Here is a 144,179-nt window from a genome sequence, read left to right on the forward strand (position 1 = left end):
ATATTGAATTGAGAACCATGCATGTCTTACATTTTACTCCCTTCGTTCCTAAATATTAGTCTTTTTAGAGATTTCAAGTGGACTGGCACATACAGATGTATATAGACATATTTTAGAGTGTAGATTCACTCATTTTGCTCCGTATGTAGTCGCTTGTTGAAATCTCTAAAAGACTAATATTTAGGAACAAAAGGAGAATTTTTGAATTCGTGTCATACATGCATGGTTTGGAAAGATAGATGCACTATACTTATTGGATTGTTGCTGTGTTCGTGTGTGGGTGTCTCTATGTGTGTGTGTCTGTGGTCATATGCTTGATACATACAAAGTTTTCTCACCTCCATATTGTTCATCTTTTAAATTTGAATTTGCATTGAAAAACTTACCAGGGATACCATGAAATGTGAAATCCACGTTGAGATCACTATATCACAAACTCACTCTAATTCAACAACTCGTCATAAATCAATTACCACGTTGAGATTAGTATTTGCAAGGAAAATACGGGCATTGTAATACACATAGATTCGTTTGGCAATTTAAAAGGTTCCTTTCGTATTCTCGAATGGTAGGACCCAACGGCGTACCAGCCAGACCTTGGCTCGTGTTGATCCTAAAAAAACCGGGCTCGTGTCCTTCTGGTGGCGTGCGTGGTATGCACATTAGGCAACCCCAACCAGTCGAGCCTCCGCGTTTCGAGTCGAAATATCTGGCGGCCAGAATTCCAGCCCTAGGAAATTCCCCTCATGTCCCCGGTTCATAATGACTACCGATGAACAACAGAGGGATGCTTTAGTAACTAGACAACGTTACCTACCGTGCCGAGCACAGTTCAATTCCCTCGGTCGCCGCTCGCCAAGGTCCCCCGTCAACTGCATTGCCTAGTACTACTACCACTACTACACCAGGATGAGCACATAATTGAGCCCGTTTGTTCGTGCCTAGTACTTGAGTTAATATATCAGGCAGCACTGGTACGAAGGGATTATCCTTTTGCTCTGCATATATAACTTGTCTGAAGTCTAACTAAGCAAAATGTTTGACCAAATCCTTTCTTAAGAAATACAACAGGACAGATGTATGGCTTGAAAATTTATTGCATGATGCAGATTATGATATTGTTTCGAATCCTGGATCTTAAATTTCAGAAAATCCAAAAGTGACCATAAATTCTTGAAACTGAGCATGGTCACGTCATATGGCACAAATATTACTTCGTAATTTTTGTTCTTCAATTTGAGACAAGCTGCTTATGACAAGTTGCATAAATGAAGAGCCAAGGTATTTTGGAACAAAGATCTGTCACGTTAAGGCGAACACTTTCACTATTGAAACCGTGGGCGTTTACGTGCCGCCATGAGTCCCGCTTCTCATCGGCAGGTGCCGTCCGAGCAAGCGTGTGAGTCGACGAGAGGGGTGCGAGCAGACCGCTGCGCCGGCTGATAGGGAGGCGTGCGAGCAGACCGCTGTGCAGGCTCACCAGGAGGCGAGCCCTTTGACCAGGCTCCGCTGCCCACCTTCGTCCCAACTGCTCCCACTTTTAATGTCGCCGGCGCCGCAGTTTAAAATCAACCCCGCACTACCCGGTATCGCTACAATCTTCTCTCTTCCTCTCCGATTCTCCTGTCGTCTACCTCCAACCAGCCTGACCTAAACGTACGCCATGCCGCATCATGATGGTCTGGCCTTAGTCTTCCAGTTTCCTGAGGAAGACACCCAGCCAGAGTCTCAAGAACATAAGGCGCTTTGGGACGAGCTTGAACTGGCCTTGCGGGAAGATGCCGCGCCTGTCCCCGCTCCCATTCCGGCTCCCGTCGCCCCGACTGCGCCAGCGCCCATCCCCGTGGCATTGATGGGATGGGAGCCGCACATTGTCGCCAAGCTTGATGCCACGGGGTTCCACGAGGTCCCCGCCGACTTTCACGCGTCCGTGCACCTGCCAGCGCATGCGCCCGCGTGTGCACTGACGCGCACGCCCGTGCCGGTGCCCGTGCACCTGCCAGCGCATGCGCCTGCGCGTGCACTGACGTGTGCGCCCGTGCCGGTGCCCGTGCACACGAATGTCTCCGCCGCGCCGTTGACAGCGCCTGTCCCCGCGCGGGTGCCAGTGCCCCCCTCAGCGGCATGGATGGCCGCCGTCGACCGCTTCCTTGCACCAACGCCAGTCGCCTCCTCCCGCTAGTTGACTCGCTCCGAAGTCCAGAACATTTTGGCCTTCCTTGAAGCTAGGCCAACGTCCAGGAGTACGCCAACAACGGCGCAAGGCGCCGCCATCGCCGTTGGTCAGTGGCCCGACGACACACAGAGCACGGCAGAGGAGGCGCTTCCCACTGCAAGAAGCCCCCGCCGCCGCCGCGTAATCTATATTTGCCATGAAAAACGTTCGGATTGCCATGCTTAAAATCCGAACGTTTATCATTTCCGTTTATTTTAGGTCGATCGTCATATAATTTAAAGTCGGAGTCAGACTGAACGAAATCTATGGTTTGATCGATTGAATGTTCTGCTAGAGCCGTATCAGATTAAATATAAAACATCATCAAGCCACATGTATTCCTTGTCATCCAACGACCTAGACTGCTTTAATGTTGAGCGCTCAACGCGTTTAGCGTGCAGTTAATTTCATGCCAAAATAGTGCTAATCACATAATAACACGCAAATAATATCCTACTTAATATCCGCATGCACTTAATATACTTCCAAATTAACGTGCATTGCACGTACACACTGACTAGTGCTGCTAGCACGTGAAACTGGTGCTGTAACTTGTGAACGCATCCAGATATGGTCAACGGCGACATCGCCCGCGAGTTCTTCGTGTTTGACCGTGCGTCTAAACGCAGAAGGGGAGTAGAGAGAGAGCACACATGGAACCCACCAGTAAGTGAAGGCGAATAGTACTAAAAATAATATTACATGTTATCAATTAAATAGGTTGTGGTAATATAAAAACATTATGTGAACAAAGGGACGTACAACAAACATTGCTGTTCTACGTATGTTGCCTATTGACGTGCGGCTTGAAGGCCCTGATCGCATGTTCGATCCTCGTCCTTTATTTTTTAATTTGTATATGGGTCCAAATTTGTTTCATGACATGTGGGCCCCTCGGTGTGTGGTTTCTAGCACTTTAATTTGTGGGTCGAAATTTTTTCCATTCCAAGTGGACTATCGGTGTGTAGTTTTGTAGCTTATTTATAATAATTAAAGAGAACAACAAAGTTTTTTGCAATAATACCATGGTGCGACATTGAAGGTGAGAAAGGACGTGCGAGAGAGCGATGACCGAGCCAGAGGGAAATCAACTAGGGGAGTTGCGGGGGTTGCAACGGTGTTTCGAGTAGTTGTGGGCCGAATGCTACGAAAATATAATCTAAACCGACCGGAATAAATGCCTACACAAACTAATCCAAGGTTGGAGTGCCCCTCGCAATGTAAATAGCTCCGGCTTTGCGAGGGATGGAGAGGTAGCTTCAATGTGTGGAAGATACGGCGTGAGAGAGCAAGGTCAATCGGGAGACATATAGATAGAGAGACAAAATGAGTGTGGTCCGACATTCATTGAACAAATATATATGCTCTGGAGAGATATTGTCTGATTGAGCTTTTGGCAAGGGTGAGGGCTGTAAGATAGAGCTTGAGAGATGATCCAGTCACAGACGTGTAGATATATTTTGTGCGTGGGAGGAAGCAAGGTCAATCGATCACATAGGGTCGTCGTGCGATCGAAAGTGTGAGACGGTTTGGAGAGCGTGACCTAGATAGACAATGTGCCTGAGAGAGTATACAATGTGAATAAGTTGAATTGGGCTCAAACATGGTGATATATAGTTTTTGTCCGAGAAAGAGCGAGGTCAATCGAGACATACAAAGAGAGAGAGAGAGAGAGAGAGAGAGAGGGAGAGAGAGAAAGTGTGTGGTCCGCCATGAGGTCGAAAGAGTGGGGGCGGCTTCGATGGACTGACCTAGATAGACAATCTGCGTGAGAGAGTATAGAGTGTGTCGGTCGAGGCCCGAACAGGGAGATATATCATTTGTGTGTGAAAGAAAACGAGGTTAAACGAGACTCAGATAAAGAGAGCGAGATTGAGCGAGTGTGGCCCGCCGTGCGGAAGAAAGAGTGAGACAGTCTCGAGGGAGTGACCTAGATAGACAACGTGCGTGCGTGCGCACGAGAGGTTGGGGGGCTAGATAGGCAATGCATGTATTTAGCGCGAGAGGGTGAGGGGGAGAGGGAGAGAGAGAGAGAGAGCTCAGCATGGGGTGCAATGGCGGGTGTGTGAGGTAAATACATTTCGTAACAGAGTGGAAAAAGGGGGTTGTGTAGTTGAGAGAGTTAGAGATCGAAACATGTAGAGAAAGAATGGATGTGTGTTGGAAACCGATAGCTTCCTAAGGTGGTTAGGGGAGGAAGGTTGACCGATACAGGAAGTATGTAGCGTGTGTGCGGGGGGGGGGGGGGATCAAAACAACATTTGAATGTAGATAGTACGAGACTTAATATCGATGTTTAATTCGGTGTACATTGTAAGATTTGAACTGAGGACCATGCATATGGGTAATTATTTCGAATTCGTGCCACACTAGGTTTCGAAAGTTGACATTGACTCGATTTGTTGTGCTATTTTGTAGGTCATATGTTTGAATCCATCCAAAAGTTTTCTCACTACCATGGTGTTCATCATATACATATGAATTTGTATTAAAAAAGTAGCGTGGATACAGTGAAATGCGAAATCCACGTTAGAATTGGAGATCTCTATGTGACACACACTCTAATTCAAATAACTAATTATGTGGTACACACTCTAATCCACGTTAGCATGGATACCGTTTCGATATTTTTTTCAAATAACTCCTCATTAATTAATTTATAGTATATCATTTCGAATGACTAATTATTGCAAGGAAAACACGGGCATGGTAATACATACAGATTCGTTTGCAAATGAAAGAAGATTCATTTGCATTCTCAAATGTAGGCGCACCAGGTAGACCAGGGTCGTGTCGTGGTGGTCGCGTGTGTCGGACGGACGCTTAGCACTCAGCCACCCACCCCCCTCCCTCCTCCCTCCCCCCCCAAAAAAGGACGACGACAAAATAAGTTCGCGCTTCCACGTTTCGGATTGAAATATCTGGCGGCCCCAATTCCAGCCCTGCAAAATCTCCCTTCTCCACTGTCCCCTTCCGCGCCCAGATTGCTCAAATCCCTAATTCGCCGCCAACCCAAGCAAAGTTCAAATCGCCCCTCATCTCGTCTCTTTCCCCACCTCTATGCCGGACGACGACGACGAAGACGATGATCGCGCTTCACCACCGCACCGGAGCTACCTCATCTACGCCCTCGTGCACCGCACCGGGTGGTCCACCGACAACGTCGGCCGCCGCAACCGACGTGCCTCACAGACACCGACTTCCACCGCATCAGGTGCGCTTCACCGATGTCGTCTCCCAGCTCACCGGGGCTACTTCACCGAGCACATCGTCGCGCCTCCGCCCCCCGAGGCCGCTGGGGCTTCACCAATGGTCTCGTCCACCGCATCGTAGTGCTCCGCTGCCACTCAAGATCTGCATCCGTGCGCGGCCAGCCAACGCCAACGCATCACCCTCAACGGCTCTGAAGTGACCCGCACTCTAGCTAGGCGAGCATGCCCAAACACCGGCCCGAACTAGGTATCCACACATCACTCCCTTGTGCACTGTTCCGACGATGTTTGGATATCCTTTCACTGCTCTCTTAGCTTACACGCCTATCCAACTCTGACTTTAACTCTTATTTCTTCTGGAGATATCATCTGAAACAAGCAAATCCATTTTTTAGCGAAGCATGACAGCGCTACGGGATCTGGTACACATCCTGCACACCCGTATAACCTTGTAAGTATCTGTCCTCCGGTACAACATCAAGGTCGATTCCTCTTATTTGATCAGCCATTCGCCGTGTCGAAAATGCAGAGGGGGATGCAAGGAGCACAAGGCCTGCACATCCAAGCAAGTGGTAACATGGACTTGTACATGGAACATCCCAAGCGCAAGCAGAGCTGCAGTGAGCCTATACAACGAGCTAGCGTAAGTCCCTGCATTTCATTTAATTTGTACTGGCATTCGTGTATGATTTGTGTGAAGTGGCGGATACACGAATTCAAGTTACCAGGGGCGAACATTTAACTTAAAAAATACGAAGGCACTTGCACTCCGGAAATCAACATAACTTGAGAAATGTGAAGCTACATGCACTTAACCAGCTAATGATCCAAAGTAGTTCAGATTATAAACACTAAATGATGCAAGCACCAAAAAACACAAAATGCAACATGGTGTACAAGGACTACAAACATGGTCTGTACCTGCTTGAATTATTCGTTCTCTGGCTGAAAATATCGAAGTGTAATTGCACCTATAACCAGTGCGCAAACTGCATATCAATATATCTATCCTGCACAAGTATGCCAATAGTTTCAAACAACAGATTAGAAAAGTATTTATGCTACGTTGTCATGATACGGGGACTTTCTGGTAGATGGCCTCGACGTTTCCTGAAGCCATGAAAATGCACTATAATTTGCTTGTCATCAATGCCTGCAAATCTCTATGTCTCTCTCAACATAGCAGATCATCATTAGACACTAAATCCTACAATGGGAGCTTGCAAAATGCTTGCATTAGATGCCTCATTAGACACTATATGTTCATCACTAGGAGCATGTAAAATGTTTGCATCAAATCCTTCATTAGGAGTCTGTTCATTAGACACTTCAGGCTCAAGAACAACATGAGCTTGGATGTTTGCACCGGAAACTTGATTAGATACATCAGATTCAGTCAGTTCAGTATTGATTGGGGGAGTTATAAAATAAGTAGAAATTGGTTTCATTTTCTCATAGATTCCCTACATACAAGCAGTTTTACAACACCGTCAGGTTTAACTATTGGCCAGAAATTGAAGAGTTGAATTAGATATAATCAGGGATGTGATGTACCTGCTCGTTGCGCATGCTACTCTTGCAAGCTGCGACTGTCCGTTTGTGCAAGCTCGATGCCATGCCCGTGTTGCCGCCGCTGCCTCCCACGCAGGCTACACCTAGGGTTGGATCTTCATCTTCTTGTCCTTCCGTTCGCTTGAAGCCCGGCGACCGCCCTCCAATGAGGGCGCGAGGAAGTGTTGTGTCGGTCTGTCCAGCGGCGGCTAGGTTAGGAGCAAACCAGACTGGAGGCTGGAGCGGATGAATTGGGATTTTTCCTGCTATCGATCGATATGGGAGGCGCTCGTTTGGGCCGCGAGCCTGCTATAGGGCCTGCCTTGCACTTATGTTATTGGCCTATCCAAATTGAAACATTTTTCTTCATTTTTTACATTGCCTGCTCGTGCGTTGGGACGAACAAAACTAGCCTGGGCCAACCTGGACGACTCAAACTAGGTGCACACTTTTGAGCCACCCGAGGCGGCCGCCCATACCAGCCCCTATGGTGGCGTCGCCCCTTTTTGCGTGTATGATAGGGGTAGTGAAAAATATTCCAGCGGCGCTTTTGATTTACCCACAGAATGGTTGAATTGCTTGTTTCTATGAACTAAGTTCACCAATAATGTGAAGGATGCCAGCCTTTTCATCCTATTATAGATTGCTTAGATCTCGATATGCCAAAAGTAATCGCATGAAATATACAGTAAAAGCCAGTGTGATGTGTGTGGCTACAACTAGTCTGACTACACGTCCTCATATAACATATCAAGGACGCACCATCGTACTAGATTAACCATTCGACTTACCAATGCATTGTGGGAAGAAAGAAGTATTGGGACTGCATATCCAAGCAATTGATGCCATGGACTCCTTCGTACAACCTTGTAAGCGAAAAAGAAGTTGCAATGTGCCTGTACAAAGAACTAGCGTAAGTTCAGTTACCTGCTTCTCGGAATTTTAGTTAGCCACTTATTGCAAAATTGTTCAATTACGTTGCTTGGCTTAATTTAGTTTGCCACTGATTACATAATGCCACATCCTGTTAATCCTATTATAGACTGCGCCTATCTATGTGTTTGATACTTAATGTTAAGAATTACCTGTTTGCCTGAACTTAAATAGCTACTTATTTGTTTAACTGCTTTGGTGCTGCAACAACGGGTTACAATGATGTTAATAACTACTTTTCAGCATCGAATTGAAACTCTTTAATTCCTTGTTTGTTTAACTGGTTTGCTGTTATAACTCCCAGTTGAGATGTTTTGCTAACTTCAACTTTTCTGAATCCAATCGGAACTTTAATGGTAAAACAGGTTAGCCCAAGATCAAAGAGCGAGGTCCCCATGAACGTTGGATCATCCCACAGCAGTGGCACCTGCCCAATCGTGCATTATGAATTGCCAACTGCTGATGCTCTAGAGGCTAAACTAGTGGTAGAAAGAGATTCTGCTTCTGCACTTAGAGATGAAGTTGACATGTTGAGGAACCAAACAACACAATTAGTAGCAGTACTCAAGACAACCATTAAATATTTGGTGGATTTCAAAACGAAGCAAGCTGAGACTGACCACATTGTTAAGGTCCTGAAGAAAAAAAGGAAATTAAATTCCCACTTGGTAAATCGTAGGTGAAATGTTCTTTCCATCATTGAATAACCTTTGTGTTGTTTGTTCATGTAATCAACCAAACCATTTGTTTTAGAGATCATGTAATAATTGTTTTTTGTTTTTTGGTTTGTAATTTTATTTGAGCACAAGTCTGTATTAATTGATAAAATTCGGATACATTTCATTTTGATTGTTGTGCCAGACCTACAAATATGCCAATCGGGCTGAATGTGCATTCAGCAATAATAGTAGTATAGATGGACCATAAGTGGCACGCATCGGAAAGGGTCAAGAAGCTGTAGTAGCTTGGCTAAAAAAAGGATGCTGTTGTAGCAAAGAAAAGTACAACGGCCTGGCTTATGTATGTTAGTTGATATTATTGATCCATATACTCTAAGTGTTTATATGTCTGTTAGTTCTGTACATTCTTGGTTGATTGACTCGGTATTTGAATCTTGATACATCGCTTGCGTACATATCTAAATGGGAGTACACATTATGCTGCGTGTGACATTTGAGTTGGACATGAAGTGTTCCAAATATTCGAATTCACCTTAAACTGGATTCTAGCTTCTGAATTTGAGTATCGGCATTTGTAAACCATATTCATATATGACAGTGGAATACATCTTTGTTGTCCTTTTGAAGATATATAAAAACACATAGAATGATTTATAAAGATTCGTATAGGAATACAAAATGGATTCGATTTAGTTGCCAGGGTAAACGTGGATGCTTATTGTCCCAAAATTCGAAAGAAGCGGCAAAATGTCCACTCCCACGTCGGCTGCCCGAAGCCAAGTGTTTGGGAGATGGAAATTACTGTCTACCCATTACACGGACAATCCATCGGCCCGATTTCCACTGCTCTAAATAGGGGTAGGATAGTAACTTCAATTAGACGTGACACGACCGCCTCTGAGCCCATTCCGACACGGTGGGCGCCAAACATGGGCGGCAAAACACATTTGATTCAAGCTCATATGAAAGACCTCTGTTTCTCCCTCCATTTCCTCATTCATACACGGTGGGCGGCAAAATAAACTCGACTCGGCCGAAATCGATGTGGGCAAATATTTTCAATAGGGGCAGGTTTGTAACTTCACTCAGACGTGACACAACCGCCCTACCTGTCAGCCCCGTTCATACACCGTGGGCGCCAACCACCCTCTCCTCGCCCGAAATCGCTCTGGGCAAATATTGGCGAGATGCGAGATTACCGTCGTATCCCCAACCGATGAGACGTCCAAATTTTAAACGGGGGCTAAGTTCGTAACTTTCCCATATTTCAGACAGGCGCGTCCCAAAAACATGGTTCCCCGTACCTCTCGCTCCATTTTCCCATTCATACACCGTCCGCGCTAGAACACCATCCCCACAGCAGCCTCCGTCCGCCACCCCATCCATCGCCGTCGTCCTCCACCACATCCATCGCCGCCGTCCTCCACCACATCCATCGCCACCGTCCTCCACCATGCCGGAGTGCCTACCAAGACCACGTCGTCCACTGCTAGAGATGGATGTTTCTCATCCACGGCGATGGACCAAGAGCCTTGCATCACGTCCTCTCGCTTCATCGGCGCCGTCGTCCTCTTTGCCCGGGCCGCTCACACGACCTTCTCTTCCACCACAACGGGACTTATCCCCCGATGCACCCGTCTACTGTCGCAGATCTGCTTCAACGCCACTGATAGCCATCGCACCCCCGATGCCTACACGGCGCCGCAAGAGAGGTGGTACTTCATATCTCCTCAACTTTTTGATCTCAACCAGAAAATAGATCTTAACTTGGTTACTCTACTTTCTTTTTAGCTCTTAGAATTTAGTTATTAGTTCGAAGCAAACAATGGCTGCTAAATATCATTTCTCCAGTTTCCCCCTTTTATAATCACTATATGATCAGAATACGTGCTTCGTGTCATAATAGCACTACTCGACCCATCAAGCTAAACAAGCTTAGTTGTTCAAATACGAATATGATATTATTAAAATAGATGCGTTTAATTGGTCAGCTAAATGTTCCTAAATTAGTTTCGAAAATGCATGTTCGCCGCTCGGGTGTGTATCTCTACAGGGTGCCCACGGTGGGCCGACCCACCCTGGGATTTTGGGTCATCCCAGGCCCCGATTCCCCTCTGTTCTGCTGCGCGCTTCCGATCTCTACTCGCCCCCAGCCACCTTCCTCGCCGGTGACTTGCCGTCCCCGGACGACATGACTCTAGGAGGAGACGCCGGACTAACAGGAGGTCAGGAGCCGCTCGCCCAACAGCGTCACCGCTGCCCGGGCGCGCCGCCGTGCCTACCTTCCCAGTTCGTTCAGGGCTCAAGCGTGCAGCACCCACTAAGCCAACCCGATTTATCCTGAGATAAGTCCTCAACACTCAGCAACCACTCCTCATCACCCATTTTCTAATTGATTCATTACTCATTAGGCAGGACTGTCATTAGGGTTTGTTGTGTGCTCAATGCTACCTACACTTAATGGTTCAGATGTATTTCGGTAATCTTTAGTACCTGTAAAGTTCACAGGGTTTTCAAAATTCCGGCCCTAGGAACAGACACTAGTCATTTTGGATTGTTGGTCGTAGTGACATTGACCCAGATTACTACTGCAAGCCAGGTTTGTTGACAATTTTACTTGTCTTTCTTACTCATTCGATATAATATCCAATTATTCACGTCGATTAGTTGCAAACAATAAGTGCTAGACAAACTTCTTGATTCAGATTTTGGATGGTCTCTTACTACAGTTACAATTCTGCATACTTGTCCTAGTAAGCTCACAAGTAAATGATTGATTCACTACATCTATGCTTGCCTTGTCATATTTGTTGTCAATATTCTTTTAGGGTGGACCACCCTGTTTCTAAATACTGCAACCATAGACATGAGTGAATAGTATTTCTCTATGTGATCTCTTCCATCATGTGTGGGCAACGAACACTGCATTGTATAGAAAGAAAGTGTCATTTCCAGCTTTTACATAGGCTTCGATCTTTTACATGGAATACAATCTGCCTACTTGCTTTGTGTCGCACTACCAACACTCCACCATTGAAGCTAAACATTATGCCACTCATAATTCCTTAGTTTATTTGTTCAAATACGAATTTCATATGATTCTAATGTTCCTACTTCAGTTTTGAAATGTGCGTCTGCCTGTTATAGAGACATAAGGGGTTTGTATTTCTGTGTGTGGTCTGGTCAGCACGGTTGGGGGGTGAACTTTGCATATGCAGGGGTTTATAGGGAGACACTCTTCGAGTTGAATCCGCAATGCATTCCATAGATAATCTGACTACTTTTTATGTTTTCATGAATCTCGGATTCTGAACAGCATCATAATGATTATGAGCTTGCGCGCATGAAAATAATAAAGCAGAACAATGCCATGGTTGTCAAACTTGGCATTAAGGGACTGAAATCAAGTCTGGATGCAATGCAATGCAAACGCTCTCCACCTACAGATTCATGCTCAGAATATGATCCTAACAGTGATTCTGAGCTAGAAGGAGACCTAAGTCAATTTAATTCCCTAGTGGAGGAGTCATAGGAAGATGCCCTATCTTATTCACCCATCAAGGTGCTTGCTCTAACTTTCCAAGGTTATATTTGTCGCACATATCTTGCAACTGATGCTTTGCATTGCTTCTACTTTGTTGAACTGCCATTAGCTTAGTTTACACATCGTGTATGTGAATACGCCCTGCCTATCCATTTTTAGTACATATTCCATCTATCATCATACCATATTTATCCATTCAAATGCTGTTCTTGTGTATCAGACGTTCAAAAGGAAGAGGGCGATTGCTGATCGTGGAGGAGCACAAGCAAAGTATTTGGAAAAGGTAGTGGCACCTGATAAATCAAATAGCCCATTAGGTGTAGGTGCAATATCACCTGACCCACAAAACACCCCAACTCTAGCAGACTCTAGCCCTACTACACTGGTCATTTCTGATGCCCCAACTCAGCAGACCCCAACTGCAGCAAACATTATGATTATGCCAGTTGACATAACACCAGCTCTACGACGCAAAACCCCCATTCCAGCAAAGAGTACACCAAATCCAGTTGCCAAATCCCTTTTCGAACCAGAGAGAGCCCCAATTGCAGCAAATAGGACCACTGTTCTATTTCTTCCCAGTTTAGAAGACAAAGCTTATATTGTTGTCAGGAACTTTGAGCGCATCTTTCCTTCATGGAAAGATTATACCACAGACACAGAACAATTTCCAGTCTTCCTCCGCAACTTACGCGTAAGTAATGTACTAATGTTATCCATGGTCATTACTGCATATGTTTCTGCTGACAGAAGACACAAGATTTCATTCTTTTAAATAGGCGAGGACCAAACTGGATTGTGAAGACGAGCAAGGGTTGGTTGCACTTTTCAAGCACTCGTTGATGAAGTATCGTTCCTACCTGATGAAGTAAATATGCCCTAGAGGCCATAATAAAGTTATTATTTATTTCCTTATTTCATGATAAATGTTTATTATTCATGCTAGAATTGTATTAACCGGAAACTTGATACATGTGTGAATACATAGACAAACAGAGTGTCACTAGTATGCCTCTACTTGACTAGCTCGTTGAATCAAAGATGGTTAAGTTTCCTAGCCATAGACATGAGTTGTCATTTGATTAACGGGATCACATCATTAGAGAATGATGTGATTGACTTGACCCATTCCGTTAGCTTAGCACTTGATCGTTTAGTATGTTGCTATTGCCTTCTTCATGACTTATACATGTTCCTATGACTATGAGATTATGCAACTCACGAATACCGGAGGAACACTTTGTGTCCTACCAAACGTTACAACGTAACTGGGTGATTATAAAGGTGCTCTACAAGTGTCTCCGATGGTACTTGTTGAGTTGGCATAGATCGAGATTAGGATTTGTCACTCCGATTGTCGGAGAGGTATCTCTGGGCCCTCTCGGTAATGCACATCACTATAAGCCTTGCAGGCAATGCAACTAATGAGTTAGTTGCGGGATGATGCATTACAGAATGAGTAAAGAGACTTGCCGGTAACGAGATTGAGCTAGGTATTGAGATACCGATGATAGGATCTCGGGCAACTAACATACCAATGACAAAGGGAGCGGTTTGACCGATAAAGATCTTCGTAGAGTATGTGGGAGCCAATATGAGCATCCAGGTTCCGCTATTGGTTATTGACCGGAGACGTGTCTCGGTCATGTCTACATAGTTCTCGAACCCGTAGGGTCCGCACGCTTAAAGTTCTGTGACGATCGATATTATGAGTTTATGTGATTTGATGTACCGAAGGTATTTCGGAGTCCCGGATGAGATCGGGGACATGACGAGGAGTCTCGAAATGGTCGGGACGTAAAGATCGATATATTGCATGACTATATTCGAACTTCAGAAAGGTTCCGAGTGATTCGGGTATTTTTCGGAGTACCGGAGAGTTACGGGAATTCGCCGGGGAGTATATGGGCCTTATTGGGCTTTAGGGGAAAGAGAGAGGGGAGGCTGCGCGCCCCCAAGGCTTAGTCCGAATTGGACTAGGGGGAGGGGCGGCGCCCCCTCCTTCCTTCTCTTCTCTTTTCCCTTTCCTTCTCTCCTACTCCTACTACTTGGAAGGGCTCCTAGTTCTACTAGGAAAGGGGGAATCCTACTCCCGGTGGGAGTAGGACTCCCCTAGGGCGCGCCATAGAGAGGGCCGGCCCTTCCCTCCTCCACTCCTTTATATACGGGGAGGGGGGCACCCCTTGGAGACACAACAATTGATCATTGATCTCTCCACCATAATCCACCTCGGTCATATCATAGTGGTGCTTAGGCGAAGCCCTGCGTCGGTAGCAACATCATCACTTTCATCACACCGTCGTGCTGACGGAACTCTCCCGTGAAGCTCTGCTGGATCAGAGTTCGTGGGACGTCATCGAGCTGAACGTGTGCTGAACTCGGAGGTGCCGTACGTTCGATACTTGGATCTGTCGGATCACGAAGACGTATGACTACATCAACCACGTTGTCATAACGCTTCCGCTTTCAGTCTACGAGGGTACGTGGACAACACTCTCCCCTCTCGTTGCTATGCATCACCATGATCTTGCATGTGCGTAGGAAATATTTTGAAATTACTACGTTCCCCATCAGTGGTATCAAAGCCAGATTTATGCGTAGATGTTATATGCACGAGTAGAACACAAGTGAGTTGTGGGCGATACAAGTCATACTGCTTACCAGCATGTCATACTTTGATTCGGCGGTACTGTTGGATGAAGCGGCCCGGACCGACATTACGCGTACGCTTACGCGAGACTGGGTGGCTGGCGGGTGTCAGTTTCTCCAACTTTAGTTGAATCGAGTGTGGCTACGCCCGGTCCTTGTGAAGGTTAAAACAGCACTACCTTGACGAAATATCGTTGTGATTTTGATGCGTAGGTAAGAACGGTTCTTGCTCAGCCCATAGCAGCCACGTAAAACTTGCAACAACAAAGTAGAGGACGCCTAACTTGTTTTTGCAGGGCATGTTGTGATGTGATATGGTCAAGACGTGATGAGATATAAGTTGTTGTATGAGATGATCATGTTTTGTTGAAGTTATCGGCAACTAGCAGAAGCCTTATGGTTGTCTCTTTATTGCATAAGATGCAAGTGCCAAATAGTTGCTTTACTTTATCGCTATGCGATAGCAATAGTTGCAAGAGCAATAGTTGGCGAGACGACCATGTGACGACACATTGATATAGATCAAGATGATGGAGATCATGGTGTCATGCCGGTGACGATGGAGATCATGACGATGCTTTGGAGATGGAGATCAAAGGCACAAGATGATGATGGCCATATCATGTCACATATTATGATTGCATGTGATGTTTATCTTTTATACATCTTATTTTGCTTAGTTCGGCGGTAGCTTTATAAGATGATCCCTTACTAAAATTTCAAGGTATAAGTGTTCTCCCTGACTATGCACCGTTGTGACAATTCTTCGTGCTGAGACACCACGTGATGATCGGGTGTGATAAGCTCTACGTTCACATACAACGGGTGCAAGCCAGTTTTGCACACGCAGAATACTCGGGTTAAACTTGACGAGCCTAGCATATGCAGATATGGCCTCGGAACACCGGAGACCGAAAGGTTGAGCGTGAATCATATAGTAGATATGATCAACATAGTGATGTTCACCATTGAAAACTACTCCATCTCACGTGATGATCGGACATGGTTTAGTTGATATGGATCACGTGATCACTTAGATGATTAGAGGGATGTCTATCTAAGTGGGAGTTCTTAAGTAATATGATTAATTGAACTTTAATTTATCATGAACTTAGTCCTGATAGTATTTTGCAAATAATGTTGTAGATCACTAGCTCGTGTTGTTGCTTCCCTATGTTTTATATGTGTTCCTAGAGAAAACTAAGTTGAAAGATGATGGTAGCAATTACACGGACTGGGTCCGTAACTTGAGGTTTATCCTCATTGCTGCATAGAAGAATTATGTCCTAGATGCACCGCTAGGTGATAGACCTATTGCAGGAGCAGATGCAGACGTTATGAACATTTGGCTAGCTCAATATGATGAATACTTGATAGTTTAGTGCACCATGCTTAACAGCTTAGAATCGGGACTTCAAAGACGTTTTGAACGTCATGGACCATATGAGATGTTCCAGGAGTTGAAGTTAATATTTCAAGCAAATACCCGAGTTGAGAGATATGAAATCTCCAACAAGTTCTATAGCTAAAAGATGGAGGAGAATAGCTCAAGCAGTGAACATGTGCTCAGATTGTCTGGGTACTACAATCGCTTGAATCAAGTGGGAGTTAATCTTCCAGATAAGATAGTGATTGACAGAATTCTCCAGTGACCATCACCAAGTTAGTAGAACTTCGTGATGAACTATAGTATGCAAGGGATGACGAAAACGATTCTCGAGCTTTTCATGATGATGAAATTGATGAAGGTAGAAATCAAGAAAGAGCATCAAGTGTTGATGATTAACAAGACCACTAGTTTCAAGAAAAGGGCAAAGGGAAAGAAAGGGAACTTCATGTAGAATGGCAAGCAAGTTGTCACTTCCGTGAAGAAGCCCAAAGCTAGGCTAAAGCCTGAAACTGAGTGCTTCTACTGCAAAGGAAATGGTCACTGGAAGCAGAAATGCCCTGAATATTTGGTGGATAAGAAGGATGGCAAAGTGAACAAGGGTATATTTGATATACAGGTTATTGATGTGTACCTTACTAGTGTTTATAGTAGCCCCTGGGTATTTGATACTTGTTCGGTTGCTAAAAATTAGTAACTCGAAACAGGAGTTACAGAATAAACAGAGACTAGTTGAGGGTGAAGTGACGATGTGTGTTGGAAGTGGTTCCAAGATTGATATGATCATCATCGTACACTCCCTATACTTTCGGGATTAGTGTTAAACCTAAATAAATGTTATTTGGCGTTTGCGTTGAGCATGAATATGATTTGATCATGTTTATTGCAATACGATTATTCATTTAAAGTCAGAGAATAATTGTTGTTCTGTTTACATGAATAAAACCTTCGATGGTCATACACCCATTGAAAATAGTTTGTTGTATCTCGATCATAGTGATACACATATTCATAATATTGGTGCCAAAAGATGCAAAGTTGATAATGATAGTGCAACTTATTTGTGGCACTGCCGTTTGGGTCATATCGCTGTAAAGCGCGTGAAGAAACTCCATAAAGATGGACTTTTGGAATCACTTGGTTATGAATCATTTGATGCTTGCGAACCGTGCCTTTTGGGCAAGATGACTAAAACTCCGTTCTCCGGAACAATGGAACGAGCTACTGACTTGTTGGGAATAATACATACCGATGTATACGGTCCAATGAGTGTTAATGCTCGTGGCGGGTATCGTTATTTTCTGACCTTCACAGATGATTTGAGCAGATATGAGTATATCTACTTAATGAAGCACAAGTCTGAAACATTTGAAAAGTTCAAAGAATTTCAGAGTGAAGTGGAAAATCATCGTAATAAGAAAATAAAGTTTCTACGATCTGATCGTGGAGGTGAATATTTGAGTTACGAGTTTGGTCTTCATTTGAAACAATGCGGAATAGTTTCGCAACTCACGCCACCCAGAACACCATAGCATAATGGTGTGTCCGAACATCGTAACCGCACTTTATTAGATATGGTGCGATCTATGATGTCTCTTACCGATCTACCTCTATCATTTTGGGGTTATGCATTAGAGACAGCTGCATTCACGTTAAAAAAGGGCACCATCTAAGTCCGTTGAGACGACACAATATGAACTGTGGTTTGGCAAGAAACCAAAGTTGTTGTCTCTTAAAGTTTGCGGTTGCGATGCTTATCTGAAAAAGTTTCATCCTGATAAGCTCAAACCCAAAATCGGAGAAATGTGTCTTCATAGGATACCCAAAGGAGACAATTGGGTACACCTTCTATCACAGATCCGAAGGCAAGACATTCGTTGCTGAGAATGGATACATTCTAGAGAAGGAGTTTCTCTCGAAAGAAGTGAGTGGGAGGAAAGTAGAACTTGATGAGGTAACTGTACCTGCTCCCTCATTGGAAAGTAGTTCATCACAGAAATCAGTTCCTGTGACTCCTACACCAATTAGTGAGGAAGCTAATGATGATGATCATGAAATTTCAGATCAAGTTGCTACTGAACCTCATAGGTCAACCAGAGTAAGATCCGCACCAGAATGGTACGATAATCCTGTTATGAAAGTCATGTTACTAGACCATGACAAACCTGCGAACTATGAGGAAGCGATGATGAGCCCAGATTCCGCGAAATGGTTTGAGGCCATGAAATCTGAGATATGATCCATGTATGAGAACAACGTATGGACTTTGATGGATTTGCCCGATGATCGGCAAGCCATAGAAAATAAATGGATCTTCAAGAGGAAGACGGACGCTGATAGTAGTGTTACGATCTACAAAGCTAGACTTGTCGAAAATGGTTTTGACAAAGTTCAAGGTGTTGACTACGATGAGATTTTCTCACTCGTAGCGATGCTTAAGTCTGTCCGAATCATGCTAGCAAATTGCCACATTTTATGAAATCTGGCAAATGGATGTCAAAACTACATTCCTTAATGGATCTCTTAAAGAAGAGTTGTATATGATGCAACCAGAAGGTTTTTTCGATCCTAAAGGTGCTAACAAAATGTGCAAGCTCCAGCGATCCATCTATGGACTGGTGTGTAACGCCCCGGATCCGATGCGCCAGGTGTCTGCCAGTTATTCGCCGTCCTTGCCTTGTCATTTGCCCGCGTGTTGCATTTTGCCATGTCATCATCTGCATTTCATATCATGTCATCATGTGCATTGCATTTGCATACGTGTTCGTCTCTTGCATCCGAGCATTTTCCCCGTTGTCCGTTTTGCAATCCGGCACTCCGTTGTCACCCGGCGCCCCCTATTGTCTTCTTTTCGTGAGCGGGTGTCAAACGTTCTCGGAATGGACCGAGTCTTGTCAAGTGGCCTTGGTATACTACCGGTAGACCACCGGTCAAGTTTCGTTCCATTTGGAGGTCGTTTGGTACTCCAACGGTTAACCGGGCATCCGCAAAGTCCGTTTGGGTGTTGCAGCAAAACCCCCCTTCTAACAGCCCCAAAACCCCTCTAAGTCTCTGCCATGCTCTCGGTCGTTCGATCACGATCGCGTGGGCGAAAACCGCACCCCGTTTGGACTCTCCTAGCTCCCTCTACCTATATAAACACCTCCCTCGTCCAAAATCGCAGCCCAAACCCTAGTTTTCTCCTCCCACCGCGCCGGACACGTCCGCCCCGCCGCCGGACGCGTCCAACGCCGCCTCCGCACCCAATCCCCGTCCGCCACCTGGCCTCCAGCCTCCTCCCCGCCGCCGCGGCCCGCCGGGCCCAGGCGCGGCCCGCCCAGGCCCGCGCGGCCGCCCGAGCCTCCCCGCGCTCCGCCTCCGACCTAGCGCCGCCGCCGCCGGAGCTCGCCCCGCACCATTACTTCATGCATATAGCTCCGTTTTGCATGTTTGATATATCAAAATGTTCGTCTCGAGATGCTCTACATTTTGTTCCATTGTGCCATGTTCATTTGTGTCCATCTTGATGCCCAAATCATCGTTGCAAGAGAGCTAGTTGCTGTTATCTGCTGATTCTTATCAGAACTTGGAGATTTGTTATTTTTGTATCATTTAATCTGTGCATCTTATGGGCATGAGCTCTACATGTGTTTTGTTGTATGCCATGCCATCTTTCCAGTGGTGTATGCCTTGTATTTTTGTGATCTCTGTGGTGACTAGCACAAGCATGCAAACTAGGCCCCGTAATCTTTCTGATTTCAGAGACTAGTGTTTTCTCTTAAGTATTTGTCTGCTGATATTTTGTTGCCATGTAAACTTGATGCTACAAAGAGATCCATGCATATTTTGGAGATGTTAAGTAAGGATTTTTTGTAGATATTGTTGTAATTGTTCCATACATGCCCTTGTTTGCAGTTATGGGGTTCCATAGCATGACTCAATCTTGCTCTACTTTTGCTATAAAATATTTCTGGCAGATTTTTAACATGATATGCAATTTTGCCAAGCTTGTTGTAGTTGATCCATACATGCTATGCTTTTGTTCTTGCCATAGATAGCTTCATAAACATGCCATCTTGCTGTAGGTATGCTTGTTTTGTCATGCATTTCTTTGTGGTGAGTGCATCAAGCTCAACAAGATGCCTTCGTATTATAGTTTCTGCCATGCTCTGTTTTCTGCTAAGTCTGAAACCTGATAACGGAACTTGCTATGTTTACATGCTTGCCATCATATCTTCTGTTCCTTTTTGGCTTATGATCAGTAAGGGATTTTGTCATATGCTTTGAGTAGATTCATTCCATGCTTTTTTTTGCCATGTTAAGGTCCTGTAGCATGTTGATTTCGTGCTCTGAACATTGCAACCTGATGCTGTTTCTGTCATATCCAGTAATTTCTGCTAAGTCTGGGAACCTGTTATTATTTGCAATCTTGCCATGTCCTTTTGAGCATGTTCTAGTGATTTCTGGAGATAGCTCAGTGTTCATGTTTGGTTGTGCTTTACCTGTACATCATGTCCATGCCTTTTTTTTCATGTTGAGTTGCTATAGCATATCGTTTTGATGCCTGCATTATGCCTAGTTGCTGTTTTCGTCAGATTGTTGTTATATCTTGTTTGGAGTGTATGTGTTGCACCGTTGCTCCATTTTGAGCATGCTCTATATGAAACTTGCTTAGTTTTGCATGTAGTCTCATATTATCATGTTGCATCCTTGTGTTGAGGTGTTTTCTTGATGTTTGTATGCATTTTGCATCAATGCCATGCTTATCTTGTGTTGCTCATATCTTCTAGGCCGTAGCTCCGAATCTAATGAACTTTATATGTAACTTGACTAGAATTTCGTGTAGATCATCATGGTACTCTTTAACTTGCTGTTTAACAACTTGAACATAAGGTTTATTCAGTTCTGGACCAATTTTGAAATTTGCATATGAGGATTTACCGGGATTGTTATATGTTGTTTCCGGCCTCATTTAAACTTGCCTTGGTGTGTTGTTCTTGTATGCATCATCTCTTGTCACGAGTAGCTTCATATAGCCTTGTCATGCATCATACTTGGTTGAGCATCATGCCTTGTTCATGTGTGGTGTGTTTACCTTGTTGTGTGCTTCTTCTCGATAGTTCCCGTGTCGTTGCGATCGTGAGGATTCGTTCGTCTTCGTGGCTTCATCTTCTTCATGGATTCGTTCTTCTTCCTAGCGGGATTTCAGGCAAGATGACCGTCACCTTGGATCTCATTACTATCATTGCTATGCTAGTTGCTTCGTTCTATCGCTATGCTGCGCTACCTATTCACTTGCTCCTCAAGCCTCCCAAATTGCCATGAACCTCTAACCTTTGTTACCCTTCCTAGGTAACCATTGTTTGGCTATGTTACCGCTTTGCTCAGCCCCTTTTATAGCGTTGCTAGCTGCAGGTGAAGATGAAGATTGCTCCATGTTGGATTATGTTTATGTTGGGATATCACAATATCTCTTATATTATTAATGCATCTATATACTTGGTAAAGGGTGGAAGGCTCGGCCTTATGCCTGGTGTTTTGTTCCACTCTTGCCGCCCTAGTTTCCGTCATACCGGTGTTATGTTCCTTGATTTTGCGTCCCTCACACGGTTGGGTGATTTATGGGACCCCCTTGACAGTTCGCCTTGAATAAAACTCTTCCAGCAAGGCCCAACCTTGGTTTTACCATTTGCCTAGCCTATTTCTTTTCCCTAGGGAGTCGCTCTCTCGAGGGTCATCTTATTTTACCCCCCCGGGCCAGTGCTTCTCCAAGTGCTGGTCCAAACCGAGCGATGTCCGGCGCCCCCTGGGCAACCAGGGTCTATGCCAACCCGACGTCTGGCTCATCCGGTGTGCCCTGAGAACGAGATATGTGCAGCTCCTATCGGGATTTGTCGGCACATCCGGGCGGCTTTGCTGGTTTTGTTTTACCATTGTCGAAATGTCTTGTAACCGGGATTCCGAGACTAATCGGGTCTTCTCGGGAGAAGGAATATCCTTCGTTGACCGTGAGAGCTTATAATGGGCTAAGTTGGGACACCCCTGCAGGGTATTATCTTTCGAAAGCCGTGCCCGCGGTTATGTGGCAGATGGGAATTTGTTAATATCCGGTTGTAGAGAACTTGACACTTGACCTTAATTAAAACGCATCAACCGCGTGTGTAGCCGTGATGGTCTCTTCTCGGCAGAGTCCGGGAAGTGAACATGGTTTATGGGTTATGTTTGACGTAAGTAGGAGTTTAGGATCACTTCTTGATCATTGCTAGTTGACGACCGTTCCTTTTGCTTCTCTTCTCGCTCTCAGTTGCGTAAGTTAGCCACCATACTTGCTTAGTCGCTGCTGCAACCTCACCACCTTATCCATTCCTTCCCCTTTAAGCTTTGCTAGTCTTGATACCCATGGTAATGGGATTGCTGAGTCCTCGTGGCTCACAGATTACTACAACACCAGTTGCAGGTACAGGTTGTGCGATGATCATGACGCGAGAGCGATGTTTACTTGTTTGGAGTTCTTCTTCTGCTTCTTCTTCGTTCAGGGGATAGGTTCCAGGTCGGCAGCCTGGGCTAGCAGGGTGGATGTCGTTGGAGTTTCTGTTTATGTTTCATCCGTAGTCGGATGTTGAGCTTATGTATGATGTATTGATGTATTCTTGCGGCATTTGAATGCCTTGTATGTATCCCCAAATATTATGTAATGTTGATGTAATGATATCCACCTTGCAAAAGCGTTTCAATATGCGGGTCTATCCTTGGTGGGACCTTCGAGTTCCTTTAGGATAGGGTCGCATATTGGGCGTGACATGGTGCAAGCATCTCGGAATTGGAATATACGCTTTGATGAGTTGATCAAAGCATATAGTTTTATACAGACTTGTGGTAAAGCCTGTATTTACAAGAAAGTGAGTGGGAGCACTACAACATTTCTGATAAATATATGTGAATGACATATTGTTGATCGGAAATAATGTAGAATTCTCTGGATAGCATAAAGGAGTATTTGAAAGGAGTTTTTCAAAGAAAGACCTCGGTGAAGCTGCTTACATATTGAGCATCAAGATCTATAGAGATAGATCAAGACGCTTGATAAGTTTTTTCAATGAGTACATACCTTGACAAGATTTTTAAGTAGTTCAAAATGGAACAGTCAAAGAAAGAGTTCTCGCCTGTGTTACAAGGTGTAAAATTGAGTAAGACTCAAAGCCCGACCACGACAGAAGATAGAAAAAGAATGAAAGTCATTCCCTATGCCTCAGCCATAGGTTCTATAAAGTATGCCATGCTGTGTACCAGATCTATTGTATACCCTACACTAAGTTTGACAAGGGAGTACAATAGTGATCTAGGAGTAGGAGCATGATTGGTTTGATGCCAAAAGTTGGCATGCCAATATTTGGCAAATGCCAAATGTTGGCTAGTGATTGGTTGGCTACCAACTTTTCTTCTCAACCTCACAAAAAGTTGCCAACATTTGGCAAATTTTGATTTTGCCAAATGTTGGCTTGCCAAATATTGGCAATGCCAATTGTTGGCATCAAACCAATTATGCTCTAGATCACTGAACAGCGGTCAAAATTATCCTTAGTGGAATAAGGATATGTTTCTCGATTATGGAGGTGACAAAAGGTTCGTCGTAAAGGGTTACGTCGATGCAAGCTTTGACACTGATCCAGATGACTCTAAGTCTCAATCTGGATACATATTGAAAGTGGGAGCAAGTAGCTAAAGTAGCTCCGTGCAGAGCATTGTAGACATAGAAATTTGCAAAATACATACGGATCTGAATGTGACAGACCCGTTGACTAAGTTTCTCTCACAAGCAAAACATGATAACACCTTTACTCTTTGGGTGTTAATCACATAGCGATGTGAACTAGATTACTGAATCTAGTAAACCCTTTGGGTGTTGGTCACATGGCAATGTGAACTATGGGTGTTAACCACATAAAGATGTGAACTATTGATGTTAAATCACATGGCGATGTGAACTAGATTATTGACTCTAGTGCAAATGGGAGACAGAAGGAAATATGCCCTAGAGGCAATAATAAAGTTATTATTTATTTCCTTATTTAATGATAAATGTTTATTATTCATGCTAGAATTGTATTAACCGGAAACTTGATACATGTGTGAATACATAGACAAACAGAGTGTCACTAGTATGCCTCTACTTGACTAGCTCGTTGAATCAAAGATGGTTAAGTTTCCTAGCCATAGACATGAGTTGTCATTTGATTAACGGGATCACATCATTAGAGAATGATGTGATTGACTTGACCCATTCCGTTAGCTTAGCACTTGATCATTTAGTATGTTGCTATTGCTTTCTTCATGACTTATACATGTTCCTATGACTATGAGATTATGCAACTCCCGAATATCGGAGGAACACTTTGTGTGCTACCAAACGTCACAACGTAACTGTGTGATTATAAAGGTGCTCTACAGGTGTCTCCGATGGTACTTATTGAGTTGGCATAGATCGAGATTAGGATTTGTCACTCCGATTGTCGGAGAGGTATCTCTGGGCCCTCTCAGTAATGCACATCACTATAAGCCTTGCAAGCAATGCAACTAATGAGTTAGTTGCGGGATGATGCATTACAGAACGAGTAAAGAGACTTGTCTGTAACGAGATTGAGCTAGGTATTGAGATACCGACGATCAAATCTCGGGCAAGTAACATACCGATGACAAAGGGAACAATGTATGCTGTTATGCGGTTTGACCGATAAAGATCTTCGTAGAATATGTGGGAGCCAATATGAGCATCCAGGTTCCGCTATTGGTTATTAACCGAAGACGTGTCTCGGTCATGTCTACATAGTTCTCGAACCCGTAGGGTCCGCACGCTTAAAGTTCTGTGACGATCGGTATTATGAGTTTATGTGATTTGATGTATCGAAGGTAGTTCGGAGTCCTAGATGAGATCGGGGACATGACGAGGAGTCTCGAAATGGTCGAGACGTAAAGATCAATATATTGGACGACTATATTCGGACTTTGGAAAGGTTTCGAGTGATTCGGGTATTTTTCGGAGTACCGGAGAGTTACGGGAATTCGCCGGGGAATATATGGGCCTTAGGGGAAAGAGAGAGGGGAGGCTGCGCCCCCAAGGCTTAGTCCGAATTGGACTAGGGGGAGGGGCGGCGCCCCCTCCTTCCTTTTCTTCTCTTTTCCCTTTCCTTCTCTCCTACTCCTACTACTTGGAAGGGCTCCTAGATCTACTAGGAAAGGGGGAATCCTACTCCCCTAGGGTGCGCCATAGAGAGGGCCAGCCCTGCCCCTCCTCCACTCCTTTATATACGGAGAGGGGGCACCCCTTGAAGACACAACAATTGATCATTGATCTCTTAGCCGTGTGCGGTGCCCCACTACTAGGGAAAAGGCTACTAGCAGCGCGGGTAAATTGGCTACTAGTAGCGCGGGTACCCGTGCTACTAGTATCGCGCTACAGCTAAAAGTTAGTAGTAGCGTGGGTGCAACCCGCGCTACTACTAAAAAGTTAGTAGTAGCGCGGATGCCACCCACGCTACTACTATTTGAAGCCCGCGCTACTAATAACCGAATAGTAGTAGCGCATCTATTATACCACACGCTACTAGTATCTTAAATACTAGTAGCACACATTTCCCCCCCACGCTACTACTAACAAATTAAGAATTCAAATAAAAATAAAAATTAGATGCAGCATTCATGGATGAAGATCTGAGACACGTCCAGTGCAAAATAAATTAAGGTCACAGGACCATCTTAACACTTGCACCATTCATGGATGCAACATTGAACATCTCAACTGCAAGAGATCACGTGATTCCATTTAAGAGTAAATGCACACAACCAAAGGTGGGTACCTTTCCTAGTGTTCCACCAGCAGCCTAAACATACCACTTCTCTAGATGTATCTACCAAGGCTCGGAGTTCGGATGCTGGTGGACCCCAATCCTCCCTCCCCCCAAACGATGGTATCGAGGTCCTCCACCTCGGCGTCCTCCGGCGTCACGATCACCTGGACGATCATCTGTGCGACGCGGTCGCCGGGCTTCACGGCGAAGTCCACCTCCGAGTGGTTGAAGAGCACGACCCCCACCAGGCAGCGGTAGTCCGCGTCGATCACCCCTGTGGCCACGTCGGGAAAGTGAAAACTTGTTAGTGCTCGTCAGCGTCCAAATCCAGCAGGGTATTTTCTTACTTTTTAGCACATGCACACGAATCAATAGTAATAGCCAGAGGCTGGTCCTTACTTGTTGCACGAGACGTGAAAAGGGCGGGTCCCCTCCTTGTTGCACGAACGAATCAATGGGAGACATTGCCGCGAGCCATGAAGAAGGCTGGGTCCCCTCCTTCTGTAAATAGCTCAGGTGCCTAAAGTTGTAAGGAATCTTAATACAATGAACTCATAGTAATGCATAATAACAAGAAAAAGAAAAAACAACCATGAATCCTAAATAAAAAGATCATTCTATGAGTCAGGTTGACAGTTTCGAGACGGCATAAGCATCCTAGATGAAAGAATTACCAGGATTTGTTTATTCTTTAGTGCTGATCTCCACGGGCAGCTAGCAGTGTATGCTGATGCACAATGTACACATCGAACCCCCCAAAACCAAAAACATTTCTGAGTGAGCAACAAACCAACTGACTGCTCGACCCTAAAAACAAACATTTTTTTGTGACTTTCCCTCTCCATTAGTACAAAAGGCAGAGAAACAAACATTTTTTGTGATTTTAATTTTCTTTTACTACAAAAGGCAGTAAAATAAACTAGAATTTTTTTGTGTTTTTTCCTGCGCTTCGAAAGACAATACATAGAGCAAACAAACGGAATCCTCTCGAGATCTTTACTTTCTCCGTGGTGATTTGCAAACACCGCTGCCAGCCTACATATATGGAGTAATTCTCAGAAAATGTATGCTTGGAGTATCAATGGTTACTGTTTAAAATGATGAGAAAGATATATGTCTTGTGCATGCAGATTGGTAATTATTTTTCTTTACAGTTGATTGGCAATTCTTGTTATTCAATCTAATCTAAAAAGTGAAAAAGACAAGGAGCGTACGCACCTTGACTCCCAAAGGTGGAGATACACGGCTAGCTTAGCTCAATCAGAATACTATGGTTTCTACAAAACTGTAGTTTTGGAAACTGTGAGGTGTTTGGCTAAACCAACAACAGTAGTTTCATAAACACTTGTATTCCTGATACAGTGTTTTTTTCTAAAATCCTACGGCCAACGACTGTGATGTAAGATGCCACCAAAAAATGTATCTCCATCTTGAAATTTAGATTTTATTGACACTATACATAGGTCAGACAAAACACTGTAATTCAAGCAAAAAACAGTAGCTTTGCTTAAGAACATGATACTGAGTACTTACAATTTATCTTAAAATTTCAGAATCAAGAAGCCGAAGGAAACAAAGGCGGAGTAAGAATGCGAGGATGAGTCATACCTGCAAGATGAAGAGCATGCATCCCTTCATGTAAGCCAAAAATAGCTTCTTGTGAAAAAGAAAACAAAGATCAGGTTTTTGTATCTAAATGGTTTGTAAAATATTGTATTTACAGAATGGGACGTACACATTTACTAAACTTCTTTAGAATGGGGCACAAAACTGATAAGAATACAAAAATATTCAGGTAAACTAGAAGTGACACATTACTGAAAATTACAGTCCAAAACCACTTTAAATTCAGGCAACCAAAAAGAGAAGGAATACACATTACTGGGCAAAAATCCACATTAAATTACAGTGCATATTTTCAGTCTAAATAAATGCTAGTTCTGTATTACTAACAGAGTGGCTTTCCGGATTGAATTGCATAGAAATTTTGATTAGAACAAAGTATGCTACTATTAGCAGCCTGCACACAAGTACTAGCAGTTATTTTCAAATCCTAGAAAATGACCTACGGGTATTGTGTCACATTAACCCTATCAAATTTGATTAGAATAAAGTACATGCCTGATAAGAGTGGCACATTAACCCTATCAAATCCTAGAAAATGACCTACGGGGAGTGTGTCACATTAACCCTATCAAATCCTAGAAAATGACCTACGGAGGTCGATCGTCGCAGTAGGCGGTGGCCGAGCCGACGGTTCGTTTGAGTCAAAGCGACAATGTCGTCTCGCCTCCCATTTAATCGTTAGACTCACATTAGTACATTACACAGAGAAACAAAAACACCAAGTAGTACTAGAACTATGAAAGCCACTCTTACCTTACTTGGTCATTTTGTCAAACACCTTCCGTGCGACAGCAGCTTGCACCGCCCGCATAGCACGGTCTTCAGTTGGGTGTGCCTCTTCTTCTGCTCACACAGGATACAAACAAGACAATGTTGTCATGTCCAGCAATCATACAGTCAAGATAAACAAATCGTCACTTCAGAATTTCATTTCCTAGTGCAGACACTACATCAGCCATCAGGTGTGATTTGGCATCGAATTTTCACTGCCGACAGCGACGACAGGCGAAAGGAAACACACTGTGTCATGTTAGTCCATGCTCTGATAAGCAGAATGTTCTTAAGGGCATTCTTCGCGTCTGTGCGCTTTTCTCGGACGTTGAACCGGATACGAGGCTGCGCAAAAATAATTACAGAACCATGGTCAAGCTCACATCCCAAATAGTTTTATTGAATACACGCATATGCTACTGTACTTGGCATTTGGCAAGCCCTCAGGCACTCAATTTTTTGTGGGTGAAATTAAAGGAACCCCCAATTTGAATTTCATTATGAAATTGAGGTAGACCTCAAATGTGCAGTGGACCTGAAAAATGCACAGCACAATAGAGCTTCCATTGCTGAAGCGTGCAAACTAATCACCCTCCTAAGCTGACTGTGATGATGATCCCGGGCAGTAAATATTCCTCTTTTACAGCCTAGCCAGCTCTCCTAGCCTATCTAGTATAGCAATCCTAATGGGATTTGGAGAGCAAGAACTGAACTGGATGCGTGGATCGAATTGATTCGTCATCAGGCAAAAAGAAAGAGGGAGAAAGAGATGGATGGGGAAAGTCAGGGTGGGCGCACCGTGGATTTTGAGAGCGCCGCGGCGGTGGAGTGGAAGGACGCCGACGCTGCCGCCGCCGCCGCCGCGCCCTTCCTTGCAGCTGCTTGCATCCCGGGAGAAGAGGATGGGAGCGGGAGTGTGTGTGTTGGGGTCATCTTCTTGGCCAGGGCCCTCCGCTTCTCCTTGCGGCGGCGGCGCCTCTCGACGTCCTCCTCCGGCGCGCGCGTGCGGGGGGCCGCCGCGGCCGCGGCCGCGAGCTGCCGTCCCAGGTACACGTCGCCCCGCGTCGGCGCCGCGGGGCCGACCCCGTCTGCCGGAGGAGACGGCGAGGGGGACAGGGCGCTGGGGGAGGCGGCGCGCGCGCGGGTGGAAGAGGGAGAGGGAGGCGGTGGCGGACGGGTGGTGCTTGGTGGGGACGTTGGGCGGCGGCGCCGGGGACTTGGGAAAAAGGAGAGGAAGAGCGGGCGGAGTGGTCAGGAGGGGAATTTGGGCTTTGGCCTCCGCCAGCTATGTGTGTATACATGCGTCGGTGGTTCTATAGTAGTACCGCTGGATTTATACCCCACGCTGCTACTACGGCATGTCTGCTACTACGACATGTCGCGGGAGGCATGATGAAGACCATATAGTAGTAGCCCGGGGTTTACAAACCAAGCTACTACTATCAACTTAGTAGTAGCGTGGGTTTATACCCCGCGCTACTACTACCGCTTATCCGGGCGGGCGCGGTGGAGAACACTTAGTAGTAGCGTGGGTTTATACCCCGCGCTACTACTATCAACTTAGTAGTAGCGTGGGTTTACAACCCGCGCTACTACTAATTAGCAGTAGCGCCTCTTTTTGTGCCGTGTTGCTGCTAAGATTCTGTGTATAAGGTTTTCCCTAGTAGTGCCCCCCTCCACCATAATCCATCTCGGTCATATCGTAGCGGTGCATAGGCGAAGCCCTGCGTCGGTAGCAACATCATCACCGTCATCACGCCGTCGTGCTGACGGAACTCTCCCGTGAAGCTCTGCTGGATCGGAGTTCATGGGACGTCATCGAGCTGAACGTGTGCTGAACTCGGAGGTGCCGTGCATTCAGAACTTGGATCGATCGGATCGCGAAGACGTACGACTACATCAACCGCGTTGTCATAACGCTTCCGCTTTCGGTCTACGAGGGTACGTGGACAACACTCTCCCCTCTCGTTGCTATGCATCACCATGATCTTGCGTGTGCGTAGGAAATATTTTGAAATTACTACGTTCCCCATCACCTGAGGCAAGCGCACTTCGATGGCAAGCCTCTAAACAAAATTTCTGTAAAGTCTCCGGTGCTACATTTATCCGACGGTGACTGGAATAATCTTGTTACACATTGGTCTTGGCTGCAGCGTAAGGTACTATCTATGATATCACATCACAATTTGAACTACATTTCTACATTTGCCTTAACGTCTCACTTGTACGAAAACTGTTAGCAAAAGAACATTCATTCTCAAGGGACCACAGAATCTCGCAACTATACTGCACATTGCATTGATCTTGTGAGTACCTCTTGCCCTTTATGACCATACTTACTTTCATAGCTGTTTAATTATGTAGCATCACTACACATGTTAGCCTCGTTATCGTCCATTTGGTGGACATTATAAGATCCGTATGGACTCTTACATAAATTTAGAATCAACCCAATGCTTTTGAAGAGGTTTAGCTCTGCAGTCCTCTTGTAAGGACTGAACGTCGTCTATCACTGTACTTACATTAACAGCTAGTCCCTCCGTCCCATAATATAAGAACGTTTTGTACAGTACACCAGTGTTCAAAACACTCTTGTATTATGGGAAGAGGGATTGGTTTATTGTGTAGCATTCTGCATATTATCTCCCTCGCCCACCATTTACTAAAAAAGATCAGATCTATATTTAATCTTACCAAAAAGTTGAATACACAGACAATGCCAGTGCAGAAGTGTAGCCCATTGCTCTTGTCAGTACATTTTGTCCTGTAATGCTTGTACTTCCAGGGATTGGTAGTTGATTATGTAGCATCAATCTGCATCTTATCTTCATTATCCTCTATCCCTTCCAGTATTATCATATCTATAATTACTCTCTACAAAATGTAGAGTACAGGCAATGCTTATGAAGAAGATTTTGTGCTGAAATTCTTGAGTTATCCTTCCCTTGACATGGAGAAGGCCATTATAAAGCCGGTGTTAACTGTTAATGTAAGTCAGTCCTTCTAAAGCCTTTATCCTCAACTGCTGTTTAATTTGCTTATACTCCCTATCATTTACTGCTGTTTAGTTTGCTGTTTCTACCAAAATGCATGTTCGCAAGAACCGTAAGTTCTAAGTTTTACTTGTAAAACCAAATTCCTTATTCATACCATGCACATTACTCAATACTCCCTATATGTATGCTTGTTTTTGTGGATCTATAATCCAGTGTGTGGTGAAGCAGCCCACGTTTGCACCTTGTCATCTCCTGTTTTATCTTACTGATGTGGCTGATGATATGAACAACATGCCATGCACATTAACCAAAAAAGATACAATGATTTTCTTTGCCCTTCATCTATGCTTGTTATGTTGACATGGTAATCCAGTAGTGTGATGAAGCTCCCCGCATTATGAACAATGCCAAATTATGCTATTGATATTTTGAACTTACTCTTTATTTTCTAATTTGAAATTGGATGGAATTGACAGCACAGTTATCATCTTTCTTTATACACGTGCAAAACCTGTCATCTCTCTGCTTTGTTTCAGGGTGATATGCCTGATGGCATGCACAAGTCTGCTGAAGGCTGTGAGACAAACCCAACATATATTGCAGCAAAGAAGGCAAAACATCTTGAAGATAGCGAGACAACCCCAAAGTCTTGTCTTGATGCAGTGTTCAAGTTACTTGAGACTAGCAGTCAGACAAGCTCACAGAATTCGTTGTCTGAATCAGTTCGACTTCTTCAGTCCCAAGTTCTAGCAGAAAGGCATTCTGCAACTCAACTTCGACTTGAAGTCCTATCTCTAAGAAAGATTGCGGAGAACACCAATGAGAACCTCATCGCTAAACAGCTACACCTGGAAGTTATGACCGACATGCTAGGCCTGTCTCACAGCCTTGCTCAGCAGCTTGCGCAGCAGTTCCCGCGCAAGGCTAACCTTTCTTGAACTGTCTTCGAAGTGGTCTCAGTTCAGTATTATTTTGTTACGCTACAATGGTGCCCAGTTTTTGTAATCTGCTTCTTCGTTGCGCGTTATGATCACTGGTGGCGAACTTCGATGCCCAGTGGATGTAATATACCATAAATCCTTTATTGTATAGTGTAGGTTTATTCTTAGTTACTATGCCGTAATTTCTTTATTGTATAGAGTAGGTTTGTTCTTAATTCCTACTAGTTACTGCCATCATTCGCTATCTGAAAAAAAATCAGATGTAGTCGACCGGGCCGAAACATTCGCCTCTAACGGGCCTGGTGTTTAGCGGGCCACAATTGGGCCGGCCTGCATCTTTCTTGGGCCCGAATCATTGGGGCCTTCACACTTTGCGCGAGGCCCACAACTTACACTGGCCTATATTTTAGTTGGGCCTTTTGTGGACCCAGCGCTTAGTTTGGCTCAGGTAGCGTTGGGCCATTAACAGGCTGAATATTGTACTGGCCTGTTACAGCCCAGATGAAACCATGGGCCTTTAGCAGGCCGAAATGCATATTGGGCCTCAATTTTCACTAGTCGTCGATGGGCTTTCGGCAGGCTGAAATGTAGACCGGGCCTTTTTGGGCCCAGTTATATCACGGGCAGTTACCAGGCCGAAACATATCTCGGGCCTTAGTTGGCCCACTGATATCACGGGCCTTTAAGAGGCCGAAAGATTAGTACAGACATCAACGGGCCGAATTATGCGACAGGCCTTTAACAGGCCCAAAGTCACGTTGGGCTTAACTGTTGCCACCTTTATCACGGGCCGTTAGTGGGCCCGATGTCCCGTCGGACCATATATGGCCCATGGGCAGCACGGGCCATTCCCAGGCCGAAAGTCACATCGGGCTGAAATGGGCCCATGTCTACATCGGGCCTCTAATAGGCCGAAAGTCACTGGGCTGTAATTGGGCCCAAATATTCGGCGAACAATTAACGGGCCAGATCTAGCTTCGGGCCGTAAATGGGCCCAAATATTCGACGAACAATTAACGGGCCAGATCTGGCTTCGGGCCGTAAATGGGCCTTTATTAAGCAGGCCGTTATTGGGCTGGCCCACTAGTACCTGAGTAAGTACTACGGGCCTTTGACTCGGCCGGCCTTTTTAACCTATATGGGCCTCTGTTGGGTCGTGCCACGTGTCGGTGTATCATAGGCGCTTTGGGTCCAATGAGTGGATGACATCTGTCCCAACGGTGAGCCGACACGTGTTTCCTCCAGCCAATGATGATTTTACATGTGGAAAATCCCCATTGGTCGGGGCTGTTAACGGGTTATCGGATCCAAAACCGGACCCGATAGCTTAACGGTGTTTCGTTACGGTGGATGCCACGTGTCGGTCACCCTTGACGAAAGCACTTCTGTGACGCGCGATTTATCATCATGGAAGTGGACACTTCCGTGATGATAATTTTGGTGATGTCATGGAACACTTCTACGACAGCACAGGTATGGCTATCTTGATTCTGTCATAAATTTGTCATGGATGTACATGCATGACAGAAAACGTGACCTACTGTGACAAACACGTATCATCACGAAAGTGTATTTTTTTGTAGTGGATAAAGGTGGCTAGTGGGACGATCGCACGCCGGATTAATCAAAGGAAAGCGGATACACCCATTCTCGTGCAGAGATGGGTAGTAGAAAAGACCAGGGTGGGTGTGCATGCGAACCTCGTTGTAGCGCAAGTCTACAAGAGCCTCGATAGCAGCAGACTGAACCGCCGTAGATGGCATAGAAGCAAGACCACCCTTAGTCGAACGAGTGTAAGCGCCGGAAGGGGAACTGTGGTGTAGAGTGACCTCAGCATAATACTCATACAATGCACCGGCCAGATGCTCGCGATACACCCGATACTCTGGATCAGCACCCTCTAGGTAGAGTCGTCGCCACACGTTCTGAAGCAGGTGCGGCGATGTGTACGGAGCTGGCTCAGGATGGTACAAGATCGGTACTGTGCCATCTACACTCACAAACCATACGGTTGGTAATAACAACAAATAAACATGCATGCAATGCAACAACCAATTTCTATGGCTACCGACACTCAAACGAAGCTATCTACCATTTCACTAACGCACTAACGGTCTAGCGTGTCCTACAATCAGCGTGGCTCTGATACCAAGCGTTGTGGCACCCCGGCTCAGAGCAACCGGTTTACCTTGCATTGCCAGCCTAGAGATCGAGTCTTCTGGCAATACACAACAACATGGTACAGAAACAACGGCTTTATTGATGCTAGCGGATTACATAGGTCTGATATTACATCGAGATACGAGGCCAAGCGGCACACCCGGTGCTGCTGGACAGTATGTACATTATTTAATGAACATGACGGGGCCTCGATCACACGAACTACGCGGCAGCGGAAGAACGACAAAGTGGAACTCCATAGCACAGGGACACCGATGTGGACACAGCCTAGACACGAGATGCGCTCCGATGCGAACCGACTTGCCTGAAAGCTGGCATAACACGCCAGGTCAGTACATTGAATGTACTTGCAAACTCACAACAAACATAAGCACGATGACAGACAATATCATGATAATTAATTAGATTAATTCAATGCAAGAAATACTACAGATGCAATGCAAAAAATACGTGCTCCGAGTCTCACGGACTCGCTTACCAGACGGTTACCTCGTAACCAAACAGTGACCGTACCGGGGTCACACCTGAAACCAATCTCTCATGAACACCTCAAGAGTTCATGATTCATCACGAACCAAAACATCACAACAATCACTTAGTTTGCAAGATTTAATATAAAAGTTGATCCATGGTGTGACTTACTCACGAGTTATGCCCATAACCAAGGACGCGGCTATCGACAGATTAAATACACTCTATAGAGGTAGCGCACTTTACCCACACTACGGAACACCTGGCCTCGCAATCCCATTCGGGTAGACCAAAGCATTCCGATGAAACCCTCCCTTTGTCATGCACTCTCCCCGGCCAATCGGACCAACTCCCTCTCAAGGCTAGGTCTTGGGTGGCCCCGTGTCTACCAAAGACACCAACGGCCATCGTCGTGGCAAAACGGTCCCAAACGGGGACAAGGTACCATAAAAACAAAAACGAGCACACAAGGTTATGTCTGCCTACAGGGCCAGGGTATGCACTCCCATAACCTTCCCTCGCGGGAGGCACCGGTGAGAGCCACAACAAAGGACCGAATCAAGACCTTCCCACAAGGTAAATGTGGTCGCACTGAATTAAAAAACTGATTCAGTGGCACCATGATGTGATCAACATCATATTCAAGTTGAACTTAATCAAGTTTGGCTTTGATAAAAACTTTTTATCGCAAACATGATATAATGCAATAATCATGCAACTACTCGACATGCAAAGCAAACAACTCATAGCCATGGATCAACCTTAACAACATAAACATCTTGCAATACTCAGAATCAAAACTTCTCTGGTTCTAACTCATTTTTATTATCCGGCAATATTTTTATTAGTTCATCATTTAATTGAAAATGTCACTAATAAAATAACTATCATTAATTTCCATAGCAATATGTCTAGTGCAAAATCTTACTATACTTAGCCAAACAAGTTCATGCATTCAACCAGTAACTAAAACAAGCATATCAAGCATGATAAAGTAACTAGCAATTAACCAAATTTATTTATCAAATTTTAAATGCAAATAAGAACTCATATTCAAGTAGAAAATCACAGATATTGAAATAACACCATCCAAATGCTGGTGTGGCTTGCCTTAGTGTAGAGGAGGATCACACCCCTCTTGGTCAAGCTTCTCCTTCTGAAAAGAATTTAAAACCACAAAAATAATTGTCAAAACACATTCTGAAAATCACCAGAAATTCTAGACAGCAAGGAAAATCCACCCTTTGGTGTGCTGCTAGAGCTTTCTGAAACAAAGACAATGCAAAAAGAATCAACTCATTTGGACTTACGGTTTAGAAATGGTGGCTGGTCAAAGTTTAGTCAAATTTTTGAATAATATTTGAATTAAACAGAAATCCTGGGGGTGACGTTGAAGGCGTAAAGCGGGAGTGCGCCTCCACTCGTACCGCTTCGGGCGCGAGTGGTCAGGCTGACACTGGGCCCCGCCCGTCAGGAGAGAGAGGGGGGATCGAGATCAGAGAGGGGCGGCGCTTCGCCGGAGCTCACGCCGGCAATGAGGGGGTTTGGGGCTAGGCTAGAGGGATAGGATTGAAGTTGGGCTCGTGGCGCACCTGCCCGTACCCGTGGCTTGGCGTGGGGTGGATGGAGCTGCTCGCTATAGAGCTCGCAAGCTACGGTGGCGGACGGGTTTCGCCGGAGAGGTTGAAGACGACGGCTATGGGCGGCTCCAAGGGCTCAGCGGCGTCCAGGTAGCACCAACAGACCACCAATGCCCCGCCGAAGCAGTTGCTTGAGCTCGAGAGGCACTGGAGAGCGGGGGCTGGCCTGCGGCGATCGCCGGAGTCCTCTGGTTGGGGCGACGGCCAGAGGCCTGCCCGACCGAGCTGGGGTCGTTCTACGTGTTCGTGGAGGTGGTGTGGAGTGGTGCTTGGCTAGGATTCGAGGCGGGGTCGCTATATATAGCCAGAGCGAGGGGGGAACGTGTCACCACCGGAGCTCTCTGGACACGCGGCGAACGGCGACGAGAAGCTCCAAAGCGAGGGGGCAAACACTCAGCGTCAACGCAGGAGCTTTCCCACGCTCGCGGCCGAGCACATGAGGCGGTAGAAGAAGTGGACAAGCGCATGCGCGCGCTGTGGCATTTTGGCCACGACGCGCCCGTGCTTGCTGCGGCGGTTCCGGCGTCGGCGAGCGCCAGAGAGCGGTCAAGGATGATGGGTCGGGGTCGGTGGCATGGTGCGGAAGGCGTCGGCGAGCGCTGGAACGAGCACGCGCAAAACAGAGGGGAAAACGCCAGCCAGAGCGCGTCGAGACGCTGCCAGGCGCCGTGTCCTCGCGTGGTCACCAAGCTGGCATGGTCAAGACGACGCCTAGGCGTGGCCAAACCTTGTCTACGCGTTCATCCGTGCAGTGTTTAGTCTAGGAGTGGTGATAGCTCATGCTCAGGCCGACCAGATTTGACTAAACCAAGCTGGCAATTTTCTGTCCAGAAACTTGGTCGCCAAGTTTGGCCACCTTCTAGAAGGCCATTAGGGCTGATCTCCTGGGGTTTAGGGTTTCTTAGGAGGGTGTTTAAGCTCAAGAAATATTAAGGCTAAAAGCTCAAGGAAAAATGTACTTGGTGTACAAACTGGAATTTTGGGCCAGAATAGAAATGATTTTCTACAGCAAAAATATTCCAAAAAGTGATGCCATATTTTTGCATGGGAAGGTGTGTCAAGGTTTTAAGAATATTCATGAATTATCTCAGATTTTTCTGGGCAAGAAAAATTGGGGTTGCTTTGGAGCACAAGTTTCTGAAGTGAGTTTCAAAGAGAAAAATGAATATTTTTCTTTTATGAAAAATATTCATTTGATTATTTTGGGGATTTATCAGAGGAATAAAGTAGATAGGTCACTTGGGTGAAATTCAAGGATATTCCCAAGTGACAAGTCCATTTGAAATGATTCCAAAATCCAAATCAAGCCAGGGCAAAAACCACGATAAAAACCAAGTCCGGAAGAAGAGAGAAGGCAAGTCCGGAAAAAGAGAGAAGGCAAAATCTAGTTTGTCACATCCGAGGACAAGATCTCTTCTTCTTCACCACCATCATCTTCTTCACCACCAAAGGAGAACTGAGTATCGGGTATGGGCACTCCCCTTGGCTTCCGCCAAGCTTGGGGGAGGTGCCCCGGTATCGTATCACCCCACTATCTTATTACTTTTACATATTTTAGTTCAATCTTTTGCTTTAGATGAATAAAAGTTAGTTCGACCCTTTCTTCCTTGAGAGTTTGCTTAGTGATCTATCCTTGTAATTGTGTGCAAGTTACATAATAAAGTTTAGTTTGAGTTTTTGCTTTCTTTACTTTCATGTTGCAATAAAAGAAAAGAAATAAAGAAAGAAAAAAGAGAAAGAAAAAAGAAAGGAAATAAATAAAAGAAAAGATCATATACTAATCCTATGGTAGGTGATGGCACCACATACGGAAAAGTATAAGTAGAAAATTTTATTAGAGATTGACAAACATAGCATTAGTTAATGATGCAACTCATGAAATAATTAATAAGGGAAGAGAAGATTCACATATAAATATACTATCCTAGAAATCTTTTGTGATTGTGAGTCCTCATCAAAATATTATATGCCAAAATTGTTGACGTTGGACAAGGAAGACAACTTAAAGGTTTATATTTGTTTATATTCACATAGAAGTCATATTTTCATAGATCCTTCAACATGTGGTGCTTGCCCCTATCTTTGCTAGCCAAAAATTCCGCACTAAGTAGAGATACTACCTGTGCATCAAAAAACCCTTAAACCCAAATCTTATTTTCAGGTGTTCACCATACCTACCTAGGGATTGAGCAAGATCCCTCAAGTAAGTTGTCATTGGCGCAAAAAGGCAATAAAAAATTGCTTCTAAAAGTGTGAAATCATTTAGTGTAGGAGAAAATTGAGCGTTGCCTGCATAATAAAGGTCGCTATCACAAGGGGTAATGCAACGTGACGTTCTTTTGCACTAAGGGGTTGAGCATACAAACAAATAAGCGCATGGCAACCTCTACTTCCCTCTGCGAAGGGCCTATCTTTTACTTTTATGTATTTACTTTTATGCAAAGAGTCAAAGTTTTCCTTCTATTCCTTTTTATTTTTTCTCCTTTGGCAAGCATCATGTGGTGAGGAAAGATCTAGGCACATATGTCCAGTTGAATATAGATAGCACGAGTTATTATTGTTGACATCACCCTTGAGGTGAATACGTTGGGAGGCAAACTATAAGCCCCTATCTTTCTATGTGTCTGGTTGAAACGTTTTGCTCATGTGTACGCGGTGAGTGTTAGCAATCATAGAAGACTATATGATGGTTGAGTATGTGGACTTGCCTAAAGGCTCCGATACGTGACCCTTCCTGAAAAGATGATGAATTGTAGTTGCAAAGTTGACTGAGAACATAGTTTGTTGGTTTCTAATAGAGTTTTTGCTTTATACTTCGATTGTGTGATGAACTGTTACTTACTCATGAGAAGTACATGATAAAAGTTCTATGATAAAAGTCTTATGTTTAATTTTGTTGCTGTTATAATAATCAACATGATGCTTCTATGTACGTATTTTTTTATCGACACCTCTCTCTCAAAGCATGTGGACATGTTTTTCGATTTCGATTTTCGCTTGAGGACAAGCGAGGTCTAAGCTTGGGGGAGTTGATACGTCCATTTTGCATCTTGTTTTCTTAATGTTATTTATGATGTTTTTATCCATAATAAGGCTTTTTGGAGTAATTCTAATGCCTTTTCTCTCATAATATGCAAGGTATACACCAAGAGGGAGAATTCCGGCGGCTGGAAATCTGGACCTGAAAAAGCTACGCCAGGCTATCTATTCTGCACAACTCCAAATGAGATGAAACTTCACAAGGATTTTTTATGGAATATATAAGAATTATTGGAGCAAATAACTACCAAAGGGGGCCCACCAGGTGGGCACAACCCACCTGGGCGCACCAGGGATCCCAGGCGCGCCCTGGTGGGTTGTGCTCACCCAGGCCCACCTCCCGGTGCCCATCTTCTGGTATATAGGTCATTTTGACCTAAAAAAAATAGAGAGATGACTTTAGGGACGGAGCATCGTCGCCTCGAGGTGGAACTTGGGCAGGAACACTTTTGCCCTCCGGTGGAGCGATTCCGCCGGGGGAACTTCCCTCCCGAAGGGGGAAATCATCGTCATCATCATCACCAACAACTATCCCATCTTGGGGAGGGCAATCTCCATCAACATCTTCAACATCACCATCTCATCTCAAACCCTAGTTCATCTCTTGTGTTCAATCTTGTTACCGGAACTATAGATTGGTGCTTGTGGGTGACTAGTAGTGTTGATTACATCTTGTAGTTGATTACTATATGGTTTATTTGGTGGAAGATTATATGTTCAGATCCATTATGCTATTTAATACCCCTATGATCATGAGCATGTTTATCATTTGTGAGTAGTTACTTTTGTTCTTTAGGTCACGGGAGAAATCATGTTGCAAGTAATCATGTCAATTTGATATGTGTTCGATATTTTGATGGTATGTATGTTGTGATTCCCTTAGTGGTGTCATGTTGTAGGATCGAAAGTGTGTCTAGAGGGGGGGTGATTAGACTACTTGACCAAATAAAAATCTAGCCTTTTCCCAATTTTAAGTCTTGGCAGATCTTAGCAACTTAGCACAAGTCAAGCAATCAACCTACACATGCAAGTCTAAGAGTATAGCAGCGGAATGTAAAACATTGCACATGAAGGTAAAGGGAGGAGTTTGGAGGGAGCAAACGCAATGTAGACACAGAGATTTTTGGCGTGGTTCCGATAGGTGGTGCTGTCGTACATCCACGTTGATGGAGACTTCAAACCATGAAGGGTAACGGTTGCGCGAGTCCACGGAGGGCTCCACCCACGAAGGGTCCACGAAGAAGCAACCTTGTATATCCCACCATGGCCATCGCCCATGAAGGACTTGCCTCACTAGGGTAGATCTTCACGAAGTAGGCGATCTCCTTGCCCGTACAAACTCCTTGGTTCAACTCCACAATCTTGACGGAGGCTCCCAAGTGACACCTAACCAATCTAGGAGACACCACTCTCCAAATGGTAATAGACGGTGTGTTGATGATGAACTCCTTGCTCTTGTGCTTCAAATGATAGTCTCCCCAACACTCAACTCTCTCTCATAGACTTGGATTTGGTGGAAAGATGATTTGAGTGGAAAGCAACTTGGAGAAGGCTAGAGATCAAGATTCATATGGTTGGAATGGAATATCTTGGTCTCAACACATGAGTAGGTGGTTCTCTCTCGGAACATGAGTGCTGAAATGTAGGCACGTTCTGATGGCTCTCCTTACTAATGAAGGAAGGGTGGAGGGGTATATATAGCCTCCACACGAAATCTAACCGTTACACACAATTTACCAAACTCGGTGGGACCGAATCAGAAAACTCGGTCGGACCGATTCAGTTCAAAATGTGAACGTTAGGCTTTTCGGTGGGACCGACATGTCAACTTGGTGGGGCCAATTTTATTAGGGTTAGGGCATAACGTAATCTCGGTGAGACCGATTACACAAACTCAGTGGGACCGATTTTGGTAATAAGCTAACCAGAGAGTTGGTCAGGCAAACTCGGTGGGACTGAATCGCTCATTTCGGTGAGATCGAAACGTTACGAAAGGGAAACAAAGAGTTTGCATTGCGAACTCGGTGGGACCGATTGCTCATCTTGGTTGGACCGAAACGTTACGAAGGGAAACAGAGAGTTTGCAATCCCATCTTGGTGAGACCGAAATCCCTATCAGTGAGACCAAAGTGACTAGGGTTCGTGGCAGTGGCTATGTGAAGTGAATTCGGTGGCGCCAGATAGAATATTTCGGTGGGGCCGAGTTTGACTTTTTGGTCTGGGACATATGTGGATATGAGAAAGTGGTTGAGGGTTTTGGAGCATATCACTAAGCATTTTGAGCAAGTAAGTCATTAAACAACACCTCATCCCCTTTTAATAGTATTGGCTTTTCCTATGGACTCAATGTGATCTTGGATCACTAAAAGTAAAATGTACATCCCACACGGTAATCCGAGAAAATCATTTCCGTAGGTATGTACATCCCTCACGGTAATTTGAGAAAATAATTTCCGTAGGTATATACATCCCACACGATGAATCCCAGAAAAACATTTCCGTTCGTATGCATATCACGCACATTCAATCCAAGGAATACGTTTCTGTTCTTATGTACATCCCACACAGTCAATCCAGGGAAAACGTTTCCATTCGGATGTACATCCCACATAGTTTTATGTATACGCTCGTGTGTGAAAGGTGTAACTATCACACACGCTCTGCCTTGGTTAAGTGTTTGCTTTCGTTAACTACATCACACACGATTTGATGTAGAAAACTGTGTGGCATTGGGCTATCCATCGCAAGCGTTTTTCTTGCTAGAACCGTTTGCAAAGGTCTATGACCGTCTGTTCTATTTTTATTTTTGCCTGTAATTTATTATTCTAATTGGAAATTTTGAAATACGAAACATGCAATTCAAATTCTCAGCACAATGGTTCAACAACGAATCCATAAATAAAATTGCCAGTACAATATGTTCAGTAATTACAGGATTAGGCAGCAATTAACTATGATGAACCACCGTATTTAAAGGCGGTAAAGGTGAAGAGACAAGTGTATATCATTTTGACTGCTGACGGTGTTGAAGAAGCGGAATGCCCATAATGTGCCTTCCTGCATGCCATAGGCACGAACCACTTTTGTCCAACCCCTTGTGACGATCGCCCGCCCATCCTTCACCGCCTTTAGGAAGACTTCTAGAGCATTATCATGGTAGCATGAATTATATACTTTAACCTTAGTTGACTCCACTCCGGTCATGTAGTTTGCAAGGTAATCATCAGTAAATAGCTTCGGAAACCACTGAAAAGAGAAAAATATCAGATACTGAGGTCTAATAGAGTAAGTTGTTGTGGGCAGGGGGAAAAGGCAACACATTACTTACCATCCTAAAGTTCACTGTTGTCTTCGACAAAAGTGTAAATAAAGAGCTTAATTCCAATCACCCGTTTCTTTCGCCTAACAATCTTTCTTAGTTTCCTCACTTGATGCTTGTTCATGAATATCTCATTGCCCCATATGAAAAAGGGATCGAAGCGTGGATCAGTACCCCTCATATATGTACCTACAAGCAACCAGTAAATGTTAGAAGCTAAACTGAGATTGCACAAATGATGTAAAATACAACTACCTATGTTCCTAAGTACAAGTATTTTTTTGAGACTTCAATATGAACTACATACGGATGTATATGAATTATAGATATAGTTTAGATTAGAATCTAGATTCACTCATTTTGCTCCTTATGTAGTCTATATTGGAATCTCTAAAAATACTTATATTTAGGAATGGATGGTGTATAAGACATGGAATGCAGCTAACCTCGATGGCAAACAACAGCATCGCCCATTGTAGCCCTGTGTAAGTACATGGAAAGCCAATGTTAACTACAACAGGGTTAACATCCACCAAAAATAGCAAATGGTAATAAAACAGCAGCATCTGTAGTGATATCTTCATTTCGAAAGAGTAGCACGATAGCAAAGGGATAGATTAAAAAATGGATACAACTGTTAATTGCAACAGGCTTAACAACATCCTAATTCATGTTTTGTAAGTTTGTCGCCATTGAAATACAACTCTTTAAAAATGGATACAACTGTTAATTGCAACATGCTTAATGGCCATTGATACCGGTACTGATAAAAATGCAATTGGCAGAGTTAAACATCACAGGGCAGGTGCTGCCAGAGCAGATAATGGCCCAGTTGTCTATAAAAAGGTAGGGAAAATAGCTCAAACGTGTTAGGCATGTTTATTACAACATGCTTAATACATCGACAATACAAAACATAGCCATTAATTGCAACTGGTATTGGTAAGATTGAACTGGTGGGTACATACTTGGTAAGTCTTGAGAGGTAGTTGCTGGGGCACTTCATCTTGGCCAGAGCCCGCCCACAGTCAGCGGCGCCGGAGGCGAGCTGTTCCTCCGAGTCAGAGCGTGGATCAGTGGCACTGACATGTGTACCTACAGGCAACCAGTAAATGGTAGATGTTAAACTGCAATTGCACAAATGATGTGAAATACTGTAAGACATGGGATGCAGCTAACCTTGACGGTAAACAACATCATCGGCCGTTATGACCCTGCGTAAGTACATGGAACAAGCATGTTAAGTACAATAGGGTTAGCATCCACCAAAAATAGCAAATGGGGCAGCATCTCTAGTATATCTTCATTGCGGAGAGTAGCATGGTAGCAAATGGACAGATTAAAAAATGGATACAACTGGTAATTGCAACAGGCTTAACAACATCCTAGGTCATGTTTTGTAAGTTTGTAGCCATTGAAATGCAACTGTTTAAAAATGGATTCAACTGTTAATTGCAACAGGCTTAATAGACATTGAAACCGGTACTGATAAAAATGCAATTGGCATAGTTAAACATCACAAGGCAGGTGCTGCCAGAGCAGAGAATGGCCCAGATGTCTATAAAAAGGTAGGGAAAGTAGCAAAACATGTTAGGCATGTTTACTAGAACATGCTTAATACATCGACCGTACAGAACATAGCCATTAATTGCAACTGGTATTGGTAAGATTGAACTGGTGAGTACATACTTGGTAAGTCTTGAGAGGTACACTACAAAAAAAAGACACATCCGTGACATTTTGGGCCGAACGAATTTTTTTTCTGTCATACATATGAAACTTCTATGACGATAATTGTGACAAAACCCGGTATCATCATAGATGTGGTGGGCTCCTACTTCTATGACAAAAAATCATGACAGAAAATGGGCTTTTCGTCCTGGGCGGGCCGGAGACGCAGCTGCATGACATTCTTTGGGCCGTCCATGACGGAAAAAACCGTGGTAGAAGCGAGCGGGAGGAAAATTTCAGGGAGTTCCCGGTTACGGTGGGAGGTCGGGTGCCGAGCGATGCGCGTTTCTCTCGTACACGTACGCGCATGTGTGCGAGGCGTTGGCTCTAACTGAACCCGAGCGAGGCGTTAGGCTCTAACTGAACCCGAGCGATTGCACTGCAGGCTACACGTTACTGAACCCGAGCGATCGATCGATGGCTGTTAACTGAACCCGATCGAGCGATTCCTTCACTACTGCTGCTAACTGAAGCCGATCGATTGGATGAACAGTGAGCGTTGCGGGGGGGGGGGGGGGTGGATGAATAGTGAGCGGTGGCGTTGCCTCTGGATGAACAGGACCCCGTGGTGTGGAGGGCTGGATGAACAGTAGACGGTGGAGGGGTGCCCGTGGAGGGGTGGTTGAACAGGACCCCGTGGTGTGGAGGGCTGGATGAACAGTAGACAGTGGAGGGGTGCCCGTGGAGGGGTGGTTGAACAGGACCCCGTGCTGTGGAGGGCTGGATGAACAGTAGACGGTGGAGGGGTGCCCGTGGAGGGGTGGTTGAACAGTAGCCGGTGGAGTAGCGCGCGGTGGAGGCTGGATGAACAGGAGCCCGTGGAGGCTGGAGGAGGTCGACGGTGGAGATGAACAGTATCCCGTGGAGTCCCGTTTTGCCGTACGCCACACCCCTCCCGATGAACAGGACCCCCGTTTCGACCGTAGGAGGTCCGTTTCGTCCGTTTTGCGGTACGCCACACCCCTCCCGATCAACAGGACCCCCGTTTCGACCGTAGGAGGTCCGTTTCGTCCGTTTTGCGGTACGCCACACCCCTCCCGATCAACAGGACCCCCGTTTCGACCGTAGGAGGTCCGTTTCGTCCGTTTTGTGGTACGCCAGACCCCTCCCGATGAACAGGATCCCGTTTCGAACGTGGCCGGTTGAACACAAGGCCGTTTCCTCTGTTCTGCGGTACGCCAGGCCTCGTTTCCATCGCCTGTTCCGTCCAAGCCCTCCCGATGAACACGACCACGCATTCCGTTCCGACCTAGCCGGTTGGCTCCCACGCGTTCTGTTGCCTCCCGATGAACACGACGCATTCCGTTGCCTCCCCATGAACACGACGACGACGCTGTTTCTCCGTTCCGACCCAGCCATGTCAACGAGCCCTCGCCGTACGTATGCGCGAGTAGGCGTTCGAGACCCCGCCCGTATGTACACATACGTGGCCGTATTTTCTTTCTTGCACCCTGGCCGTTGTACGTACGTGTACATGCTACGTGCGCGCCTCTACTACGACATGTGCGCGCCTCTACATCCACCAGTATATATGTACGTACACGTTCGCGACCAGAATGACAACGCTACGTACGCTTCGACCAGGTGGGTCCCGACTGTCAGGCACTTCCTTGCGTGCGAAGATGTAGCTGGTGGGTCCTAGCAGTCAGGGGGGCAAATCGTTTTGTTTTTTTGCCCGGACGCACTTCCTTGCGTGCGAAGGTGTAGCTGGTGGTCCCAGCAGTCAGGGGGGAAACGTTTTTTTCGCGAAATACGGTGGCCCGTCCGGTGGGTCCCTGCTGTCAGGTGGAGGAATAATTATTTTGCGCGTAATAAGGAGGCACTTCCTTGCTGCGGCCGTGGACCCAGCTGTCAGCGTCTCCACGCACAGTACTCTTCCGATGGAAGTCGGTCGTTGACCACATTGACCACGCCGCGCCGAGAGCAACACGGTGGTGGACGACGGCGAGGCCTAGGAAGGGGACGACACGGAGGCAGGGAAGACTCGACAGTTGTTTCCCACACGGAGGGGAGTACGACTGTACGAGGGTTTACTGGTTCGTCTGCCGTCGCCGGAGAATAACAGCAGGTGTGGGTGAGTAGAGGGATGGCTAGGCCAGCGATGGGAGTACGATGGGGCGGTGAGGCCTGCGCGGCAGCACAGCCGACCGCGGGGAGGAGGGAGCAGGCAGTCCCGCCGGCGCTTGTTTGAGCGGCTGGAGCAGGAAGAGCAGAGATTGAAGAAGCACGACGGCCGTTGGATGGACATCCAACAGTCAGTGCTTGTGCGTCAACCTTCTTTTTTAGGAAAGCCTCAAATCTGTGGAAAACAACATACAACCCATCTGCCATTATTTCTAATAATTTACAGCCCATTTGCTAATTCTTAAGGTTTTTTTGGAGCCCATATTCTTTTTGTTAGCATTACAGCCCATATTGTGGCCACGGTTAAAAAATTATACGAAATTTTGCATATTTCGGTGCGGTCTGAACTGTTTTTAATCCCGAAATTTCGACTCACATTCAAACTGATTTTAAAAATAAATGTATATCAATATAAAATCCGACCCGATAGCTTAACGGCGTTCCGTTACGGTGGATGCCACGTGTCGGTCACCCTTGACGAAAGCACTTCTGTGACGCGTGATTTATCGTCATGGAAGTGGACACTTCCATGATGATAATTTTGGCAATGTCATGGAACACTTCTACGACAGCACAGGTATGACTATCTTGATCCTGTCATAAATTTGTCATGGATGTACATGCATGACTGAAAACGCAACCTACTGTGACAAACACATATCATCACGGAAGTGTATTTTTTTGTAGTGGTAGTTGCTGGGGCACTTCATCTTGGCCAGAGCTCGCGCAAAGTCAGCGACGGCGGAGGCGAGCTGTTCCTCTGGGTCGAAGCGTGGATCGGTGCCACTGACATGTGTACCTACAGGCAACCAGTAAATGGGTAGAAGTTAAACTGCAATTGCACAAATTATGTGAAATACTGTAAGACATGGGATGCAGCTCACCTTGACAGCAAACAAAAGCATCGGCCGTTATGACCCTGCGTAAGTACATGGACAGGCATGTTAAGTGCAACAGGGTTAGCATCCACTAAAAATAGCAAATGGGCAACATCTCTAGTGATATCCTGAGTCATGTATTGTAAGTTTGTTACTGGTATTGGTGAAATTGAGCTAGACACAGTAATATTTGAACATCACACAGTGTGTAGTACCGAAATAAACAAGGCACGAACATGCTTAATACATCAACCATAAAAATCATAGCCGTTACAAGTGGTATTGGTAAGATTTAGCTGGTCAGATCTTACCTGTTAAGTCCTGGGGGGTAGTCGCTGGGGGACTTCATCTGGGCCAGAGCCTGCACCATGTCGGCGGCAGAGGCGAGGTGTTCCTCCGGGTCAGCACGCACAGCGGCCATCGCGCCATGGACCGCCATCAGCTCCTGGTGGGGTGGATTTGGAGGCATGAGGATGTTTCGCAGGCGCCATTTAAGCAATCAGGCCGGGGACGTGATAGAGATCCGTGGGTTACCTGACTGGATCCGAGTAGAACGTAGATGTGGTTGAAGCTGTGGTTGCGGCGGCGGCGGCGGTTTGAGATGCCGGTAGGGGGCGCCGCGAGGGAGGGGGGATACTGAGGGGAAGGGGATATGGTTGGAGGAATAAATTCTGAAATCGCGCGCCTAATGAAAATTTCGGTGCGAAATTTGAAACTTGGGCGGGGGAAACACACAACACAGACGAAGCACGTAAAATACTCGTGTGCGAGAAAAAAGAAAGTTGGCACTTGGCAGATCCCGTCTCCAAAAAAATGTACACGTGTACTTGATTTTTTTCGATCAATGGTACGCCTGGTTTATTAGGAAATATCGCACATGTAACTGACTTATGGGTCATTAACGCAAAAAACGCAGACAGGTACGACATAGAAACTGTGTGTTTTGTGATCTTCTAATGATTAACGCAAAAAAATGAACACGGGCACACATGCTAATCAATGCTCAAAGCCTTCAAAGGATGCTCTTACCGACATTGTACGTTAATACTACAAACTTAAAGTACTACTGGTAGTTTGCTCTAATACTACAAACTTAAACTACTTCTCACATGCTGCCATCAGGGCATGCTGGCCAGACGCCGGCGTTCTCCTTCCCGGCCTTGTAGGCGGCAGCCCACCGTGCTTCGATATCCGCCAAGCTCTCCTCACCACGGCGTGCGGCCTCTTTTTTCTTGAGGCTGTGGGACTCTCTTTTCTTGACTACTTTCTGCCTTTTCCGCTCCTTCTGTGCGGCTTTGGCCGCCTCTAGATCCACCACCCATTCGGCCATGGCAGCCTCAAAGTCCGCCCATGTAACTGTCTGGCCGCCGGCGACGATGAACTCGGCACGGCGAGATGCCATCGCTTCCTTACCCTGTGTGCGGTCGTGGGCGGCGAGGAACGCGGTGCGGTGGGATGCCATCGCTTCCTTACCAGTTACTGTGCGCCACAGTGCCATGGACGATGCCTGGAAAGAGCTCTGGGACGGAGGGGCCGGGCAGCCGTACAGTGCGGTGGTACTCAAGAGCTCAACCACAGACGACAATAGAAATTTGGCTTCCCTTACAATTTTGCTCGTTCATTATCGCACACGGTTCATCTCCGTTGCTTCTGGAAACAATGTGCGCTGAGCCTATTGTGTGTTGCGTTATGATTGGCCAAAACCCCAGCCACGCGGATCGCGCGTGTGCACCATTGGATGCACCGCGATCGAACGGCAATCCACGTCCCTCACATCACACCCGTGCACCTGTAGCTGGATTGGATTTATATGTGCTAAATGCCTAGAAAATGCACATAATCCCCTAAATATGGTAAATGAGCCGGAAAAATGCCAAATTTGAACACGGTGATTTGCAGGGTGTATGTTCGTCGTAGAAAAAAACTCCAGGGCAAAGAACAAAGAAAATTTGGATTCCCCTTCAATCTTGAGGATTTCCCTTTCGAAAGCATGGAACTTCCTTGGTGATGGTTCGATTTATGAAGGGCGTGCATGACAACATAAGCCAAACCTTCTCAAATTTTTACCAAGGCATGGTGAGGTCATACCATGGCACCATGCCAGGCGTCATGTTTTTTAAGCATTTATTTCATTTTTTCTATAGTTGAAAACCCAACAAACAGACATTTGTGGTTGACTATTGCCACACATTTCATCGAAATATCTGTCCATTCCTTGTAAAAGGCATGAGAATTTAATAAATGGCACGAGCATGGTTTCTAGGCCGTTCTTGTGGACCCTTTCATGCATCAATTGTTTGAACTTGAATTATGCGCATTAATGCCTAGGAAATGCACATAATCCCCTAAATATGGCAAATGAACCCGGAAAAGTGCCAAATTTGAACACGGTGATTTGCAGGTTGTATGTTCATCGTAGAAAAAAACTCGTGGACAAAGGACAAAGGAAATTTGGACCCCCCCTTCAATCTTGGTGATTTCCCCCTTGAAACCATGAAACTTCCTCCATGATGGTTCGATTTATGAAAGGCGCACAACACGACATAAGGAAAGCATTCTCCAATTTTACCAGGGCATGGTGAGGCCATACCATGGCACCACGCCAGGCGTCATGTTTTCCAACATGTGTTTCATTTTTTGTATAGTTGTTAACCGAGTAAATGACGCGTTTATGGTTGACTATTGCCACACATTTCCTTGAAATATCTGCCCATTCCTTGTAAAAGGCATGAGAATGTGCTAAATAACACGACCATGGTTTTCCAGACCATTCTTGTGCACCTCTTCATGCACCGATTGTTCAAATTTGAATTATGTCCATTAATGCCTCGAAAATGCACATAATCCCCTAAATATGGTAAATGAGCTCGGGAAAATGTCAAATTTGAACACGTTGCATTTGATGCGGTATGTTGATCATTGGAAAAAAACTGAATGACAAACTAGGATGGAAATTAGGATTCCCCTTCAATCTTGGGGACTTTCCCTCTCGAAAACATGGAACTTCCTCGGTGATGGTTCGATTTATGAAGGGCGTGCATGACGACATAAGCCAAACCTTCTCAAATTTTTACCAGGGCATGGTGAGGTCATACCATGGCACCATGCCAGGCGTCATGCTTTTTAAGCATTTATTTCATTTTTTTCTATAGTTGAAAACCCAACAAACATTTGTGGTTGACTATTGCCACACATTTCATCGAAATATCTGTCCATTCCTTGTAAAAGGCATGAGAACTTACTAAATGGCACAAGCATGGTTTTCTAGGCCGTTCTTGTGGACCCTTTCATGCATCAATTGTTTGAACTTGAATTATGTGCATTAATGCATAGGAAATGCACATAATCCCCTAAATATGGCAAATGAACTCGGAAAAGTGCCAAATTTGAACACGGTGATTTGCTGGTTGTATGCTCATCATAGAAAAAAACTCGTGGACAAAGGACAAAGGAAATTTGGATCCCCCTTCAATCTTGGTGATTTCCCCCTCGAAACCATGAAACTTCCTCGGATGATGGTTCATTTTATGAAAGGCGCGCATCACGACATAAGGAAAACATTCTCCAATTTTTACCAGGGCATGGTGAGGTGATACGTCTCCAACGTATCTATAATTTTTGATTGCTCCATGCTATTATATATTCTGTTTTGGATGTTTAATGGGATTTATTATGCACTTTTATATTATTTTTGGGACTAACCTACTAACCCAAGACCCAGTGCAAATTGCTGTTTTTTTTGCCTATTTCAGTGTTTCGCAGAAAAGGAATATCAAACGGAGTCCAAACGGAATGAAACCATCGGGAGAGTTATTTTTGGAACAAACGTGATCCAGAGGACTTGGTGTGGACGTCAAGAAACAACCGAGGAGGCCACGAGGCAGGGAGGCGCGACTGCCCCCTGGGCGCGCCCCCACCCTCGTGGGCCCCTCGTGGCTCTACCGACCTACTTCTTCCTCCTATATATACCCATGTACCCCGAAACCATCGAGGAGCACCACGAAACCCTATTTCCACTGCCGCAACCTTCTCTACCCGTGAGATCCCATCTTGGGGCCTTTTCCGGTGCTCCGCCGGAGGGGGAATCGATCACGGAGGGCTTCTACATCAACACCATAGCCTCTCCGATAATGTGTGAGTAGTTTACCACAGTCCTTCGGGTCCATAGTTATTAGCTAGATGGCTTCTTCTCTCTCTTTGGATCTCAATACAAAGTTCTCCTTGATCTTCTTGGAGATCTATTCGATGTAACTCTTTTTGCGGTGTGTTTGTTGAGATCCGATGAATTGTGGGTTTATGATCAAGATTATCTATGAACAATATTTGAATCTTCTCTGAATTCTTTTATGTATGATTGGTTATCTTTGCAAGTCTCTTCAAATTATTAGTTTGGTTTGGCTTACTAGATTGATCTTTCTTGTAATGGGAGAAGTGCTTAGCTTTGGGTTCAATCTTGCGTTGCTCGATCCCAGTGACAGAAAGGGAAGCGTCACGTATTGTATTGTTGCCATCGAGGATAAAAAGATGGGGTTTATATCCATATTGCTTGAGTTTATCCCTCTAGATCATGTCATCTTGCCTAATGCGTTGCTCTGTTCTTATGAACTTAATACTCTAGATGCATGCTGGATAGCGGTCGATGTGTGGAGTAATAGTAGTAGATGCAGGCAGGAGTCGGTCTACTTGTCGCGGACGTGATGCCTATATACATGATCATGCCTAGATATTCTCATAATTATGCACTTTTCTATCAATTGCTCAAAAGTAATTTGTTCACCCACCGTAATACTTATGCTATCTTGGGAGAAGCCACTAGTGAAACCTATGGCCCCCGGGTCTATTTCCATCATATTAATCTCCTGTCAACTAGCTATTTTTGTCGCCGTTTATTTTGCTTTCTTTACTTTTATTCTTTATCATAAAAATACCAAAAATATTATCTTATCATCTCTATCAGATCTCACTTTTGCAAGTGGCTGTGAAGGGATTGACAACCCCTTTATCTCGTTGGTTGCAAGGTTCTTATTTGTTTGTGTAGGTACGAGGGACTTGCGTGTGGCCTCCTACTGGATTGATACCTTGGTTCTCAAAAACTGAGGGAAATACTTACGCTACTTTGCTGCATCACCCTTTCCTCTTCAAGGGAAAACCAAGGCATGCTCAAGAGGTAGCAAGAAGGATTTCTGGCGCCGTTGCCGGGGAGTCTACGCACAAGTCCAGACATACCAAGTACCCATCACAAACTTTTATCCCTCGCATTACATTGTTTGCCATTTGCCTCTCGTTTTCCTCTCCCCCACTTCACCTTTGCCGTTTTATTCGCCCTCTCTTTCCGTTCGCCTCTTTTACGCTTGCTTCTTGTTTGCTCGTGTGTTGGATTGCTTGCTTGTCACGATGGCTCAAGATAATAATAAATTGTGTGACTTTGCCAATACCAACAACAATGATTTTCTTAGCACTCCGATTGCTCGTCTTACCGATGCTGAATCTTGTGAAATCAATGCTGCCTTGTTGAATCTTGTCATGAAAGATCAATTCGCCGGCCTTCCTAGTGAAGATGCCGCTACCCATCTAAACAGCTTTTGTTGATTTGTGTGATATGCAAAAGAAGAAAGATGTGGACAATGATATTGTTAAATTGAAGCTATTTCCTTTTTCGCTTAGAGATCGTGCTAAAACTTGGTTTTTGTCTTTGGCTAAAAATAGTATTGATTCTTGGAATAAGTGCAAAGATGCTTTTATCTCTAAGTATTTTCCTCCCGCTAAGATCATCTCTCTTAGAAACGATATTGTGAATTTTAAGCAACTTGATCATGAACATGTTGCACAAGCTTGGGAGAGAATGAAATTAATGATACGTAATTTCCCTACACATGGTTTGAATCTATGGATGATTATACAAAAAATTTATGCCGGATTGAATTTTGCTTCTAGAAATCTTTTAGATTCATCCTCGGGAGGCACTTTTATGGAAATCACTTTAGGAGAAGCTACTAACTCGTAGATAATATTATGGTTAATTATTCTCAATGGCACACTAAAAGATCTACTAGTAAAAAGGTGCATGCAATTCAAGAGATTAATGTTTTGAGTGGAAAGATGGATGAACTTATGAAATTATTTGCTAACAAGAGTGTTTCTTCTGATACCAATGATATTCCTTTGTCTACTTTGATTGAGAATAATAATGAATCTATGGATGTGAATTTTGTTGGTAGGAACAATTTTGGTAACAACGCTTATAGAGGAAGCTTTAATCCTAGGCCGTATCCTAGTAATTCCTCTAATAATTATGGTAATTCCTACAGCAACTCTTATGTAAATTTTAATAAGATGCCCTCTGATTTTGAGACTAGTGTTAAAGAATTTATGATTTCTCAAAAGAATTTCAATGCTTTGCTTGAGGAAAAATTGCCTAAGATTGACGAGTTGGCTAGGAACATGGATAGAATTTCTATTGATGTTGATTCTTTGAAACTTAGATCTATTCCACCTAAGCATGATATCAATGAGTCTCTCAAAGCTATGAGAATTTCCATTGATGAGTGCAAAGAAATAACCGCTAGGATGCGTGCTAAAAAGGATTGCTTTGTGAAAGCGTGTTCTTCTAGTTTTCATGACAATAAGGATGAAGATCTAAAAGTGATTGATGTGTCTCGTATTAAATCTTTGTTTTGCAATATGAATCTTGATAATGAAGGGACTGGAGATGAGTCGACTTTAGTTAAAAGGCGTCCCAATGATTCGGAGTTTTTAGATCTTGATATAAAAATTGGTAAAAGTGGGATTGAAGAGGTCAAAACTTTACATAGCAATGAACCCACTATTTTGGATTTGAAGGAATTTAATTATGATGATTGTTCTTTAAACTTGCACCTTGCGGATTCCACCATTAAGAAACCTATGGGAAGAATTAATGATGTTATTATTGTTGCTAATAGGAATTATGTGCCCATAGATTTCATTGTCCTAGATATAGATTGCAATCCTACATGTCCTATTATTCTTAGTAGATCTTTCCTTAGAACGATTGGTGCAATTATTGATATGAAAAAAGGAAATATTAGATTTCAATTTCCGTTAAGGAAAGGCATGGAACACTTTCCTAGAAAGAAAATTAAATTACCTTATGAATCTATTATGAGAGCTACTTATGGATTGCATGCCAAAGATGGCAATACCTAGATCTATCCTTGCCTTTATGCCTAACTAGGGGCGTTAAACGATAGCGCTTGTTGGGAGGCAACCCAATTTTATTTTTGTTTCTTGCTTTTTGGTTCTATTTAGTAATAAATAATTCATCTAGCTTCTGTTTAGATGTGGTTTTATGTTTAATTTAGTGTTTGTGCCAAGTAGAACCTTTGGGAAGACTTGGGTGAAGTCTTTTTGATCTTGCTGTAGAAAACAGAAACTTTAGCGCTCACGAGATTAGCTACAACTTTTTACTGGAGAGTTCTATTTAGTTGATTATTTTTTCAGATGATTAATAGATAAATTCCTCACGTCCAGGAATTTATTTTAGAATTTTTGGAGTTCCAGAAGTATGCGTTTGATACAGATTACTACAGACTGTTCTGTTCTCGACAGATTCTGTTTTTCGTGTGTTGTTTGCTTATTTTGATGCATCTATGGCTAGTATCGGAGGTGATGAACCATATAGAAGTTGGAATACAGTAGTTTTAACATCAATATAAATAAATAATGAGTTCATTATAGTACCTGGAAGTGGTGTTTTGTTTTCTTTCGCTAACGGAGCTCACGAGATTTTCTGTTAAGTTTTGTGTTGTGAAGTTTTCAAGTTTTGGGTAAAGATTTGATGGATTATGGAACAAGGAGTGGCAAGAGCCTAAGCTTGGGGATGCCCAAGGCACCCCAAGGTAAAATTCAAGGACAACCAAAAGCCTAAGCTTGGGGATGCCCCGGAAGGCATTCCCTCTTTTATCTTCGTCCATCATTAACTTTACTTGGCACTATATTTTTATTCACCACATGATATGTGTTTTGCTTGGAGCGTCTTGTATGATTTGAGTCTTTGCTTTTTAGTTCATCACAATCATCCTTGCTTTACACACCTTTTGAGAGAGACACACAGTAATCAGCATTTATTAGAATACTCTATGTGCTTTACTTATATCTTTTGAGCTAAACAATTTGCTCTAGTGCTTCACTTATATCTTTTAGAGCACGGTGGTGGTTTTATTTTATACAAATTATTGATATCTCATGCTTCACTTATATTATTTTGAGAGTCTTTTAGAACAGCATGGTAGTTTGCCTTGGCTATAAAATTAGTCCTAATATGATAGGCATCCAGGATGGATATAATAAAAACTTTCATATAAGTGCGTTGAATACTATGAGAAGTTTGATACTTGATGATTGTTTTGAGATATGAAGATGGTGATATTAGAGTCATGATAGTTGAGTAGTTGTGAATTTGAGAAATACTTGTTCTAAAGTTTGTGATTCCCGTAGCATGCACATATTGTGAACCGTTATATGATGAAGTCGGAGCATGATTTATTTATTTATTGTCTTCCTTATGAGTGGCGGTTGGGGACGAGCGATGGTCTTTTCCTACCAATCTATCCCCCTAGGAGCATGCGCATAGTACTTCGTTTCGATAACTAATAGATTTTTGCAATAAGTATGTGAGTTCTTTATGACTAATGTTGAGTCCATGGATTATACGCACTCTCACCCTTCCACCATTGCTAGCCTCTCTAATACCGCGCACCTTTCGCCGGTATCATACACCCACCATATACCTTCCTCAAAACAGCCACCATACCTACCTATTATGGCATTTCCATAGCCATTCCGAGATATATTGCCATGCAACTTACAACCGTTCCATTTATTATGACACGTTTCATTATTGCCATATTGCTTTGCATGATCATGTAGTTGACATCGTATTTGTGGCAAACCCACCTTTATAATTCTTTCATACATGTCACTCTTGATTCATTGCATATCCCGGTACACCGCCGGAGGCATTCACAAAGACTCATATTTTGTTCTAAGTATTGAGTTGTAATCTTTGAGTTGTAAGTAAATAAAAGTGTGGATCATCATTATTAGAGCATTGTCCCAAGTGAGGAAAGGATGATGGAGACTATGATTCCCCCACAAGTCGGGATGAGACTCCGGACGAAAAGAAAAAAAAGAGAGAAAGAAAAGAGGCCATAAAAAAGGCCCAAACAAAAAAAACGAGAGAAAAAGAGAGAAGGGACAATGTTACTATCCTTTTTCCACACTTGTGCTTCAAAGTAGCACCATGATCTTCATGATAGAGAGTCTCCTATGTTGTCACTTTCATATACTAGTGGGAATTTTACATTATAGAACTTGGCTTGTATATTCCAATGATGGGCTTCCTCAAAATGCCCTAGGTCTTCGTGAGCAAGCGAGTTGGATGCACACCCGCTTAGTTTCTTTTGTTGAGCTTTCATACACTTATAGCTCTAGTGCATCCATTGCATGGAAATCCCTACTCACTCACATTGATACGCCTAGTTGATGTGAGACTATCTTCTCCTTTTTGTCTTCTCCACAACCACCATTCTATTCCACATATAGTGCTATGTCCATGGCTCACGCTCATATATTGCGTGAAGATTGAAAAAGTTTGAGAACATCAAAAGTATGAAACAATTGCTTGGCTTGTCATTGGGGTTGTGCATGATTAAATACTTTGTGTGATGAAGATAGAGCATAGCGAGACTATATGATTTTGTAGGGATAAATTTCTTTGGCCATGTTATTTTGAGAAGACATGATTGCTTTGTTAGTATGCTTAAAGTATTATTATTTTTATGTCAATATTAACTTTTGTCTTGAATCTTTCGGATCTGAACATTCATGCCACAATAAAGAAAATTACATTGAAAATTATGCTAGGTAGCATTCCACATCAAAAATTCTGTTTTTATCATTTAGCTTGGGGATGCTTGATATGTCTCCAACGTATCTATAATTTTTGATTGCTCCATGCTATTATATATTCTGTTTTGGGTGTTTAATGGGCTTTATTATACACTTTTATATTATTTTTGGGACTAACCTACTAACCCAAGGCCCAGTGCAGATTGCTGTTTTTTTTGCCTATTTCAGTGTTTCGCAGAAAAGGAATATCAAACGGAGTCCAAACGGAATGAAACCTTCGGGAGAGTTATTTTTGGAACAAACATGATCCAGAGGACTTGGAGTGGACGTCAAGAAACAACCGAGGAGGCCACGAGGCAGGGAGGCGCGTCTGCCCCCCTGGGCGCGCCCCCACCTCGTGGGCCCCTCGTGGCTCCACCGACCTACTTCTTCCTCCTATATATACCCGTGTACCCTGAAACCATCGAGGAGCACCACGAAACCCTATTTCCACCGCCGCAACCTTCAATACCCGTGAGATCCCATCTTGGGGCCTTTTCCGGTGCTCCGCCGGAGGGGGAATCGATCACGGAGGGCTTCTACATCAACACCATAGCCTCTCCGATAATGTGTGAGTAGTTTACCACAGACCTTCGGGTCCATAGTTATTAGCTAGATAGCGGTCGATGTGTGGAGTAATAGTAGTAGATGCAGGCAGGAGTCGGTCTACTTGTCGCAGACGTGATGCCTATATACATGATCATGCCTAGATATTCTCATAATTATGCACTTTTCTATCAATTGCTCGACAGTAATTTGTTCACCCACCGCAATACTTATGCTATCTTGAGAGAACCCACTAGTGAAACCTATGGCCCCCGGGTCTATTTTCCATCATATTAATCTCCCGTCAACTAGCTATTTCTGTTGCCATTTATTTTTCTTTGTTTACTTTTAATCTTTATCATAAAAATACCAAAAAAATTATCTTATCATCTCTATCAGATCTCACTTTTGCAAGTGGCCGTGAAGGGGTTGACAACCCCTTTATCATGTTGGTTGCAAGGTTCTTATTTGTTTGTGTAGGTACGAGGGACTTGCGTGTGGACTCCTACTGGATTGATACCTTGGTTCTCAAAAACTGAGGGAAATACTTACGCTACTTTGTTGCATCACCCTTTCCTCTTCAAGGGGAAACCAACGCATGCTCAAGAGGTAGCATGAGGCCATACCATGGCACCACACCAGGCATCATGTTTTCCAACCATGTGTTTCATTTTTTGTATAGCACGAGCATGGTTTTCCAGACCGTTCTTGTGCACCTTTTCATGCATCGATTGTTCGAATTTGAATTATGTGCATAATTAATGCCTAGAAAATGCACACAATCCCCTAAATGTAGTAAATGAGTTCGGAAAAATGTCAAATTTGAACACGTTTCATTTGAGGTGGTATGTTGATCGTTGGAAAAAAACTGAATGACAAACTAGGACGGAAATTTGGATTCCCCTTCAATCTTGGTGATTTCCCTCTTGAAAGTATTGAACTTCCTCGGTGATGGTTCGATTTATGAAGGGCGTGCATGACGAGATAAATGAAACCTTCTCAGATTTTAACCAGGGTACAGTGAGGCCATACCATGGCACCATGCCAGCCGGCATGTTTTTCAAGCACATATTTCATTGTTCTATAGTTGATAACCCAGTAAATGACGCGTTTGTGGTTGACTATTGCCACGCATTCCATTGAAATCACTGCCCATTCCTTGTAAAAGGCTTGAGAAATTACTAAATACCACGAGTATGGTTTTTCCAGACCGTTCTTGTGCACCCTTTCATGCACCAATTGTTTGAATTCGATTTACGTGCATTAATGCCTACAAAATGCACATAATCCCCTAAATATTGTAAATGAACCCGGAAAAGTGTCAAATTTGAACACGGTGATTAGCAGGGTTTATGTTCATCATAGAAAAAAAACTCATGGATGAAGGAAATTTGGATTCCCATTCAATCTCGGTGATTTACTATCGCACACGATTCATCTCTGTCGCCTCTGCGAACCGTGTGTGTTCACTCACACATGCAAAAGGAAAAGAAAACCCTCGCCCACTACGTCCCCACTCACTCGCCGCGGACTCCTCCGCTACTCTACACCCTAAGCTCGACGGCTGTTGGCGGCGGGCGTAGGTCATGCTCCAAACGGCACCGGATTTCGCCTCCACCGCTTTCCGCCGCCTATCTGCACCGACATTCTAGACTCTGGTCGACTGGGGTTTTCTGCGGGATTGGGCCGGGGATTTTTCTCATGGAGAAGGTAATCAACTTAATTAGCAAAATATTCACTCATCTCGTATCGAAGTCCGTCCGTCGCTGTTAATCAACCGGAAGAAATCATCGTGGAATCATTTTTGTTCTAGTTGATTCGTGGGTGTTCATTCATGTGTGCACAGTGCAAGCACAAATTGGGCAACTGTGGTCGTGGCCAGTCAGAAACGAAGTTCTATCTCACCATTTCGGATGACTTTAGGGAGCGCTCGGTGTTGGGGATATTACCACTGGGCGTAAACCGGCCAGGAGAGGCCGGGTTAACCCCATAAGTAGTTCATCTGTATTTGAAGTCCATGAAGACAGACGGTGACGCTTCATGAAGTCCCAGGGCCCAAAGCCGGTTTAAGGCCTGTAGACATAAACCGGCATTGATATGTAAACTTGTGTTGTAAGATAGAAGTAGCAGAGACCGAGCTGGACACGATTATGAGCCGGCCTCGAGATTCTGTAAACCGGCGGGCGTCAACCCATGTATATAAGGGGACGACCCGGCGGCGGTTCATGGACAACAGACAACAACTCGAGACTCAGTCAAAGCGTATTCGCTCCCTGGTCATCGAAACCCCATCAATTCCATCACAACTAGACGTAGGCTTTTACCTTCATCGTAAGGGGCCGAACTAGTATAAAACTCTCTTGCGTCCCTTGTCCGCTTTAACCCCTTTAAGCTAACCCGTAGCGATGGCTCCATGACTAAGTCCTTTCTCTAGGACATCTGCCGTGACAAAACCACGACAGTTGGCGCCCACCGTGGGGCTATCGCACGATGGTTTCAAGTTCTTGGAGGGCAACTTCGAAGGGCTCAAGGGTTACGTTGTGGGCCGGATGACCAAGAGTCGTCGCGGCAAGCTCTACATCGATGATGCAGGCTGGGGCCCCGAGGCCGGCTCAATCGAGTATGGGTACCGGGTCCCCTTTGGTGGCATACACGTTTTCATTGGCAAGATCGGCGAACCGGGCCCTGAGCCGGACATCTGCACCGACCTCGTCGAAACGGCTCAGCGTGCGAGATCTGCCTGGGTCAAGCCTGTCATGAAGCGTGCCTTCGTGGGAGTTATCCATGGAGGGGAATCTGAGGATAGATCGGAATCTGGTGGTGAGACCGTCGTTTATTCCGGCGACGAGTCATTGACCGGAGAAACCGAGTCGTTATATCAGTTACAAGATGGCCGGATTGGGGGCTGTTTCGATGGCGGCAGTATTCCGGACCCCTTTGATCTGCCAAACCGGGTTGCGATCTTCATGGCCGGCACGGAACCGGCACTCCACTCTTCGACCGCAGCGGCGATGATTTCCGGATCGACAGCGGCGGCAGAGGCCGGGGCAGGAGGCCCTGTGCGACCGCCAGCTCAGGTTCTATCTGATTTGTTTGACGCGTTGGCAACGCTGATGGCGGAGGTTAACCCGGCGGATTAGGATGCACACAATGCGGAAATTGCGAAAGTGAAAGATCAGATCACCCAGGCCAAAGCCTACTTAGCAGCTGAGGATACCAGGATAGCCGCGGAGCGGGCTGCTTTGGATGCACAAGCTTACCGGATGATGCTGGATCAGAGTGCGTCGAACGAAGTCCTGAAGAGGAGGCACCGATCTCGCTTGCCGCCAGTTTATGACGCTAGAAATATCCTTAACACCCCAGGAGCGGGGACCAGTAATCCGCCGGTGGTAAACCGGGCAGAGGCACCGGGGGCAGGGGCACCGGTTCAGCCACGTTTGGTGGATCCGCCTCGTCAGAACAACATTGTGGCACCGCATGTCCCCACACCACCGGGTCATTATTCTAACCCAATGGACAACATTGTCGCTGCCGCTTCACGGCTGGCGGCCATCCCAATCGAAGGCGATTCTCCAGTGGCGGTCGAGATGCGTCGGGTTAAGGAGCTTCTTCAGACAGCCTTGGTTCAACAGGAGGCTTATTCATATAGTTGCGATCGGATTCATTCCACTCCCCGTCCAAGCCGGAGTTACAGCAGGCGTATGGATGAACCGGCAGTGTCAAGCAATGCGCGGAACCGTGATCTGCCCCGTGGCAATAACCCGGCGGGTGGTGCTGGTGATGCTCAGGAGGTGGTGGACCGGGCTCGGGCACGCAGAGAAGCCAAGTTAGCGGCGCAACATGAAGCCCGTCAGCTTACTCCGGTTCGTCCAACCACATCGGTGGAACCAGGAGTTACCTCTAGTTCTTTAGGAGTGCCATGTCTTGTCCCAGCATTGCGCAATGCGCGCCTGCCCAAGGATTTCAAGGGCCCGCGCAAGGTGCCGAATTACACCGCCGATATATCCACTGAAACATGGGTCGAAAGTTATGAGATGGCCATGGAGATGTTGGATGTGGATGATGCGGCATGTGCGAAATACTTCACCATGATGATAGAAGGGACAGCCCGCACTTGGTTAAAGAGCTTACCGGCTAATTCTATCAGGTCATGGGCCGAGTTGAGAGCCCGGTTTATTCAGAATTTCAAGGATACATCAAAGCAGCCCATGTCAATTGTGGACTTAGTTGCCTGTGTCCAGGAGGAAGGAGAGTCAACAACCCATTGGGTGCGCCGGGTTTCGGAGATTTTGCATCCATCAGATCGCATCAACGCTGACACCGCAGTTTTAACATTGGAAGGCAATTGCCGGTTTGAACCCCTGTAGTTGAAGTTGGGACGGCTCAAACGTCATTGTAATGACATGGGAACCCTCATGGCTGCACTGGTGAAGTATGCTGACTCTGATAGTACCAAGGATCCCGAGTCTGACGATGATAAGACAGGGAAGGGAAAGAAGAGCGGCAACGTCAAGGGGCAGCACCACAACCCAGTGGGTCATGGAAACGGCAACAAGCGTAAGGCGGACCACGGTTTAGACTTTGTGGCTAACACTAATACACATGACAAGGGCCAGCGGCGTAAGGGTAAACCGCCCCAGCACGGTGGAAGGCCAAGTCCTAATCCGGACCGTTTGTCTTATCTGTTGAACCAGCCCTGTCCAAAGCATGGGACGAAGGAGGACCCGTCCACGCACCTCTGGAAAGATTGTTACATCATGCAAGAGTTCAAAAATTCTGATTCTTTCCGGTATGATCATGGACCAGGAGGCGGTTCGGGCCCCGGGTCTCATGGGCCGGGTTATGGTGGAGGAAATTCCGGTTCAGGCTTCCACGGTAATCAGGGTAGACATAACAATCAAAGTAATCAGGGTAATCAAGGTGGCTATAATCATCAGGGCAATCAGCAGCAGCAGCAGTCGGGTTACCAGAGCAACCCGAAGCAGTTGAATAGCGGACAGTATCATGTCTTCACCACTAGCTTGGACAAGCGCGATCAGAAGCTTCATAAAAGGGTGGTGAATGCCGTTGAACCGGCGGTGCCCCGTTATTTGCGCTGGTCCGAGCAGCCGATTGTGTGGAGTAGAGAAGATCATCCACCCCGGTTTGACAATCCGGGTCATCTAGCTCTGGTGGTGGCACCTCAGATGGGAGGTTATAAGTTCACTAAGGTACTCATGGATGGAGGGAGTAGTATCAATATTCTTTATTATGAAACTTTCCGTCGCATGGGGTTAACAGATAAAAATCTTAAACCGTCCAATACGGTGTTCCATGGTGTGGTGCCTGGTAAGTCGGCATATCCAGTTGGTAAGATAGCTCTGGAGGTGGCTTTTGGAGATGAGCATGACTCGAGATCAGAAATCTTGACCTTTGAAGTGGTGAAAATCAGCAGCCCGTATCATGCCCTATTTGGACGGCCAGCTTATGCTAAGTTTATGGCACGGCCTTGTTATGTCTATCTGCAGCTCAAGATACTGGGTCACAAGGGAACTATAACCATGCATGGGAGCCGCAAGATTGCTCTGGAGTGTGAAGAAGGTGATGCGGCTTATGCTGAGTCGGTTTGTGCAATAGAAGAGTTGAAGTTTTACAAGGACAATGTTGATCCGGCAGATATGACTTCATTGAAGAAACCAACTACAGAGCATGATCCGGCCCTGAAGTTTAAATCGGCTGATGAGACTAAGCTTGTTGACTTCGTGCCTGGCGATTCGTCCAAGCAGTTTAGCATCAGCACTAACTTGGATCCGAAATAGGAAAGCGCGCTCATCGAGTTCATCCGTGAGAATCGGGACATCTTTGCATGGAAGCCTTCTGACATGCCAGGTGTACCGAGAGAACTCGCTGAGCACACTCTCAATGTTGATCCCAAGTATAAACCGGTCAAGCAGTTTCTCCGCCGGTTTAATGAAGAAAGGCGCAGAGCTATTGGAGAAGAAGTAGCCAGGCTCTTGGCGGCTGGATTTATCATTGAAGTATTCCATCCTGAGTGGTTGGCTAATCCGGTGCTGGTCCTCAAGAAGAATGGCACTTGGCGTATGTGTGTGGATTATACAGACCTCAACAAAGCTTGTCCAGCAGATCCTTTTGCCCTTCCCCGTATTGATCAAATTATTGATGCTACGGCGGGTTGCGAGCGTTTAAGCTTTTTGGATGCATATTCTGGTTATCATCAGATCAAAATGGCAGTTAAGGACCAGGAGAAGACAGCCTTCATAACTCTCTTTGGAGCCTTCTGCTATGTGTCCATGCCCTTTGGGCTTAAGAGTGCCCAGGCGACTTATCAACGGTGTGTGCAGAATTGTCTGCATAAACAAATCGGCCACAGTGTTCACGCCTATGTAGATGATATTGTGGTAAAATCAAGGAAGAAAGAGACATTGATTGATGACTTGAAGGAAACCTTTGATAACCTGCGGGTTTATAAAATGATGCTTAATCTAGCCAAGTGTGTCTTTGGTGTACCTGCAGGCAAGCTCTTGGGTTTTTTGGTGTCTAACAGGGGTATTGAAGCTAATCCGGAAAAGATCAAAGCCATCACCTCCTTGGCTAAACTGAAGTGTATCAATGATGTTCAACGCCTGGCAGGCCGGATTGCCGCGTTGAGCCGGTTTGTCAGTCGCCTTGGTGAGAAGGCCATCCCTTTATATCAGATGCTGAAGAAAACGGATAACTTCGTCTGGAGTGACGCCGCTAATGAAGCATTTGAGGACTTAAAGTGGTAGCTGGCTAATCCGCCGATTCTCGCTGCTCCAGTGGACAAAGAACAATTGTTGCTATATGTGGCAGCTAATGCTCAGGCTGTTAGTGTGGCTATTGTGGTGGAGCGCAAGGAGGTAGGAAAGGAATATCCGGTTCAGCGGCCGGTTTACTATATCAGTGAGGTACTTATTGAGTCCAAGCAAAGGTACCCGCATTGGCAAAAATTGGTGTATGGGGTTTTCATGGCAAGCCGGAAGCTTAAGCAATATTTCCAAGGTCATCCCATCACGGTGGTCAGCTCCGCTCCTTTGGGGGATATAATCCAGAACAGGGAAGCAACTGGTCGGATTGCTAAGTGGGCTATCGAGCTCGGGCCTCACGGGTTGAAATATATACCTCGAACGGCGATCAAATCTCAGGCACTTGTGGATTTCATCAATGATTGGACAGAATTACAAGTGCCAGAGGCGAAGCCGGATCACACTTATTGGACTATTCATTTTGATGGGTCCAGGCAATTGGAGGGCTCGGGGGTCGGAGTCGTATTAACTTCCCCACGAGGTGATAAGTTTTGTTATATTCTCCGTTTAATGTTCCCTTGCACTAACAATGCAGCTGAATATGAGGCTTTACTCCATTGTCTTCGGATGGCTAAGGAGATGAACCTAAGCCGAGTTAAGTGCTGCGGTGACTCAGATCTAGTGGCTCAACAAGTGTCCGGCACTTGGGATTCCAAGGACCCACTAATGGCAGCATATCGTCGTGAGGTGGATATTGTTGTAGGTCACTTTAAAAGTTATCAGGTGGATCATGTGGACCGGAGGAAGAATGAAGCGGTGGACGCTTTAAGCCACCTGGGTTCCCAACATAAACCGGTTCCACCTAATGTCTTCCTGGATGTTTTGCATAATCCGTACGTCAAGCTCCCTAGTGAAGAGGATTTGGCTGTTCCTGATCCGGAGGCTCAGTTGGTGGCGGCTCTTCATGTTATCCCGGATTGGACGGTTCCATATTTGGCGTATATAAACCGGGGCGAGTTACCAGAGGATGAAACTTTGGCGAGGCAGATAACTCGGCGGTCCAAGTCCATGACTATTATCAATGGAGAGTTACATCATTGCAGTGTGACAGGGGCGTTTCAACGATGTGTGTCTCCTGAGGAAGGCCGTGAAATTTTGCGTGAGATCCACGAAGGAGATTGTGGTCACCACGTCGGTTCAAAATCTTTGGTGTCCAAGGCGTTTCGTCACGGTTTCTATTGGTTGACAGCTCATGCTGATGCCGAGGACTTGGTCAAAAGATGTGATGGCTGTCAGAAATTCTCAAGGCGCGCTCATGTACCAGCTCAAGAATTGAGGATGATTCCGATCACCTGGCCGTTTGCAACTTGGGGGTTGGATATGATTGGGCCTTTCAAGAGGTCCAAGGACAAGAAGACCCACCTTTTGGTGGTGGTTGACAAGTTTACGAAGTGGGTGGAGGCAGAGCCAGTTAGTAAGTGTGACACAGCCACGGCGGTTCAGTTCATCAAAAAGGTGATCTTCCGGTTTGGCTTTCCACACAGCATTATAATAGACGATGGTACCAATCTGTCAAAGGGTGCCATGAAGGAGTTCTGTCAACATGAGCACATTCGGCTTGACGTGTCATCAGTGGCTCACCCCCAGTCCAATGGTCAAGCGGAGAGGGCCAATCAAGAGATCTTGAGAGGAATCAAACCCCGGCTTATGGTCCCTTTGCAACGGACGCCGGGTTGTTGGGTTGAGGAGCTACCTTCAGTGTTATGGAGCATCAATACCACACCCAACAGATCGACAGGATACACACCATTCTTCATGGTTTATGGAGCGGAAGCGGTTCTTCCTAGTGACATCCGTCATGACTCACCTCGTGTAGCGGCATACGTTGAAGCTGACAACGAGAAAGCACGGCAGGAAGCTCTTGACCTGTTAGATGAGGAGCGTGACATGGCGGCAGCCCGTTCAGCGATTTATCAGCAAGATCTGCATCATTATCATAGCCGCCGGGTTAGAACTAGAACCTTTCAGGAAGGAGATTTGGTGCTTCGACTCATCCAGGATCAGACGGATATGCACAAGCTATCCCCCCCTTGGGAAGGACCTTTTGTGGTCAGCAAGAATCTGCACAACGGGTCATACTACCTAATCGATGTTCGAGAGCCCAAAGACTCACGTAAATCGGAGGAGGAGACCAACCGGCCGTGGAATATTGCTCCTCTTCGGCCCTACTATACTTGAGCTACAGGCTTTGCTTATGTACATATTATGACATTGTATATATTATGATCAATATAATAAACCGGAACCTCAGCTAAAGCGGGGTATCTGTTGTTTTCTTACATCATGTGTGGTTACATGGAGCTTACAAAGCGGCGTCCGGTTTACCCCTTGATTTAGCTTCTCAAAGCTTGATATTAGATCACTTGGGGGCTTGGTTGTATCCGAACCATAGCTACACCTCTTGATCGGCGTAATGCCACAACATCACTTGGGGGCTTGGTCGAACCCGAACCATAGCTACACCTCTTGATCGGCGCAATGCCACAGCATCACTTGGGGGCTTGGTCGTATCCGAACCATAGCTACACCTCTTGATCGGCGTAATGCCACAGCATCACTTGGGGGCTTGGTCGAACCCGAACCATAGCTACACCTCTTGATCGGCGTAATGCCACAGCATCACTTGGGGGCTTGGTCGAACCCGAACCATAGCTACACCTCTTGATCAAATTTGGGGCCTGGCAGCCCGTGAAAAGCCTCGACTACAACGGTTTTTATTTGCCTTTTGCTGAGTTTTCTTTGTTTTAATAAGATTTGTGACGTTTTTAAACCGGTGTTTATCAGCCCGGTTAGGCTATCAACTACAAGTTGACAGTATACAATCAAATTATAATCCGGAGACTATCAGCCCGGTCTGGTTTTGACTCAAAGTCACCAGTACGGAATAAACTGGTGTTTATCACAGCCCGGAACGGTTTTCTGATAAACTGGCATCATATAACAGGAGTTACTTCTACTCCGGATTAGGGTTATTACCCTCATTACAAAGTTGGTCAGCCAACACTATGCCTAAAGGTCACAGGTACCATATATTTCCATCTTTGGTTATCTTTTACCTTGGTTATAAACCTTGGTCATATATATATTTGGGTATCATGACCCGCCCAGTGGTAAACCGCCAAGGCGCTTTAAGCTTCTTATCTGCAGGAACAACTTGAATACATAGCTATCGATTATGAACATCATATCTTAAGCATGGCGGATTAACACGCATCAGTTGCAGATAGATATGCACGAAGGCATAACAGACCAAGTGTTTTTAACTAGCCTATTACAAGGCGTTTCAGTGCCCAAAGGGATAATTGTTTCTCAATAAGCATTGCAGCAAGTGGAAGACTAAACCGGCCCCCGGATTATGATTGCTTATTAGCTTGACCTGACGACTGCGGATCATCTTGCACCGGTTCATCTTCGTCCCTACCCAGCGGCTGGAAGTCAACAGTTGTCCAGTTGATCCCAGTTAAAGCTTGGAACACAGCTTCGTCGCTTATAAGGGCGGACGGTTCTATGTCAGGGGCATAAGTGTGCTTACGGATTGGAGGGATCAAGTTTTGAGCCTCAGGACTTGGTGCAACAACCCGCTCGTTATTGGTATCATAACTCGCCTGGTAAAATGAAACATCAGCCTCTTCAGCAAGTTGACAAGCCAGTGGATGTACTTCCCGGTTTATGGCGCGGAGATCTTCAGTGCAAAATTCTGATCCGTTTTGTTTTAAGCTTGGGTAGCCTTTAGCCACGTCCGTCGGATCAAGATCAGGCACCCATGCTTTTGCCCGGGTTAGTGCGGTCAGAGCGCCAGCCCTTGCAGCAGACCTCTTTAGCTCTTCTACCCGGGCAGGAAGCATAGATAGCCTGTCTAAGGTATCCTTGATTAACGTCGGGGGCGGCTTATTGTGAGAAGCGGTGCAGATAATTCGTTGTGCGCCGGTATACAGTTGGTCTATCAGCGTGTAGGCAGCCTTCAGCTTCTTCTGAACATCAGAGCCCAGATGACTAATGCGAGTTCCTGCATCATTGCAAACATTAGCAAACCGGCAACGCATGGAAAGATATGTTGAAAGTATAAAGTAAGGATGCTTACCGAACACAGCAGCAGTCATGGCATGTATCTGCCGCTTTACACCAGTCAACTCATCTACCACCGGTTTGAGAGCTGCTTAAGCGTCTTCAGCTCTTTTCCACAAAGCGGATTTCTCTGTGTTCCAATCCGCCCGCTCCTTGGCGAAGCTCTCCTTTAGCTTTTCCATAGCGGCTAAGGCGCTCGTCAACTCATCTTTTGCTTTGGAAGTTTCGGCCTGTTGGGACTTGATGTTCTCTTGCGGATCAGCGGTTTGGCTTTCCTTCTTGCTCAGTTCAGCCTATAAAGAGACAGATACATAATGAGTTGACAGTACATATTTGAAGTACCAAGCACATAACAAGTTATGCCCTTGATACTTGGGGGCTAATGCATATTTACTCCTTATCAGAAATTTCTACAAGTCCCAAGCACAATACAAGTATTAATATTGGCACTTGGGGGCTAATGTGTGTTTGCTCAAAAACTATTGGTATGGGAATTCTTATACAGTCCGGTTCATCTTTATAAAGTTAAACCGGCCCTTGGGGGCTATACCGGTGAAAGAGCAGTATGGAAAATTTTAAGGAACCGGTTCATCATTAAGAAGTAATCTGGTCCCTGGAGGCTAAATATGCAAAGTTAAGTTATGACAAAGTCCCGGTTTAGATTGGTATCATAAACCGTCACTTGGGGGCTACTAGGAGTTGATAAACTGCAGTTGTACAAAAGAGAAAAATAGTAGTTACCTCATATCGCTCCTTCATCAAGTTTACCAAACTAGCTTCATAGTCACGGCTGGTATACAGACGGTTCAAGAAGCCAGAGTGAATGTCTTGAGCATTGAGATGGGCGTAGCTTGATAAATCGGCATTCCATTTGCCTTTGCCGATAGCAGAGAGCTCGTCCTTGGCAGTATGCTTTGACAAAGCGACAGGGTTGCCAGGAGTGGTGTGGCCAGTGCCAGTAATCATAATGTCATCATCTTGATCATCAGCAGCCTTCGCTGGAGTTGGCGGTTTGTCAGTATCCTTAACCGGACTGGCCGGTTTGTCATCAGTTCGGACAGAGCTGGTTGGCCGGTCTGCATGGCTTGTAGTGTCAACTTGCACTTGTTCGGCAAGGAAGTCATGGTCTTGAGGCGGCGGATCGTTAAGCATGTCGTCAGCGTCGGTTTCTTCTGAATCTGGAGTTGTTTCCGGTTCAGCAGCTACATTATCATCAGCCGGTTTGCTTAACCGAGCCTTCTTTCTAGGTCTTGGCTTGGCGCTGAGAAAAGATAGACATAAGGATCAATACAGTATGTAAAGATAACACTTCAAGAATAAAGACACGTGCATAGCTCACCCAGGAACTGTTTTGAGGGGTGGAAGCTACGTGGCTGATGACTCGCCAGAGGATGAGTGAGAAGTACCCTGATAATTTGAATCAGACGGGTTAAGAGGCTGGCGGAAACAACCTGCTTTTGGGCATGAAGTATCAATGGGATAAGAGACCTCTGATCGGCGTTTCCGAACCGGACTGTTCGGTAAACTGGCGGAGGTAACTACCTCGCCACTGTGCTTGGTTGTATGGCGAGCTTCGTGCTGCTGCGTCTTCAAAAGAAAGTCTGGGTCCAAGTAAGCAAGAGGGTGAGAAAATTTTACTTTCCGGTTTGCTTGACGGATTTTTGATGTTGGCAGAGGATCTGAATCGGAGGAAAGAATGGTTACCTCTACATCCTCAGCATGACTGCCTTCAGCGTCGTCCTGATAATAATCATTGTCAATGAGATGTACGAAAAATGAACCAAGAGAGTCAAGTTCTACCTCTGGTTCCGGGTTACCCACATCGTCATCAGCTGGTGGATCGGAGGATGCAGTGGTCCTTCTCTTGGCAGGTTTTTTAACAACCTTGGTCTTTGGACGAACTGGCTTGACCGGTTTATCTTGCGGCTTCGCCGGTTTGTCTTGGGATGGTTTCTTGTTCCAGAACGGATCATCACCCTGTCAGAAAATAATCACACTTTCAGAGAATATTTGGACAGAAGCAACTTCAGATAAAAAGATTATATGATTCTTACAGCTGGTGGTTTGTTGAAGGTGCAGAAAGGGAGTAGTCCGGTTTGGGCACAGACAGCTTCTGGTTCATTCAGTATTTTTTTACAGCCTCAGTGACTTCTGCATCTGTAAGCTGAATGTCATTGTGCCGCTGAGCATCCTTCGAACTCCCCGTATACTCACACATCAAACCTGAGCGCCGGCTTAAGGGCAGAATAATCTAGCTTATCCAGCAACGAGCAAGATCAACTCCTGTCAAACCGTTCACCATGAAGGCTCTGAGCTTTGATAATTGGGGAGCATAGTTGGCCCTTTCTCTTGCCGTCAACCTCTGAGGAAAAGGATGTGTGTTGCTAAGGCGTTCAGGGCAGTTACCCGGTAGGGGGTTTTCATCAGATGGAGATGTATCCATGTAGTAAAACCAAGTCTGGTTCCATTCTTTGGGGTGACTGTGGAGTTTGGGATGGGGGAAGGTGACTTCCTTCCTTTTCTGAACCGCCATTCTGCCCAGTTTCGTATTGGGTCCATCCGAGAACTCTGTGCGACGGTTTAAGTGAAAGAAATCCCTAAACAGTTCGACTGAAGTTTCCTCTTGCAGATAAACCTCACAAAAGACTTGGAAGTGGCAGATGTTGGTTATAGAATTGGGACCGATGTCTTGAGGGCGCAGTTGGAAACTAGCCAGTACATCCCGGAAATTTTTTGAACCGGGAGGGCTAAAACCTCGTCCGAGATGATCAGCGAACACGAGTACCTCTCCATCCTTGGGTGTAGGAGGATTTTCCAGGCCAGGGACCCTCCAGTGGATGACATCTTTTTTAGCTAAAGCGCCCGTTTTAACAAGATTGTTTAACTGTTCTTCGGTTACTCGAGAGGGAGCCCAATTGCATTCATAGACTTGCTTGGCCATGGCAATGGAAATCTGAAACATGATTGTTGCCGGTTTAAGATTTACAGTGGACAACCACACAGCAGTATAAGGATACAAGCATATTGATAAACCGGAATTGGTTATTTGTAAACCGGAGTCTGACAATGGAAACAGTACAATGATGAAAGCACTGGCGGTTCAACAGGGGACTAATGGTATCTACTGGGTCATCATTTTGTATATGAAGTTAAACCGCCCAATCTGGTATTAAAGGTGTATAAGTGAAGGGAAAAACAAGTTTCACAAGGTGGCATTATAATTTTGGATCTACCGCATGTCAGAAAATGAAAATATAATCAGACCTAAATATTGGTACCTAAGCAGTTGATGAAGGTTCAGATGGGATTTTCTACTTAAACGAGATGCATGGATGGAAAAGAAGGGCTACGGCTATCGCCGTACAGGATAAATATCAAGGTTTGAATCAAAGAGCTATTGCACAATGACGAACACCGACGAACACTGTCGTGGAATTGTCACGGCAGATGTCCTCGAGCTAGGACTTAATCGTGGAGCCATCGCAGCTAGGAAGCTTGAAGGGGTTAAGTGGGACAAGGAACACGAGGGTTTATACTGGTTCGGCCCCTTACGGTGAAGGTAAAAGCCTACGTCCAGTTTGAGGTGGTATTGATTAGGGTTTCGATGACCAGGGAGCTTAACTGCTATGCCTGGCTCTCGATGAAATCTTTCTTGTCCCCAAACCGCTGCCGGGTCGTCCCTTTATATAGAGAGGTTGACGCCCAGCGGCTCTCAGAGTCCCGGCCGGCTCATAAGAGTGTCCGGCTCGGACTCTCGACTATTCTTGCCTTACACTACAAGTTCTACCAGAATAATGATTGTAACTACGGGCCTTAAGCCATATCCGGGTCTTAAGCCCATCTTTGGCCCACCGTCTTCAAGCTTGTCGCCGGGCTTCTGGCAATGACCATTATGAGAAACCCGGCCCCTCCTGGCGGGTGACTCTAAGGTCTATATCCTCAACATTAGGCCCCAGATTGATTTGAGCCGGCTCATGTCAATCTTCAATTCCTTCGACAGAAAACCTCCGGCTTACCATTCTGTGAGAGCCATAACCCGGCATGACGTCATCCTCTGGACTCCGGGTAATCCGCCATGACGTCATCTTCCATTAAGCCCGTTTTTTACTCCACCAGATCCGCAACGGATCTTATCTTTACTGCCATCCCGAAAATTGAGGCGTTTCGTGGGGAGATAACCACGCCGCGGTCTCCTCATTTCTCGCGCCCACTTATGAGTTTGCCCTTATAAATAGCCCTGCCCGACGGGCCTTCAGCCACTCTTCTCCTTCGTCTTCTTCCTTTCACTGCCCCCGTGCTGCTCGAGCTCCGCCGCCGCCGCCGCGCCCCCGGTCTTCGTCAACCTTGGCCGCTGCATCACCCTGACTCGGTCCAGACAAACGGCGGCGACCTCCGCATCTCTTCAGCACCGGTAAGTCCTCGCTACCCCGTAGAACAGATCTGCAGTAGGGTTCGTCCGTGTTCTTCCGTGTTCTTTGCCGTCGCCCACAAGTTCTTCGGTAGTTTTCATTTTTACTGCCCTTCTTGATCTTAGACCTGTATAGACCTGCCGCGGTAGCTGTTTGGCACTCATTTCAGATGCAAGTAGATCTCTTTTGACTGCCTAAAGGCCCCATTCAAGCCCAAGAACTTCCTTCGCGTCTGTTTTTAGGTCTAGAAATTTTCTTTTTCAGCTGACCACTTGATCCAAATTATTTACCGCAATGTGTGAAACTTGTTTTCACCACACTTAGTAAAAAACTGCACTCGTTGAGCCATGGCGGTTTACATTTTCGGCTTAAAGAAAACACGCGCCGTAGAGCTTTCCGACTTAAAGGGGACCATGCGCCATGGAATTTTCCGGCTCATCTGTGATAAGGCCGTAGACAATCGAATTGCTCTCAACACCTTGGGCGGCTTAAATAACCTGGTGCACTTAGATATATGTCATTAGTCCCCTCCGTAAGCCGCCTCTTTAACATTGAACTATAACTTTCCTCCGGCTTATACTTAAACCGGACGTTTCCTTTTATCATAGGCTGCCGACTTTCACCATGCCTCCCAAAGCTCCTAAAGCCTCCATCACTTGCAATTGGATGAGGTCCAATGTCACCAACGAGACGTTAGCAGATTTTGTCAGGTCAGGCTACCTGCCTAAGAAGGACGTCATGTCCTACCGTGCCCCCGACCCATCAGAGGAGAGACCACAGCCAAAGGATGGGGAGGTGGTCATTTTTGCGGATCACATGAGCCGGGGCTTCGCACCGCCCGGCTCAAAGTTTTTCAGAGACGTGCTGAATTTCTTCGACCTGCGGCCTCAAGACATAGGACCCAACTCAGTGTCCAATATCTGCAACTTCCAAGTGTTCTGCGAGGTCTACCTTGGAGAAGAGCCCAGTCTGCTGCTCTTCAGAGAGCTCTTCTACTTGAACCGTCAGAATGAGTGCGCCAATGGGCCAAGTTTGGAGCTTGGTGGTATCTCCATTCAGCGGCGGAGGGACTGCCTTTTCCCTTACGCAGAGCCGCCAAGCCACCCCAAAGACTGGAACCAGACGTGGTTCTATTGCCAAGACATGTCGCCGGCTGATGAGAGTCTGTTGCCCGGCTTTCGCCCCTCGCGTCTGGAACTAACACACCCACTATCAGACAAGCTGACTCAAGCGGAGCGCCAACCTCTGCTCCCCACCATCAACAAGATCAAGGCTCTCCTGGGCAATGGTCTTAACAGAATCGATCTGGTCCGGGTCTGGATCTCCTGGCGGGTGATCCCATTGAGCCGCCGCCCTGGCTTAATGTGCGAGTACACGGGCCGTAAGGATGACCCCCAGAGAAACAGCCGCAACGATCTCCCTGAAGATGTTGCAGAGGATATGACCAAGGCTCTTTTGAACGAGAGCCTGGCAGACTGCGGGAGGACCGGGTTAGCCCCCTTCTGCAAGACCAACCCAGCCCCAAGGGTAAGCCGCTGATCTGAACATTTTATCTTCTTCTGTATATAACTTTTATCTGAATAGTTCTAAGAAAGCATCATGGTATTTTTCAGGCTGATGACAAGTTCTGGCGGGTCAAATATGACCATGAGGCGGCCAAGAAGGCCAGAAAGGCGAAGAAAGCCGCCAAGAAAGTCGCTCCCCATAAGAAGGGAAGTAGGCCAACTGCTTCAGAGCTGATGCAATTAAGCGACACCTCCGAGTCAGAGGTAACCCCTGAACCTGTAAGCTCTTGCTATATCTGCTATTTATTTCTGTCCGCCTTATCCATACTATTCATCAACAGGATGACACCAGCGCAAGTAACCCGGTGGTTGAAGAGGTAATGTCACTTTCCTCCGACTCGGAGCCCTTGCCAAGGCTGAAAGTCCGAAGGGTAACCCGGAAAGTAAGCTTTTCACATCCTTTAGCTTATCAAGACCCTCAATTTATTTTGAAGCGACAGGTTCATGAAAGCCGGCGGCACACCCGGACCAACAAAGACACTGACCTTTCCTCCGGGTTACCTGACGCATCGAGGAAGCGCCGGACCGAGGTGATCTCAAAGTTGTACCCTTTTCATCCTTTGGCAGGTGTTATACGTCAGCCGCTCAACTCCTCTGACTCAAATTATCAGGAAACTTCCCCCTCTTCTAGCGACTCTATGCAGTCGAATCTGCCGGCTTTCAAGACCGTGCCCGGGTAATGATAATCATCTCATGTTGTACTTTGTCTTTACTTACACCATTGTGCTTAACCTTTCTGTCTTTTCAGCGCCCAAGCAAAACTCAGCAAAAGGGCAAAGAAGAACAAGCCGGTCGATGAGTCGGACTTGCCTGAGCCAGAGGCAGCCGCTCAAGAACCGCCAGCTGCCTCTGCTCCTAAGGCCGCTGCTCCAACCAACAAGCCCGTAGCAGAAGCCTCTGTTAACCCGGAGGCCTCCAGCTCGGCTCAACCAGCAGATGACCCGGACGTGGTAATCACCCGGACGGAGTTTGTTGAGCCGGGTAGACCTACTGCGCTGGCCAAGTGCTCCGCCAAAGGGGAGCTGCTAGAGTCCCGCCGGGTTAACCTGGACCTCACCGACTACGCCAATTTGAACATTGGAGAGATCGTCTCCGGCTTCGTCAGCCAAGTGCACAAGAGCCGGGACGCAGAGATTGCCATGGTGAACCAGATCCGGTTTAGATAACCCGGGTGCTGTCGGGACCCCGATTCCAAATCACATCGATCTAGCCGGTAACACCTCATATCACTTTGCGGCCTCACGCACGGTATTCCCACGGGTGTCGCCTTACCATGGCCCGGGACCGTTTGCGCCTTTTGGCTCATGTATATGATAGTGTCGCTAGCATCCATATGACAGAGAACCCGGGCCGACATGGCTAGTCGTGAACCCAAAGCGGCACTAACGTATGGGGACAGGCATACATGAATCAACATCGAACGTGTCGGTCAGCAGCGTGCGAATCCGGGCTGTAGCACTGGGCTAACAGGACTCCGGGAACCCGGGCTGTAGCAGGCTAGGCAGGACTCCGGATGTCACCGCGTGACATTTCCCCGAAGGGACAGACACAGGAACGATATGAAACACATGCCGGCCAGTCAAGTGTCCAGAGCAGTAGTGCTGGGCTAGCAGGACTCCGGTGAACCGGGCTGTAGCGGACTACTATGGCTCATGGAAGCACAAAACTACATTTCCCCATAAGAGAGGCTACCAAGGATAAACAACTAGGTTGTCGGATCCCACACATACCAAGCATTTCAATCATACACACAATATGCTCGATATGTGCAAATACAACATGGCATCACAACAAGACTCTACGACTCAGAGTATTTATTCATTAGGCTCCGAAGAGCCAGATATTACAAACATGGGTCTCATGACCCAACATTCAGAGCATACAAGTCAAAGCACATGCGGAAGCTTAACATGTCTGAGTACAGACATCTACAAATGAAAAAGGCTGAGAAGCCTGACTATCTACTAGATCCTGCCGAGGGCACAAGATCGTAGCTGAGGTAACAAGCTAAACGTCGAAGTCCACACGGAACTACTAGTGAGACTGACGTCTCTCTACAAAACATAGAATAGGCAAACGTGAGTACAAATGTACCCAGCAAGACTTACATCAGAACTAGCTACATATGCATCGGTATCAACAAAGGGGGTAGTGGAGTTTAACTGCAGCAAGCCAGCTTTGACTCGGTGGCTATCCTGAACTACGACTGCAAGTAACTCTTTTGAGGTGGCGCACACGAGTCCACATATTCACCATATCAATACACCACTATGGATCCGCTCCCGTCTCCCTACGAGAACGCCATCCATAGCACTCACGCTTATCTTGCGCATTTTAGAGTATCCACTTTCACTTGTCTATGAACTGTACAGGCAACCCAGAAGTCCTTTACCGCGGACACGGCTATTCGAATAGATCATATTAACCCTGCAGGGGTGTACTTCGTCACACACGCTCTCGCCACTTACCACCATGTACACGTCGTGTACCTCGGCAACCTTCAAGCGGGAGCCTGGCGAGGAAGTCGGCCACGACCTGACTAACCACACAAGTCTCTCGTCCAGGTTTATCGCCTATTCGGGTTCCATCCGCAAGGAGATCCGGCCGGGGTGTCGCTCACGGCCCCAAACGATGTGAACAGGGTTCCCAAGCCCACCTCGACGGATGGATCTACGCTTGGTACACCGTGCCACGGTGCCTAGTCTGTCCCAAGCCCACCTGTACCGGGTACCACTTGGTAGACTACTAACACAACCTACAAACACCAGAGACTAGTTGCAACTCCTGGACAGAGATCGAGGCGGTTAATAAGCCGAGAGGGGTCGAGTTACCGGAACCCAATGTGTGGACAACTGTTCATGGATCACAAACACAGAACTCAGTTCCTGAGGACGGTTTCAATGAGACAACCCACCATGTACTCCTACATGGCCTCTCACCGCTACCTTTACCAAATCGTGTTCACACCCTTAGCTCTCACACAGTAGGACATGTTCACCACTTTCCAATTCATCCCCGATGAATCAGACCTGACACAACTCTAAGAAATAGCAGGCATGACAAACAAGCATGAATGAGTAGGCACATCAGGGCTCAAACAACTCCTACTCATGCTAGTGGGTTTCATCTATTTACTGTGGCAATGACAGGTCATGCAGAGGATAAGGGGTTCAACTACCGCAGCAAGTAACAGATGAATCGTTGTTGTCCTAATGCAGTAAAAGAGAGCAGGAGCGAGAGAGTGGGATTGTATCGGAATGAACAAGGGGGTTTTGCTTGCCTGACACTTCCGAAGATAGTATAGCTCTTCATCGGTGTCATCGATCGCATCGTCGAAGCAACGTCTACTGAGAGGGGACAATACCGGCAAACAGAGAAGAAACACGATCAATGCAATGCACAATATGATGCATGCTATGACATGGCAATATGAATGTGTTTTGAGCTAATGCAACTAGCAACATATTAAATGGAGTTGGTTTGAACCTTAGGTTCAAATTCAAACTCCATATAAGACATTTCAAATGCCATTTATTCAAATTGTCATATACAGTGGCTGTAAGTTGTTCAAACATGCATGAGGATGCCATAAACAGACTCTTTGGATTTTTCTGATAATTTTTCATATATGAATCATTTCATTTGGAGTTATAGATTAATTTCTATGGGTTTTTGAAGTTTTAAACATTTTCTGGAATTTTCAGATTTATTACTAAATAAGAAAATCCCAGCAAATGTATTTATGACGTCAGCAGTGTGTCATAGCGACGTCAGCAGTCAACCACGGTCAAACCTGATGGTGGGACCCGCATGTCATTGAGACAGTGTTGAACTCTGGTTAACCCCGCGTTGACTCTGGCTTTGACCCGCTGCGGGGCCCACTGTCAGTGACTCTAGGGGGTTAGTTAGTGCTAATGACGGTGCCACGTCACCAACCACCGGAGTTGGACGCCGGCGACCAAACCTGACGGCGGAGGATCGCCGGAGTTGCTCGGGACGGCGCTACAGGCGGTGATTTGCGGCGCGGTTTGGAGCTACGGCGAGCTGGCGTTCGTGTGCATCTGCTAGGGCAGACGGGAGGGGCTGGGACGGACCAAGCTCGCCGGAAGCGAGCTCGCGGCGGCGGCCGGAGCTCGGGCACCGACGGGTTAGGCGCCACAGTGCGTTTCGAGGCGAACTGGTGGGGTCTGCGGCTTCCTGAGGAAGCGCTGAGCACGCCTACGTGCTCTGGTGCGGCGTGCGGGTGTTGCAACCGCGGCGGCGACATGGCCGGCGGCGGGGAGCGGTCGGCTCTGGTGGTTGATGCGGCTAGGGGGCGAATCACGCAATGAGGCAAGGGGGAAACGGTGCAACGGCTCACCGCGGTTCTTCTGGTGCTGCTGGCGAGGCAGGGGAGGCACGGGGTCCGGCGAAACGATGGTGGGGATCACCGGCGCCCGAGGTCGAGATCGGCGGCGTTGGAGATGCAGCAAGGCTTCTGGCGCCGCGTGACTCGATGGAGAGGACGACGACGTCGTGGCGGAGCTCGTGGTTACGTCGGAGAGGCGCGGGGAAGGCTGTGGGTGCGGCAACGGCGAGCGGTGGCGACGAGCTCTGCTCGGTTGTCGCGGGAGAGAGACAAGGGAGGGGATGAGCATGGAGGGAGGAGTGAGAGGGCCCGGGGTGGCGCGTGGCGTCGTCCAGAGGGGTCGGGGAGGCCAACCAAGCAGGAGGTGGCCAAGCGCGTGGGCGCGCGCGGCGGCCACACGCCCTCGTACCCACTGGCACGAGGAGGAAGACGACAGGCGGGAAGCTGGGCTGGACCAGCCTGCTGGGCCGCCAGCTGGGCCGCCTGAAAGGCCAGGTAACTCCCTCTCTCTCTCTCTTTACTTTCTATTTTAGTTTCTGTTTTCCCATTTCTTTTAACTCTGTTTTGATTTAGTCTCTGCGCTAAATCATTTTATATGCTTCTGGTAAATTTTTGTAGGGACTATTTGGATTATTCCAGAGCCCCTCACATTTACCCAGAATTATTGGACATATATAAAATATATAACATGTATATATATCCAATGCAAATAATTATTGCATTAGCTTCAAATGCCCAAAACAAATATTTATGAGCTCCTAAAAATATTGGTTTGAATTTTAATTCTGGCCAATATTTCCATAGAGAAACATGAACATTTTCTTGGACCTATTTGAAGCAATATTTATCTTGGTCTTTTTCAGAAATGATTTCTGAGGCTTTCACATGTCCCCATTTCAAATTCATTGAAATTTAAACATGATGCACACATGACTAGCTAGCCTAGAGCAAAACAGAACTAGGGATGTGACAGGTAATAAGGTTGGTACCTCAATTTCGGTTTACCTGTCGTAATAACGCCCATTGTGTTCAACTAATACTGGAAATCAAAGTTAAGCCGGCAAAGTGAGACCCGGCCGTACACACTTTGAAATGATCAGAAGAAACTTACTAGAAAGCAGAAGAACTTAGGGGCTTCCGGTTCGAATATGACCAAAGACCTGGCCCAAAGGGGTTATGCTAGGATTCGAATACGATCATATAGCCCCGAGTGGGTGTGGCGATGCCAATCAAGAGGGTACCGACAGCTATGTTCTCTTTGGTTCGAATACGACCCATGTTTGAACAGGAAGCCCCCAAATGACTTCAAGAATTGTTTAACGACGCTGATTCGAATACGATCCACGTCGGTTCTCAAAGGGGTTAAACTAAGATTCAAATATGATCAAAGAAAACTCCCCAATGAGCTCGACACTTTGCCAATCGAATGGGTATCGACAGCTATGTTCTCTTTGGTTCGAATACGACCTATGTTTGAACAGGAAGCCCCCAAGTGACCTTTATTGCTTACGGCTAGATTCGAATACGATCATAAGCCGGATCCTCCTTCAAGTTATCATGTAATCTTGCAATGAAAACAACACGTGCACTTTTGGAGGAGAAAAAAGGACAGAGGTCCTGCTTTATTGCTTATCATAATATATACATGGCGTAGAGAAATATGTACATTGGGAGAGCCGGTGGCTCAAGTGTAGTAAGGCCGAAGCTGAGCTATGTTCCACGGCCGACGGGTCTCTTCCTCCGACTTACGTGAATCTTTGTGCTCCCGAATGTCAATGAGGTAATATGACCCGTTGTGCAAATTCTTGCTGACCACAAAGGGCCATTCCCAAGGCGGGGATAACTTGTGCGCATCAGTTTGATCTTGGATGAGCCGGAGAACCAGATCGCCTTCCTGGAAGACCCGGGTTTTAACCCGGCGACTATGATAAAGGCGCAGGTCTTGTTGGTAAATCGCTGAGCGAGCTGCTGTCACATCACGCTGTTCGTCCAACAAGTCAAGAGCATCTTGGCGCACCCGTTCATTGTCCGCCTCAACATAAGCCGCCACTCGAGGTGAGTCATGACGGATGTCACTGGGGAGGACTGCTTCTGCCCCATAAACCATGAAGAAAGGCGTGAAACCTGTAGACCTGTTAGGAGTAGTGTTGATGCTCCATAACACGGAGGGCAACTCCTCCACCCAACAACCCGGCGTCCGTTGCAAAGGGACCAAAAGCCGGGGCTTGATGCCCTTCAGAATCTCCTGATTAGCCCTCTCAGCCTGACTATTGGATTGAGGATGAGCCACTGATGAAACATCAAGTCTAATATGCTCTCGTTGACAAAACTCCTCCATGGCGCCTTTGGACAAATTGGTGCCATTGTCAGTTATGATGCTGTGTGGAAAGCCAAAGCGAAAGATCACCTTTTTCATAAACTGAACCGCCGTGGCTGCATCACACTTGCTAACTGGCTCCGCTTCAACCCACTTGGTAAATTTATCAACTGCCACCAAGAGGTGGGTCTTCTTATCTTTGGATCTTTTAAAAGGCCCAACCATATCAAGCCCCCAGACCGCAAAGGGCCAAGTAATTGGGATCATCCTCAGCTCCTGAGCCGGCACATGAGCCCGTCGTGAAAACCTTTGGCAACCATCACATTTACTGACCAAGTCCTCCGCATCAGCATGAGCCGTCAGCCAATAAAAACCATGGCGAAAAGCCTTGGCCACAAGAGACTTTGAGCCGGCGTGATGGCCACAATCCCCTTCATGAATCTCACGCAAGATCTCTTGACCTTCCTTAGGGGAGACACAACGCTGAAACGCTCCTGTAACACTGCGGTGATGCAACTCGCCATTGATAACAATCATTGACTTAGCCCGCCGGGTTATTTGTCTGGCCAAAGTTTCATCCTCGGGCAACTCTCCCCGGGTCAGGTAAGCCAGATAGGGCATTGTCCAGTCCGGTATGATGTGGAGAGCCGCCACCAGTCGTGCCTCCGGGTCAGGGATAGCCAAATCTTCCTCTGTAGGCAACTTAACAGAAGGGTTATCCAGGACATCCAGGAAAGTATTAGGCGGCACCGGCTTTCTCTGAGAGCCCAGCCGGCTTAGAGCATCAGCCGCCTCATTCTTCCTGCGATCAATGTGCTCTACTTGGTAGCCCTGAAAGTGCCCAGCAATGGCATCAACTTCGCGGCGATAAGCCGCCATAAGAGGGTCCTTAGAGTCCCATTTGCCTGATACTTGTTGAGCCACCAAGTCTGAGTCACCGAAACACCTTACCCGGCTCAAGCTCATCTCCTTAGCCATCCGAAGACCGTGGAGCAAGGCTTCGTACTCAGCCGCATTGTTAGTGCAAGGAAACATCAACTGTAGCACATAATGGAACTTGTCACCTTTAGGGGAAGCCAACACGACTCCAGCCCCCGAGCCCTCCAACTGCCTGGACCCATCAAAGTGTATAGTCCAATATGTGTTGTCCGGCTTTTGCTCGGGCACTTGTGACTCTGTCCAATCATTGATGAAATCCACCAAGGCCTGAGATTTAACAGCAGTGCGTGGCACGTATTTCAGACCATGGGGTCCGAGCTCTATAGCCCACTTAGCCACTCTCCCTGTGGCCTCTCTGTTTTGAATGATATCACCAAGAGGGGCAGAACTGACCACAGTGATAGGATGACCCTGGAAATAATGCTTAAGCTTCCGGCTCGCCATGAACACACCATAAACAAGCTTCTGCCAATGTGGATACTGCTGTTTGGACTCGATGAGCACTTCGCTGACATAATAAACCGGCCGCTGAACCGGATGCTCCTTACCCTCTTCCTTGCACTCCACCGCCACGGCCACACTGACAGCTCGTGTATTAGCAGCCACGTACAGCAATAAAGGATCCTTGTCAACTGGAGCAGCAAGGACTAGGGGCTCTGCCAGCTGCTTCTTCAAATCCTCAAAAGCGGTATTAGCTGCATCATTCCAGACAAAGTTATCAGTTTTCTTCATCAACTGATATAATGGCATGGCCTTCTCACCCAAACGGCTTATAAACCGGCTTAAAGCAGCGATGCGACCCGCCAAGCGCTGAACGTCATTTATACACGCCGGCTTAGCCAGGGAGGTGATGGCCTTGATCTTCTCCGGGTTAGCTTCAATGCCTCTGTCAGAAACCAAAAAACCCAAGAGCTTGCCTGCGGGAACACCAAAAACACACTTGGCCGGGTTAAGCATCATCTTATAGACCCGGAGATTATCAAAGGTTTCCCTTAAATCATCTATCAGGGTTTCCTCCTTTATGGACTTAACCACAATATCGTCCACATAAGCATGAACATTGCGCCCAATCTGGTTATGAAGACAATTCTGCACACAACGCTGATAAGTCGCCTGTGCACACTTGAGTCCAAAGGGCATAGACACATAGCAGAAGGCTCCAAAGGGAGTGATGAATGCCGTCTTCTCCTGGTCCTTAACTGCCATTTTAATCTGATGATATCCGGAATAAGCATCCAAGAAACTTAAGCGCGCACAACCTGCCGTAGCATCAATAATTTGATCAATACGGGGAAGGGCAAAAGGATCAGCCGGACATGCCTTGTTTAAGTCCGTGTAGTCCACACACATCCGCCAAGTGCCGTTCTTCTTGAGTACGAGCACCGGGTTAGCTAACCATTCTGGGTGAAAAACTTCAACAATGAACCCGGCCGCCAAGAGCCGGGCCACCTCTTCACCAATAGCTTTCCGCCTCTCTTCATTAAACCGCCGAAGGAACTGCCTGACCGGCTTAAATTTCGGATCAACATTGAGAGTGTGCTCAGCAAGTTCTCTAGGTACACCTGGCATGTCAGACGGCTTCCATGCAAAAATGTCCCTATTCTCACGGATGAACTCGATGAGCGCGCTTTCCTATTTTGGATCCAGATTGGCACTGATGCTAAACTGATGAGATGAATCTCCTGGAACAAAATCAACAAGCTTAGTTTCATCAGCCGACTTAAATTTCATCGCCGGCTCATTTTCCGTAGTCGGCTTTTTCAGAGAGGTCATATCTGTTGGGTCAACATTGTCTTTGTAAAACTTCAACTCCTCTGTTGCACAAACAGATTCTGCATAAGCTGCATCGCCTTCCTCACACTCCAGAGCCACTTTCCGGCTGCCGTGAACCGTAATGGTCCCATTGTGACCCAGCATCTTGAGTTGTAAGTACACATAACACGGCCGTGCCATGAACTTGGCGTAAGCCGGCCGCCCAAATATGGCATGGTACGGACTTCTTATCTTAACCACCTCAAAGGTCAATTTCTCCACCCTGTAGTTGTTCTCATCTCCAAAGGCCACTTCCAACTCGATCTTGCCGACTGGATAAGCCGACTTACCAGGTACCACACTGTGGAAAATAGTGTTGGACTGGCTGAGGTTCTTATCAATCAGCCCCATACGACGGAACGTCTCATAATAGAGGATGTTGATGCTGCTGCCTCCATCCATGAGCACCTTAGTGAACTTATATCCTCCCACCTGAGGAGCCACCACTAAGGCCAAGTGGCCCAGGTTATCCACCCGGGGAGGGTGATCCTCCCTACTCCACACTATAGGCTGCTCAGACCACCGCAAGTAGCGTGGAACCGCCGGCTCAACAGCATTCACAGCCCTCTTATGAAGCTTCTGATCTCGCTTACATAGACTGGTGGTAAACACATGATACTGTCCACCGCTAAGCTGCTTTGGATTGGTCTGATAACCCCCCTGCTGATGTTGATGACCCTGGCCAGACTGTTGATTAAAGCCCCCTTGACCGTTCTGAGGATTAGAATTTGAGCCGCCGCCCGGGCCATGAAAGCCGCCGGCGCCTGAGCCGCCGCCCGGGCCATTGTAATTTTTAAAGGCCTTCATGATTGCACAATCCTTCCATAGATGGGTAGCTGGCTTCTCTCTAGAGCCATGCCTTGGATAAGGCTCATTCAACAGCTGCTCCAGCGTCGGGCCTGATCCGCTGGCTCGGGGAGGGGGCCTCCCCTTGCGCCGCTGGTTATTACCTTGTGAGCTGGCGTTGGCTACAAACTCTAGGCTGCCATCGTCCTTGCGCTTGCCTCCTCCTTGGTTTGTCGGGTTATGCTGAGGAACCTTGCCATTGCCGTTCTTCTTTCCCTTCCCTGTCCTTTCATCATCTAAAGGGGGGTCCTTGGTACCATCAGAATCGGCGTACTTGACAAGAGCCGCCATCAGTGTACCCATATCATTGCAGTCGCGCTTAAGCCGCCCGAGTTTCATCTTCAGGGGCACGAAATGACAATTCTGCTCCAACATTAAGACTGCAGAGCCGGCATCCATTTTATCTGACGAATGTATGATCTCTTTGACCCGGCGAACCCAATGCGTCGTGGATTCACCCTCCTGCTGCTTACAGTTAGTCAAATCCACAATTGACATAGACTGCCTACAGGTATCCTTGAAGTTTTGGATGAACCGGGCTTTCAGCTCAGCCCAAGACCCGATGGAATTCGGTGGTAGCCCTTTCAACCAAGTGCGGGCAGTCCCATCCAACATCATGGTGAAGTACTTGGCCAATGCCACCTCACTGACCTCCAGCAGCTCCATGGCCATCTCATAACTCTCGATCCAGGCTGCGGGTTGTAAGTCAGCCGTGTAATTGGGCACCTTCCTAGGGCCTTTGAAGTCCTTGGGTAGACGTTCATTGCGGATAGCTGGTACTAAGCAAGGGACACCCCCAGTCCTGGTAGGGATACCCACATCAAGGGAAGTCGTCGGATAAGCCGGGGGAGTCTGGTACGCCGTCACCTGAGGCACCTGCTCCGCCTCTTGCCGCGCTCTGTCTTGGTCTGCTGCGTGAAAGGCTCCGTTATGAGCTGGGCCATGGCCAGGGGGCGGGTCATGGCGTCGGACGTTACTTGAGCCTGTCGCTGAGACCATGCGTCTGCTGTAACTCGGGCTCCGGCCTGGACGAGGGGTCGAGTGGATCATGTCCCGGCTGTAGGAGTACGCCTCTTGCTGCGCCAGTGCTGTCTGAAGGAGTTCCCTGACCCGACGGGTTTCAATTGCCGTCGGAGAGTCGCCGCCAACTGGGAGAGCCGCCAGCCGTGCTGCCGCGGCGACCACGTTCTCCAGCGGGTTATTATAATGACCCGGTGGTATTGGCACGTACTGAGGCGGGGCAGGGGGCACCTGGGGAGGCCCCATCACTTGTGGCTGAATAGGGGTCCCAGACCCGGGCACTATGACCCCTGGCGGGTTACTAGACCCTGCACCTGGCGTGTTGAAGAGGTTGCGTGGATCGTAAACCGGAGGGAGTTGAGATTGGGCCTTTTGATGCCTCCTTCTCATGACCTCATTGGACGCGTTTTGATCCATCGTGAGCCGGAAGGACTGCGCCTGGATCAACTGAGTTCGGGCGTCGAGAGCCGCCCTCTCCGCAGCCATCCTGATCCCTTCCGCTGCCAGATCCTCCTTAGCTTTCACTAGATCCAACTTTAACTGCGCCACCTCCGCATCATGCTGAGCTTGATCCGCCGGGTCAACCGTGGCGGTTAACAGGGCCGTCATCTTGTCCGTGAGATCCATTAGCACCTGAGCCGGCGAAGGCACCGGGTTTCCCGCTCCAGCAACAGGGTTCTGAATAGGCTGCGCACCGGCCATGAAGATTCCAACCAGGCTTGGCGGCTCAAACGGGTCCGGAATACTATCACCATCGGAACAACCCACGAGCCTGCCATCTTGAAGTTGATACAACGAGTTTGACTCATCGGTGGACGACTCGCCATCAGAGCCGGCGGCCGTCTCATCACCAGATCCAGATCGATCAGAGAGCCCTCCATGGATACATCCCACAAAAGCATGCCTTAAGGCAGGCCGGGCCCGGGCGGGTTGTGCACGCTGAGCTGTCTCGATGAGATCGGCGCCGAGATCCGGCTCAGGGCCCGGCTCACCAATCTTGCCAATGAAAACTTGAATTCCGCCGAAGGGGACCCGGTACCCGTATTCAATTGAGCCGGCGTCGGGGCCCCATTTTGCATCGTCGATGTAGAGCTTGCCGCGACGACTCTTGGTCATCCGGCCCACAGCGTATCCCTTGAGCCCTTCGAAGCTGCCCTTCAAGAACTCAAATCCACCGTGCGCCAGCCCCACGGTGGGCGCCAACTGTCGTGGAATTGTCACGGCAGATGTCCTCGAGCTAGGACTTAATCGTGGAGCCATCGCAGCTAGGAAGCTTGAAGGGGTTAAGTGGGACAAGGAACACGAGGGTTTATACTGGTTCGGCCCCTTACGGTGAAGGTAAAAGCCTACGTCCAGTTTGAGGTGGTATTGATTAGGGTTTCGATGACCAGGGAGCTTAACTGCTATGCCTGGCTCTCGATGAAATCTTTCTTGTCCCCAAACCGCTGCCGGGTCGTCCCTTTATATAGAGAGGTTGACGCCCAGCGGCTCTCAGAGTCCCGGCCGGCTCATAAGAGTGTCCGGCTCGGACTCTCGACTATTCTTGCCTTACACTACAAGTTCTACCAGAATAATGATTGTAACTACGGGCCTTAAGCCATATCCGGGTCTTAAGCCCATCTTTGGCCCACCGTCTTCAAGCTTGTCGCCGGGCTTCTGGCAATGACCATTATGAGTAACCCGGCCCCTCCTGGCGGGTGACTCTAAGGTCTATATCCTCAACAAACACCGATGAACACTGAAACCCTAATGACAGATCTATGGCGGAAGGAAAGAAGGATTACCGAAGCTGATGGAAGAGCAGAGAGGCGCCGCGATTCTCTGGTGCGTTGAGGGTGATGCAGCGGCCGGAGTTGAGGCAGAAGCGAAGGTCGACGGTGGCGGTGGAGCTCCAAAGGTCGGGCAGCGCAAGGAAGAGGACGAGGTGAAGAGATACGGGGGGGAATGGAAAGACCCCCTGGCCCTATTTATAAGGGCAGAAAGATAAGCGTTAGGCGCGAAAATCAAGGAGCCTAATTTTTGGATATGAGGCGGAGCTGTCGCCTCGATTGTCGGAGGCTCGTTAATGACAGGTGACGTCACGGCGGCTTACCATGATCCTAGAAGATGATGTCACGGCGGTTTACAAGATTGTGTGAAGATGTTGAAGAAGAAATTTTCTTAAGTATTGAGGATTGACATGAACCAGTTCAAATCAATCTGGGGCCTAATGTTGGGGATATTACCACTGGGCGTAAACCGGCCAGGAGAGGCCGGGTTAACCCCATAAGTAGTTCATCTGTATCTGAAGTCCATGAAGACAGACGGTGACGCTTCATGAAGGCCCAGGGCCCAAAACCGGTTTAAGGCCTGTAGACATAAACCGGCATTGATATGTAAACTTGTGTTGTAAGATAGAAGTAACAGAGACCGAGCCGGACACGATTAAGAGCCGGCCTCGGGATTCTGTAAACCGGCGGGCGTCAACCCATGTATATAAGGGGACGACCCGGCGGCGGTTCACGGACAACAGACAACAACTCGAGACTCAGGCAAATTGTATTCGCTCCCTGGTCATCGAAACCCCATCAATTCCATCACAACTAGACGTAGGCTTTTACCTTCATCGTAAGGGGCCGAACTAGTATAAAACTCTCTTGCGTCCCTTGTCCGCTTTAACCCCTTTAAGCTAACCCGTAGCGATGGCTCCACGACTAAGTCCTTTCTCTAGGACATCTGCCGTGACAAAACCACGACACTCGGTATGTTCAATCTCAACCTACCACGGACGGCATGGCCTAAATTTGTGAACATATAACGTCTGTTGCTACATTATCTATATATTTGCATCAAATCTTTGTTACATTATCTATGTTTAATTCTATATTTTTGTACTTTGCTTGCACCTATATATGGATATGTTCTATCAGTTACTCCCATATTTGCATCTTGCTCGGTTATTTCAATATATCTAATTTACGATCTTAATTTTCATTTCAAGCAGTACATCCCTTGCTTTGCAAGAACAGGAGTAGAAGGAAATCTTGGGCTTTACTTTGCTGATGACTCCCAGGATGTCATATTGACAATGCAACATGGATTTACAATGACGGTTAGCGTAAAACTTGATAAAGATGGTCACTCCTATTTTAATGTGGACCTTTGGAGAAAAATGTCTAAGTGTTATGAACTGAAAGCTGGCAATAAAATTCTAGTGCGTGCACCACAGCCTGGTCTAATTAACATGGATGTTTACTTCCCCAACGTCATCAGCCGATCAAAGTCTGATCAAGGTTAGTGTCCTTTCAACTTTCTCCATGCTGTCATATTACTATTTGGGCAACCAATTGATCACTATTTAAGCAACCAATTGTGATATAATATTCTGACTCCGTTCCTAGGCAGTAACAAGTTCTGTTTACCAATTTATGTGCACTATATATTCTTCTGCCATGTTCTGAATAAATAATAGCTTTCCACCTTTTAAGTGGGATATGTTGGATGCATAGTGAACGATCTGTATGTTACTAAGCATACCAAATTTCACTTGAAGGACTTGAAGCATGTCATAAACTTTGTTGATAATCTGACAGAGATAGCACAACGTATGAACGCTGGATTTTGGATGGGATTAATTAGACCTATGGTGCACACACTGAAAAAGACCAATTGTGTGCACAAAGCGCTGGTAAAAAGTCTTATTTCAATGTTGATGCTCATAAACTATATATATCTTCAACGATATGTTACAATTTTTTTTTATCTACATGTCAACAAAAATTGCCCCCTGTAGCCGTTCCTGGATCGATTTCCCGGCGTGGTCGAATTACACTTGTGCCTGCTAATAACACCAAAGTGATTGCAAGGTACTGCATTTCCCGCAAAAATGGAACCATTCAAATTAAAAAGTTCTCACTTCTTGTGGCAATGCATCCATATTGGAAAATTGGAGACACTGTTCTACTCCTGCTCTACCAAGGCACAGGAGGGCTCTTCCTTTTCATTGACGAGATGCCGAGTCGCCGTGATCAAGCTGCTTCCAGTGGATAGTTGTGGTTGTTGGCCCTCAACCTCTTAAAATGTGCTAGTTGTTATTATATATGTTAAGTATGTAGATATGGACCGTATGGTTGTTGGCCCTTAGCCTCTTAAAATGTGATAGTTGTTACTATGTTAAGTATGTAGATATGGGCCATATGGTTGTCAAAACCGTGTTACGAAGATCCTCCTTTTGTCAAATAGTGTAACCACTATATATTATGTTACTCAAATGATGTTACCCAAGTTCATAAATTTTCATGGAAAGTATTAGTATCGTACACAGTTCATTGAGTTTAAGCGTGTGCCCGATGTCCAGAAGGCATTTACATATTAACTGTCCATATTGCAAATTCACACACATGTTCACATAAGGAAACATATGTGTAACATACTAATCATCGCACACGAGTACTCGCAGACGCATTGTGTGCGATACTCCTAGCCACCGCAAGCAACTAGTTTGCATTTTTCAAAGTTTTTTGTACACACAGAATCACACACGAAGTAACTGTATTGACCGTCCGTGTTGTAATTTCTCATCGCAAACAGTTCAACCAAGTCAGCTGTTTGCCACGTATCACACACATCTTGTTTACACGACTCGTTTGTGTTCTTTTGGCTCATCGCCAACAGTTCATCCATCTGAACTGTATGCTGCATATCACACACATCTTGTTAAGTTGAACCGTTTCTGTTGGGGATATAACTATTGAGTATAAACCGCCCAGGAGGGGCCGGGTTATACTCATAGTAATTTACCCGTATTGAAACCAATAAAGACATGGAAGATGGCGCTTTATGGAGGAGACTTAGTAAGAAGGACCAAAGCCCAAGGGCGGATTAGGGCCCATAGATGTAAACCACCATAAGGTGTTTAACTTGTATTGTAAGATAGGAAAGAGTAGATACCGAGCCGGACACGTTTATGAGCCGGCCGGGATTCTGTAAACCGACCGGGCGTCAACCTGTGTATATAAAGGGACGACCCGGCGGCGGTTTAGGAACAAGAAACAACAGATCGAGAGCCAGGTCAAGCGTATTTGCTCCCTGGTCATCGAAACCCTAGCAATACAACCTCAAACTGGACTAAGCCTTTACCTTCATCGCAAGGGGCCGAACCAGTATAAAATCCTCGTGTCCTTTGTCCTGATTAACCCCTTTAAGCTAATCTCATTGCGATGGCTCCACGACTAAGTCCTCACACTAGGACAACTGCCGTGACAATTCCACGATAGTTGGCGCCCACCGTGGGGCTATCGCACGATGGTTTCAGGTTCTTAGAGGGCAACTTCGAAGGGCTCAAGGGATAAGCTGTGGGCCGGATGACCAAGAGTCGTCGCGGCAAGCTCTACATCGACGACACAGGCTAGGGCCCCGAAGCTGGCTCAATCGAGTACGGGTACCGGGTCCCCTTTGGCGGAATTCACGTCTTCATTGGCAAGATGGGCGAACCGGGCCCTGAGCCGGACATCTGCACTGACATCATCGAGACGGCTCAGCGTGCAAGACCCGCCCGAGTTCAGCACGCCATGAAGCGTGCCTTCGTGGGATTCATTAACGGTGCGGAATCTCAGTCGGTATCTAACGGTGAGACGGTTGTCTATTCAGACGGCGTGTCATCCACGGTGAGACCGAGTCATTGTACCAAGTACAAGATGGCCGGCTTGGGGGTTGTTCTGACGACGACAGTATTCCGGACCCCCGCGAACCGCCAAACCGGGTCGCGATCTTCATGGCTGGTACGCAGCCCGTGCAACATTCTTCAACTGCGGCAGCATTAATTTCTGGATCAGCAGCGGCAACGGCAGCCGGGGCAGGAGGCCCTGCGCGCCTGCCGGCTCAACTCTTGTCTGGTTTACTAGACACCTTGATGACACTGCTGATGATGGAGGTCAACCCGGATAATCGAGATCAGCATAACGCGGAGGTCGCGAAGCTGTGAGATCAGATAGCTCAGGCCAAGGAGGACCTGGCGGCTGAGGACACCAGGATGGCAGCAGAACGGGTTACGTTGGATGCTCAAGCACATCGTATTCAGTCAGAGGCTTACGGGCTCATGCTAGATCAGAACGCTTCAAACGATGTCATGAGGAGAAGGCATCAGAGTCGTCTGCCCCCGGTTTACGAGGCGAGGAATCTCTTTAACACGCCCGGAGCAGGAACCAGTAACTCGCCGGTGGCAGACCGGGTTGAAGCGCCTGGGACGGGAGCGCCGGTTCAGCCGCGTGCCACAGACCCGCCTCGTCAGAACAATATCCCGCTGCAACACGTGCCAATGCCACCGGGTCATTACTCTAACCCTTTGGATAACATGATCGCTGCGGCGCCACGATTGGCGGCTCTCCCGATTGAAGGCGAGTCCCGATGGCGGTTGAAACACGGAGGGCTAGAGAGCTCCTTCAGACAGCTTTGGTTCAGCAGCAAGCTTATTCTTACAGCCGTGACATGATTCATTCTACCCCTCTCCCAAGCCGGAGTTATAGCAGGCATATCGATGAGTCGGCGGTGTCAAGCAGTGGACAGAATCATAACCCACCATGCGGACATAACCCGGCGGGTGGAGGTGCTGATGCTCAGAATATAGTGGATCAAGGTAGAGCACGTCGGGAGGCCAAGCTGGCGGCACAGTATGCGGCCCGTCAACCTACTCCGGTTCGTTCAACAACTTCGGTGGAGCCAGGTGTAACCTTTAAGAATTTGGGCGTGCCATGTTTAGTGCCGGCTCTACGTAATGAGCGTCTGCCCAAGGATTTCAAAGGTCCTCGCAAAGTGCCTAACTACACAGCCGATTACCTCCTGAGGCATGGATTGAGAGTTATGATATGGCCATGGAATTGTTGGATGTTAGCGAAGCTGCGTGTGCTAAGTATTTCCCCCTGATGTTGGAGGGGACGGCCCGTACTTGGTTAAAGGGGCTCCCTGCCAATTCCATTGGGTCATGGGCCGAGTTAAAGGCCCAGTTTATCCAGAATTTTAAAGACACATGCAAGCAGCCCATGCCAATTGTAGATTTAGCTGCCTGTGTCCAAGAAGAAGGTGAATCGACGACTCATTCAGTGCGCCGGGTTTCCACAATTCTGCACTCATCGGATCACATCAATGCCGACTCAGCACTCTTAATGTTGGAAAGCAATTGTCGTTTCACGCCCCTAAAGCAGAAATTGGGGCGGCTCAAGCGCCATTGCAATGACATGGGAACACTCATGGCGGCTCTGGTTAAGTATGCTGACTCTGATGGTACCAAGGACCCCGAGTCTGATGACGAAAAGCCGGGAAAGGGAAAGAAGAGCAGCAACACCAAGGGGCAGCAGCATAACCCGGCAAACCAGGGAGGCAACGGTAAGCGCAAGGCTGATAATAGTTTTTGACTTTGTGGCTAACACCAATGCACAGAATAATGGTCAGCGTCGTAAGGGTAAACCGCCCCCGCAGACTGGAGGGTCAGGCATCAATCTTGAGCAGCTGTTAAATCAGCCCTGCAAGACACGGGACGCGAGAGAGGCCGTCTGGGCACCTCTGGAAGGATTGCTTCAGTATGAAGGAGTTCAAAAATTCGAATCTTTTCCAAGACATCCATGGGCCGGGTGGCGGTTCAGGATCCGGTTTCCATGGGCCGGGTTACGGCGGAGGCGGCTCTAGCTCAGGGTTCCAAGGAAATCAAGGCAGTCATGGCAACTAAGGTGGTTACAATCAGCAGAATAATCAGGGGAGTCAACAGCAGCAATAGTCGGGTTATCAGAGCAACCCGAAGCAGCTGAATAGTGGACAGTATCATGTCTTCACCACTAGCTTATGCAAGCGTGACCAGAAGCTTCATAAGAGGGCAGTGAGCTTCGTTGAACCGGTAGTTCCCCGTTATTTACGCTGGTCTGAGCAGCCCATCGTATGGAGTCGGGAGGATCAACCGCCCCGGGTTGATAATCCGGGTCACCTGGCATTGGTGGTGGCACCTCAGGTTGGAGGGTATAACTTCACCAAGGTACACATGGATGGAGGGAGCAGCATCAATATTCTCTATTATGAGACTTTTCGTCGCATGGGGTTGACAGATAAAAATCTTAAACCGTCGAACACTATTTTCCATGGCGTGGTGCCTGGTAAGTCGGCATACCCAGTTGGTAAGATAGCTCTGGAAGTTGCTTTTGGAGATGATCATGACTCTAGATCAGAGACCTTGACCTTTGAAGTGGTGAAAATCAAGAGCCCTTATCATGCTCTATTTGGATGGCCGGCTTATGCTAAGTTCATGGCCAGACCCTGTTATGTTTATATGTAGCTCAAGATGCTGGGTCATAAGGGGAATGGGAGCCGAAAGATAGCTTTGGAGTGTGAAGAGGGCGATGCAGCTTATGCCGAGTCAGTTTGTGCAACAGAGGAGTTAAAGTTTTATAAGGACAATGTTGATCCGGCGGATATGACTTCTTTGAAAAAGCCAACTACGGAGCATGATCCGGCCTTGAAGTTTAAATCGGCTGATGAGACTAAGCTAGTTGATTTCGTTCCTGGCGATTCATCCAAGCAGTTTAGCATCAGCGCTAATCTGGATCCGAAATAGGAAAGCGCGCTCATCGAGTTCATCCGTGAGAACCGGGACATCTTTGCATGGAAACCTTCTGACATGCCAGGTGTACTGAGGGAACTCGCTGAGCACACTCTCAATATTGATCCTAAGTTTAAACCGGTCAAGCAGTTTCTTCGTCGTTTCAATGAAGAAAGGCGCAAGGCCATTGGTGAAAAGGTAGCCCGGCTTCTGGCGGCTGGGTTTATTGTTGAAGTTTTTCATCCTGGGTGGTTAGCTAACCCGGTGCTGGTACTTAAGAAGAATGGCACTTGGCGTATGTGTGTGGACTACATGGATTTAAACAAGGCTTGTCTAGCTGATCCTTTTGCTCTCCCTCGTATTGATCAGATTATTGATGCTACGGCGGGTTGTGAGCGTTTGAGTTTTTTGGATGCTTATTCTGGTTATCATCAGATCAAGATGGCAATTAAGGACCAGGAGAAGACAGCTTTTATAACTCCCTTTGGAGCCTTCTGCTATGTGTCTATGCCTTTTGGGCTCAAGAGTGCCCAGGCGACTTATCAGCGATGTGTGCAGAATTGTCTTCATAATCAGATTGGGCACAATGTTCTTGCTTATGTGGATGATATTGTGGTGAAGTCCAGGAAGAAGGAGACGTTGATAGATGATTTGAAGGAAACCTTTGATAATCTCCGGTTTTATAAGATGGTGCTTAACCAGGCCAAGTGTGTCTTTGGTGTACCGGCACGCAAGCTCTTGGGCTTTCTAGTGTCTAACAGGGGCATTGAAGCTAATCCGGAGAAGATCAAAGCCATTACTTCTCTGGCTAAACCGGCATGTATCAATGACGTTCAATGACTGGCGGGTCGTATTGCGACGCTAAGCCGGTTCATAAGTCGTTTAGGAGAGAAGGCTATCCCTCTCTATCAGATGATGAAAAAGACGGACAACTTTGTCTGGAGTGATGCTGCTAATGCAGCGTTGGAGGACTAGAAGAAGCAGTTAGCCGAGCCACCTGTTCTTGCTGCCCCTGTTGATAAAGAGCCATTGTTGTTATATGTGGCTGCCAATGACCGGGCTGTCAGCGTGGCTATTGTGATGGAGCGAAAGGAGGCAGGCAAGGAATATCCGGTTCAACGGCCGGTTTATTATATCAGTGAGGTGCTTATTGAGTCCAAGCAGAGATACCCACATTGGCAGAAGCTTGTGTATGGAGTTTTCATGGCCAGCCAGAAGCTTAAGCAATATTTTCAGGGTCATCCCATCACTTTGGTCAGTTCTGCTCCGTTGGGGGATATTATTCAGAACAGAGAAGCCACAGGTCGGATAGCCAAGTGGGCCATTGAACTTGGACCTCATGGTTTTAAGTATATGCCTCGCACGGCCATCAAGTCTCAAGCGCTGGTGGATTTCATCAATGACTGGACAGAGCTACAGATGACCGAGGAAAAGCCGGATAACACGTATTGGACTATTCACTTTGATGGGTCCAGGCAATTGGAGGGCTCGGGGGCTGGAGTTGTGCTAGCTTCCCCTCGAGGTGATAAATTTTGTTAAGTTCTCCGTTTGATGTTCCCTTGCACTAACAATGCAGCTGAATATGAGGCTTTACTCCACGGTCTTCGGATGGCTAAGGAGATGAACTTAAGCCGGGTAAGGTGCTTTGGTGACTCAGATTTGGTGGCTCAACAAGTCTCTGGTACTTGGGATTCCAAGGATCCACTTATGGCGGCTTATCGACGAGAGGTGGACGTTATTGCTGGTCACTTTAAGGGTTATCAAGTTGAGCATGTTGATCGGCAAAAGAATGAAGCGGCTGATGCCCTAAGTCGGTTGGGTTCTCAACGTAAACTGGTGCCGCCTAATGTCTTTCTTGACGTTTTGCATAACCCGTCGGTCAAGTTACCTACAGAGGAGGATTTGGCTATTCCTGACCCGGAAGCTCAGTTGGTGGCGGCTCTTCATGTTATCTCTGATTGGACAGTTCCATATTTGGCATATATGACCCGGGGCGAGTTACCTGAGGATGAAACTTTGGCCAGGCAGATAACCCGGCGGTCCAAGTCAATGACTATTGTCAATGGGGAGTTACATCATTGCAGTGTCACAGGGGCGTTTCAGCGTTGCGTTTCTCCTGAAGAAGGCTGTGAGATTCTGCGTGAGATCCACAAAGGAGATTGTGGTCATCATGCCGGTTCAAAATCTCTAGTAGCCAAGGCTTTTCGTCACGGTTTCTATTGGCTGACGGCTCATGCTGATACTGAGGACTTGGTCAGAAAATGTGACAGTTGTCAGAAGTTTTCACGTCGAGCTCATGTTCCGGCTCAGGAGTTGAGGATGATTCCAATCACTTGGCCGTTTGAAACTTGGGGGCTTGATATGGTTGGACCTTTTAAGAGGTCCAAGGATAAGAAGATCCACCTTTTGGTGGCGGTTGATAAGTTCACTAAGTGGGTAGAGGCAGAGCCAGTCAGTAAGTGTGATGCAGCAACGGCAGTTCAATTCATGAAGAAGGTGATCTTCCGTTTTGTCTTTCCACACAACATTATAACAAACAATGGCACTAACCTCTCCAAAGGTGCTATGAAAGACTTTTGTCAACGTGAGCATATCCAGCTTGATGTGTCGTCAGTGGCTCACCCCGAATCAAATGGTCAAGCTGAGAGAGCCAATCAAGAGATCCTGAGAGGCATCAAGCCCCAGCTTATGGTTCCTTTAAAGAGGACGCCGAGTTGTTGGGTGGAGGAGTTACCTTCCATGTTATGGAGCATTAATACCACCCCCAACAGGTCTACAGGTTACACGCCTTTCTTCATGGTTTACGGAGCAGAGGCAGTTCTCCCTAGTGACATCCGTCATGACTCACCTCGGGTGGCGGCTTATGTTGAAGCGGACAATGAACAAGCACGTCAGGAAGCACTGGACTTTTTGGATGAGAAGCGTGACATCGCAGCGGCTCGTTCGGCGATTTATCAGCAAGATCTGCGCCGTTACCACAGTCGCCGGGTTAAAACCAGAAGTTTTCAAGAAGGCGATCTAGTGCTCCGGCTTATCCAGGATCAAACTGATATGGACAAGTTATCCCCACCTTGGGAAGGACCTTTTGTGGTTAGTAAGAATCTCAACAATGGGTCCTACTACCTTATCGATGTTCGAGAGCACAAAGACTCACGTAAGTCGGAGGAGCAGACCCACCGGCCGTGGAATATTGCTCATCTTTGGCCCTACTATACCTGAGCCACTGGCTTTTTTGATGTACATATTTTGACAATGTATATATTATGATCAATATAATAAACCGGCATCCCTGCTAAAGCAGGGCCTCTGTCGTTTTTTCTTAATGAGTTTTTGGTTACTTGGGGGCCTCTGCTTTATAGAGCAAAGTTATGATTACCCTTTGATTCGGCTTATGGGCCACAAAAAAAACTTGGGGGCTTGCTACCCAGGTTAAAGGGACCAAAGAGAGTCTGTTGCAAAAGCACAACACAAACATAGGTACCCATTGAGCACAGCACAGAAATACTGCTTGGGGGCTCTTTCGTTCTAAAGAACAAGAGTTGCTATAACCCTTGTGACAGGCTTAAAAGCCAGGCTTGGAAGCCAGGTGTATTCACCTAAAACCCCGGGTTATCCTACCTTTTTAAGTAAGCCACTCCGCCCAGGTATTCCTGGAATGTGTCACATCCTAGCTAGTTCATGCATTAGAGTGTTGCATCATGTCTACTTTTCACAGAAACTTGAAATGGGGATGCCAGAAACCCCCAGCACCCCCCTGAACACAACTAGGGTTTACTAAAATCCTTTTCAATGAACCTGAAATGCCCTCCATAAATGTTCACCATCTTTGGTCCTGGCTAAAACCTCTGCCAAAAATGGTTTCATATTTTTGGAGGCCATTTTGGATTTTTGCACCAAGCCATAAGTATTTGCATTTGGGCAATTTAAATCCTATAAATATTTTAAAATGCCCAAATAATCTTGAAGGTATTTTTAGGCTGTTGAGAACATTTTCAAATGTGCCTCTGAATATTTTCAGGTTTTTCCTAAATGGAATAGTATTTCTACTATTTCAAAACACAGAACAGAAACAAATAAAAAGAAAAACAGAAAGCAGAGAAGGAACTTACCTGGCAGCCCACCTGGCAGCCCAGCACTGTGCTGGCCCATGGCCAGTCAGCTGCTTGCTCCCGCCAGAGCAGGCACAGAGGTGACGCCGGCGTGCGCGAGCTCGCCATGGCGCCACCTGCTTGCCGCCTCGCCCGTGGACGAGCTGGACGACCTCCACGTCGCGCCCCCGAGCCCCTGGACACCCCCATTCGCCCCCATCGCCTCTCCCTCGCTCTCTCTCGCCATGGCCGAAGGAGCCGCTGCCACCTCGCCGGCCTAGCCGTAGCCACCGCCGTCCTCGCGCCGCCCCACCATGTCCAGCAGCTCCGCCGTCGCCTTCCCCTTCGAGCAAGTCGAGCCACGAGCGCTCGCTTGCCCCGAAGCCACTGCTTCAACCTCACCTTCACCGCCCACCGCCGGAGATCCCCTTCGCCGTCACCGCCGCAGCAGTTCGTCCCCGACAGCGCCACCTAGCTCATCGCCTCTGCCGTGAGCTTCTGCCCCTTCCCCATCCTCTCATTCTTGATGCCGCCCTTTGCGTCGACCGTAACCAGCAGCACCGCACACGCCGCCGCACGAGCTCGTCGCCGACGAGGCTCCGGCCATCCAACGGTCGCACCACCATGGCCGTTAGCTTCACTGCATCGCCAGGAGCCCGTAGCACCATCGCACGCCCCTTGCCGTGCTCTCCAGCGACGGGTTCGACTACACCCGTACCCCGGCAGCCGCACAGCTCGTCGCCGGCGTCGATTCCGGCGACCCCGAGCTCCACCACCACCACCAGTCGATGCGGCTCGTTCCCAGCTGCGTGTAGATGCTCTCCGCCGCCCATTTGATCGCCGGAGCACGGATCCCGCACCCTACCGCCGCGTCTGGACGTCGCCAGCGGCTAAACGCCGGCGAGTCAGCGTGGTTTGACCACGGGTTTGACTCCCCAGAGTCACTGACAAGTGGGGCCCGCCTGCTAATTAATCTGGGTTAGATTTAAGTTAATCCTAATTAGTTAATTATCTAACAGTGACACTGACACAGGGGACCCACACGTCAGGTTTGACCTGGACGACCCCGTTGACCGCTGACGTCATCATGACACACTGCTGACGTAATAAGTAACTTAATTACTGGAATTATTCTTATACAGGAAATTCCAGAAATTATCACAAACTTCAAAAAATCATAGAAAATAATCTATAGCTCAGAATGAAAAGATTTATATATGAAAAATTATCAGAAAAATCCATTCTATCCATCTGTACTGGTTTCATGCATGTTTAAGCAAATTAACCCACTGTTTAATGCAGAACAAGATAAAGCACTAACATGGGCCATTTATGAACTTGGAATTTGAATCTTTGATTCAAAATAGTCCAAACCCATCTGGTCTTAGTTGCATTAGCCCAATACATCCATTTTGCCATGTCTCATGCATGCATCATATTGTTGCACTTGCTTGGTGTTGATTGTGCTTCGATGTGTTCATTGTGGTAGGTCCTGCCTCCGAGGATATTCACGAGTATCCAACTGAAGGGCAGTATCCCACCACCACTCCGTCAGGCAAGCAACCCATTGATCATTTCGATACAAACCCATCTTCTCGCTTCTGCTCTCATTTACTGCACTAAGACAACGCGATTCAAACTGCTGTGTGTTGCGGTAGTTGAACCCACTTTCCTTTGCATGACCTGTCATTGCCACAGTAACTAGATGAAACCCACTAGCATGTGTAGGAGTTGATTGAGCCATGTTGTGTTCCTACAATGCTATGCTTGCTACGCTTAGAGTCGTGTCAGGTCTGGCTCATCAGGGTGATGAACTAGAGTGAAAGCGTGTGTCGATAATGAGAGTGAGGTGTTGAATACGATTTGGTAAAGGTATCGATGGGAGGCCATGTAGGAGTACATGGTGGGTTGTTTCATTGAGACCGTCCCTAAGAACTGAGATCTGTATGCGTGATTTAAGATTCAGCTACTACCACGCATTGGGCCCGAAACCAATGGACCCCCTCGGCTTCTTAATCACCCTTGCCCTCTGTCCAGGAGTTGCACGTAGTTTCTGGTGTTTGTAGTAAGCTGGAGGCCGTGGACAGCGCTGACCAAGGGGTGGGCTGTGATGCGGTAGGCTCGTGGCACGGTGTACCGAGTCGCCCGTTTGGTGTCCGGGAACCCTGCACACATCGTTTGGGGCCGTATGTGGAAACCTTGGCCGGACTCCCTGCGGATGGAACCTGAATAGGCGATAAACCTGGACTAGAGACTTGAGTGTTTAGGTAGGCTGTGGCCGACACCCACGTTGGGCTTCCGCTTGAAGGTTGCCGAGTACATGTCGTGTAGCGACGGTAAGTGGTGAGAGCGTGTGTGACGAAGTACACCCCTGCAGGGTATAAAACTATTCGAATAGCCGCGTCCGCGGTAAGGGACTACTTGGTCGCTTATGCAGTTCATAGACAAGCAAATGGATACTATTAAAAGCCTCAAGATAAGTGTGAGTACCGCGGATGGCCCTCTCGTGGGATGACGAGGGAGGATCCACGGTGGAGTATTGAAATGGTGATTAGTGGACTCGTGTGCGAAAACTATTTTACAAGTGGTGTCTCGTAGGATAGCTTAGCCAAGAGTCAAAGCTAGCTTGCTGCAATAACTCCACTACCTTCTTGAGAATGAACATGTATAGTAGGATATGTTGTAAGACTTGCTGAGTACCTTTGTACTCATGTTGCTTCAATTACTGTTTTCAGACGACAACACCGCCCCTTCCGATGGGTTCTATGTAGAACTCGACGACGACGAGTGACTTGCCACCCAGGTGGTGATCTAGGCTTGTGAAGGGCCTACGTAGATAGACAAGCTTCGTCAAGCCTTCTTTCTTTCTAGTGTCTGTACCCAGACAAGTTGCTTCCGCATGTGTTTGTATGATTGTATGACTTGAGTGCCGGGTCATGTGACCCCTATCTATATGAACAAGTTATGTAAGGCTCTCTCGAGCCCTTTAAATAAAGTACTTTGAGTTGTAGAGTTTTGTTGTGATGCCATGTTGTATTTGCACATATCGAGCATATTGTGTGTATGATTGAAATGCTTGGTATGTGTGGGATCCGACAATCTAGTTGTTTATCCTTGGCAGCCTCTCTTATGGGGAAATGTAGTCTAGTGCCTCCTTGAGCCATAGTAGTCCGCTACAGCCCGGTTCACCGGAGTCCTGCTAGCCCAGCACTACTGCTTTGGACACTTGACTGGCCGGCATGTGTTTCATATCGTTCCTGTGTCTGTCCCTTCGGGGAAATGTCACGCGGTGACATCCGGAGTCCTGCCTAGCCTGCTACAGCCCGGGTTCCCGGAGTCCTGCTAGCCCAGTGCTACAGCCCGGATTCACACGCTGCTGACCGACACGTTCGATGTTGATTCATGTATGCCTGTCCCCATACGTTAGTGCCGCTTTGGGTTCACGACTAGCCATGTCGGCCCGGGTTCTCTGTCATATGGATGCTAGCGACATTGTCATATACGTGAGCCAAAAGGCGCAAACGGTCCCGGGCCATGGTAAGGCGACACCCGTGGGAGTACCGTGCGTGAGGCTGCAATGTGATATGAGGTGTTACAGGCTAGATCGGTGTGACTTAGAATCGGGGTCCTGACAGAATGACCCGCCGAACATTTGACAAGTCAATCTTATGCAGACCCTAAACTTGTCAAAGTTAAAACGACAATTGGTTATGTGAGGTCCATCTTATAAGGTTTGTAAAACGGTTTAACTCAGTGGCCTGGCAGCCCGTGAAAAGCCTCGATATTTTGGCCTGGCAGCCCATGAAAAGCCTCATTTTTTGCTTGTTTTTATTTGACAAATTTGTTGAGGTTTATCGAATGAAGCTTATTAAGTTTTATTATCACAATTCGCCGATATTTATTAACCCGGCTTGGCTGTCAATTATAAGTTGTGAGTACATGATAAGTTAATATCTGGTGTTTATTGACCCGGCCTGGCTTTTGGCTATACGTCGCCAGTATGAGATAAAATAAATCCGGTGTTTATTAACCCAGCCTGGTTTTGTTCATAAGCCAACAATCTATGATAAATTACCAGTGCTCAAAATTAGGGTTATCACCCTCATTGTATTGACTTGGTAAACCAACAGTGTGATAAAATATCACAGGTATGATATATTTTCAATTATATATGGTTATTCTTAAGTCCAGCCTTGGTTATAAACTATGTTATTGGGCAGGATAACCCGTCTAGCGGTAAACCGCCAGGACACTTTTTATCTGTTATATGCAGGAGCAGATTCCATAATGCTAAATATCATGAGCAGACGTAGCATATCTTAACATGGCGGATTAGCAGTGTCATGCAAAGTAAATATGCACGATGGCATAGCAGATCAAGAGTTTCAACTAGCCTATTACAAGGCGTTTTGATGCCAAGAATAATTGTTCTCAACAAGTCTTGCAGAATGCAGAAGCTAAACCGGCCCCCGGTTTATGAATCTTCGCCGGGCTGACTTGAAGGTTCCGGATAATCCTGCGCCGGTTCATCTTCCTCTTCTCTATCTAGTGGCTGGAAGTCAATGGTAGTCCAATCGATCCAAGTTAAGGCTTTGAATATAGCTTCATCACTTATAAGTGGGGAGGGATCAACATCAGGGGCATAGGTATGCTTACGGATTGGAGGAATAAGAGTTGGAGCATCATAGGTTGGCGCATTAACTCTCTTGTTGTTGGCATCATAAATCGACTGATAATGAGAAAGATCGGTCTCTTCAGCCAATTTGCTAGCCAATGGGCGCATTTCCTTCGTCAAGGCTCTGAGGTCTTCATTATCAAAGTCTGACCCGTCATCCTTTATCTAGGATAACCGTTTCCCACATCATCCGGATCAAGATCAGGTATCCATGCTTTGGCCTGAGTTAGTGCGGTAAGAGCACCTGCCCTTGCAGCTGATCTCTTTAGCTCTTCAAACTGGGCAGGCATCATCGACAGCCTCTCTAATGTTTCCTTGATCAAAGTTGGGGGCGGCTTGTTATTAGAAGCTGTGCAGATGATCCGTTGTGCACCGGTATATAATTTCTCTATAAGGGTATGGGCAGCCTTCAGTTTCTTTCGCATATCGGAGCCAAGATGAGCAATGCGAGATCCTGCATCATCACAAACATCAGTAAACTGATAGTTTATGGGATAATACATGTTTAAAGATTATGAAGAAGTTATTTACCAAAAATGGCAGCAGTCATAGCATTTATTTGCTGTTTCAAGCCACTTAGCTCCTCTGCCACCGGATTAAGGGCTACTTTAGCGTCATCAGCCCTCTTTAGTAGAGTTGTTTTTTCTGCATCCCAGCCTGCCCGCTCGCTCTTGAAGCTCTCCTTCAGTTTTTCCATGGCTGCTAAAGCACTGGCCAGCTCTTCCTTGGCTTTGGCAGTTTCTGCTTGTTGAGATTTGATATTTTCTTAAATGTCGGCGATTTGGGATTCTTTTTTGCTAAGCTCAGCCTGCAAGAGACATGCAATTTATGAGTTGGCAGTGTATATTTGAAGTCCCAAGCACATAACAAGTCATACACTTGGCACTTGGGGGCTAATGTCTATTGCTTCTTATAAAAAAATTACAAGTCCCAAGCTCAATACAAATATTATTCTTGGCACTTGGGGGCTAATGCATATTTGCTCAAGTTCAAACTATGGATTTTTTTCCTCCATCAATCAGCTTGGTGGCCAATCGGTTTACAAAGGTGTTCAACAAGAATGTTGAACCTTATAGCATAAAACTCCTGGCTCATCTTGAAAAGATAAACCGACCCTTGGGGGCTACACAGGTGAAATTGAAGAATTATTATTCTAAAGTCCCGGTTCATCTTCAAAAGATAAACCGGACCTTGGGGGCTACACAGGCAAAATTGAAGTATGGTTATTTTACAAAGTCCCGGTTTATATTGGTATTATAAACCGGCCCTTGGGGGCTACTGGAGTTGATATTCTAAACCGATCATAAGGGAAGAAAACTTATGCAGAGTTAACAACATTTACCTCATATCGATCCTTCATCATGTTCATTAAACCGGCTTCATAGTCACGGCTTGTGTACAAACGGTTTAAAAACCCAGGATGGATTTCTTGGGCACTGAGGTGGGCATAGCTTTCCAAATCCGCTTTCCACTTGCCCTTGTCAACAGTAGATATTTCTTCCTTCGCACTATGTTTCGACAGAGCAATGGGGTTGCCAGGGGATGTGTAACCAAAGCGAGTAACTACAACATCGTCAGTCTTGTCATCAGCAGCTTTAGCTGGGCTTGGCGGGTTATTAGCATGACCCGTCAGATCAATTTCCATCTGTTCAACAACGGTTTCATGATCTTGCGGTGGCGGATCATCAAGAGTAGCTTCATCATTTGGGTTAGAAGGTTCTGGGGTCTTCTCCGGTTCAGATGGATTGGGGTCAACAACCGGATTATTCAGCTTGGCATTTTTGCTGGGTCTGGCTTTGGCTCTGAAAGAAACACAAATAAAAGGTTAGTATAATAATCAAGCATAAGGATATGAGGGGTTAGTTAAATATGCTCACCCAGGAACAGTTTTAAGAGTTGGGATTTGTGTCCTTGTGGACTCGCCAGAGGACGAATGAGAAGTTCCCTAATAGTTGGAATCAATCGGATTAAGAGGTTGTCGTAAATAACCCGCCTTGGGATAAGATGTGTCAGAAATATAAGAGACCTCTGGGCGGTGTTTACGAACCGGTGTGTTCGGTATACCGGAGGAAGTAACCACCTTGCCACTATGCCGAGTTGTGCGGCGAGCTTCGTGTTGCTGTTTCTTCAAAAGAAAGTTTGGATCCAAGTAAGCTAGAGGGTGTGAAAATCTTACTTTCCGGTTTGTTTGACGGGTTTTCTGCGTTGGCAGAGGATCTGAGCCGAAGGAAAGAATAATTACCTCTACGTCACCAGCATGGCTAGCCTCAGCATCATCCTGATAATGATCATTGTCAATGAGGTGTGCGAAAAAGGAGCCAAGAGAATCAAGTTTTACCTCTGACTCCGGGTTATCAAGGTCATCATCGATGTTCAACTCGGTGGATTCGGCGGTTTTCTTCTTGGCAGGCTTTTTCATGACCTTGGTCTTGGGGCGAGTTGTTTTGGCCGGTTTATCTTGTGGCTTCCTCTTCCAGAATGGATCATCACCCTGTTAAAGATTGACAAAAGTTATAAGGGAGTATTAAACAGATCGGATTGAAACAGGGGTTAGGCAATTCTTACAGCTGGCGGTTTATTTGAAACGCAGAAAGGACTAAGCCCTGTTTTACTGCAGTCGGCCACCGGTTCATCTAGCATCTTCTTGACAGCTCTAGTAATTTCAGCGTCAGTTAGCTGAATATCAATGTGCCGTTGAGGGTATTTCACGTCCCCTGTGTACTCACACATTAAACCGGGACGACGGCTTAAAGGCAAAATGCTCCAAGATACCCAGCAACAAACAAAATCAATGCATGTCAAACCGTTTGCCACAAAGGCTCTGAGCTTCGAAAGCTGTGGGGCATATTTGGCTCGTTCCTTTGCACTGAGTCTTTGGGGGAGTGGATGTGTACCGGCAAGCCGGTGAGCACGATAACCCGACAGAGGGTTCTCGCTAGCTGGAGATGTATCTTGGCAATAAAACCAAGTTTGATTCCAATCTTTGGGGTGGCTATGATGCTTAGCATGAGGGAAGCTGACATCTTTTCTTTTCTGAATTGACACCCCGCCAAGTTCAGTATTGGGCCCGTCTGTAAACTCGATACGGCGGTTTAAGTAGAAGAAATCTCCGAACAATTCGACTGTGGGCTCATCTTGTAGGTAAGCTTCACAAAACACTTGAAAGTTGCAAATATTGGACAAGGAATTAGGTCCAATATCTTGAGGATGAAGTTGGAAGAAATGAAGCACGTCACGGAATTTTTTTGATCCGGGAGGGCTGAACCCTCGACTCAGATGATCAACAAAAACAACCACTTCCCCATCTTTGGGTTCAGGTGGATTTTCTAGACCAGGGCCTCTCCAATGGATGTCATCCTTTTTTGCTAAAGCGCCAGTTGCAACACATCTGTTCAGCTCTTCTTCTGTAACCCGGGACGGAACCCAGTTGCAGGAATAAAACGACTTTGGCCATTTATTAGACAACCTGAAGGAAGGTTTGTGCTGGTTTAAGATTCATGATCAAACCGCTAAAGGTTAAAAGGCAGAAAGTATTCAAACATGCAAGTGTGATAAACTGGAGATTGACGCTATCAAGTTGCAGAGATGAGCAATTGGCGGTTTAAGAGGGGACTAATGGTACATGGCAAGTTATTATTTTCTGAAGATAAACCGCCTACACAGACATTGAAAGTATAGATCTGAAGTCGAAAAATGACTAAGTGATGAAAAACAGGTTTCATAGATTCATATTGCAATTTCGGATCTACTGCGTGTCAGAAAATGAAAATATATTCAGGCCTAAAATATGGGTACCTGAATAGTTTAAAGGTCCAGATTGATTTTTCTACACAAAAGAGATGATTTGATGATAAAAGAAGGACTATTGCTACTACCGCATAGGAATGTATCAAGTTTTGAATCCGCCATTTATGCTACCGTGAAGAACAGACGAAGAACAGCGCCGAACCTCCATGAGTTCGGGTGAACCCTAACAAGATCTACGGAGGGGAGGAGGAAGAACTCACTGAGGCTAGTAAATGACGGAGGCGCGCGAGTGGAGTCTTGTCCGAACAGGGTGATGCAGCGGCCAACGTTGAGGCGGAAGCTTGACAGCGGTGGCGAAGCTCGAGCGCTAGGGCGTCGCGAGGAAGACGATGAGACGACGAGGCACGGGGGGAAAAAGTGAAAGGGACCCTCGGCCCTATTTATAAGGTGAATGGATAAGTGGCATGCGCGGGAATCGAGGAGGTCAAAAACGGAGCTGTAGACATGCAGACGCCTCAATTTTCGGAGATTCATTAAAGAAAAGGAGATATATTAAAAGATTTTGGCTCTGTGTAAAGTTAATGGCAGGTGACGTCACGGCGGATTATCATGATTCCAGAAGATGACATCATGGCGAGTTATAAGTTTCGCGTAGGTAATGAAGGATGGATTTTTCTAAGTGTTGAAGATTGCTGTGAACAAGTTCAAATCAACCTGGGGCCTAATGTTGGGGATATAACTATTGAGTATAAACCGCCCAGGAGGGGCCGGTTTATACTTGCTACCTCTAGAGCACTGCGTTGGTTTTCCCTTGAAGAGGAAAGGGTGATGCAGCAAAGTAGCGTAAGTATTTCCCTCAGTTTTTGAGAACCAAGGTATCAATCCAGTAGGAGGCCACGCACGAGTCCCTCGCACCTACACAAACAAATAAATCCTTGCAACCAACGCGGTAAGGGGTTGTCAATCCCTACACGGTCACTTACGAGTGAGATCTGATAGATATGGTAAGATAATATTTTTGGTATTTTTATGATAAAGATGCAAAGTAAAATAAAGGCAATAAAAATAACTAAGTGTTGGAAGATTAATATGATGGAAAATAGACCCGGGGGCCATAGGTTTCACTAGTGGCTTCTCTCGAGAGCATAAGTATTTACGGTGGGTGAACAAATTACTGTTGAGCAATTGACAGAATTGAGCATAGTTATGAGAATATCTAGGTATGATCATGTATATAGGCATCACGTCCGAGACAAGTAGACCGACTCCTGCCTGCATCTACTACTATTACTCCACACATCGACCGCTATCCAGCATGCATCTAGAGTATTAAGTTCATAAGAACAGAGTAACGCTTTAAGCAAGATGACATGATGTAGAGGGATAAACTCATGCAATATGATATAAACCCCATCTTGTTATCCTCGATGGCAACAATACAATACGTGCCTTGCTGCCCCTACTGTCACTGGGAAAGGACACCGCAAGATTGAACCCAAAGCTAAGCACTTCTCCCATTGCAAGAAAGATCAATCTAGTAGGCCAAACCAAACTGATAATTCGAAGAGACTTGCAAAGATAACCAATCATACATAAAAGAATTCAGCGAAGATTCAAATATTGTTCATAGATAAACTTGATCATAAACCCACAATTCATCGGTCTCAACAAACACACCGTAAAAGAAGATTACATCAAATAGATCTCCACGAGAGAGGGGGAGAACATTGTATTGAGATCCAAAAAGAGAGAAGAAGCCATCTAGCTAATAACTATGGACCCGAAGGTCTGAGGTAAACTACTCACACATCATCGGAGAGGCTATGGTGTTGATGTAGAAGCCCTCCGTGATCGATGCCCCCTCCGGTGGAGCTCCGGAACAGGCCCCAAGATGGGATCTCACGGGTACAGAAGGTTGCGGCGGTGGAATTAGGTTTTTGGCTCCGTATCTTGTAGTTTGGGGGTACGTAGGTATATATAGGAGGAAGAAGTACGTCGGTGGAGCAACGAGGGGCCCACGAGGGTGGAGGGCGCGCCTGGGGGGGTAGGCGCGCCCCCTACCTCGTACCTTCCTCGTTCATTGCTTTGCGTAGACTCCAAGTCCTCTGGATCACGTTCGTTCCGAAAATCACGTTCCCGAAGGTTTCATTCCGTTTGGACTCCGTTTGATATTCTTTTCCTGCGAAACACTGAAACGGACAAAAAACAGCAATTCTGGGCTGGGCCTCCGGTTAATAGGTTAGTCCCAAAAAATAATATAAAAGTGTATAATAAAGCCCAATAATTTCCAAAACAGAATATAATTTAGCATGGAACAATAAAAAATTATAGATACGTTGGAGACGTATCAAGCATCCCCAAGCTTAATTCCTGCTCGTCCTCGAGTAGGTAAATGATAAAAACAGAATTTTTGATGTGGAGTGCTACTTAGCATATTTTCAATGTAATTCTTCTTATTGTGGCACAAATGTTCAGATTTAATATGATTCAAGATAAAATTTTAATGTTGGCATAAAAACAATAATACTTCAAGCATGCTAACCAAGCAATTATGTCTTATCAAAATAACATAGCCAAAGCAAGTTATCCCTACAAAATAATATAGTCTGGCTATGCTCCATCTTCCCCACACAAAATATTCATATCATGTACAACCCCGGTTTTAGCCAAGCAATTGGTTCATACTTTTTAATGCGCTTCAACCTTTTAAACTCTTACGCAATACATGAGCGCAAGCCATGGATATAGCACTATGGTGGAATAAGGTGTAATGTGGGAAGACAAAAAAGAGGAGAAAGTCTCACATCAACGAGGCTAATCAATGAGCTATGGAGATGCCCATCAATTGATGTCAATGCAAGGAGTAGGGATTGCCATGCAACGGATGCACTAGAGCTATAAGTGTATGAAAGCTCAAACAAAAGAAACTAAGTGGGGGTGCATCCAACTTGCTTGCTCACGAAGACCTCGGGCATTTTGAGGAAGCCCATCATTGGAATATACAAGCCAAGTTCTATAATGAAATTTCCCACTAGTATATGAAAGTGACAAAATGAGAGACTCTCTATCATGAAGATCACGGTGCTACTTTGAAGCACAAGTGTGGTAAAAGGATAGTAACATTGTCCCTTCTCTCTTTTTCTCTCATTTTTTTTATTTGGGCCTTTTCTCTCTTTTTTATGGCCTCTTTTTTTTAGTCCGGAGTCTCATCCCAACTTGTGGGGGAATCATAGTCTCCATCATCCTTTCCTCACTTGGGACAATGCTCTAATAATGATGATCATCACACTTTTATTTACTTACGACTCAGGAATTACAACTCAATATCTAGAACAAAGATATGACTCTATGTGAATGCCTCCGGCAGTGTCCGGGGTATGCAATGAATCAAGAGCGACATGTATGAAAGAGTTATGAATGGTGGCTTTGCCACAAATACAATGTGAACTACATGATCATGCAAAGCAATATGACAATGATGGAGCGTGTCATGATAAACGAAACGATGGAAAGTTGCATGGCAATATATCTCGGAATGGCTATGGAAATGCCATAATAGGTAGGTATGGTGGCTGTTTTGAGGAGGATATAAGGAGGTTTATGTGTGATAGAGCGTATCATATCACGGGGTTTGGATGCACCGGCAAAGTTTGCGCCAACTCTCAAGGTGAGAAAGGGCAATGCACAGTACCGAAGAGGCTAGAAAATTGCGGAAAGGTAAGTGTGCGTATAATCCATGGACTCACATTAGTCATAAAGAACTCATATACTTATTGTAAAAATTTATTAGCCCTCGAAGCAAAGTACTACTATGCATGCTCCTAGGGGAAGGGTTGGTAGGAGTTAACCATCGCGCGATTCCGACCGCCACACAAAGGAGGACAATCAACAAATACCTCATGTTCCGACTTCGTTACATAACGGTTCACCATACGTGCATGCTACGGGAATCACAAACTCCAACACAAGTATTTTTCAATTCCACAATTACACAACTAGCACAACTATGATATTACCACCTTTATATCTCAAAACAATTATCTAGTATCAAATTTTCTCATGATATTATAATTAAAGCAAATTGCCATGCTATTTCAAGACTCTCAAAATAATATAAGTGAAGCATGAGAGATCAATAGTTTCTATAAAACAAGTCTACCGCCGTGCTCTAAAAGATATAAGTGAAGCACTAGAGCAAAAACTATATAGCTCAAAAGATATAAGTGAAGCACATAGAGTATTCTAACAATTTCCGATTCATGTGTGTCTCTCTCAAAAGGTGTGTACAGCAAGGATGATTGTGGTAAACTAAAAAGCAAAGACTCAAATAATACAAGACGCTCCAAGCAAAACACATATCATGTGGTGAATAAAAATATAGCTCCAAGTAAAGTTACCGATGGAAGTAGACGAAAGAGGGGATGCCTTCCGGGGCAGCCCCAAGCTTCGGCTTTTTGGTGTCCTTAGATTATCTTGGGGTTCCATGGGCATCCCCAAGCTTTGGCTCTTGCCACTCCTTGTTCCATAATCCATCAAAACTTTTACCCAAAACTTGAAAACTTCACAACACAAAACTTAACAGAAAATCTCATGATCTCCGTTAGCGAAAGAAAACAAAACACCACTTCAAGGTAATGTATTGAACTCATTATTTATTTATATTGGTGTTAAACCTACTGTATTCCAACTTTCCTATGGTTTATAAACTCTTTTACTAGCCATAGATTCATCGAAATAAGCAAACAACACACGAAAAACAGAATCTGTCAAAAACAGAACAGTCTGTAGTAATCTATAACTAACGCAAACTTCTGGAACTCAAAAAAATCTACCAACATAGTACGACCTAGGAAATTTGTTTAGTGATCTGCTGCAATTGGAATCAATATTTTATCACGTTCTGGTGATTTTTAACAACTGTTTTCGTGAACAGAAAGTTTCTGGAATTTTCAGCAAGATCAAATAACTATCATCCAAGAAGATCCTATAGGTTAAACTTGGCACAAACACTAATTAAAACATAAAAACAAATCTAACCAGAGGCTATATCAAATATTTATTCCTAAACAGAAGCAAAAAGCAACAAAATTAAAATTAAAATTGGGTTTCCTCCCAACAAGCGCTATCGTTTAACACCCCTAGCTAGGCATTGATAATTTTAATGATGCTCATCATAGAACACGTGATAAACACATCTAAGTCTAACATACTTCCTATGCATAGGCATCTTATAGGCAAATAAATTATCAAGACAAGCAAAAATTAGCATATGCAAGGAAGAAGAAAGAGACGATAACAATCTCAACAGGACGAGAGGTAATTTAGTAAGATAAAAATTTCTACAACCATATTTTCCTTTCTCATAATAATAACATGTAGGATCATAGGAAAATTCAACAAAATAGCTATCACACAAAATATTTTCAACACGATCCACATGCATGCAAAGTTGACACTCTTTCGAAATAGTGGGATTAACATTAACTAAAGTCATGACCTCTCCAAACCCACTTTTATCAAAAATTTCATAAGATTGAATATTCTCCAAATATGTGGGATCTAAAGTTGACACTCTTCCAAACCCACTTTCAATATTATTGCAAACAATATTATCAATCTCATATTCATCATGGGGATTAAATAAATTTTCAAGATCATAAGAAGAATCACCCCAATCATGATCATTGCAACAAGTAGTAGACATAGCAAAACTAGCATCCCCAAGCTTAGGGTTTTGCATATTATTAGCACAATTGACATCAAGAGAATTTATAGTAAAATCATTGAAATCATTCTTTTCATCGAGGGAACTATCAAGCATGGGTGCAATAGCAACAATCTCATTTTTAACATAAGGAACTATAGCAAATTCGTCTTCATAAATATTGGCATCATGGCCACAAGAATAGCAAGCATCATGTTCATCAAGGGATATTTCAACCAAATCATCGGAATCATCATTATCTATAGATTCATGCATATCATTATTTTCTTCCAAAGCAACGGTCATTCTTTCAATAAATTCTTGGACATAGACATTATGAGCATAGTTTTCATAACAATATTTAAGTATGTCAAAATTTTCAGATTCATAGAGTAATATCATACTTTTCAATCAAAGAAGCAACTTCATAAGCACCCTTAAAAGCAACAAATTCTTCAATTTGTTCGATATCATAGTAACTATAAACACCCTTGCATAAGAAGATAAGATTTCATTTTCATTAAACTCACAAAGGTAGGGAAGGTGTTTTTTAGGGTTCTTAGAGCAACAAGTAAAATCATAAATTTCACAAAGATTCCAAGCATAACACATCAATTTGTTTATTTGATTCCATAAGAGTCTCCCTTTTTCAGACAAACGGTGACAAACAAAATGAGCATGCTCATCTAAAGATTTCCCATCAACTAGGCTAGTTGGGGTTTCAGCACGAGCGCATAAGGATCAAAGATGATCCAAGTAGAACACTTTAAGTGGATCCATATCAATAGAATTTTAGCAAGCAAAGATGCAAGCAAATAGAAGGCATGTGGAAACACAAACAGAAAGGCATACGAGAAGAAGGCGAATAAAACGGCAAGGGTGAAGTGGGGGAGGGGAAAACGAGAGGCAAATGGCAAATAATGTAATGCGGGAGATAAGGGTTTGTGATGGGTACTTGGTATGTTGACTTTTGCGAAGACCTCTGCGGCAACGGCGCCAGAAATCCTTCTTGCTACCTCTTGAGTGCTGCGTTGTTTTCCCTTGAAGAGGAAAGGGTGATGCAGCAAAGTAGCGTAAGTATTTCCCTCAGTTTTTGAGAACCAAGGTATCAATCCAGTAGGAGGCCACGCATGAGTCCCTCGCACCTACACAAACAAATAAATCCTCGCAACCAATGCGATAAGGGGTTGTCAATCCCTACACCTTACGAGAGTGAGATCTGATAGATATGATAAGATAATATTTTTGGTATTTTTATGATAAAGATGCAAAGTAAAATAAAAGGCAATAAAAATAACTAAGTGTTGGAAGATTAATATGACAGAAAATAGACCCGGGGGCCATAGGTTTCACTAGCGGCTTCTCTCGAGAGCATAAGTATTTACGGTGGGTGAACAAATTACTGTTGAGCAATTGACAGAATTGAGCATAGTTATGAGAATATCTAGGTATGATCATGTATATAGGCATCACGTCCGAGACAAGTAGACCGACTCCTGCCTGCATCTACTACTATTACTCCACACATCGACCGCTATCCAGCATGCATCTAGAGAATTAAGTTCATAAGAATAGAGTAACGCTTTAAGCAAGATGACATGATGTAGAGGGATAAACTCATGCAATATGATATAAACCCCATCTTGTTATCCTCGATGGCAACAATACAATACGTGCCTTGCTGCCCCTACTGTCACTGGGAAAGGACACCGCAAGATTGAACCCAAAGCTAAGCACTTCTCCCATTGCAAGAAAGATCAATCTAGTAGGTCAAACCAAACTGATAATTCGAAGAGACTTGCAAAGATAACCAATCATACATAAAAGAATTCAGAGAAGATTCAAATATTGTTCATAGATAAACTTGATCATAAACTCACAATTCATCAGTCTCAACAAACACACCGTAAAAGAAGATTACATCGAATAGATCTCCACGAGAGAGGGGGAGAACATTGTATTAAGATCCAAAAAGATAGAAGAAGCCATCTAGCTAATATGGACCCAAAGGTCTGAGGTAAGCTACTCACACATCATCGGAGAGGCTATGGTGTTGATGTAGAAGCCCTCCGTGATCGATGCCCCCTCCAGTGGAGCTCCGTAACAGGCCCCAAGATGGGATCTCATGGGTACAGAAGGTTGCGGCGGTGGAATTAGGTTTTTGGCTCCGTATCTGGTAGTTTGGGGGTACGTAGGTATATATAGGAGGAAGAAGTACGTCGGTGGAGCAACGAGGGGCCCATGAGGGTGGAGGGTGCGCCTGGGGGGGTAGGCGCGCCCCCCTACCTCGTGCCTTCCTCGTTCGTTGCTTTGCGTAGACTCCAAGTCCTCTGGATCACGTTCGTTCCGAAAATCACGTTCCCGAAGGTTTCATTCCGTTTGGACTCCGTTTGATATTCTTTTTCTGCGAAACACTGAAACGGACAAAAAGCAACAATTCTGGGCTGGGCTCCGGTTAATAGGTTAGTCCAAAAAATAATATAAAAGTGTATAATAAAGCCCAATAATGTCCAAAACAAAATATAATGTAGCATGGAACAATCAAAAATTATAGATACGTTGGAGACGTATCAATACTCATAGTAATTTACCCATATTGAAGCCGATGAAGACATGGAAGATGGCGCTTTATGGAGGAGACTTAGTAAGAAGGACCAGAGCCCAAGGGCGGATTAGGGCCCATAGATGTAAACCGCCATAAGGTGTTTAACTTGTATTGTAAGATAGGAAAGAGTAGATACCGAGCCGAACACGTTTATGAGCCGGCCGGGATTCTGTAAACCGACCGGGCATCAACTTGTGTATATAAAGGGACGACCCGACGGCGGTTTAGGAACAAGAAACAACAGATCGAGAGCCAGGTCAAGCGTATTCGCTCCCTGGTCATCGAAACCCTAGCAATACCACCTCAAACTGGACTAGGCCTTTACCTTCACCGCAAGGGGCCGAACCAGTATAAACTCCTCGTGTCCTTTGTCCTGATTAACCCCTTTAAGCTAATCTTGTTGCGATGGCTCCACGACTAAGTCCTCACACTAGGACATCTGACGTGACAATTCCATGACAGTTTCTGTTGTGTTCCCTAATCGAAAACAGTTCGTCCGAGTTAACCGTATGCCGTATATCGCACACACATTGATATGGCTGCATGTTTATGTTGTTCTACCTCATCGCAAACAGTTCGACTGGATTAACCGTGTGTCCTGCATCACACACACATTGTTATGGCTGCCCATTTCTGTTGTTCTGCCTCATCGCAGACAGTTTGAATGGATTAACCGTATGCCCTGCATCGCACACGCAACTAAAATCTTAACCGTGTTTGATGCATCCATCATCGCAAACGTTTTGCACCTTTTTTGACGTTTTTTTACACCACTGTTTGCGATTATTGCATCGCACACAGTTTCGGCAAAGGATCTCTGATCGTAGCGTCGCGTTAGCAGTCTCCTGCAGTGGTGTCATCCCCTTTTAATAGTATTGGCTTTTCCTATGGACTCAATGTGATCTTGGATCACTAAAAGTAAAATGTAGAGTCTTGAGCTTGAGCCGATATGTGTCCTTAGCATTTTGAGGAGTCCACATTCCTAATCCATGCCATGCCAATCATCGAGCTTTCCTGAAATATTTATCTTGAAATAGCATTAGCTCAATGAGCTATATGTTGTTAATAATTACCAAAACCACCCAGGGATAGTTGCACTTTCAATCTCCCCCTTTTTGGTAATTGATGACAACATATAGATCAAAGCTTCGATAAATGATAATAAGATTGAAATACATCGTCGCTTTGAGAGGTATGTGATAAGCAAGAGCTCCCCCTAAATTTGTGCACTATTTAAGATTTGCTTTTGAATGCAAATGCACAAACGATTAGGATCATGGGTCACTCTTCCATGTCACATACATCTTGGTGGAGCGCTCAAAATGATATGAATTGAAACATGCACTCATCACACCAAGCAAAGTGAATGATCATATAAGGATATAAGAGATAATATCATCCAAGCAAGCATTAAAGTAGCATATGATCAAACACATGATCATACAAGTATCTCACACAGACATAGAGTATCAACCAAGCACACAATAAAGTTCAACCAAAAGCAAGAGAGACAAAGAAGCAAAACACTCTCTCGAAGCCTATGATCTATACATTTCTCCCCCTTTGGCAACAAGTTACCAAAAAGTTTGAAAATGCATAGTGCTATGCGTCTCTCAGGCTTGGTCTTCAGGAGGTGGTGTAGAGAGAACTCCAAGGACGAAGGCATCAGTTGATGTAGTTGGAGCTAGTGGAGCAGGTGTTGGAGGTGGAACTAAAGTTGTTGCTGCTGGTGCAGATGAAGTAGCTCTTGTATCTGGCACAGGCACTGCAGCTGACCTCTGACTCCTTGGCGCATGCTGACAAGCATCCGTAGATGCCTTTGCCTTAGCTCTCTTCTCTTGTGCTTGTGCTGGTGAAGCTTCATTCTCATTCATTACAACTTCATTATCTTCAAAATCTGGGTGCAAGCGTAAATGCTCTTTGTCCAACAAGTAAGTACCTGTGCCCATCTTTGAGTTGATGAGCACCTGAATGTGTGGAGCATACCCACAAGATCTCTTCTGGTCAGCAGCTGTCCTCTTGATTGTTTCCACAATCAGACTCATGACCTTGAATTTTTGTGGTACATCAAAGATTTTCAACAAGTTGATGGAATGTCCCCTTATCATTTTGTGATCTCCAGATTTGGGTAACAGAGTATGCCTTAAGATGGTGTTGATAGTGGGCAGACCAGACAACAAATAGTGCACAGATCCAAGCTTGTGTGTCTCCAAAGCTTTATCAGGGATCTCTTTGTACATATTTGCCATAGAGTTGTGGTCTTTCTTCTTCTTGGCATACACATCCAAATCATCCTCATGCTCTTATGGGGCTTTGATCAACTTGGCCCATTCTTCAACAGTTGATTGGTACCTTGTACCTTCAGACATCCACACTATCCTCCCATCTGGATAGAAATGAGCAGTTGAGTAAAACTGCATGATTAACTCATCATTCCATTTTGTCAACTTCTAACCTACAAACTTGTCACCTCCACATGCTTTGAAGCTTTCATGTACACCTGGGAAATGATCTTCATTCTCATCAATGAATTCCCAATTGACCCACTTCATATCACAGATAATTGGCTTCTTGTCAAGCAGAATAGTCTCATAGAAGTCTTGTTGTTCTTTGGTGTGCAACCTATAGTCCACTGCAGTTCTCCTTCTTACAGCATATGGATCAGATTGTCTCCACAATCTCAGTCCTGCATCTTTCCTGATGTGCATGTCCTCAGCCACTGGATGAGTGTCATTGTGGTCTGGAATCTTGGGTTTCGGTTTTCTCAACACATGGGCTTCATCATCTTCTTCTTCAACTTCAGGCACTGGGGCCTTGTTCTTCTCTTCAGCAGGAATGTTTTTGGTGCTTCTCTTAGGCTTAGAAGGCTTCTGAGCTTGAGCTGTTGCTATGGGAGCAGTTTTGGGCTTTGATGTTGCAGCCCTTGACTTGATTGCATCTCCCATAAGATTTTGGGACTTGGGTGCTGGAGCAGCATCCTCTTCCTCTTCCTCTTCTTCTGCTGGATCTTTAAACATGGAGGATCTCCCAATGACTCTGGCAGTGGTCTTCTTGACCCTCTCATTCCTCTTCTTGCCATCTCCAGCCTCTTTGGGTTCAAGAGTGAACTCCATAGTTTCTTGAGTGGAGGCTCTGGCCTTAGACATAGGAATCCTTTTTGCTGGTGCTTTCTTGTTCAACCCTGGCTTAGTTGCAGCAGCTGTGCCATACTCTTTATTCAGCACCTTCTTCTTTGAGCTCACTTCTTCTTCAGTAGCCACATAATCCTCATCCTCAGAATCTGAGGTTTTCTTCTTCCTTGACCTGGTGGTTGCCTTTGGCAAATTACTGGGAGTGCTCCTGCTGCCCTCATCATAGCTGCCTGAGGGACTAGTGCCCTCACTCAATTGCACTTTCTCTTCAGATCTGTTTTGGCTATCACTTTGATCAGACAACTTAACAAGGAATGGGCAGAGATTTCAATGGAACGCGTGGCAATAGTCAACCACAAACGCGTCATTTACTGGGTTATCAACTATAGAACAATGAAATATGTGCTTGAAAAATATGACGCCTGGCATGGTGCCATGGTATGGCCTCACCGTGCCCTGGTTAAAAGCTGAGAAGGTTTGATTTATGTCGTCATGCACACCCTTCATAAATCAAACCATCACCGAGGAAGTTCAATGCTTTCGAGAGGGAAATCACCAAGATTGAAGGGGAATCCAAATATCCGTCCTAGTTTGTCATTCAGTTTTTTTCCAATGATTAACATACCGCCTCAAATGCAACGTGTTCAAATTTTACATTTTTCCGAACTCATTTACCATATTTAGGGGATTATGTGCATTTTCTAGGCATTAATTATGCACATAATTCAAATTCGAACAGTCGGTGCATGAAAAGGTGCACAAGAACGGTCTGGAAAACCATGGTCGTGCTATTTAGTACATTCTCATGCCTTTTACAAGGAATGGGCAGATATTTCAAGGAAATGTGTGGCAATAGTCAACCATAAACGCGTCGTGTACTGGGTTAACAACTATACAAAAATGAAATACATGCTTGGAAAACATGACGCCTGGTGTGGTGCCATGGTATGACCTCACCGTGCCCTGATAAAAATGTCGTCATGCACGCCTTTCATAAAACGAACCATCACCAAGGAAGTTTCATGGTTTTGAGGGGGAAATCACCAAGATTGAAGGGGGATCCAAATTTCCTTTGTCCTTTGTCCACGAGTTTTTTTCTATGATGAACATACAACCTACAAATCACCGTGTTCTAATTTGGCACTTTTCCGGGTTCATTTGCCATATTTAGGGGATTATGTGCATTTCCTAGGCATTAATGCACATAATTCAAGTTCAAACAATCGGTGCATGAAAGGGTCCACAAGAATGGCATGGAAAATCATGCTCGTGCCATTTAGTAAATTCTCATGCCTTTTACAAGGAATGGACAGATATTTTGATGAAATGTGTGGCAATAGTCAACCATAAATGTTTGTTTGTTGGGTTTTCAACTATAGAAAAAATGAAATAAATGCTTAAAAAACATGACGCCTGGCATGGTGCCATGGTATGACCTTAGCATGCCCTGGTAAAAATTTGAGAAGGTTTGGCTTATGTCGTCATGCACGCCCTTCATAAATCGAACCATCACCGAGGAAGTTGAATGCTTTCGAGAGGGAAATCCCCAAGATTGAAGGGGAATCCAAATTTGCGTCCTAGTTTGTCACTCAATTTTTTTCCAACGATCAACATACCGCCTCAAATGCAACGTGTTCAAATTTGACATTTTTCCGGGCTCATTTACCATATTTAGGGGGATTATGTGCATTTTCTAGGCATTAATGGACATAATTCAAATTCGAACAATCGGTGCATGAAAAGGTGCACAAGAACGGTCTAGAAAACCATGCTCGTGTTATTTAGTACATTCTCATGCCTTTTACAAGGAATGGGCAGATATTTCAAGGAAATGTGTGGCAATAGTCAACCATACACGCATCATTTACTGGGTTAACAACTATACAAAAAATGAAACACATGGTTGGAAAACATGACGCCTGGCATGGTGCCATGGTATGGCCTCACCATGCCCTGGTAAAAATTGGAGAATGTTTTCCTTATGTCGTGATGCACGCCTTTCATAAATCGAACCATCACGGAGGAAGCTTCATGGTTTCGAGGGGGAAATCACCAATATTGAAGGGGGGTCCAAATTTCCTTTGTCCTTTGTCCACGAGTTTTTTTCTACGATGAACATACAACCTGCAAATCACCGTGTTCAAATTTGGCACTTTTTTGGGTTCATTTGCATATTTAGGGGATTGCGTGCATTTCCTAGGCATTAATGCACATAATTCAAGTTCAAACAATCGGTGCATGAATGGGTGCACAAGAACGGCCTGGAAAACCATGCTCGTGCCATTTAGTAAATTCTCATGCCTTTTACAAGGAAGGGACAGATATTTCGATGAAATGTGTGGCAATAGTCAACCACAAACGTTTGTTTATTGGGTTTTCAACCATATAAAAATGAAATAAATGCTTGAAAAACATGATGTCTGGCATGGTGTGCCATGGTATGACCTCACCATGCATTGGTAAAAATTAGAGAAGGTTTGGCTTATGTCATCATGGACGGCTTTCATAAATCGAACCATCACCAAAGAAGTTCCACGCTTTCGAGAGGGAAATCACCAAGATTGAAGGGGAATCCATATTTTCTTCGTTCTTTGCCCTAGAGTTTTTTTCTACGACGAACATACAACCTGCAAATCACCGTGTTCAAATTTGGCATTTTTTCGGGCTCATTTACCATATTTAGGGGATTATGTGCATTTTCTAGGCATTTAGCGCATATAAATCCAATCCAGCTACAGGTGCACGGGTGTGATGTGAGGGACATGGATTGCCGTTCGATCGCGGCGCATCCTACGGTGCACACGCGCGATCCGCGTGGCTGGGTTCCGGCCAATCATAACGCAACACACAATAGGATCAGGGCACACTGTTTCCGGAAGTGACGGAGATGAACTGTGTGCGATTATGAACGAGCAAAATTTTGAGGGAAGCCAAATTTCTGTTGTCGTTTGTCGTTGAGCTCTTGAATACCACCGCACTGTACGTCTGCCCGGCCCCTCCGTCCCAGAGCTCTCTCCAGGCGTCGTTCATGGCACCGCAGCGCATAGTAACTGGTAAGGAAGCGATGGCATCTCGCCGCGCCGCGTTCCTCGCCGCCCGCGACCGCACATATGGTAAGAAGCAATGGCATCTCGCCGCGTCGAGTTCATCGTCGTCGGCGGCTAGACAGTTACATGGGCGGACTTTGAGGCTGCCATGGCCGAATGGGTGGTGGATCTAGAGGCGACCAAAGCCGCACAGAAGGAGCGGAAAAGGCAGAAAGCAGCCAAGAAAAGAGAGTCCCGCCGCCGCAAGAAAAAAGAGGCCGCAAGCCGTGGTGAGGAGAGCTTGGCGGAGATCGAAGCACGGTGGGCTGTCGCCTACAAGGCCGGGAAGGAGAACGCGGGCGTCCGGCCAGCATGCCCCGATGGCAGCAGCATGTGAGAAGTAGTTTAAGTTTGTAGTATTAGAGCAAATTACCAGTCGTACTTTAAGTTTGTAGTATTAACGTTGTGTGCCTTGCTTAAGCATGTGTAGCTTTGAGCATTGATTAGCATGTGTGCCCGTGTGCATTTTTTGCGTTAATCATTAGAAGATCACAAAACACACGGTTTCTATGCCGTACCCGTCTACGTTTTTTTGCGTTAATGACCCATAAGTCAGTTAACTGTGTGATGTTTCGTAATAAACCAGGCGTACCATTGACCGAAAAAATCAAGTACACGTGTACATTTTTTTGGAGACGGGATCTGCCAACTTTCCTTTTTCTCGCACACGAGTATTTTACGCGCTTCGTCTGCGTTGTGTGTTTCCCCCGCCTAAGTTTCAAGTTTCGCAGCGAAATTTTCATTAGGCGCGTGATTTCAGAATTTATTCCTCCAACCACATCCCCCCTCATTACCCCCCCCCCCTCGCACCTCCCCCTACCGGCATCTCAAACCGCCACCGCCACAACCACAGCTTCAACCACATCTACATTCTGCTCGGATCCAGTCAGGTAAACCACCGATCTCTATCACGGCCCCGGCCTGATTGCTTAAATGGTGCCTATGAAACATCCTCATGCCTCCAAATCCCCACCGCCAGGAGCTGATGGCGGTCCATGGCGCGATGGCCGCTGTGCGTGTTGACCCGGAGGAACACCTACCTTCGCCGCCGCCGACGACATGGTGCAGGCTCTGGCCCAGATGAAGTCCCCCAGCGACTACCCCCCAGGACTTAACAGGTAAGATCTGACCAGCTAAATCTTACCAATACTAGTTGCAACGGCTATGATTTGTACGTTTGATGTATTAAGCATGTTCGTGCCTTGTTTATTTCAGTACTGCACAATGTGTGATGTTCAAATATTACCGTGTACTTAACATGCCTGTCCATGTACTTACGCAGGGTCATAACGGCCGATGCTTTTGTTTGCCGTCGAGGTGAGCTGCATCCCATGTCTTACAGTATTTCACATAATTTGTGCAATTGCAGTTTAACTTCTACCATTTACTAATTGCCTGTAGGTACACATGTCAGTGGCACTGATCCATGCTTCGACCCGGAGGAACAGCTCGTCTCCGTCGTCGCTGACTTTGGGCGGGCTCTGGCCAAGATGAAGTGCCCCAGGAACTACCTCTCAGGACTTACCAAGTATGTACTCACCAGTTCAATCTTACCAATACCAGTTGCAATTAACGACTATGTTCTGTACGGTCGATGTATTAAGCATGTTCTAGTAAACATGCCTAACACGTTTTTGCTACTTTCTCTACCTTTTTATAGACATCTGGGCCATTCTCTGCTCTGGCAGCACCTGCCTTGTGATGTGTAACTATGCCAATTGCATTTTTATCAGTACCAGTTTAAATGTCTATTAAGCCTATTGCAATTAACAATTGAATCCATTTTTAAACAGTTGTATTTCAATGGCTACAAACTTGCAAAACATGATTTAGGATGTTGTTAAGCCTGTTGCAATTAATAGTTGTATCCAGTTTTTAATCTGTCCATTTGCTACCATGCTACTCTCCGCAATGAAGATATACTAGAGATGTTGCCCATTTGCTATTTTTGGTGGATGCTAACCCTGTTCTACTTAACATGCCTGTCCATGTACTTACGCAGGGTCATAACGGCCGATGCTATTGTTTGCCGTCGAGGTTAGCTGCATCCCCTGTCTTACAGTATTTCACATCATTTGTGCAATTGCAGATTAACTTCTACCATTTACTGGTTGCCTGTAGGTACACATGTCAGTGACACTGATCCACGCTTCGACCCGGAGGAACAACTCGCCTCCGCCGCCGCTGACTTTGGGAGGGCTCTGGCCAAGATGAAGTGCCCCAGCAACTACCTCTCAGGACTTACCAAGTATGTACTCACCAGCTCAATGTTACCAATACCAGTTGCAATTAATGGCTATGATTTGTACGGTCGATGTATTAAGCATGTTGTAGTAAACATGCCTAACATGTTTTAGCTATTTTACCTACCTTTTTATAGACAACTGGGCCATTATCTGCTCTGGCAGCACCTGCCCTGTGATGTTTAACTCTGCCAATTGCATTTTTATCAGTATCGGTTTCAATGGCCATTAAGCATGTTGCAATTAACATTTGTATCCATTTTTAAAGAGTTGTATTTCAATGGCTACAATCTTACAAAACATGAATTAGGATGTTATTAAGCCTGTTGCAATTAACAGTCGTATCCATTTTTTAATTCTTCCCTTTGCTACCGTGCTACCCTTTTGAAATGAAGATATCACTACATATGTTGCCATTTTATTATCATTTGCTATTTTTGGTGGATGTTAACCCTGTTGTAGTTAACATTGGCTTTCCATGTACTTACACAGGGCTACAATGGGCGATGCTATTGTTTGCCGTCGAGGTTAGCTGCATCCCATGTCTTATACACCATCTATTCCTAAATATAAGTATTTTTAGAGATTCCAATATAGACTACATAAGGAGCAAAATGAGTGAATCTAGATTCTAATCTAAACTATATCTATAATTCGATATACATCCGTATGTAGTTCATATTGAAATCTCAAAAAAAATACTTGTACTTAGGAACATAGGTAGTTGTATTTTACATCATTTGTGCAATCCCAGTTTAGCTCTAACATTTACTGGTTGCTTGTAGGTACATATATGAGCAGTACTGATCCATGCTTCGATCCCTTTTGCGTATGGGGCAATGAGATATTCATGAACACGCGTCAAGTGAGGAAACTAAGAAAGATTGTTAGGCGAAAGAAACGGGTGATTGGAATTAAGCTCATTATTTACACTTTGTCGAAGACAACAATGAACTTTAGGATGGTAAGTAATGTGTTGCCTTTTCCCCCTGCCCACAAGAAGTTACTCTATTAGACCTCAATATCTGATATTTTTCTTTTTTCAGTGGTTTCCGAAGCTATTTACTGATGATTACCTTGCAAACTACTTGACCGGAGTGGAGGCAACTAAGGTTAAAGTATATAATTCATGCTACCATGATAATGCTCTAGAAGTCTTCCTGAAGGCGGTGAAGGATGGGCGGGCGATCGTCACAAGGGGTTGGACAAAAGTGGTTCGTGCCTATGGCATGCAGGAAGGCACATTATGTGCATTCCACTTCTTCAACACCGTCGGCAGTCAAAATGATTTACACTTGTCTCTTCACCTTTACCGCCTTTAAATATTGCGGTTCATCATAGTTAATTGCTGCCTAATCCTATAATTACTGAACATATGGTACTGGCAATTTTATTTATGGATTCGTTGTTGAATCATTGTGCTGAGAATTTGAATTGCACGTTTCATATTTCAAAATTTCCAATTTGAATAATAAATTATAGGCAAAAATAAAAAGAGAACAGACGGTCATGGAACTTTGCAAATGGTTCTGGTAGTAAATGCGCTTGTGATGGATAGCCCAATGCCATACAGTTTTCTACATCAAATCGTGTGTGATGTAGTTAATGAAAGCAAACAGTTAACCAAGCCAGCGCGTGTGTGATAGTTAGACCTTTCACACACGAGTGTATACATAAAACTGTGTGGGATGTACATACGAACGGAAACGTTTTTTCCTGGATTGACTGTGTGGGATGTACATAAGAACGGAAACATATTCCTTGGATTGACTGTGTCTGATATACATACGAACGGAAATGTTTTTCTGAGATTCACCGTGTGGGATGTACATACCTACGGGAATGTTTTTCACGGATTACCATGTGGGATGTACATACCTACGGAAATGATTGAGTTTCGATGCCTCGCCCGATCGCACACGGCCCCAGCCTATGTCCCAGGAGGGCCTATCCCCGATGATTTCTGGGTCGTGTGGGAAGGACCCCCCTATCGCACACACTCACTTGGCGACGGTTCCAAATACCGTCGCGGAAAGGGGTTAAAAACCGTTTGTATAGCACCGATGCGTGCCAGTGAGTATTTAACAAAAAAACTACCACATTTCGACCAACCCTAACAGAAAACTACCACTTTTGGAAAAAAAATGCCAGAACTACCATTCTACGACTAATTTGTGGCAAAAGAAAATACCATACCAGAAAATTGGCCGATTCAGCCGGTTTAAGCAGGTTTATGACATGCTGGGCCCACTAGTCAGTGCTGACGTGGCACAGTAGCCAACTCCGTTAGATTCACTACAAGAAATATGTCAACTTGTGACCTTCTCTCAGTGACCCCGGCTGAATTGGTCGTAAATCCACGGCCATTTCATTTGGAAGGGCTCAAACCCTGAAATTGCCTTACACCAAATGGTCATAAAGGATACAAGAGTGGTAACTGACCTTATTTCTACCTGATTACGACCAATATAAATGGTCATGAGGTTGTGAACGTGGATGCATTGGTACTTAAGGTGCGTCGCTCAAGGTGGGCTTGGGCCTCGGTGAAACGAGGCCACCTTCTTTAAAAACAATTGTGTGCCATGTAGGCCTCGGCCCATCCAGGAAGAAATGTGGGGTGCCCTCATATTACTAAAAAAACATATATTCGGCCCAACGAAAATGGGAAAATGACAAGTTTTTCATTTATTTAAATATTTCTAACCAATATCAACAATGTTTTATATGTATACAAAAATGTACAATGTGTAAAAACAAATATAGACCTCAAAACGTATCTATGAAAAGATGTTTTTTTGTTGGAATATATGAAAATATGTTAATCATGTATTTGATAAAAGTTAAACATATATAAACAATATCTACAATGTGTCTTAAAAAATGTAGACATGTGTTCAAAATATTTATTAAAAATGTTAATGACGTAACTAAAAACCGTTTAATATATATAAAAAATGTTTCTAGTGTACACAAATTTGTTCATAAAATGTGTTCTAATATTCTTGAAAAATGGTGAAGTTTTTTTACAAAAAATATTTGTTAGGTTCTTCGCAAAAAACTCATTTTGGGAGCTCGAAAAATGGAAAATGAATATGCGGAAATTTGTATTTTTCACGAGAGGTGGATCAAAAACTTTTTACACCCAACCATTTGGTAAATTTTACATTAAATATGGCCTAGTATTTTATAAATTTGATTTGGTCCAATTTTGCAACAAATATATGGTAGGTTCTTCACAAAAAACCTCATTTTGGGCACTAAAAAATGGAAAATTGATTTTTCGCCCAAAGAAAATAAAAACTCCCTTAGGAAACATTGTTCGTCATTGCAAGATGCACCCTTGTGCACTATATGAGCTCATTTGAACAACATATGCCATGGAATTTTTATGCCCATTTCAAAATGCGGTCAAAACGGCGGACTTGACCGTTCCTAGCTAGTGGTTGTATCTTGGAAAACTTTTGAGTTTCTCTGATTAAATAGATACTTATGTACCTAGAAATGATTTTCGGAAAAAATAAAGAGCAAACTATGAGGCAGCTGCAGTTCAAATTTGACCTGCTTCCTACTGAATCAGCGGAAATTTGTCTTTTTCACGAGAGGTGGATCAAAACTCTTGACACCCAACCATTTGGTCAATTGTGCATTAAATATGGCCTAGTACTTTATAAAATTGATTTGGTCCAATTTTTCAACAAATATATGGTAGGTCCTTCACAAAAAAACTCATTTTGGGCACTCGAAAAATGGAAAATTGATTTTTCGTCCAAAGAAAATGAAAACTCACTTGGGCAACATTGTTTGCCATTCCAAGATTCACCCTTGTGCACAATATGAGATCATTTGAACAAACTATGCTATGAATGTGGCCATAAGATTGATCATTTGCCTTGAAAGCCATGAATCTCCACACATGATAGCTCATTTCTGAGAATATTTTTAAAAAATAATTACCGTATTACAAGTTTTTTATTTTTTCTGGTAACTTGGTCACATGTAATGACACAATGTGAAGGTTTTCTAATTTTTTGTTTTTTTTGAATTTTTCATGCCCATTTCAAAATGTGGTCAAAACGGCGGGCATGGCCGTTCCTAGCTAGTGGTTGAATCTTGAAAAACTTTTGATGTTTCTATGACTAAATAGATACTTATGTACCTAGAAATGATTTTTGGAAAAAGTAAATAACAAACTATGAGGCAGTTGCAGTTCAAATTTGACCCGCTTCCAACGGAATCAGCGGAAATTTGACTTTTTCACGAGAGGTGCATCAAAACTCTTGATACCCAACCATTTGGTCAATTGTGCATTAAATATGGCCTAATATTTTATAAAATTAATTTGGTCCAATTTTGCAACAAATATATTGTAGGTCCTTCACAAAAAAACTTATTTCGGGCACTCAAAAAATGCAAAATGATTTTTTTGTCCAAAGAAAATGAAAACTCCCTTAGGCAACATTGTTTCGCATTCCAATATGCACCCTTGTGCACAATATTAGATCATTTAAACAAACTATGTCATGAATGCGCCCATAAGATTGATCATTTGGCTTGAAAGTCATCATTCTTCACAGATGATAGCTCATTTCTGAGAACACTTTTTTTAAAATAACTGTCGTATTACTAGTTTATTATTTTAATGGTAACTTGGTCACATATAATGACGATGTGCAAAGGTTTTCCAATTTTTTGATTTTTTTTTGAATTTTTCATACCCGTTTCAAAATGCGGTCAAAACGGCGGGCATGACCGTTCCTAGCTAGTGGTTGGATCTTGGAAAACTTTTGGTGTTTCTATGATTAAATATATACTTATGTACCTAGAAATGATTTTTGGAAAAAAATAAAGAGCAAACTATGAGGCAACTGCAGTTCAAATTTGACCCGTTTCCTACTAAATTGGCGGAAATTTCTCTTTTTCACTAGAGGTGGATCAAAACTTTTGACACCCAACCATTTGGTCAATTATGCATTAAATATGGCCTAGTATTTTAGGAAATTCATTTGGTCCAATTTTGCAACAAATATATGGTAGGTCCTTCACAAAAAAACTCATTTTGGGCACTCGAAAAATGGAAAATTGGTTTTTGTCCAAAGAAAAAGAAACTTCCTTAGGCAACATTGTTTGCAATTCCAAGATGCACCCCTGTGCACAATATGAGATAATTTGAATAAACTATGCCATGAATGTGGCCATAAGATTGATCATTTGACTTGATAGCCATGCATCTTCACACATGATAGCTCGTTTCTGAGAACACTTTTTAAAAATAATTACCGTATTACAAGTTTATTATTTTTCCTGATAACTTGGTCACATATAATGACACAATGTGAAGGTTTTCCTACTTTTTGATTTTTTTTAATTTTTCATGCCCATTTCAAAATGCGGTCAAAACGACGAGCATGTCGGTTCCTAGCTAGTGATTGAATCTTGGAAAACTTTTTATGTTTCTCTGATTAAATAGATACTTATGTACCTAGAAATGATTTTTGGAAAAAACAAAGAGCAAACTATAAGGCAACTGTAGTTCAAATTTGACCCGCTTCCTACTTAATCGGCAGAAATTTGTCTTTTTCACGAGAGGTGGATCAACGCTTTTGACACCCAACCATTTGGTCAATTGTGCATTAAATATGGCCTAGTATTTTATAAAATTAATTTGGTCCAATTTTGCAACAAATATATGGTAGGTCCTTCACAAAAAAACTTATTTCGGGCACTCAAAAAATGCAAAATGATTTTTTTGTCCAAAGAAAATGAAAACTCCCTTAGGCAACATTGTTTCTCATTCCAATATGCACCCTTGTGCACAATATTAGATCATTTAAACAAACTATGTCATGAATGTGCCCAAAAGATTTATCATTTGGCTTGAAAGCCATCATTCTTCACAGATGATAGCTCATTTCTGAGAACACTTTTTTTTAAATAACTGTCGTATTACAATTTTATTATTTTAATGGTAACTTGGTCACATATAATGACGATGTGCAAAGGTTTTCCAATTTTTTGATTTTTTTTTGAATTTTCCATACCCGTTTCAAAATGCGGTCAAAACGGCCGGCATGACCGTTCCTAGCTAGTGGTTGGATCTTGGAAAACTTTTGGTGTTTCTATGATTAAATATATACTTATGTACCTAGAAATGATTTTTGGAAAAAATAAAGAGCAAACTATGAGGCAACTGCAGTTCAAATTTGACCCGTTTCCACTAAATTGGCGGAAATTTATCTTTTTCACCAGAGGTGGGATCAAAACTTTTGACACCCAACCATTTGGTCAATTATGCATTAAATATGGCCTAGTATTTTAGGAAATTCATTTGGTCCAATTTTGCAACAAATATATGGTAGGTCCTTCACAAAAAAACTCATTTTGGGCACTCAAAAAATGGAAAATTGGTTTTCCGTCCAAAGAAAAAGAAACTTATTTAGGCAACATTGTTTGCAATTCCAAGATGCACCCTTGTGCACAATATGAGATAATTTGAACAAACTATGCCATGAATGTGGCCATAAGATTGATCATTTGGCTTGGTAGCCATGCATCTTCACACATGATAGCTCGTTTCTGAGAACACTTTTTAAAAATAATTACCGTATTACAAGTTTATTATTTTTCTTGATAACTTGGTCACATATAAGGACACAATGTGAAGGTTTTCCTATTTTTTGAATTTTTCATGCCCATTTCAAAATGCGGTCAAAACGACGAGCATGACGGTTCCTAGCTAGTGGTTGAATCTTGGAAAACTTTTTATGTTTCTCTGATTAAATAGATACTTATGTACCTAGAAATGATTTTTGGAAAAAATAAAGAGCAAACTATAAGGCAACTGTAGTTCAAATTTGACCCGCTTCCTACTTAATCGGCGGAAATTTGTCTTTTTCACGAGAGGTGGATCAACGCTTTTGACACCCAACCATTTGGTCAATTGTGCATTAAATATGGCCTAATATTTTATAAAATTAATTTGGTCCAATTTTGCAACAAATATATTGTAGGTCCTTCATAAAAAAACGTACTTCGGGCACTCAAAAATGCAAAATGATTTTTTTGTCCAAAGAAAATGAAAACTACCTTAGGCAACATTGTTTCGCATTCCAATATGCACCCTTGTGCACAATATTAGATCATTTAAACAAGCTATGTCATGAATGTGCCCATAAGATTGATCATTTGGCTTGAAAGCCATCATTCTTCACAGATGATAGCTCATTTCTGAGAACACTTTTTTTAAAATAACCGTCGTATTACTAGTTTATTATTTTAATGGTAACTTGGTCACATATAATGACGATGTGCAAAGGTTTTCCAATTTTTTGATTTTTTTTTTGAATTTTTCATACCCGTTTCAAAATGTGGTCAAAACGGCGGGCATGACCGTTCCTAGCTAGTGGTTGGATCTTGGAAAACTTTTGGTGTTTATATGATTAAATATATACTTATGTACCTAGAAATGATTTTTGGAAAAAAATAAAGAGCAAACTATGAGGTAACTGCAGTTCAAATTTGACCCGTTTCCTACTAAATTGGCGGAAATTTCTCTTTTTCACCAGAGGTGGATCAAAACTTTTGACACCCAACCATTTGGTCAATTATGCATTAAATATGGCCTAGTATTTTAGGAAATTCATTTGGTCCAATTTTGCAACAAATATATGGTAGGTCCTTCACAAAAAAACTCATTTTGGGCACTCGGAAAATGGAAAATTGGTTTTTCGTCCAAAGAAAAAGAAACTTCCTTAGGCAACATTGTTTGCAATTCCAAGATGCACCCTTGTGCACAATATGAGATAATTTGAATAAACTATGCCATGAATGTGGCCATAAGATTGATCATTTGGCTTGATAGCCATGCATCTTCACACATGATAGCTCGTTTCTGAGAACACTTTTTAAAAATAATTATCGTATTACAAGTTTATTATTTTTATTGATAACTTGGTCACATATAATGACACAATGTGAAGGTTTTCCTATTTTTTGATTTTTTTGAATTTTTCATGCCCATTTCAAAATGCGGTCAAAACGACGAGCATGACGGTTCCTAGCTAGTGGTTGAATCTTGGAAAACTTTTTATGTTTCTCTGATTAAATAGATACTTATGTACCTAGAAATGATTTTTGGAAAAAATAAAGAGCAAACTATAAGGCGACTGTAGTTCAAATTTGACCCGCTTCCTACTTAATCGGCGGAAATTTGTCTTTTTCACGAGAGGTGGATCAACGCTTTTGACACCCAACCATTTTGTGAATTGTACATTAAATATGTCCTAATATTTTAGAAACTTGATTTTATCCTATTTTCCAACAAATATATGGTAGGTCCTTCACAAAAAAAGTCATTTTGGGCACTCGAAAAATGGAAAATCAAATTTTCGTGCAAAGAAAATGAAAACTCCCTTTAGCAATATTGTTTGCCGTTCCAGGATGGACACTTATGCAAGATGTGAGATCATTTGGACAAACTTTTCCATGAATTTTGACATAACATTGGCTATTTGCCTTATAAGAGAAACACAAAGAAAAAAAACTACTACACAAGCTTAATTCTGATTGGTGGAATCACTTGTGCCTTGGATTGATGACATGGCAAACGTTAGTCCATCCATCCATCCATCCAGCCATCCAACCCACGGCAGCAAACCCCCCTCTCTCTGGTGAACCCCACCCAACCTCTTGCCCTCCTCTCTCTTGCGCGAAACCTAGCGCTGCACCCCTCCCTTGCCGCCGCCACCTCCAGTGCCCGATCTTGGCAACCTCGGGCAGGAATCCGGTGGGAATCCTGCCGTCCTCCTCTCACCCCCACCGCCATCGATCCTTCCCCGGCCACCGCGCTGTACCGTACCTCTCCCTCTCTCGCATGGAGCCAGATCGAGCCGACGAGGTCAGTCCGTGGCCAGATCCGCCACGGCCACAACGGGCTTCCGGATCCGCGACGTCATCGAGCTGGATCCACGCCTCGTCGCAGGCCTCGTCTGCCTCCACGGCTGCGCCACGGGCTTATACTACGTCGCCCAGTCCGGCGTCGGCGCGCGGGGATGCTCCTTCTAGCGCACCACCATCGGCCTCATCCTCTGCTACACCCTAGAGATGGGGCTGTGTCGACCTCATCCCCTCGTCCCAGGAGGTCGAGGATCGCAAGGACTGGGAGATAGGTGAGATGGAGGGCAACTTCAACACCGCCTGCGTCAATCGGCGAGATGGAGACCGGCTGCACCACGGTGACGACGGGCCGACGCTGCTGGACTGGGAGCGCAGGTGGAGGATCGCGCTCGGGGCGGCCAAGGAAGTTTGGCGTATGCGGTTCGTCCTAGGCTAGATCCCAACCCGCGTTAGAGCTGCACACTATGATTTCCTCTTGCCAGTGAGATCTGTTCGTACTTGTCAGTAGTCGATGGGACGCTCAAGCTTCACTGCTGCTTCTGCTGTATATTTTTTGTAACCCATGTTTCTACTTGCAATCAACATACAATTTTGCGTCAAATGTTTCCTTGATTCTGTAGGATTAGTGCGTCTTGTTGCTTGTTGCTAGCTATAGGATCTGACTTTTGGTTGTTGTTTTGCTGATGTAGGCCAAGGGAAATGACTACCGTTCCAGGGTCTCTGGTCTGGGAGCTCGTGAAGAAGAACAACTACTTCTTGATCAAGCAGTTCGGCAAGAGTAACGCCAAGGTGCAGTTCAGCAAGGGGCCCAACAATGTCCACTTCTACAAGTTCTCGGGTCTGTAGCTCTTTGCATTGTTTTTAACCCTTTTTGTTTGCAAGTGTCTCTGCCAGGGGCTAACCTGCTGTGGGTCTAATGTGGTTTCAGGCTTGGCGAACAGCAAGACCGTGGCGGTCCAGCCATCAGCGGGAGAGGACAAGGTTGTTGTCCTGTCCACGACCAAGACCAAGAAGCGGAACACCCCTGCCAAGCTCCAGCACAAGACTGCGCAAGGAGTTCCGCAAGATGGCCAAGTCTGTCAAGAACCAGGTATTAACTCCAGAGTTTTGTACTTGAATTGCCCTTATGCTTGGCTTCTAAGCTACAACTATAAGTCACGGCTTGTCTCTGCTTCCTCCTTGAGTTCAGAGTTGTGGCATGGCATGCTTGATTTTGTGGTGGACTTGTGTCACTAATGATGCACCGTTGTTGCACTGCCTTGTCTTGAGTTCAGAGTTCAAGGATGTATGCTCTGGTTAGGAAATGATAGATGCATATGCAGTTATTATGTTTCCCAGTTTGTTGATGAGCTATTTGTTTCAACCATGGAAATATAGTTATAGTGTAATCTATCTCTTGGCATGCCATCTTCTGAAGTGACCAGTAAATGTGTAGCTCATCTCTATGTCAGTTGTCCAGTACTCATAGGTGTATGTTTAATACATCTTGGAGACCATTCTCTAATTTTAGTTAAACAATGTTTTCCCTCAATCATTACAACGTGTTGTTTTAAGAAGTCACTTTATTCTGCAAGTTGGACATAACTTCAGAAAAGTCTGATGCTTGCTGGGGCTGTTCCCTTAATTATGCAAAGTTTGAAAAGTTTGGGACTGGTCTTCTAGTGCTAAGTTTTGAACACTAACTTTAATTTATGTTCCTGCAGGAAATGGACCGATTCCTTTGAAATTCCTATGTTGGAAACAGTCCCTTACTCCACTCAGGTAACTCTATAATCTGTCCCGCTTCTAGGTTTCCAGCACTCGAATCTTTCGTTAGGAGAGTTTGAACTTGTTGGTCTATTCTCAACCATTGAGCGATTTTAGTCATCCTCTTCACTGGAGTAACAGTGCTCAGAACAACTCTTGTCTAGTCTCAGGATAATAAATCATGTTCTTCCATGTTTCCAAAAATACTTGTACTCCATGTTTCCAGAAAACAGCAACAACACACATGTCCAAAAATACTAGAATAAATTAGCAGTGGAGCATTGCTTGATTTATATACTTGATGACCAGAACTCGTTCAAGAGCTCTTTAGCCCTTCCAAAACAAGGTCTTGGTGTCCCCCTTACAGAAAATGTTCATATATGTTCCTGCATGATGCGTGTGTGCATGTTGGATGGTCACATTCTAGTGTACTAGCTAGCTAGTAAGCTTGTTTTGCTACCGGATGATTGAATGTCATCTCAGTTTGTACCTCATCTAGCTCACCACCTCAAATTGCCACTGTTTGGTTAGTGTTTCCTTCTTGGTTGGCTAAACATATCCGTTTGTTTGATTTGGAGCATTAGACGCTCTCCATCGATGATTGCCTAATTTTATTCATCGTCTCCACAATATATTCATTTAATTGTCTGCTACATCTTCACTTAAATACTCATAATGCTACTGTCCAGCCTTTGTTCAATTGGACTGACTATATATATCTTGTTAAAATTGTGGTCTTGATCTTTTCTTTAAACCTGGGACATCATGCATAACTAGCTCTTCCTTTTCAGTCTAAACCTGAGACCTCTTTTGTTCTATATTCAGATCTATGACTGATGGCCACACTGTTGTTTTGCTGTGCTTGATCAACCTGAGACTTCTTTTTATTGTAAAATTGAAGTTGTTTGGTTCTGGCCTCAGCAGCAGTACACTCTAATGTTGGTGGCCTTTATGTTCATTCTTTTGCAGGAGCTCCAGGCCTAATTTTTTTTGGAGTGTGAAGCCGTGAAGCCAAGTGTGAAGCAGTGAAGCCCTACTTAGCAAAGAGTTTTTGGTTCTGTAGTACACTGTAAATTGTAATATTGTAACGTATTGTAAAAGACTAATGTAGTGTTAATGAATTATATCTGTCCTGTCCTATTTGAAATAATGATTATGTATGTTGAAAAGATGTGAAATGGAAACTTGACCAGTGGGACCCAGTCACCCAGTTATGAATGTAATCTGAGCAATTTTGAAATTTCTGACATGTGTGACTGATGTATGGCATTATGACTAGTGGGAACAGCGCCAAAATATAATTATTCAAAATAGGAAATAAATGATTGTAAGAAGGCCAAGGCCCAAAAATAAAGAAGCTGAAATATTGGGCTTGGCCCATGTAGCCCACAAGAATTGACTTAGAAAAAAGCTTGAATTGTTGGGCTTGGCCCATGTAGAACACTGAATTGGACCGGGCTGATTCTTATCCACGTCAGCTTGCCACGCTGGATCCTACGTGGCCTGGGGAGGCTGCCAGTGGCCAAAAATTTGGTCGTGGAACCAACAACCTTTTACATATCACAAAGATGGCCGCTAATTTCAGTTTACGACCGCCAGCTTTTGACCATCTGTTTTTGGTCGCAAATGAAAAACAATGACCATTTAGCGACTAATAGTGATGGTCGCAAGTTGACATATTTCTTGTAGTGATTGACTGTTATGACATGTGGGCCCGCATGTCAGTCTCAATAAAATTTCTCTAGTTTTTTGGACTTTCTACAAATTTAGTCATTGACTTGACCCTAAACTAATTTTAGTTAGGCTAATCTAACCAAATGGGCTCGGTGGACAGTGGCCCATCTACCACTAAACTAATTACTCCCTCCGTCTCATAATGTAAGACGTTTTTTGACACTACACTAGTGTCAAAAAACGTCCTATATTATGGGACGGAGGGAGTAGTAGTTAGGCTAATCTAACCACATGGTGGCGGCCATGGCCAAGCTCAAGCCCGGGCGCGGCGGCGCGTTGCTGTGCGCGGAGGCTAGCCAGCGCGGAGCCCAGCCCGACCCCAGTGCGCTCGCCAGCCAGCGCAATGGCACGAAGGTCAGCCACCGCAATGGCGCAAAGGTTAGCCGGCGCGGCGGCCAGCTCGCGTGGCAGCGCGAAGGACAACCTTTCCTGCGGCGACCAACAATACGAGATGCTAAAGATGCGAGGTAAGCCACCGCGTGGTGACATGCTAAGGGATGGCCGACGTAGGGTGAGGGCTGGATCTCGATCCAAACTTCAATTTAGAGGAAAAATAGATTTTTTTTATTGACATGTGATCCCACATGTCGTAACGCCTAATGTGTGCTCACGATCCAAATTTCAGTTTTGGGGAAAAGTAGATTTCTTTGATTGACATGTGGATCCCACATGTCATAACCCCTAACGTGTGGTCAATCGTAACGGAGTTGACCATTATGACATGTGAGCATTGACAAGTGAGCCATCCCTGTCATAATCAGGTTTAATTTTTTCTAATCAGTCATTAAGATAGTGAGGTAGTTTTTTGCAAAAAAAATAGTTGTAGAGTGGTAGGGCAAAATTATACAAAAGTGGTAGTTTTCTGTTAGGGTTGATCGAAATGTGGTAGTATTTTGCTATATACTCATGTAAACTAGATCATCGACAAATTCCAGCATATATTAAGTTCAGTGACTACCTAAATAATGCAATTAGCTACTTAGTGGTCAGTGACCAACTAAGCACCAAGATAAAATAGTATCAATTTTGTAGTCAATATACCACTTACCGGTTAGTATGCCACTTGTTAGTATACCACTATCACTACAACATCAACTCTACTCTACTAGATACACTGAAACAATGGAACATGTACACAATAATTCTGATCAAACTCATCATCTACTGTTACTCACCTGCACAAAGCAGCCAACCAATTTTGTATAGGTTTTATAGATGTTTGGAGGAGTGGTCGTTTTTCGGATCTCTGGTCTGAATTGTGATGGTTTTATGCTATTTACTTGGTTTTCTTCTTGCATCTTCGAAGCAGTACTACTCGCATTGGAGGTCAGAGGTTCAAAAGTTTTGCCCAACGACCGACAGATGGTACCCGTGGTGGCATCCTTCTGCTGTGGGATGAGGATGCAGTCCAGCTATCCAACGTGCATTTTGGGACCTACTACCTCTCGGCCTTGGTTACCCTGCGCTCCCAGACCGACAACTCCACCTCCTTCAAGCTGACCGCTGTCTACGGCCCGACCCGTGGCAATCTCAAGGACGCCTTCTTTGGCGAGCCTGTGTCCGAAAAGCCTCCCCCGGGCACCATGTGGCTAGTCACGGATGACTTCAACCAAATCTATCGAGCAAGAGATAAGAATCGCGCAAATGCTGATCGCAGCCGCATTGTCCGTTTTAGAAACGCCCTGAACTCCTGTGAGTTAAAAGAGATCCATCTGCAAAACAAGAGGTTCACGTGGAGCAACGATCAAAGTGACCCTACCTTGAGCAAACTTGATAGCTTCTTCTGCAATGAGGAATGGGACTTGGAGTTCGGTTCGCACATCCTGCATGCCCTTTCTTCCTCTCCGTCCGACCATTGTCCGCTTCTGCTTGCAAATGCGAATGGCCCGAAATGTTCCAAGTGCTTCCGTTTGAGAACTTCTGGATTAGGATACCCGGGTTTCTGTCCACTGTCCAAGCGGCGTGGAATGGAGACCATAGCCATGTCGAGCCCTGCCACATTCTCCATCACAAGCTCAAGAAAACTAGTATCAGACTTAAATCATGGAGCAAAACACCTTTCTCTAATGTCAAGGTCCAGCTTCATATGCATCCTTCGCCTAGATGTTGCGCATGAATCTAGATCCCTGAGCCCCGACGAGCTCGATCTCCGAAAGAGGCTTAAGAGGCGTGTCATTGGTTTGGCCGTGCTAGAGAAGGCTCGGAAACGACAAATGTCAAGGATCACGTACATGAAAGAAGGAGACGCCAACACTAGATTCTTCCACCATAGAGTGAATCGCAGAAGGAGAAAAAATTTCATCCATCGCCTAAAACATAATGGTGGCTGGGTTACTGACCACGACCATAAGAAGGCCATCATTCACAGCCACTTCTCCTCTGTTATCAAGAAGGGCCCCCGGCGACAAAGGGACTTTAACTGGGAGGGCGTTCCCACCCCTGACTGTGACCTTAGTGACATTGGATCCCCTTTCACCGAGGAGGAGGCTAGGCGAGTCGTGTTTCAGTCACCATCTAATAAGGCTCCGGGACCTGATGGCTTTACGGGTGCTTTCTTCAAAGCATGTTGGGACATCATCAAGGTGGATGTCATGGCTGCCATTGACCACTTCTCCAATCTGCATGCTTCGAACTTCCACTGGTTGAACTCGGCCAACATCGCACTCATTCCGAAGAAAGATGGTGCGGAAGATATCTCTGACTTTCGGCCTATCCATCTGATCCATGTCGTGGCCAAGCTCACTGCAAAGATGATGGCGTCCCGCCTCGCAGTTCACATGGATGATCTTGTTTCGCAAGCCCAGAGCGCCTTTATCAAGAAGCGAAGCATCCACGACAACTTCACCTATGTGCGCAACCTTGCCAGAAGGTTCCACCGGAGCAAGACCCCTATGTTGCTCTTCAAACTTGACATCAAGAAGGCCTTTGATTCGGTTCGATGTGACTACTTATTGGATCTCCTGCAGCACCTTGGCTTCCCTGTGCGTTTCCGAGGCTGGGTTTCGGCACTCCTCTCCTCGGCCTCCTCGCGAGTTTTGCTCAATGGCACGATTTGATCCTATCCGTCATGGTAAAGGCCTGTGACAAGGGGATCCGTTGTCCCCTTTACTCTTTCTGCTCGCCATCGACCCCCTACACCACATCCTTGACAAGGTCACAAGGCAAGGCAAACTTCAGCCGCTCCGGGCCAACACCGCCACTCTCCGTGCCTCCCTTTATGCTGATGACGCTGCTGTTTTCATCAAGCCTATCAAGGAGGACGTTCACTACTTCTCCTCTGTCCTTGATGCTTTTAGGGAGGTCACGGACCTGGTCACTAATTGCAATAAGAGTCTTGTGGCCCCCATCCGCTGTGCCAGCCTTGACCTATAGGATATCTTGCAGCACTTCCCGGCAAAGCTCACCCCTTTCCCCATGACATACCTCGGGCTGCCCCTCTCGGTGTCAAGGCTCAAAGCAATACACTTCTTGCCCCTCGAAGATAAAGTTGCACGCAAAATTGCTCCTTGGATTGGGCAACTCATGGCTGCCCCTGGTAGGGCCGTCCTGGTTAAGGCGGTACTCACTTCCATCGCCATCTATAGCATCACATCGCTTGTCCTACCGGTGGAGGTGCTCAAGAGGATTGATGCCTTGAGACGGGCCTTTCTATGGGCTGGCTGCGATAAGGTCACTGGAGGCAATTGCAAGATTAATTGAGAACGGGTCTGTGGACCGAAGATTATGGGCGGCCTTGGAATTCTGAATTTGTGGAAGTTTACCACCACGCTTCGCCTCCGCTGGCTTTGGTTCGAGTGGTCTGCTACACCCAAACCATGGGTTGGGCTTGGCACCCCTTGCGACGAGGCTGGTAGGGACCTTTTCGCTGCGTGTACGACGATGAAGATTGGAGGTGGCTCCAAAGCTCTCTTCTGGAAGTCCCCTTGGCTTGATGGGTTGAGGCCAATAGATATTGCTCCCAGAATCTTTGATATCTCCAAAAGGAAAGACTGCTCTGTACTAAAGGCCCTAAATGAAGACTTTTGGGTCATCCAGATCAACTTGACAGAAGGCATCTCTGCCGGGCATATTCAGGAGTTCGCCACTCTGTGGGAGAAGCTGGAGGGGGTTATTCTCGACCACGACACGCAAGGTACGATCACTTTGAAATTCACGGACAATGGTACCTTCACGACTTCCTCGGCCTACAAGATGCAATTCGAGGGGCATACCACCACGAACACCGTATGGAAGGTGTGGGCCACTCCTAAATGCAAGTTCTTTGCTTGGTTAGTCATCCACAACAGAGTTTGGACGGCTGATAGGCTACAACGAAGGGGATGGCCAAATTGCGGCTTGTGCCCGCTCTGTAACCAGGTCCAGGAATCGGCGGCCCATCTTCTGTTCCAATGCCGCTTTTTGATCGCCGTCTGGAACACAGTTAAGGCGAAGATTGGGTTGGTTGACCTCTCGACGCATGATTGGGCAACTATGAACAATGTCAACGACTGGTGGACTAAGCTTTTCCTTGTGCGTTCGTCATCTCGGAAGGGAATGGCCTCGCTCCTTATGTTGGTCTCCTGGGAGCTATGGAAGGATAGGAACGCTAGGGTTTTTAGAAATACTTCTACGCCTTGGATGATTATCATGGACAAGATCCTTGATGAGGCAAGCCTATGGGTTTCTGCGGGGGCCAAGGGTTTAGAATGACAAGATCCTTGATGAGGCAAGCCTATGGGTCTCTTCTTTTTTCGCCACTATGTAGCTGCTGTATTCGGACCTTGTTTCCTCTTCTTCTTAGAGCACCTTCAACAGCCGCGCAACGCGCCGCGCGCAAAAAAAGCCATTTGCTGTGCGCCGTTCGCCTGGTTTGGCGCGGCCGGCAGCGCTGGTACCAGCAGACGCGTCAAAATTGAGCGCACGTGTAGCTCCAGCGGCCGCGCTAAAATGCAGCGCACGCTAAACAGTGCGTACATTTTTTTAATAAAATTCATAGATAGAAAAAACGATACATAGATATTTTACATAGTTCCATAGCATAGATAGATAAAAACTATTTTAAATAGTGCAAGGACATAGATAAAAACTACTAGTAGTGCAACTACAGCCTACTCCCAGTCGTCATCGTCATCGTCGCCATCCTCGCTGGTCTGATCCGAGGTATCGAGCCACATGTCTTTCCAATGATCATCATCAGACGCAAAGATCGTCTCACCACCATTCTCAACGACTTCGCACTGGGACAGCGCCAGGGCCTTCCGCCGACGCCTGTCCAACCGCTCAGCGCGGCGCCTTTGCGTCTCCTCCTCGCGGCGCCTTGCCCAGTAGGCTTGCTCGTAGGTGACGTCCTCCGGGTGTTGCTGGCGCCACTCCGCCATGATCCGCTCGTCCTCATGGGCGACGAGGAGGCGGTTCTGCCGCTCAGCGTGATACGCACGGTCTTGTGCCGTGCAAAGACGAGGCGGCGGGACGACGTCCAGCGCCTGCTGCAGCGTGTGGACGTCGTGGAAGTTCATCTGCTGGCGCGGCCTGCCTAGGCGCCACGCCGCCGCGTCGTACGCGCGGGCGGCCTCGTGCACCGTCTCGAAGGTGCCGAGGCCGAGCCGGAGTTGGCCGAACCGTATCTCGGAGTAGAACCCGCCGTTGGGGCGCTGGCGGACGCCGTGGTAGCCCGACGCTCCTCGGCGGCGCGGCGGCGGGGCGCTGGTGCGGTGGCGCGCGTGGCAGCGGAAGCAACCGAGGAAGCGGTGAAGGCGCGCGTGGCAGCGAAAGAAGAAGAGATGCGTGTGGAATAGGCGCGTGACGAGCGCCGCATTTTATAGGCGCGCCGGAAGCGGTGCGCGAGCGCGCGACCTGCCGCCTTTTCCTCCACGCGCGCGCTAAAAGCCAAGTTTACCACGCACGCGCGACTGAACGTCCCGCGCGCGCGCGCTAAAAGCCAAGTTTACCGCGCACGCGACTTTTGGCGCGGCTGTTGGAGATGCTCTTAATCAATGAAATGGCAAGTCTTTTGCTTGTTTCAAAAAAAACAGTACTGCTCGCCGTCCCTGAACGACCGGGAGGTGACATGATAAAAGCAGAGCACACAACTCGCCGGTGAACCGATTTAAAGTTCCATATACTAGTAGCACACATACTACTAATTAACTTACAAAACACGAACAGAGGGAGTGGACTAACTTAGCTAACACGAACCCTCCTCCCTCCACATCATCCAACACCATGGAGCCCATGAGAAGCTACCAAGTCGCAGAGACCAGACAGAGAGCCGAAATAGTCTCGCAAGGACACACACACACACTACAGGGTAAACTTAAACAAGGGAAAGAATCGCAAAGGAAACTAAAGACAAGCCGCCAAATAATTGCACAGCCGATCTCGCCTTCTTCTTCCTCCTGCCCTCCCGTCGCCCCCCGCCACTTGCTACATACGTACGGTCGCTCTCGGCCCTGCGAGCTTGGGCCATGCTCCTCACTTGTACTCCAGGATCATGTTGTTCTCGGGCGCCAGGCCGACGCAGGCCCTCATGATGTTCTCCAGCATCGCCCTCTGCTTCGCCAGGGCGTTCACCACCGGTGTGCCAGGAGGAACCTGTTAACAGACAAATTCAGTTGCACGTCAGTTAATCGTCTTTATTTATCTGTAGGTTATTTAGAGCAAACAGTCGAGAATTGTTTCTTACCAGGGGTGCCTTGGTGAGGTAGCTCAGGATGGTGGCAACCGGATGGAAGGAGTGGAACTTGTCCTGCACAGATGCAAGTGGAACAACGAAAGCTTCAGTTTGGCTCCCAAAGTATATCTCGACTGCACAGTAGACTAGCAACATATCTCGTCAGACTCTTACCTCTCCCTCGGCTTTCAGCTGAATCCTGGTGCTGAGCTCGGCCAGGAGCACCAGGTCAAGGATGATGGGTGCGGCGAGGAGCGAGTCCTCGCAGGTGTTGTGCAGCACGATGGTGCTCTTGCCCCCCATGAAGATCTCCGAGGTGTACTCGTCCATGGCCCTCTTGCTGTCTCCAACGTATGGCACATACTGCAAAACAACGGTGAAGCTTCAGTATATACTTCCAAGTTTTTGCACCAACAGTGCATGTGTCCGTAGTAGGTGAGAGACAGATCGACAGACCTTGATCACGACGACGTGGTCAGGATGCTCCCCGGGCTCGTAGAGGATAGCATTGCTCGAGACCATGTCATCCACCACGTTGCTCTTGGAGATCTCCTTGGAACGGAATGTCTGCGGTGCGGATAGGTTCATCCCGTCGTTGTTCCCCAGATGGTTGTAGCTGACAATTGAGGTGGGCTGCAAGAACAGAAACCACATATGTTTAGGCTTCGTAACACAGAAATGTCTGTGTATACATGTGTTCAGTTGACAGTTGATTGTTACCTTGATTCCAGCACCAACAAGGAAATCCACCAAGACAGATTTCATCTTAGTCTGGCCACTCTTGAAATCATCACCACCAATCAGGCAGTTGTTCTTAATGGCAAGATCGATCAGCCCTGCACACAAGAAAATAACATAAGCCTGTAACCAGACACCATATACAGGTACAATCAGCAGAGCAAGCTACACACCAGGCACAAAGGTGTTCTGAGGGCTCCCGTTGATGAACGGCACACCCTCCATGACGCAGGCAATGGCATACAGTGTCG

At 45.6% G+C, this 144,179-nt stretch overlaps 5 protein-coding genes and 1 pseudogene across 5 annotated transcripts in view; 2 read left to right on the forward strand and 4 right to left on the reverse strand.

Annotated features, from left to right (window-relative positions):
- Nucleotides 1–25,843: 25,843 nt before the first annotated feature.
- Nucleotides 25,844–104,350, reverse strand: LOC109758137 (uncharacterized). The gene is made up of 7 exons (XM_040388149.3): nucleotides 104,185–104,350; nucleotides 103,902–104,107; nucleotides 29,191–29,677; nucleotides 28,380–28,464; nucleotides 27,529–27,603; nucleotides 26,395–27,030; nucleotides 25,844–26,269 (listed from the first exon to the last, which is right to left on the reverse strand). Exons 1-5 carry the CDS (start codon nucleotides 104,348–104,350, stop codon nucleotides 27,537–27,539), a joined length of 1,011 nt encoding a protein of 336 aa, XP_040244083.1. The 3' UTR covers nucleotides 25,844–26,269; nucleotides 26,395–27,030; nucleotides 27,529–27,536.
- Nucleotides 25,891–26,460, reverse strand: LOC141021950 (deoxyuridine 5'-triphosphate nucleotidohydrolase-like). Its single transcript, XM_073497810.1, has 3 exons — nucleotides 26,343–26,460; nucleotides 26,060–26,269; nucleotides 25,891–25,946 (listed from the first exon to the last, which is right to left on the reverse strand). Exons 1-3 carry the CDS (start codon nucleotides 26,458–26,460, stop codon nucleotides 25,891–25,893), a joined length of 384 nt encoding a protein of 127 aa, XP_073353911.1.
- Nucleotides 104,351–133,760: 29,410 nt separating the features above from the next.
- LOC120962572 (large ribosomal subunit protein eL28z-like) lies at nucleotides 133,761–134,270 on the forward strand (annotated as a pseudogene).
- A 2,514-nt stretch (nucleotides 134,271–136,784) lies between these two features.
- LOC109758135 (uncharacterized) lies at nucleotides 136,785–139,597 on the forward strand. Its single transcript, XM_020316984.1, has 2 exons — nucleotides 136,785–137,008; nucleotides 137,851–139,597. Exons 1-2 carry the CDS (start codon nucleotides 136,785–136,787, stop codon nucleotides 139,595–139,597), a joined length of 1,971 nt encoding a protein of 656 aa, XP_020172573.1.
- Nucleotides 139,598–141,628: 2,031 nt separating this feature from the next.
- Nucleotides 141,629–142,744, reverse strand: LOC109758136 (uncharacterized). Its single transcript, XM_020316985.1, has 2 exons — nucleotides 142,716–142,744; nucleotides 141,629–142,223 (listed from the first exon to the last, which is right to left on the reverse strand). The coding sequence occupies exons 1-2, from the start codon at nucleotides 142,742–142,744 to the stop codon at nucleotides 141,629–141,631; spliced, it is 624 nt and encodes a 207-aa protein (XP_020172574.1).
- Nucleotides 142,611–144,179, reverse strand: part of LOC109758133 (inositol-3-phosphate synthase) — a 4,636-nt gene continuing 3,067 nt past the window's right edge. Inside the window, exons 5-10 of the mRNA XM_020316983.4 lie at nucleotides 144,102–144,179; nucleotides 143,911–144,026; nucleotides 143,647–143,823; nucleotides 143,365–143,553; nucleotides 143,203–143,265; nucleotides 142,611–143,111 (exon numbers count right to left, since the gene is read on the reverse strand). The exon at nucleotides 144,102–144,179 is cut by the window's right edge and continues 149 nt beyond it. Coding sequence (XP_020172572.1) covers nucleotides 142,992–143,111; nucleotides 143,203–143,265; nucleotides 143,365–143,553; nucleotides 143,647–143,823; nucleotides 143,911–144,026; nucleotides 144,102–144,179 — 743 coding nt within the window. The 3' untranslated portion in view covers nucleotides 142,611–142,991. The remainder of the gene's footprint in view (nucleotides 143,112–143,202; nucleotides 143,266–143,364; nucleotides 143,554–143,646; nucleotides 143,824–143,910; nucleotides 144,027–144,101) is intronic.

This window comes from Aegilops tauschii, chromosome 4, assembly GCF_002575655.3.
Source record: "Aegilops tauschii subsp. strangulata cultivar AL8/78 chromosome 4, Aet v6.0, whole genome shotgun sequence".
Classification (NCBI taxonomy): domain Eukaryota; kingdom Viridiplantae; phylum Streptophyta; class Magnoliopsida; order Poales; family Poaceae; genus Aegilops; species Aegilops tauschii.

Bases quoted from the DNA above. Each gene is read 5' to 3' on its own strand.
- LOC141021950 (XM_073497810.1), bottom strand. From the start codon at position 26,460: ATGTCTCCCATTGATTCGTTCGTGCAACAAGGAGGGGACCCGCCCTTT. The intron at 26,270-26,342 runs GTAAGAAAATAC...ACGTGGCCACAG, and splicing joins TCGTGTGCATGTGCTAAAAA to GGGTGATCGACGCGGACTAC. The intron at 25,947-26,059 runs GTAGATACATCT...GATCTCTTGCAG, and splicing joins CATCCGAACTCCGAGCCTTG to TTGAGATGTTCAATGTTGCA.
- LOC109758137 (XM_040388149.3), bottom strand. From the start codon at position 104,350: ATGGAAAAACTGAAGGAGAGCTTCAAGAGCGAGCGGGCAGGCTGGGAT. The intron at 29,678-103,901 runs GCAGGTGCTCTT...ATACACACATAG, and splicing joins TAAAGAGATCAGCTGCAAGG to CTGGCGGAGGCCAAAGCCCA. The intron at 28,465-29,190 runs GTGCGCCCACCC...CTGTGTGAGCAG, and splicing joins CGGCGCTCTCAAAATCCACG to AAGAAGAGGCACACCCAACT.
- LOC109758135 (XM_020316984.1), top strand. From the start codon at position 136,785: ATGGCCAAGCTCAAGCCCGGGCGCGGCGGCGCGTTGCTGTGCGCGGAG. The intron at 137,009-137,850 runs GTAAGCCACCGC...TCTTCGAAGCAG, and splicing joins CGAGATGCTAAAGATGCGAG to TACTACTCGCATTGGAGGTC.
- LOC109758136 (XM_020316985.1), bottom strand. From the start codon at position 142,744: ATGGTGTTGGATGATGTGGAGGGAGGAGG. The intron at 142,224-142,715 runs GTTCGTGTTAGC...CCACCGCACCAG, and splicing joins GATGATGTGGAGGGAGGAGG to CGCCCCGCCGCCGCGCCGCC.